Source organism: Aphis gossypii, chromosome X (genome assembly GCF_020184175.1).
Source record: "Aphis gossypii isolate Hap1 chromosome X, ASM2018417v2, whole genome shotgun sequence".
Classification (NCBI taxonomy): Eukaryota; Metazoa; Arthropoda; class Insecta; order Hemiptera; family Aphididae; genus Aphis; species Aphis gossypii.
In genome coordinates this window covers 56,604,261-56,743,648 of record NC_065533.1, presented here as the reverse complement: position 1 = coordinate 56,743,648, position 139,388 = coordinate 56,604,261, and the positions used below count along the sequence as shown (strand labels likewise).

At 27.0% G+C, this 139,388-nt stretch overlaps 4 protein-coding genes and 1 non-coding gene across 14 annotated transcripts; 3 read left to right on the top strand and 2 right to left on the bottom strand.

Moving 5' to 3' along the window:
• Positions 1–22,790: 22,790 nt before the first annotated feature.
• LOC114127024 (uncharacterized) lies at positions 22,791–29,557 on the bottom strand. 2 transcript variants are annotated; one of them, XR_007606082.1, is made up of 4 exons: positions 29,116–29,134; positions 28,881–29,054; positions 25,190–25,312; positions 22,791–23,175 (listed from the first exon to the last, which is right to left on the bottom strand). XR_007606082.1 is itself a non-coding variant. In XM_027991105.2 (4 exons), exons 1-4 carry the CDS (start codon positions 29,425–29,427, stop codon positions 22,918–22,920), a joined length of 558 nt encoding a protein of 185 aa, XP_027846906.1. In that variant the 5' UTR covers positions 29,428–29,557; the 3' UTR covers positions 22,791–22,917. The 2 variants fall into 2 exon arrangements, 1 of the variants encoding a protein (XP_027846906.1); XM_027991105.2 differs by lacking the exon at positions 29,116–29,134 and adding an exon at positions 29,425–29,557.
• A 5,188-nt stretch (positions 29,558–34,745) lies between these two features.
• Positions 34,746–36,311, top strand: LOC114127027 (chymotrypsin-1-like). Of its 2 annotated transcripts, none has more exons than XM_050205135.1 (4): positions 34,746–35,105; positions 35,203–35,313; positions 35,729–35,892; positions 35,995–36,311. In XM_050205135.1, the coding sequence occupies exons 1-4, from the start codon at positions 34,839–34,841 to the stop codon at positions 36,296–36,298; spliced, it is 846 nt and encodes a 281-aa protein (XP_050061092.1). In that variant the 5' UTR covers positions 34,746–34,838; the 3' UTR covers positions 36,299–36,311. The 2 variants fall into 2 exon arrangements, with proteins under 2 accessions (XP_050061092.1, XP_027846918.2); XM_027991117.2 differs by having other exon boundaries at positions 34,749–35,105; positions 35,729–35,934.
• Positions 36,312–38,265: 1,954 nt separating this feature from the next.
• On the bottom strand, positions 38,266–75,122 carry LOC114127025 (piezo-type mechanosensitive ion channel component-like). Of its 8 annotated transcripts, XM_050205134.1 has the most exons (48): positions 74,904–75,122; positions 74,740–74,846; positions 74,295–74,363; positions 66,892–66,987; positions 66,668–66,790; positions 66,324–66,572; positions 66,002–66,248; positions 65,285–65,444; positions 61,737–61,865; positions 61,121–61,177; positions 61,031–61,048; positions 58,383–58,506; positions 58,166–58,269; positions 57,832–58,098; positions 57,606–57,732; positions 57,315–57,511; positions 56,993–57,141; positions 56,783–56,926; positions 56,529–56,692; positions 56,324–56,466; positions 56,064–56,240; positions 55,891–55,999; positions 55,591–55,781; positions 55,239–55,440; positions 54,198–54,293; positions 53,891–54,056; positions 53,610–53,795; positions 53,361–53,536; positions 53,102–53,255; positions 52,711–52,874; positions 51,668–52,018; positions 45,097–45,233; positions 44,949–45,001; positions 44,513–44,538; positions 44,268–44,443; positions 44,109–44,197; positions 43,244–43,505; positions 43,014–43,180; positions 42,643–42,936; positions 42,433–42,580; positions 42,146–42,357; positions 41,930–42,088; positions 41,739–41,865; positions 41,439–41,683; positions 40,790–40,974; positions 40,455–40,697; positions 40,149–40,377; positions 38,266–39,215 (listed from the first exon to the last, which is right to left on the bottom strand). In XM_050205134.1, exons 3-48 carry the CDS (start codon positions 74,356–74,358, stop codon positions 38,918–38,920), a joined length of 7,584 nt encoding a protein of 2,527 aa, XP_050061091.1. In that variant the 5' UTR covers positions 74,359–74,363; positions 74,740–74,846; positions 74,904–75,122; the 3' UTR covers positions 38,266–38,917. The 8 variants fall into 8 exon arrangements, with proteins under 8 accessions (XP_050061091.1, XP_027846913.2, XP_027846909.2 ...); XM_027991112.2 differs by lacking the exon at positions 51,668–52,018 and having other exon boundaries at positions 74,740–75,122; XM_027991108.2 differs by lacking the exon at positions 61,031–61,048 and having other exon boundaries at positions 74,740–75,122.
• Positions 75,123–75,306: 184 nt separating this feature from the next.
• Positions 75,307–77,918, top strand: LOC114127026 (tRNA-uridine aminocarboxypropyltransferase 1). The gene is made up of 5 exons (XM_027991116.2): positions 75,307–75,656; positions 75,727–75,867; positions 76,377–76,441; positions 77,404–77,525; positions 77,592–77,918. Exons 1-5 carry the CDS (start codon positions 75,486–75,488, stop codon positions 77,846–77,848), a joined length of 756 nt encoding a protein of 251 aa, XP_027846917.1. The 5' UTR covers positions 75,307–75,485; the 3' UTR covers positions 77,849–77,918.
• Positions 77,919–86,876: 8,958 nt separating this feature from the next.
• On the top strand, positions 86,877–86,949 carry Trnar-ucu (transfer RNA arginine (anticodon UCU)). The gene has a single exon. It is a non-coding gene; the product is annotated as a tRNA-Arg (tRNA).
• The last annotated feature ends 52,439 nt before the right edge of the window (positions 86,950–139,388 follow it).

Here is a 139,388-nt window from a genome sequence, read left to right as displayed (position 1 = left end):
GTGTTTAATATCCATTATTTATATATCGTATAAATATATTATACTCTGCGAATATGCAATTATTCATTTTATTGTTTATCTAAATTATAAAGGGTACTGCATGTATGTATGTACAGCCATATGTCTATACCATTCATAGTTCTCAAATTTATTATATGATCTTATAACAGAGAATGTATATGTCCTTAGAAATGTTTTAAATTTATATTTTAATGAGCTCACACAAAAAATTACTAAAAAATAAAAAGGAATTTTTTTTTTTTATTATTATTATTATAATTAAATGCATTATCAAAATTAATGAATTGTACATACTAAAATAGTAATTAAATTTAACCATAATTTTATTTGATCAGATTATTCATAGTCTATTTATATAAGAAGTAAAACAACAACTAGTTTTTCTGCATTCATACTAATAAAATTATCAATAAAAAATCTGACCTGTCCTATGATTATTTACCCAACATTTTCAATACTTTAGTATCAACACGTAATATTCATACTAATTGTGCACATACAAATATATTTACAATATATTATACATACATATTATAAGTATTTTTTTTATTGTTATTAGAAAAATAATAATGTGTATATAAATGTGTATGAGGTACTGGAAAAATTAGTTATATTTTTCTCCTATAACTATTGTGTTTAATATCCATTATTTATATATCGTATAAATATATTATACTCTGCGAATATGCAATTATTCATTTTATTGTTTATCTAAATTATAAAGGGTACTGCATGTATGTATGTACAGCCATATGTCTATACCATTCATAGTTCTCAAATTTATTATATGATCTTATAACAGAGAATGTATATGTCCTTAGAAATGTTTTAAATTTATATTTTAATGAGCTCACACAAAAAATTACTAAAAAATAAAAAGGAATTTTTTTTTTTTTATAATTGGCTAACATTGGTTATAGAAAATTATATACCAAGTTATTATACTTGGGTATAATTTTAGGTGTGTATTTTATGTATTTTAGTCAAAATCACCCAAACGAATGTATTAAAAATTATTTATAGCTCACGTCTAACGATAATATTTAAGACAGTATAAATTCTCTGAAATTATTTAATTTATCAAGGGCAACGCCATATAAGATCAGCTAGTTTCTTAGGGGCTCATCAGAAGTCTTTAACGTTCATAAAAATAATCATATAATAATAAATAACAATACTAATTATTTTATTTCTACATTTTCGTAACTAAATATAAGTATTTTTATGATATGGAATTTAATTAATAAGAAAAATAAATGTATAATTAGAAAAAAAAGTTCAATGTAACGAATGATGTTATTTCTTCGATACTAAATTGAGATCAGGATGTAATATATTAAATTCATAAGTTTGATTCTACTTTTAATAACTTTCTATTTATATATTTAGTATAAACACAAGTTGAATATCATTTTTCACAGAAGTATGTTCTTGAAAAAAAAAAAAATGGTCTTATTGCTGCTTCTAATATTTCTGGATGATCTTGTCTTAAACTTATATATCTAACAATCTAACAGTATAGTTTCAGTAAAATATGAATGTTACATTGGTATTTTAATTTTTATATTTAATATCTTAGATTACGTCTGCGGACCCCCTCCCCCCAAAGTTTTGTAAACTTTGCTATACAATATACAAACTATACTTCATTTCACATATTTTCTATACATTTATATATTATTATTACCACTACCATAGAATCCAATAACAGTACGAAATACTTCGACTGTACAATTTATAGATGATGACTATTTAGAATTCATCTAACATTATAATTTAAAAATAATATTTCCGATTGTTAATTTTGACCTTCAAAAAAAGTTAATTCGCTATGTAAGTTGGTTTAAAGCAACTTCACTTTTCGTGGAATCGTTAATGTCCAGCATTGGCTTTGAATGTATTATGAAGTCATGATTATCGGCTGACGTACTATACAGTGTGTGTTAATATCGTATGCTTAACAATGACAAATGTTTTGCCTCCATTCGTCTCGATGTGTGTATAGGTCCCAAGGTGTTACCCAGAGGGCGTTTCATTACTACCACAAACATAAGTATATACATAATATACAATACATTTTACGACAAAGAAAAGATTTCAATTTTATTAAATAAATAAAATATTAAAACTATCAAAAAATAACATTTAATATTATATTAGAATATAAATTAATAATTGCGTGTAAGTAATTACTGTAATGAAACAATATCGATATACTTGGAAATGCTCACTAATGAAGTATTTCGTAACCTAGAGTGATGTGTGTTGCCGACATTCTATCGGGTTACGGGTACGTTTGTAACGTCGGGTAACTTTTGTAGTTCTATACTTAACACCCTGAGGGTATAGACTCTATATACTATATAGGTTGAGTGGTCCGAATAGCTGTTCTAATGTCATTTCTATATCGGTCTGTGGTTATACTTCTTTAATTCACGAATCCGATACCTTACTAAAACCGTAGTGTGTCCTCTCTCTCCGTCACCGACTTGGTCATCGTTTCATATGTACTCGTACTGCAGTCTTTGACCTGGTGACCAATATACATCAATTATTCTTCCGCAGCTCTTATAAATCCACCAGTTGGTCATTACGGGCAGTATAAAAACACTTCGTATATAAATTTAACTTAACAAAGCACAACGCATTAACTGTTTATTAATCATTCAATCCGTTGTTACATAAAATTGTTATAATTATACATTTTTTACGTATTTATTAAATGTTATTTTTTGCGTTCTTGTAAACATCGTTTAATTTTAAAAATAATTTATTGTATGCATCAATCTACATAATACAGTTCACTATGATTATTAATGAATATATTATTCTCTCTCGTTCTTCTACCCAGTATTCCATATCCCACTTTCATCACTGCTGATAACTTTCTTTTAACCATTAATTACAGATATTTCTCATAAAAAAAAAAAAAAAAAACGTTTACATCATCAAAATAATATTATATAGCTATAGTAAATAGGGTGATGTATACGTTATTATTTTGCATATAACCTAAATATATATTTACATAATAATCCTTAAATTATATATTCGCGTTTATTGAAATAAAATAGATATTGAGAATTATTTGTTCTAAAAATTTTAATAATTTATTATTAATCTATAAAATAAAAAATATTACACCTCAATATTTTTTCTACCAATATTTTATATCTACGCAGTTACGTACCACTTTTGCCTATACATAACGCCGTGTTAACCAAATATAAGAATTATGAAGACACAGTCTAATATTATACAGTACAGCAATAATAATTATAGATCGGATTATTTTATGAATGATTTACTAGAATATTTTCATCAAATTGTGACTTTTTAAAAATCGCTTAGTTAAAATTATATTATTTTTATTTATTTTTTGAGCCCAAATCAAGTATAAATTTGTTAATTGTTCACATAATTTTCCATGTTTAATACAAATAATTTATAATGTGTTATTGTATTTAATATTTTTTAACAGTTTTTAAAAATATATTTTAACGAAAATACACAGATGTATATCATTTTCTATTTTTTCTCTTTTACTTTCATTATAAGTAAACTTTATTATAAAATTAAAATATTCATGATTTTTTTTTTTTCACAAGTCTTGCACTTAAATTGCTGTATTTAGTGGAATATTTTTGAAAATATAACAGAAAGTAATTGAACGTGAAATGCAATACTATAGTATTACGGTGAATAAATGGGCGTAATTTACTCACAACAAGGTAACTGCCGGCGACGTGCTTTTCTAGAAAACACGAATATTTAGTTCATATTTTTCGCTTTATATTTTTAATATACCGCATGGACACCTTTTGCATATTTTGGTCGATGTTTTTAATGTCCATTCAAAGAGAAATATTTGCAATTTTTAAATTATTTTTCTAAACAAACATTTTAGGTCATAGTATTTTACATTTTTTATAACCAATATGTTTGTATTAGCTCACCTTATTTAATAATTTAATAAAATTGGATAAACTATTGATTTTTTTAAAAATAAAAAAACATTTATTTATTTCCTACTTATCTTTTAAACTTACAAATTACTAAAAATAAACAAATAATTGACGTGATAATTATTTTTCTAAAATATTTCGTTTTTCGTAGTAATATAATATTAATCAAAGAAATAAATATTTGCGCACATATAAATTTATTATTTAAAATGTATTTAAATTGTATATAATAATATTTGTAAACAATGTTTAGTAAAAAAAAAAAAAAAACAGCCGATTATATTGTTTTTAAATTATAAACACTTATTTTAATTAATCCAGTTTATCTAGGAAATCGTTGAACTGAAAACTATATTTTATTGACAAAAATATATGGTAATTTTTAATTTAAAACCGACATAATACAAAATCGCAAAATATATACAAATTTAATACGATGAATTTTGGACTAAATATTAATTTTATTTGATATATAACTCGAAATATGTTTATTATTAAGATAATTAGTAATTTGACAAATCTAAATTGATATTTTTATAATACATCACATTATTGATAAATTACAATGGTTTCCATAAATTTTAGAATAAAATCTATTTAAAATAGCAAGATTTACTGAAAAGATAATATAAATTAAAAATAAAAATTATACTTATTAATTAAAATGATTTTTAAAAATAAATCTATTAAATTACTAAAAAAAAAATTTAGATATAGAGTTTAAAAAAAATATATATTCATACTTATTAATCAAATAATAATATAAACATTTTTGATAAAACAACAAAATAGTATTTTCATAAATATTTAAAATAAAAAAATGACTTTTGCGTACTTTTCGAAGTGGTACGCGATGAAAAAACATAAAAATTACTCAGTTTTTCAGTAGGTATAATTACGAAGAAAACATAAACATTCCATTGCAATATAAAATTATATTTTCAAAGTTCATCAATATTGACGAACACGTTAAAGTACCTCAACAAATGATAATAATTTTATAATTGTTATAACAAAATACAATTAGTATAACCATTTTAATTAATTAAATACGATTATGAACAATGCAATTGACACTAAATGGAAATTAAAATAAAATTAAATAACAATTACCTCGAAAATTACTTTGAATTAATCGCATTCTTGTGTAGCTATTATCCGTCGCTCATCAATCGTTACGACATTAGAGTTTGGATAATACAATTAATCAGCTGCTATTATGTACATACATAATATTATTATAATATACTCATAACATGAGTAATATAAATTCTAACAATATTTATAGTTGATCATTATGTATGTTGTCTTGTTATTTAAGTACCTATTCAATGCGTTACGAAAGTTTTGTTCAATCTAAATCATGTACATTGTACAACAATATAATACACCTTAATTGATTTTTTTAAATAATTTAAGTCATGCCAAATGTCACCTATGTATTTTTTACTTTTGCGTAAGTATAATCGGGACCAGTCGTTTGATTTATGTAACTGACAGAGTATTCAATGAATTCGAGTAAATTCGATGAGCGTTTTTTAATTGTAATATTTCATATACCTAAGTAACTAATCATTAAAATGTCGTAAAAATTATGTACAAACGCAGTTAATATTCTAAACTTAAATCTTGTACGGGTAATATTAATATTAAATATAACAAAGAAAAATTAATTCCTTTGAACTAAAATATTTTTAGTTGTACGATCTGTAAAACAAAGACAACGCATGTTAATATGAGATCAACTTAATTATTGTAACTATTTATAGCATTTAATTGCATAATAAATACATGATACAATACAATTTTAAAGATTATTCCGTGGAAAAAATAATGTTGGTTATTTTGTAACAGATTATTTAATTCAGAAAATTTACAGTTGACGAATTTATAAATTTATTTAAAATGTATACATTTAATTCAGTATATTTTTATATAATTGTTTTATAAATTAGCAAATGCTAATATTTATTGATTACTAAAATTTTAAACGAGTGTTTTTATTTCCTTTTTTAATAAACGTCAGAAAATTTTTATCTCATAATTTTAAAATAAGTGATTCTTGTAGCATTTTTACCTATATTAATCGAATCATGAGCGACAGTTTATTATATTTTACGACTTTACGAGTCAACATGTATTTTAATAATTAATATTTACACAAGACTTGATGCTTTAAAGTAGTATAAAAGTATAAAATAATGTATGATAAATTATATCAAAATAAAATATGATGGTGATAGTACATTCAAATGAACTTTCAAAAGAATATTGTAATAAAAAATGAGTGTCATCATTCTTAATCTTCGCCAGACAATTAAATGTAATTGTATATAATACCTACCTATTATGTGTCGAAAAAAATCACGTGAACGTCAATAAATAACTATTATTTTGTTACTATTTTAAAGGATTGTCCAGGCAGACATAAGTATTTAGTTAAATCGTTAATAGTATGTACTGAATATAAAGATAATTAATAACTATTAATTATTATATTAACGTAAATAAATATAATTATAATAGGAATATAAACATTTAGGAAAACATTTAAGTTTTCATAATATAATAATATGTAAATCAATTTTATTTCATAGTAAGGTAAGTAAATAGGTATATAATTAAATGAATTAAAGTGCGTGAAGGAAATACGCGTGTAATAGGTAGGTAGGTACGGCGTAGGGAGAACGGAACTTATGAGTTATGACGTCAGCCGTTATTTTAAACGGAGCACTAAATAAAACGTAGAATATAGCAATGGATAATATTATTATTTAAAAAAATATATAATAATATATTCATTATTTTTTAGTCAATATTAGATTTTCTTAACCTGTGGTCCGCGGCAACCTAGAGGTCCTCGATGCGTGTTTCCTGACCCTATCACGATTCAGTGCAGTAGGAGGAGTTTGTACATCCGAAATTAATTTTACAAAACCTATGCGTACTCAGTACGTCGAATCGACATAGGGTTAGTAATGTGTTCATATTTTTAATACAATATTATTTGCCCCTTCAAATGGCCTACTTAAATAGAATTAAGTTTAAAAAAAAAATGTTATAATATAAACGTGTCCGTTGTGCGTATAGGTATTGTATTTTATAACGAATATTTATTCGTTGTTCGCGGAGGTTTTATAGAATTAATTTTGAACGTACAAACTTTGCTCACTGCACTGAACCGTAGGATTGGGAAATACGCGTCGTCGATACACATGTCAGGGGTGTGCAATGCTAATAATCTTCCTTGTTGTGCGTGAGAAACTGTGGTTAAAACTTAAAGCTATCCTATATTGAGAGTGAAATATCAAAACTTGTAGCAGAGATGCATCATATCCTTCGTTTTCATTTAATTTATAATGTATTGTTATAGAGACATATTATTAAATAGTTTTAAAGAAAAAATAAAACTTCCATCGACTGAAATGTGCAAATTTTATTAAAATATGTGAACAATTTAGTAATTAAAATTATTAACGAATTACTAAACTTTAGAGAGTCATAGCTTTAAAAGTGAACTCACTGATAATTTGATCGTCAAAGTATTTAAAAATTTAACGACTATCACTCATAAAAATCTATTAATAAAATAAAAATTATTATGATATAAACAGAATTCCACGAATTTGAACAATTTTTGGAAAAAAAATCTTTTATTTCTAAATTGTACAAAAACTAAATTGTTCAAAAGTTTTACTATAACATTTAAACATTTTATAACAATTAAAAATGTAGAAACTAGATGAATACAAAATTAAAAAAATGTATGGTATCTACTAACTTGATGGTTTAAAATAGTTTATATATTTAATCAATAAGCATAACTACTGGAAAACAGCGTAATAAAGAGTTCACAAAATGAGTTTAGCCCAAATAAATATATGTCATTCGAACATTCATTGTTTCACTAAAAGAGATGACGGAAGAGGAAAACTTTTTTATTTTAAATTTCATTAAAGATTACTACTTTATTGTTTAAAGTTTTTATTATTATTATTATTATTTTTTTTTTTTTTAAAGGACACTTACACATTTTTCAAACCTCTTACTAAATCCCCCGAAATTCTATAAAAGAATATTCTTGTTGGTACTTTTTAATAAAATTCTATATACATTTTTAATTATATAATTTAACATAATAATACGTATATTACACAACTCACTTTTGTTGTAATTATGTTATACAATCTAATAGAAAATAACATAATAATGCATTTGGTTTGTAAAATTACAAAGTGTTTTCCATGATTTAAAATTATAATAATTATGATGTATACCTTCATAGTATAATATGTTATTATATTATTATATATTAAAATATAAGTGTAATAAATATTATTCTCGTTTTACGTAAAATAAATAAAATTAAAAGTCGATAACTTATCGGTGCTAAAATATATGTTAGAAATATTACTACCTACCTACCAAATATAAATTTTACCTATATATATATAAAAAAAAAGAAAGTAGAATTGTTAAAACTACAATATTAGGAATTATAAAACACGTTCAAAATAAAAACTATACTAAAATATCGAATGAAGTCATAAATAATTTAAAAAAAAATAAAGTAAACACCGGAAATAGTAAGCAATACAACAATATAAGTTCATTAAATTGTATCAGAATTTAAATATATAATTTATCTATAGTAAAGTTGATTATTATTTATTATAATAATAACGTTCATGTTTAAACATAAAAAACACAAACAAAATATCGAAGTGCACATAGTGTCATATATACCCGGTTAGATCTAAAGTATACCCTTAACTTTGCTCAAAAATAATTGGTACTTTCGATTTTCCTTATACAAACATTCACCCATATCACTCAAATTTATAATGTTTACACACGCATACATTATAATATTATATAGTTTTATGTATACGTTTAAGCCTGTGATATATGTTGAATAAAACATGGTAATGCATGTAATGGTGGATGGTGTGGCATCTGTGATATCAATTATTATTTTTATTTTAAAAGATCAATACCTGAGTTAATTTAAAATATTATTAGATGTTCATATTATACTTCATTAAGTAAGACTTTATGTATTTGTAACGTTATTCCATTCCGTCCTAAATCGTAAAAATGGTTGTCATAGTTACCAGTATTGTTGTTGATTTATGCAAAAATAAATATTATTAGATGCATTTTTTGGCTTTTTTTTGTTAGTTGGTTACATATATGTATGTATATTATATTATATATAATGCGAAACCTATGAAATACATATCACGTGATGCTTAGTTATGTTTACTTTTGGAAATGGCTTAGCACCCTTTTATTTAATTTTTAACTTATATTTTACAATAATAGTAATATTATTATTTTACACTGTTCTAAATATATATATATATATGTGTATAGAATCAAGAATTTGGGTACTTACATGTTTATATATTATTTTTTCCTTAATTTTTATTTTTTATTATCTCAATAAAAATTATTAACAATTACTGTATCTGCTCAAAACCTAAAATGCTCGTATATCGTATGAGTGTTGGAGACGGCTATTTATTAAGGGTCAAAAACGTGGGCAAATTCTACTTTCGTTGTGCAGCAGCTATACAATAGACCATACGAAAAAAAATAGAATCAAACCATTTAAACAATCAAAAACGACTTTAAAGGAATAACGCTCTCGCCTCGTAGAATAATCGAATTTCGATGTTTTTTTTTTCATGTGTATGACAAAGGAACATCGCAAAAAGAATCCATTTCAAAATACTTTAAACTTTATGATTATTTGTGACATTTATTAAAACTTCAGAATATAGTGTTTTAAAAATCAGAGTCCAATATGTGACTTTATAAAGTGTTCATTGTTCGAATAAAAAAAAGTGATCAAAATCAGTCTATTTCACAAGTCCAATAAGTTTCTCCTGCAGGTCAAGTTTTTATAAAAAAAAACATCGGTTCTAATGGGTCCTTTATTCAAATATATAATAATTTATGAAAATATAATATTACAATGAGTGTCATTTTACAATCCTATAATAATAAGAGACATATTAGTATTAGTATAATATTATAGTTAAACTTCAAAAATCGACATCCTCGGGTATATACGATTAGTGATTACCTATGTACTAAATTTGAGAACTATAATTACAATAGACTTAGCTTTAAATAGTTTAAACTCATAGAGATGTTGCAATGTATTAATTTAATTTAAATAGTAGGGTAATAGTATTTTGTATAATTTAAATTTGAATCACATTGTTTCGTTGTACCTGCTTAATAATATCTAAGTATAATTAAGTTAAATTAATAGGTAGATATACTTTGAAACATATTTAACAATGACACATGGATACCTTATGAATAACCAAACACCAACGGAATGCACCTCAAGTGGAACAACCCTCACTATAAAACATTTGCTGACCGAGTGCAGATCCAACGAGGAAAAAAGAAAAAAACATAACATACCATCGAACCTGTACGAGATTAGCAGTCCTGACTGCCAACCAGAAAACATCATAACATTCCTCAAGGCATTAAAATTATAAAAAAACATATAAAAATGAAATAGAATTAAGCTAATATTATTGTAAAAAAAAAAAAGTGTATATGTAATAACTGTATAAATCTCAAAAGGTAATGGCCTATGTTGCCGAAGCTATAATGTTGAATAAAATAAAAAATAAAAAAATATTTAACAATGAAAATATATTTTATTTTGTTATTATATAATCCATGGAACTATGGAAGTACATTCATAAAGTTATATGAGTAATTTAAATTTAAATGAAAAGTACTATGGAAGTTATGAGTGTATACTTAAGTACCATTAAATTACTATAACAAATCAAAATTGGTACGGAACTCTTAATGAAGTAACATAATATACTTACCTTAGTTTTGAATTTGTATTTCATTTATGTAGTTTATTATATACAATGGTTGCGATTGCGATTGAATCAAACAAGCATACAGTCGATGGTTTACCAAAGTTAGAAGTAGTCCATTTTTCCATATAAATTGTATAGATATAATACAAAATAATAGATGCATGCAAATAGAATACTAAGCAACTTATACGCGTACCCGCACCAGCATCCGTATAGATGTCGCATACAATATTGACTATTTAAAATGTTCAGATTATGTCCGTAAACTATTTTATATTAGCAGATGATAATTATACAGGGTGATCCATTCAACATCAAATACATATTTCAAAATTGTTTAACATTTTATATTTTGAAATAATATAAAATTAATAAATATTAAATTTAATAAGATCTACAAATACTTAATATTCTTAAAATTGTTTTATAATATTTTTTTGAAAAATGATAAACGTATATCAAATTTGAGTATTCAAATAGTAACATTAATATTTAATACCATCAAATTATATGACTATTTTTAAGAACTATTGTGTTTACATTTTTGATTTCAATTCAATAGTTTTCGAGATGATTATATACCAAGTCAAGACACATTTATAGAAGAAGCTTCCGTGTGTGTTTAAATTCATCCTTATTAACACATAGTTAATCATTACAATTGTAGAATCAGAATAATCAGAGGCCCATAAACTTACTATTTTTCACAAAACAAATAACCTGGTTACGAATAGGCGTGGTCTCGTCACACTAAAACATTTTCTAAATAAATAAATAACATTATTTAGTACTTATTTTCTTATAGATTCACCTTACCTACGATATTTTATATTATATATTATAAACTGACTAAAATATAATATTATCTTAGTGATGATAAATTCTTAAGTAATTAAGAGATGACTCATCTCAGATGAATGATAATTTTTATATACATCTTTAAAATTGTTTCTTAACATATTTAAAAACGCATAACTCATAAGTCGTTTGAAAAATTAAAATATCGAAAAAAAGCCTATCTAGAGATCTAGATAATATTATCGATTTATAGACATATATACTTAACAGTTACTGCTAAGTAAGGTAATAGCCATTTTTTTAAAAATTCTAAATACTTCAATCCAAATTAGTTTCAAAAAATTAAGAGAAAATACACATTCAATAGAATAATATATTTTAGTTGTATGTGTAGAAATTAAGAAAAAAATTATTGTTATAGTTTGAATTTATTAAATAAACAATATATTTTTAAAATTAAATGAAATTTGTAAAATTTTAATTGCAAAATATTAGTAAAATAACATGAAAAATGTATAATTTTAAGTAGTACATCTTATATCAGAGGGCAATTTTTAAATACGGGTGCCACTTTAGTATTAATATAATAAATTATAGATGTGTGAATGGATTGTAAAAATCCTCAGTGTACAAATTTGTTATGATTTTTTGCAATTTTAAATTATTAAAATAAATATATCAGAACTAAACATTTATAATTTATTATTTGATATAAATAGTATATTGTACTTAATGTTATTGAACTCAAAATAACAAATTTAAAAATTATTTAAATACATTTTTTTTTTATGAATTATTTATATTTTAATATATTATTATGGAATCATTACAATATATCACAAAAAAATAATATGTTTATCTACATCGTGTACCAAATCAACTGGGTAGATCAAATCATTAAAAATACAAATTAATCATAGCGAAAGACAATGGTGAATCATTTAAAATAAGTTATTAATTATTACATATCAATATTACAAAATAGATATTAGAATAATGAAAAGTTTGAAGTTAATATGAAAGTTTTACCACAAAATAAATTTGATTTATCCTGTGGCAGTATATAAGACTATATCAAATGGCAATAATATTATTAGGTATAGTAATACGTCTTAGACCTTACTATAAGTATAGCGCAAAATAAGACATATTTTTGAACAAAATTCTTGATCATCGGACCAGTCACAATGAATTCAATTGATACTTTGAGAGAAAAAGTATGCAGTACATTTATTAATAATTGAAAAATATTTACCAAGAAATTAAGGATAAACGAGAGTTTTTACGCAAAAACAATAATCTAACAATATTACTTAAACACCATAAGTTAATATCCTAAATATTTTTATTTTTAAATTTCATACTTATAACTAATATATAAATATCATACAATTTAGTTCTAATAATCCAGTAGCTAGATATGAATTTAAATCAAATGGTAGAAAACAAAATTAATTTTCTAATAGTAATTTGTAGTTATTCAAAAATGAATAACCATCATAGATAATCAAATTTACACCAAGTATTTATTTTTTATACAATGAATGATTTTTAAAATATATTGAGCTAATTATACACAATATTTTTCATTAAATGCCAATAAAAAATGTATGTACCGTTAAAATTCTTGAAAAATAAATGCAAAGTTATTTGAATTAAAAGAAAAATGTTTTTTGTTTTCATTCAAAATGTATTTATCATAAAAAGCTACATTACATGTTAATTAAATTTTCATTTTCTATATTAAATTTTTAAGTTTTAGTATTTGTATATATATATAAATACATACTAAGTTTATAAGTAGCCAAATTACATGAAAATGTGTACAAGATTTCTCATAACTCATAAGTATTCTTGTACATATATTTACATATTAAGTTACATTGTAATATAAAAAATTGGAAATTTAAACAACAAATAACGATTTTAATTATTTTATTGTTATTTAAAAAATATTATTCATTGGGTAATTTGGTGAAACTTATCACCATAACGTTGAGTTTTTATTTAGTATGCAAAATGAATAAATTAATTATCAAAATTAATGAATTAATACATTTTAAGTTATTTATACGGAGAAATTATTCATTCGTTCTACGTTAAATCGATATTTAATCAAAAGTTAATAACAGTAATACGTACAATATTTCATAAAAAAAAATTTATTTATTCTACTATTTTACTAATTAATAATATAAATAAATAATACGATATTTTTGTAAAAACTAATTAAACGTACCTACTGTATGTATTATTACTAAATCGTAATGTAGGATGACACGCCGTTTCGGACAGAATATAATATAGTTATTCGTGTGCAATTATTTATCATAGAATTGAAATGAACAAAGGAAAGAGTAACAGTCAACAACTAATAGATATAAAATGAATCGATTTTCCTGGTTTTTTTTTTTTATTTAAGTAAAAGTGTAAAACTATGTCAAAGTACTTTAGATTCTAGTTGAGTATTTTTCTTGCACTCTATGTATATGATTTATGATTTACATATTAAACCAGTTTTTCAAAACAAAGTATTTTATTCATAATAATTAAACATTAACCATTATTAATTAGATTTTGAAAACATAAAATGTTCAAATAATATTTATAAATATATTGACTTTTTTAAAATATGATCTCTACTCGTATAAATTTTATAATATTCGTTAGTATATATATATATATATATTTATTTACCAGAAAATAATTGCAGTCTATTTTATTATTCGAAATCGATTATGTTTTTTAACATCGAAACATTCCAAAACTGTAAAATATAAAAAGCAATTTTATAATAAATACAATAAATATAATAATATATACCTTATATAAATGTATTTATGCAATTAATAGAACTAAAAAAAATGTATAAATTCGTAGGATACTTTAGAGTTTAGATATTACACTACCTTATTTTTGTCTTATACGCTATTTTTTACGCGGATTATTCAGTTATTATAAATTCACGTAGGTATGTATTTTAAAAACCAATATCTTTATTTAATCCATTTAAATATTAACATTACGAGTTTATAATATTTTCAAATTAAGTGTAATATGATATTATGAGAAAAGTTTTTTTGAAACATCACTTTTATAGCTTTACGTAACTTCAATGTTCATAATAATAATCAGTTACTAAATAATTACCTATACAATGTTATGTACATTGCCTTGTTTTATGAAAAAAAATTTTAACAGCAATAAATATATAATCAACTAGTATATGTTATATTTTTTATTATTTTATAAAAAACTGTTATTTTTGTTAAATTTAATATTTATGTTAAAAGTAAATGATAGTGCAAATTATTTTTATTCATAAATATCAAATGTAATGTTGTGTTTGAATTCCCAGTTCTATTAACAAAAATCATCTGAAATTGCATGCAATACAAAATATTATGCAATTTTGTTTGAGAACGTGACAATTGTTTTTGCAATTTTCAAAACCCCGTAATACAATGTACACACAATTTCCATTTTTTATTTTATTATATATTCGTAATATACTTAAAGGTCTAAAGGAATACAGAATTTAGAAAATGGAAATACTTGTTAATAGTGTTTACAGAAAAAAATATGTAAAACATGGTTTAGAATAACCAAATATTATTAGTTTATACGCGATTTTCAATGAAATAGCGCAAACACTTAGATTCATTCGAATTCATGTTTTTTGTGTAACTATATTATTGTAGTATATGTATACAGTATATATAGCCGGCAAATAAATTAAGATTAATGTTTATTTATGAACAAAAACTTTAAAAACTATATTATTTTATTTTTAAATACTCTCAGTTTTATTTACTAGGTACACAATTATTAATTGTCTATCGTATTGACTTAATAAGGAACGATAAAATGAGCAACAATTTCATGTTTTTGGTTAAAAATTATACCAATTTCATAACTTTTTCTTTGATTAAAAATATTTCTATTTTTACAACTGAAGAACTGAATGATTTTATCTAAAAAATACTTAGAAACTTAATCTAAATAAATAACTATACAATAAATTTACTGGTGTTTACTTTACTACATAAATATGTTACTTTCAGAATTAAAATACGAGTACACAAACACTTTAGTAAATTATTTTTAGGGCAAGGAAATAAAAATTCTATTCCAAGAAAAAATTAAATTTCTAGAAATATTGAAAAATATAGTATTCTTACTAACATTTGGTATAAAGGCATAACTATTATCTTGCTAAACTCCTATCTTTAATATTATAAAAAATATTAATATTATATTATGCTATTATAAAAAAAATAGGTAACAAATAAATATTTTTAAAACCCTAATATTTTAATAAAGAAAATTAATATATAATACTTATTTAAAAACTTAAATAATTGTGTAGCTCATGAACTATGTGAACTAATGAATAATTTATTGTGTCAATATAACTTTAAATAAGTCTTGGGGAAAATAGTCCAATCCAATAGTTGTTTAAAATTACCTATGACTTTTAGACAAATGTTTACCTAAATATACAAACCATTATGTAGGTATTTACCTTCAAAATACCTTTAGGGAGAAAATACAATTTTAATTTGAACTTTCATAATTTAGAAATTTCAATAGAATTTAACCTCTTTTATTATTTAAAGTTGGATATTTGGGTACCTACTTGAATGTCGTTAAAATACTGAAATTTATGAAAAATTAATAACTTTAAAGAGGGTAAATATTTTTACCATACAAATATTAGAGTTACTGTATGTTGAAAAATGTTAATTCTCTATTTAAAAAACATGTGAACTTTGGTGTTTTATAATAATAATAATAATGAACAGACATTCGAATAATATTTTTAACTAAAAAATACAAATACAAAAATTTATCCAAAAAAATGGACTCTTTACAAATAATTTTTGTATAATATAACATATAATATTATGTTAGTGATATTCGTTAACGAAAAGTTCATCATTTTTTCCTTGAAAACTGATAACTGGTTTGCGTACGACGAAAACCATGAAAACCTGCTAACACAAATTTTGACCTGAAAAGTGACGAGTAATTTGAGCACAACAACAAATCCCATTCCCAATTTAGACTAATATTATAACTTGAAGTACTTAATAATAATACTATTTTATCTTAAACATTTCGATGAGATAAACGTAAAAAATTTTTATTTTTATTAAATATGAATAACTGATGTGCAGTTCCAAAAGATAATGTGATTTTAGATAAATCTACGCGTTATTGACGACCGGCGGATAATTCGACTACGTTATGAGTTATGAATATATTACTAAATGCATATAGTTTAGTTGAACGAGTGATGTTAACGAGACACGAGTTGAAAATACTTAAGTTATTTTATTTCGAGTAGTATAATGGATATTCAAATTTAAAATTTAAAACTTTTAAAACGCACAGTGCAAAATTGCATTTTAATATTTAAAATTAAAAGTATAGCGAGTTTTGTTTTTTAAAATCAGGTGATCTATTGTTTAGATGTGTCAATGAAAATGTACATAAAGATTTACAGTGAATGTATCAACATTGCAAAGGTAATTAATACATCAAACACACTCAATTACGAAACCCATCCATCTAGAGAAATCATAAGGAGTTCCTTAAAACGTAAAACAAATCATGACTTACATAAACTTCCAAATAAATAATTTATATGTCATGATTTTTAAAATATGAAAGATATTTCGATAAATTTAAATCATACATATTATATTAAACTGTTTAAACATTCTATAAATACGATATGACATAAGAATAAAGCATTTTCGAATTTACCTACATCAATAGAATAGTTAAATTAAATGCAAAATAAAATTCAATACAAGGATAAACAATTTTGTTTTATAAGTAATATCAAAATTATATTTACTAGTAAAATCAATTTAGATGCAATTTAAAAACAAGAAACATGTTTTTGGAAATGGGACGTTTAATGCTCCATAATGTTTATTAAACTACATATATATTACATTTTTATAAAAATAACTATTATATTCCCCTTGTTATTGTTTTTTAAACAACAAGCAAACTTCAATTTTTTTGATGTTATGGGGTATGTTAGAAATATTATGTGTACAGCTGACTAATGACTAACAAACTTAAAATTAAATATTTTCCATGCTAATTTTAAAAAAGCCTCTCATAATGCTGTTTTAAAAAAGTTTCAAAATTGTGCATTAGTTGTTTTGTAATTTCTATCTTCAATGTATACGACAAAATAAACTAATTTTAAACGAATATTTAAACAAATTATCAGAAACTAATACATGGCTTAGGGCTCAAGTGCTTTTTTTTTTTTTGGTTTAAGTTATTGACCACCTGATGAAATCTCAGACGGCTTTACTGACTTGCTATCAAATACGCCTACACCTATGTTTACTGAATTCACAGATCATATTTTAGAAAATTATACTTTGCCCGGCTCTAATTTCTCTCGAGTTATTTGGGTAAATGAACCAAGTAGACGTAAAAATTTTTCATCATTATTACAATAATCAATTTTACTCTCAAAATAATTCAAACATGTACCTAATTATCGAAACAATGTTACTAATTCAATCAGAATCAAACATAAAATTAAACTCGATAAAAAAATATATTATTAATGTTATCGAAAAAACACCATACATAAATCAAATTTTGTACATACATATTTCAGACAATTATATAACAAATTCATGAATTGAATAAAATATTTAAAACAAATTGGCATAAAATATTATAACGATAAATTAATATAATTAATGACCAAAAAAATATTACATTAAAATTAATAAAATACAAAAATGCTTGAAAACAATCTTACTAAGCATTTAAACATTATTTTTATAAGTCTTTTTATGTTTCGTTAGACTTTTGATGTAGTTTATGTATGCAAACGAGCCTACGTCTGAGTCATTTATAGTAGGTATTAAAAATTAGATTGCGTAATTGAGTTGTGAATTTGTTCGCAAACGAGTTGCAAAAAAAAGGTAAATGTACGCAAACGGGTATCGCCCATAATACACATAAGTATATATTTATAAATAATTTACACAAAATAAACTACGGAATAGAAAGTAAAAATGTACATGACATCCCAAATATAAACTTATTTAAGTAACTTTTTATCTAGTATTTAAGGACGGGAGATGTGTTAATCGCAAAAAATTAACATAGAACTAATTTTGAATAAAATGTATTAAGAATACCGTATGCAATCTAATCCTCAAATACAAACAATTATAATTTAGAATTATTCTAAAAATTATCCTAAGTAAAATTAAAACTACATTGTTGATGGTGGACAGACCTTTTATGTTATATTTTACAACTTATATTAAAAAAAATATATCAACGATATTTTATCCATATTGGTAACACAGTGACCTTTTGGAGCATCGATGTTTCATAGTTGTGGAATAGAGTGATACAAGAACACTTTTAACAGTATTATTCAAAGAGAAGTTGAACTAGAAACAAAAATTCACAGTGACCAGTGGAGGACACTACTACATTAAATTTACTACATTAAATGAACACGACTTTACACATCAAACAGTGAATCATAGCCAATATTTCATTCGTTTAAGTAGGTACAAGATCATATATAATATGCTTAATCTATCGAAGTTCTTAGATGAGTTATGAAAATTGTTAACGATATAAAAGTAAATGGAGCATTGCTTTTTCTCAAAAAGCGGTTAAAAGAATGAATAGTTCATTTATCCAACAATATTATAGGTATTTAACGATTTCTGTTTAAACTTGAAACAAACATATTTCATCTAAGTAAAATTAATAATAATATGTGAAATCATAACTTACACTAATGAATAATGATTATAAAAATAAATGTATATATAATGATATAGTATACACAGTAATTTAATACTATTTTCGGATAAATCACAAACGACATCACAACCGAAAATCTGTCTTAAAGAGATTTACACAAATCGTTTTTTAAGAAGTTTAATGCAATGCTTTAAGATCGTCAGTGCATTTTAAGTGAATTAATTCATAACAATTATTATTGGTAATACATTTATACTTAATCATTAATATTTATGACTGTCGTGTAAAAAAATTTAGTTAAATGCCATCGACCGTACATGCAAATTTTACCAATTGACGAATATTAGTTTTCGCTTAACACTTAAAAGTATGTGCTTCTCTTTTATCCCATTAATACAACTATAGAAACGTTATAAGAAATCTAAAAACATATTCAACTTTTTATAAAGTTAATAACTTGAGATTGATTTTCCTAATATTTATGCCTGAAAACATTATTATAATAATAATCACTATGGAAACACTATTATTATTATTTTTTTTTTTACACGTACTGGAAAATATAATATTGATACAATAATAATAATGTATGCAGTTTTTTTATTTACATAGTATTATACTATGCTTAAACAAGGACGTAACAATTATCACACCTGCCTGTGTTGTTTCAGTCTAAAAAACGTTCAATACGTCAAATTTGAATTAAACACGAATCAATTTTGTATTATTGGATTTAACATTAGAACGAATATTGACCAATTATAAAACTATAAAACTAAAAAAGAAGAATAGAATCTGTGTTTGTATGTTTGTTAAGCAAATTAAGAGTACCTATATAAAGAGTTAACATTTAAAAATACTCATAATTCAATTGAAAAATAAAATATCATACAACAATAGCGTACAAACACAGACAAATTGATTTTTACCTTTAAGTTTAATACATTTAGTTAGTTATTTTTTTAAGTCAATACCTACACTCTAAAAAAATAACACACACAAAATTGTTTGATCCAGTTTTTATATGTTTCGCGATCGATAGCGAGAAAATAAATAATGCGTTGACGTACTCTTAAAATACACTTTAAATATGTTACAAAATCATAGTAATTTAATTTGAATTGTACTAATTTTAACATACAAAATAAATATAAATTATGGCTACGGTAACCACCTGTATAAGGTTTAATAGTAACAATGTACTGTCATTACAGCAATAGTTAATTGTTACAATAATTAATAATAAAATAGGTATAACAATAATATCCTTAGTAGGTACTTCCTCGATAAATAAATAAATGTTTTGATTTTGATGAACTTAATAATTTGCTCTCAACAATAATATTGTTCGTTCACTTTACTATAATAATGTATTCGACTATATCGAACGCGTATACCCCGAATATCTCAAATGTCAATATATATTTTTTTTTTTATTTTAATTAAGGTAACACGATAACTACCAGATCGATGCATTCACATTCTATGTATTTTCAGTACAAGTATCGTACTTAATAAGTGCCAACCACTTGCACCAGGACTGAAAAGACCATATTATGTTTTGTGCTTTACACGATATTTTCTTATCAGCTATTCAGTGTAATGAATACTTGAGTAACACTCGTCTCTCATAACGATCGTATCTTATACACTGCGTATTAAATTGAATGTCTAAAATTCAAACTCACAAGATGTTTTGGAATAAACAAAAACGACGGAAACTACTAAAAATGAAGACTTTTCAAAAAATACGCTCCTATTCCTTAAGTTAGGTAATTATCTCAAAAATCATAGTTCAACATAGAGATTTAAACTATTTAAATGCGAAGTAAAAAAATAAATAGTATAAATTACTACATTACGCTTATAAGTACCCAATTTAGTACTTAATACTTTCTGCAGTCTATTTAACAGCAGAATTTCAACTGTAGTATAAAATAAAAGCATGAACGCCGAATACGCAAAAATATTAATCGCGTCACATTATTATTACACACGGTAATATGTTCAAAATTTCAGTAATTATTATGGTCTGAACGTTTAAACCGTTTATAATATTGTGGTGAAGCAAATATCGCTCTCAATTTTCTATAATGCAATATGATCATTTATTCCGCTAAAGTGAAAATAGATATTTGATAATAATATGATGCAGCCATCATATTGCCCCGTGTCGGGGTGAACGAAACGAGACAAATATTACTCTTTACATGACGTCCGGTTTTTATTTTAAAATATTTTCAATTTGTAATATACTTCTATGAAAATTATATAATATCACAGCAGTGATACGTGCCTGACATATTATATACCCACGCGTCGTTATCTATTGAACGGTTCAAAACTATTGTAGCATGTGTAACATTTATTAAATAAAACACTTGGCTGTTATCTAATAATTTCAGTATTCGAAATCATTTCATTCATGATCCGCCATTAAAGCATCCGAAACAATAAGCCAACACTCGACACTGTATGGACGCGTATACGTTATGCACGCAATATTTATCGTGTAGGTACCCTAACACTCGAAGGATTTAATAAATAATCATTCAAACATGATGTTATAAGTTAGTGCGGCGTACATAAACAAAGCTACTGTATTTGTGTTGCACGAGTAGTGTTATACAGGCACATAATACAAATCAAATCACTGTGAAAATATAAATTCCTGTACGTCGAATATGAAAATGATTATTCGATTTCGAAATGAAAATAATATTCTGTCCAGCCGTGTAGAGTTGGTGCAAATGATTATAATAATTTATACACTGACAACTACTAACCCTCCGACACGTGTCTTGTAATTATTTTACGAATTAATTAGTATGTTATGTTGTTTTTAATTTTTTTTTTTTTTTTTATAATATTATCAACAGGTTCATTGGGAGATTTGGAGAAATGTTAAATGTATAAATACGTTTTTCGGTTGAAAAGAATTAAGCACGCAAATTTTGAGAGTGGTCGGAAAAGTTCATAAATATTAAGTGCTAAATACTTTTGAAAGAAAATGTGAAAACTTCCTTATAGGGAGGGTAGTAGCTGTAAAAATTTATATAAAGAAAAATGAATAATATCTAATTTATACAAGCTAAATATGACTTAAAATATAAAAAGAGGCCGAATAAATCCAATCAATTTTCAAAAACTTCAAAAAGTTATAAAATGTAATTTTTAAGATCCTTAATGTATAAATCAAATACTGTGGTCGAAAAGTAATATTTTAAAATATTCAGGAGAAACCCATCTTTATACTCACATCCTAGTTATTAGCATATTATAAAAAAAAATTATAGTTCACTCAATTTTTAATTATCATATATTAGGCATATATTATATGGAATTAAATTGTTAAAACAAACAAAAAAAATATTTTTAAAAAAAAAAAGCATTTAATTTATTTCAAGTATGAATTTGCTTAATAAACATATTATAATAATTGTATTCGTTTAAAGTGATACTAATAAATTATTAACACATTAAATCCCAATACTAATTTAATTAAGAATATTGGGAAGTAAGTTTGTTTTGAAACAAACAAATAATGCTGCCCATGCATCAAAAGCTAACACCAAACCCAATAAAATTATACTCTTATTTGAATCCCATCCGACAAATTGTACTTTCCGCTTCTTTTCTTTCGTTTCCAAATTAACGGCCACCACTCCATTATCGTCTTCATCCAACTTTGTAATTTGGTTCTCTATTGTAGAGGAAGTAATGGCAGTGACGTCATGTGCCCGTGGCACCGTCCCCTGTTTAGACAAATTAACACATATAAGATACGAAAAAAATATATGAAAATAGAGTTTTATTTGCCAGTTAAGTTTAATACCAGGATTTTATTTATTTATTTATTTAATACCATGTATTAAATAGATCATTAATTGATATTGTTATTTTTATCATCGTAAGATTAGTATATTTTAAGTGTTTATATATTTTTAAATATTTTGGGTACAGTAAGAACTATTGACGAAAAAATATTGTATTTAAGAGGATGCCAGCACACTGTTTGTTTTCTCTCTATGACCCATGTGCAACATAGATAAAACGCATTTACGCAGAATCATTTTTTTTTATGATTTTAAGTAATCTTGAGTAAAATCACTCATTACAAAAACGATAGACAATAATATTTTTGATGGTATGATATACCGATTTGTCTAAATATTGTCTCAAAACAATTTAAACATCATTTAAATTTACAACATTTTTTTATTTTATAATATAAGTCGAATGCAAAATCAAATAACAATAAAATATAAAAACTATAAATACTGTTTATCATACTCTCAAAAATATTATCCTATATAGTTTTTGTAATAGATGATTTTAATCTAAGATAACTCAAAAATCATAAAAAAAAACGATTTTAAGTAAGAGTTTTATATTATATATTATGCGTCGGGTGGGTCTGAGAAAGAAAATAAATAATGCGCTGACATCTTCTTAAACTATTTTCAATATTTATATTAAAAAATAGAATATTTCATAGATTTTAAACTACAAAATTATTTGAGAATTTTTGTAATATTTTTTTGTTGACAATATTGTTTATGAATTTTTATTATTGTAATTAAATATAAATAAAAATTATGACTATTCATCTTCAATATTTGAAAATATCTATAATAACAACTTATAATACCTATAATAACAACAAGCAAGTATTACATTTTAAATTTTAAATATAAATTTTAATAAATCTCAAACTAAAAAATATTTTACTGATTTCGTCAAAATTCTCAATTAAAATAGTAATAAAACAGAATTGTGACTTTTTATTCTTGATATATTTTAATTGAAAATTAACCAACTTATATGGAACTTTGTATTAATCAATTATTTATAATATCAATATTTACTAATTGTTTTTAATTCGTGTATAATCCGTAATGATGTTAAAATATAAATATTTTTTGTTGAAAAATTCTCAAGGTTTTATCATTAAAAATTAAATCTTAACATGGTTTTTAACTCAAAAACTCAAACTCATAAGAATTTTCCAAATTTCTGTTTTTAAAACTATATATTTTTATATGTATATATATATATATATTAAAACTATTGGGATAAAATCAAAAAAAAAAATCGTTAAGGGTAATTTCTTTCATTTTAAAATTCTATTGTTAGTTCGATTTGTTAGAATTCTTTGATTGATTTGATAAACACATACTATACTTGAATGTTTTAAGAAAATACATAATTTTTTTAACAGTCAAAAATATTCCACCTACATTTCATACTTTATAATCAATAGTTAGTACAAACTACTTATTTGTTATATCAAAATATTAATAATAGTTGACATTTATACTTTCCAAATTTGACCCAAAGAATAAAACAAAATTTTCTCAGAATATTAATACGTAAATAATAACTAACAAACTTTACAGTTTCGGTTTTATAGTGAATCAAAATATAAATTAATTTAAGTTAAATATTATATGATAAAATAACAACAAAAAAGATGCCATAATTAAAATAAAATACTAAGAAGCAAAATTAATTTGAAAATATCATGTATCAATAAAAAAAAAAACAAAAACAAAAATATTATAAAAAAAGATGCCTATCTATATTGGGTTATAGTATATAATGGCAAAACATTGCATTTTAGAATTGATTGAGAAAATTTAAGTGTTGAGATAAGTTTTTTCTCAAGAATTTAAAAAAACCTTTATGTTATTATGCAATCCTTAGAGGATGAATGAAAATTATTATCAATATTTATATGCTCATACGCATGTCATGTTTATCATTCACCTTCTCTGCTTTCTGAGGTCCGTCTTCAAATGCATTATTAATGTACCCATCTTGCGTTGTCAATAAAGGTCCATCAGAAATTAGAATCACATTCTTAGAAAGTTGATTTGAATCTTCCCAAATCTGAAATATTAATAAGATGGAATTTAACTTTGATTGATCACTGACCATAAGTGATCAAAAATATATAAAACTTTTATTTATATACTATTGATAAAATAATACTCTTATTTCTAAAATTTATATTTTATACATTATGATACGTGATTTTCAAGAAAAAGAACATAAAATTGTTAGACAGGTTTTATTATCAAACGTTAAATTAAACAGATTTGTATTATAATAGGAGTATATTCTATATTATAGAGACATTGAGACAAAGCGTACCATGTTAGGAAGTACGTAATGATTTCAATAATAGTTTTTGAAAAAATAATAGTTTTATAATGTAAAAGTTATGTATTAATATCTAATTGTTGAACTACGATGTTTGATGTCACCATTAATATTGTTTTTTACATGGACTCATTCTTGCAAAACGATTATAGCAATGTAGTATAGCAATTAAGTTTATTTTATCTATAGACAACTCACTATGCGCATTTAAATTATATTTATAACATTATTAATGTAGAATTCATTCTATAGGTTAAAATTATTTTAGGTACCTACCCTTGTATTTAAAACTATAATTTTAGAAATATTTTACAAAAAATATAGCGATGATAGGTACGTTACAATGACGACATTATTCAATAAATACCATTTCGTTTGATATACTATAGATAATGGCTCACCGGAATCTACTGTAATTTTTTTTTTAAATAAACTGAGATAAAAATATATTAATTTAAATCATCTTCCTAAAGAGATTTTTTCCGGATATTAACATGGTATTCGATTAATTGAAATTTCAAATCATAACATAGTCTATAAGATGATGACTTATATGTTAATGTCACTGACAAACATTCACGTAATTTTGAAAAACTGTGCATGAACGAGTAAAAAATGTATGGTTTAGTTTCTTTTAACTGAGTTGCATAAAAAGTATTTCTTTGATGAAGTAACTTCTAATTTAATGAGTTGAATTTATTTCCATGATACGCACTAAATTTTTTTCTGATTTTTTAGGAGCTCCACATACGTTAAAAAAATTATTTTTATTTCTAAATTTTAATATAGCAATAAAAATAACAGATTTATATAAGGACAAATATATTATACAAAATATATGCAATGAGTAAATAATGTTTATTAAGGCATCAATAATATACTTTATAGCAATAAATAAGTTACAGTTATAAATATACAAATAAGTAATTGCAAATTCGCAGAAGATATTACATCAAGTAGGTACATAGATATTAAACAGAAAATTTATATGGATAACTAGTTTAGATGAAAGAAAAACATAAATGATTTATCCAGTATCCCATACACGTTTTTAACGTATTATTAGGTAATAAAATAGTAAACAGTAAATATGTAGGTATTATATTTTTATAATAATAAAAAATTAATCCTTTTATGACGTGTAAACAATAAATATAAAAGGTACTATGTATTTAGTATTAACCGTTTAATACGTATTCTAAGAGTAATTAATATTTACTGTTACTATTATTTAGTTAGTAAATGATAAAAATATAATATAATGATAATCATATGATATTTAAACTTTAAATTTTTATTTTCAACCATAAAATATATGATTAATAATGGTGAATTTAAAATAATTTATTTACATCAACTATTAACGTATTATATTAGTTTTTAAAAAATTGTTTGCTAATTTTTCTAATGCTATAATAATAGGTATGAATTATTTATGATACATCATAGCCATAAATATTGTGAATCTTTTCAATTGATATAGCGAGTAATAGAGGTAGATAAAATATGTCCCAAATAAAATATGGTCTTACTATTCGGTTATAATACGAATAGATTCATATAACTACAGTAGATTGAGTAAAATGTATTCAATATATACAATACATTAAGTATAACATTTATTTTTTCTGACTTTGAAGTCAAATCACAAATGTATGTACCTAGAGCATTGATGTGTGAACATCGATCAATGTTTCGTATAACGTAACCGTTAAGGGTATTTGTTTTAATTTGATTTACTCTAGAGTCTGACAATTTTTTTATCTTTATAAAATGTAATATATTTAGCTATCTCTATTTAAAAATTACATAAATTTATTATACCAACACTATTAACATTAACAGAAAATATTATTAAACTACTGCACTATAAAATAATCCAATTAATATATTGAAATAAATATACTAAGTAATTCAAATTATATTGTATCTAAACAAAATCATTTTACCTATATTGATTTTATAGGTACAGTACTACGTTTAGAATTTTGAACCTTGACATTTCATAGCGATTAATAACACTAGGTTTCAAAAATAACTGTTTAATTGATTTAAACCATAAAAACACAATTCAAATATTAGACTATAATTTTGAACTGTGAGTATATAACAACGATAATATATTATAAAACAAATTGCATTTACATAATATTATGTAAATATATTTAAAGTTATGTTCTAAATTATTATAGATCGATTATTATAAGTCGGCTCTTAAATGTAATATATATGTTAAAATGTAGTATTACAATATTACAATTTTAATATTATGTACTGAATTAATTAAATGTATGTTTAACAGAAAAATCATGTATACAGTATTTATAGAACTAAAAATATATTCAACTCCGTACAAATTATAACATTTCAATATTTATACTGTCAGCTTTGTAATTATTTACTGAGCATGCTGTTATCAGTCTAAAGATAAAAAATAAATAAAATACTTAGAGAATTTATTATTGTGTCACATGCAATAATTATAGCGGTTGAAAACACTTTAAAAGCATTGTTAATCATAATTTAAAGCATATTACGTAACTCACCAATAGAAAAAAATATTACTCTAAATGTGAATATTTTTATTACATTTTACTGTTATTTTATTATTATTTTTACTATATTATAATAATGTCATCTATTTTCCATATTATTATTTCGTGAATAAATTATGATAGGGTGAATCCTAAGCATTAATTATTCATTAGATTATTATTGGAATTTTTAAGTATAGATGCTTAAAGAAGTAAGGGCCAATTGTATATTCTCAAATATTTAGTATTTGTGTGTATATAGTTTATAAAGTATCCTGTGGTGAAAATAAAACTTTTTTTTTCCAAACGATATTTGAAAATGCAATCCTTTAATTTATTTAATAATCTTAAAAACAAGCTAAATTTTAATAAATGCATTATTGGTGCTTAGGAAGAGATGCTGTTTGACGAATCACATTTTATAAACATAAAACATATAGACAACCAATTTGTATAATTATGTATATTATGTTAATTGATCAAATAATTATTATTTTTTTATAATACGAGTAAGTACAATATTAACAATATAAGTTATACGTTATGTTGTATTATTCTAATGCTAATAGCCAAATATTGTTGAAGTGCATATAAATAAAAACTTTGGTGAAATTTTTAAAGTAAGCATAACAAAAGATAAATATCGAATTGACCATTTAAGTTGTATGAAATATTAATAATTAGAATTCAATATAATTTAATAATTTATAATTTAAATAAGTAACATGTTATAAAGGTATAATTGTCTAATTTGAGCGTACCTTATTGGAAGATTCTTCTTTTAAACTGTTTGAATCAGTAAATCCTTTATTCACATAACACTCGTCGCTTATAGTGATTTTTTTAATAATAATATCAGCTGGTGCCTCGTCTTGATCCGATTGCCCATTTTCGTCAATTTGATGATCACCATTAAAACGGAGCTCTTTCACATCCTAAAAATTCAAATAACTATCCAATCACTTGTATAAAATATCATAAATGTATGATAATTACACGTTATCTATTTAGATGTTTTAAATCCAATAGTTTTGATTCAAAGTATAAAATATGTTTTAAGTATAAATTAATTTGTATAATATATTGTAACATTATTTAAATTGAAAAAAAAATATTGTTGATACTTTCGTAAGACCTACAAATAAAGTTATCAATATCAACTTAAGCTGTTAAGCTTTTAACTTAAAATACTATGTAATACTTTATGTTACATTAGACATATTATATTCTCCGATACGTAGGAATAATATATTAGGTACAATACGAGTATATAGTTCATTAATATATATTTATATATATATTTACCATTTTAATTTATTCCTTTAATATTTAAACTAAAACAAATTATTATTTAATAGTGAACTTTATGAACGATGATATGCCTGAAAACTGATCAAACTGTAACACATATGTTCATTGTCCTATATGCATTTCATTATTTTGTCTATCTAAATTTATAAGTGGTTGTTTTATCAGATTAAACCTATTAATTTAAGTGCTATACTGCTATAGTAAAACAAATATTTAAGTGTCTATTTTTTCATAATATATCATTACATATGTGAATATTTAATAATTTATTAATTAACCGATGCACTTACTTTTTAATATACGATAAAATATTGTGTTTACATTGTTGGCTTCATTTGGTTATCATTTAATTAATAATATATATATTAATACTATAGCCAAATATTCACAACTGTTATTTCATTTCAACTAGTTTAGATCTTAAAAATATAGATGTATAAAGATAATAAATTAGTAGGTAAAAATTTTACTTGAGTGTAGACAACCATGGTTGTGAAACATTAAAAACATTATGAACCCCAGATAATATAATTATGAAGGAATTAATTTAAAGTGTATAACAATTTATACACATAAAGATTTTATAATCTTAGAAAATAATCTAAATTTAACTTTAAGTAACTACAAACAGTACCTATCTTTGATTTGTATTCTAGCGTTTCTTATTATTATTTTTTTTTTTACACAAAATTTTACTAATCTAAAAATATTTATGTATTGTTAGAATAATTACTGTAACATACTTTATTAAACCTTCAAATAAATAAATAAAAATCATATAAAAATTTCTAAATATATTATAATATAGAAGATATAAATGAGTCTATTGTTGATTTCAAAAACTATTCATACATATTATAAAATATTTTTCAAACACGGCTGTATGCTGCGACTCAACTTACTATCACTTTCGCAAAAGAGCTAGTGAAATATGTATATCCGTGGTGCCATCTGTCTTGTTTTTACATCAATTTGACGTTTTTTTTTTATCCGCCCGTGACAATAAATAATTGTTCTTGAAACTACTGTACTTATTTTGATAAAAATTATAACAATAAATTCGCTAGGACTTAAAGAATTGGAAAACTGGTACGGTCCAAAATCCTACTTGATACTTCATAAAATAGGAATACAATAATTTATATACAATACGTATATTATTATCTATATTAAAAATTGGGAGAATAGATAATTACTCAACAACAGTACACTAGGATTCGAATGACCTATGTTATTGATGAGCAATAATAGTCAGTGTAGTGAGTGGATTAATTTTAATTTCAATGATAAACCATTGAATACGAAAAACGATTCAGAGCAATGCAGTCTATCAACCTATATTACTGAGTATAAAGAACTAAGTCTAATCACAAATTTTGAGGAATCTTATATTCAATTTTAATTTAGCTTTTAGCAACCGACAAAAAAATATTTATCAACATTTATAGAAAAAAAACCCATAAATAATTAGAACATTTCAAATGTCTAATAAAGTCTAAACAAATTGTTCAAAATGAGTAAAAATGTAGAAAATTAACCTATGTAGGAAATAATAATACTACAATTATGTAAAAAATACTAAGTACATACTAATAACTACTAGATATCTACCAAAAGGATAGATAATGGATTTCAAATAACGGTTTGAGAGAATTTATAATGAAAAGAAATGTTTACATTTATATTGACTTTGATAATACTATACTATTATTTATAGTTTTGTATGTTAAGTCAATATAAAAATACCTAAACACTTATTTTCATTGAAAATTCGTCCAGACTGTGTATTTGAAAGTACACAAATGTAGGTAGGTATATATTTTTATTTTTTTGCAGGGTTTTTACTAAAAATAGATTACCAGACACAGGCTATTTTTCAACGTACTCCTATGTTCAATATAAGTAGTTAGTAGCTATATTTATTTTTATATTGATTAACATTTTTAGTTAGTTAATTAACCAAAATCCGTTATTACATTATGGTCTAACATGTGTTGTTGTAATTAGTTACTTGTAGGTACTTGATCAATTTAAAAATTATTTATATGTAGCATTATTAATTATTATTAAATAAACAATATTTTTTTTTTATTATTTCTTCTGGCACATTTCATTGTACTATTTCATAACGTATTTATGATTGTAAAAGTAATCTACGGTTAATTAATTTTTATTGTTTACATATAAACAATATTTCAACTGTTTGATTTATTATTATTTTCAAGCTCAATCTGACTTACCTAAATTTTATTATTACCATTGCACTTATCAAAAGTATAATACTTACTTTACCAGTCTTATTTAATTATACTATTATTGAACTTAGCGGTTAACTCGAGTACACAATATAAAAAATTTATTCATTTGAAAATTCTATAATATCAAGTATCAACACAATTGTACTTTTGGGTGCTTAAGATATGAACACTGTACATAAACAGAACGTCATGTAAATTAATATATCTTTATATATTATTAAAATGTGAGGCGATTTCTTGTAACAGTTATATCTGAAGTTCTACTGGACCGATTGTCATGATTTCTTACTCAGTGTGAAGATGAGCCATCAAAAGAGAAAAGTCCAAAAAGTTAATTAATTAAATAGTTATAAGAGGTAAAAATAAGTTTAGAAATTAAAAAAATAAAAATAAAATAATAAGTCAGGTTGTTTTACCAACTATAAAAAACCACGAGAGAGCACATTATTGTATATTATCCACCACAGTAAAAAAAATTGACATAACTTTGAAACTTAAGGGTTAGAAATAATACCTGATAATATACTGCTTGCATAATCATAAGAGAGTCTCGCGGGAAACGCCAAGCTTAATAGCTAGGTATAATATAACCTGACTAACTCACTGACTGAAAACGTAGAGACTGAATCAAGGCTTGCAATTTACACAGTACATTTGTAGCAATAATAAAGAATTTTACAAAATTCGCATTTTAAAGTAGTACTTGTACAAAATTTTTGAGATTCAAAATGGTCAATAAAAATATCTAAGTTTTGAACACCGTTAAACTGAAAATCAAAAAAAAAAAAATTAAACAAACATTAAATCATATTAGAATTATAGAGATACGATTTTTAACGGGCAATGAAGTGCACATGGTCAGCTAATTTTATTTTATTTTCTGCTTATTTTTAAATGTACTTATTGTAACTCATAAGAATATTGTTAATCTTTTACCAATTGTGGTACAAATAAATTAATATATTACATTTGCTAACAACCAATGATGCTGCAAAACTATTTATATAGGCGGCATTACCGGTATTATACACTCTTTGTTCTTACTATCTGTATAATATACAATAATTAAAATATAAATATAAAAAAAATTTTTTCTAAACAATTTTTGCATAAAAAGTTTTTACATAATTGTCATAGTATGCAATTTAACAATAAAATTTAAATTTAATATTTATGAATAATTTGTTTTTGACGAAATATAAACTAAATTCAACTAATTTTTAGGTACTTGAAATCGAAATAAAAACTTCCATATTATTTAATACCTGTTTGCACACAGAGAGAATAATTAATAATAATAAGCATATTTAGTTTAAATTTCGTTAAGAATAAATTATTTATAAATATTAATTTTCATCGTTAAATTTCATATGCCAATTTTGTAATTATAAAAAAAACTACTAAGTAAATAAGGTGAAATATAAACTAAATTCAACTTATTGTTAGGTTCATGAAATCGAAATAATATATTTCCCATATTGTTAATAGGTAGGTACCTGTTTGGCGTTTGCAAACAGATAGCATAATAACTAATGATGTTTTAGTGATTTAGGATCAATTTCTGGTAAATAACCAGGATCTTTGTCACTGTCATCAAAATTTTCTTCAAAGTCAAAATCGTCATCAGTACTAATTTGTCTATACTCTATAAGAATAAAAACTATAAATAGATACTCCTTGTTCTTATAAAGACATTGCATCAATGTCACTATTTTATAAATGATTTTCTGGAATCTGATGGATTTAAATTATAATTATACAAACAAATATAAATTATAACACTATGCTTAAAGAATATAAATATGTAATTACAATACTTACGTCCATATTGTAATATTTATAATTAACTTGTTTCCCTCTGAACACTAAAATTACAAATAAAATATAAATCAAACAATTTCTTAAATGTACCTACATAATTTTATGATAATATATTATCATTGTTGCTATTAACAAAAGATGAAATTGGAAGTTAATTTCAGTTAACTTTGATTAACCTATTGATAAATAATAAAAAGTAGCTAGGGTACCGTTTCTAATATACTATTATTAATAGTTGTACTGTAGTGGCGTACCTACCAACCATTCAATAATATTATTAAATTGACAGTACCTATATTAATCATTATTGGATTTAAAAAGATAAACAGTGATAAAAATATTCAATTATTATAAATATAATTTATAATAATATTATATAATAATACTTACTTGATACTTCCTAGAAAGAAAAAAACATTTAGAAGAAAAAATACATAACTCAATTTACGTACATCTTCGATGGTAAAACATATTTTATGATGACGTATCTATAAGTATTTTACTATAGACAAAATATGACAATAATGAACTCAGTATACCAGAGATTATTATAGCTCAGTTGGGTACGCATATCAGCTACTATTAATGTGATTTATTGTAATTATGTAACTGTAATTAATTCGGCTGAAATAAAATAAATAAATACATTCGCCGGAAAAAAGAACGTCAAACTAATCGATAAGTCTGACAAGCCAAATAATAGTTCTGTTTTTAATATTATTTAATTCAGTAATAACTAATACGCTGTTTTTAAACTTAACCATACATGGTCAGGACAGAAAACATACTGTGGGAGAAGATAATAATGTAATTTTGGTTTTTGTAGATGTCTGATAACATTCTCCAGCAGTGTGAGGAAACAATCGTCCAGATTTTAACATAACTGTATAAGCTTTAATATTATGTTTTCTTTATGTCATTACATTGCTTTGGAATGACAAAAGTGTTCAAGTTTATGTCATTGAATTATACAGTAGAATCGTATACCTTTGTGATAACAATATTATAATCTAGAAATGGTGTAAAAATTAAAATAACGTTAATCGTGTAACATCCATGTTACCGACACGTCATGTCTGTTTTAATCATGAAAATAAATTAATATTATACGTACTAATGTTATGTAAAGAATATTGATATTTGTATTTCCATCAATCTATTATAGCCTTGTAAGATGCTTTAATTGTATATCTATTTACCTAGATGAATTCGTTGCTAAGGCGATTGTGTTCTGAAAATAGCTCGAAATCAATAGGCTGTAATTAGTTATAATTTTAATTTTAATTGAATACTATTGATGAACAAGATTATTTTATTATTTTAGACACCATGCAAAAAGCCTTTATTGTATTCCAGATAGTTAACTACATTGTGTCGACCACAGCAACAATAAAACCTAGTATATCGAATCATGACATTGATGGTCTAATATCTCATGGAAAATTGTTTGATATCCAGGATTATCCATTTTTAGTGTTCATACTACTTACACGTTCCAATGATCAAACGTCTAAGTGCACAGGCTCATTGATTTCACCACTATTCGTGTTGACTGCTGCACATTGCACAGACGAAGTCGATGCAAATAATATAATAGTAAAGAATACTTAAATTATGGTACAATATTTAGGTACATATTTTTTTTTTGTATCATGACTATTATAGATCTTCTTTTCTGTTATGATTGTTATAGGTGTATCACTATACTAATTCAATTTTTAAAACCAGACGATTCGTTGAACACCTATATCAACACGAAACATACGATAAAATCGCATTTACTGATGATATTAGTATATTAAAGGTAAGCAATACACTTAAAATCAGAAATACTGTAAAGTCCCATTTATATATTTATTAAAAAAAAAGAACGTCAAATTAATCGATATTTCTCACAAGCCAAATAATAATTCTGTTTTTAATATTATTTTATTCAGTTATAAGCTGTTTTTATAATATTCTGCTCGAGTCTAGACAGCCTAGTGACTCTCCCAATCGTTCTAACTGTACAAGAAAGTAGAAATACATTAATATTAGTTTGTGTAATAGGTATAAGCTATAAGAAGTCAATATAATAATAAAACTTTAAATATATACTGTCAAAAGTAATAAACTTCATTTTACTGAAATGAAATACCTATAATATGAAGTGAAAAGAGAGATGCATTTTAAAACTATAACTTATATGACTTATCATTAATATTATTTTTGAAATTTAGTTAGAAAATCCATTCAAGTATATCAGCCGTTACATAGATTTAGCTGGTCATCCTGATGAATTTAGTAACGCAACGAGCTTGAATTGTACAGCGATTGGGTACGGTGATACTGATAGTTCTAGAAATGATGAAGCGTTGGGGTATATGACAAGTTTAACTATAATGTACGGTTCCGAAGTGTGTTCAGATAACATTCAAAATACTGAGTACTTTATACAGGTCAACTATTTATGATAAAAATGTATACAATTTTTATTTAAAAATAGACCCTGGAGAAAATTGATTTGTTCAAAACCAAGTAATCATAGTGTTTGTCCTGGCGACAGCGGAGGTCCATTAATTTGTAACGGAAAACAGTATGGAGTAGCAGGCTTCATATACAATATAGATGACATGGATACAACATGTGGGAATCCTCACATTCGATGTGGATATTTATTTGTTCACTTTTACAGTGATTGGATATCCAATGTTCTTATAAATACTGGGAACCTAATAAAACTACATAATAAGTTGTTCAATATTTCAGTACTATTGATAGTATACAGTTTAATAAAGAATATTTTTTAGCACAGATTAATAATTGATGTTATGTTTTATCTTTAATAATAATTAATAATATATTAATATGTAATGATAATTGATAGTGCGTTTTAAAAGTGACACATTGTAATAATATTCTTACGTATTGGAGAATAGAATATGTATAATATTATAACATAAAGTATTACATAGTAGTTTTTTTATAATTACAAAGTTGGCATATGAAATTTAATATTTATAAATAATTTATTGTTAACGAAATTTAAAATGAATATTCTTATTGCAAACAGGTATTTAACAATATGGAAGTTATCATTTCAATATCAAATACCTAACAATAAGTTGAATTTAGTTTATGTTTCGTCAAAAACAAATTATTCATATAAATATTAAATTTAAATTTCATCGTTAAATTGCATATGCCAATTTCATAAATAGAATAAAACTTCTTATGCAAAAATTATTTACAAAAAAATATTCTATCCGAATCTTTAAAAAATTGGTATTACCATTTAAAAAAAAAAGTAAATTGTATTGTGCATGCGCGTATCGAATGAGTTAAAATTTGAAATTTATCGTTACCTATATCGATTTAAATTTCATATTTTATTTGTAGGTATGTTCAACGTTGATAAAATTAATTTAATTGTACAATTTTCTTCAAACTTAAAAAAAAGATTTATTCAAATTATAAAAGTGTTGTGTGAGTTTATGTAAAATATAAAACAAATTATATCATTCTGCATCAAAGTGTCTGTACGAAGATTTGCCATCGGACGATCAAAGTTGGACGACAGTGGATGATACAGATGATGACTAGGATTACTTACCTCTACAAAAAGCTATAATGGTAGTAGAAGAAGATAATAAAGCTAGTGATGATATAGGTAATGCAGATAAAGATTTAGTAGATATACTAAATTCGAATGACAATGAAATTGAAAAATTACCTAGTCCATATTATTAAGTTAGTAAAGATTTAAGGAGTTTTAATAAAAATGTGTCTCATTCAATATTTTCTTCTAACCCCACGTCCAGTTCAACCATTGTTATGAGTATACCAAAGGTAAATTTACCGAGTTTTTCAAGTGGTATTATAAATAATGATAATGATTCACAAATTCAAGTGTCCAATCATACCTAAAATACACCTACTAACAAATTCCATTTCATACCAGTATACCATCAACATGGTCAAAAAATGAAAAGAAAAGCTATACTATGGTTAACATATATTTTTTTAAGTAATCAAGAGATAGATGACTGAAAAAATTGATTTCGAGATGTTGCACTTTAACATTTAAGCATTTTATATTGTCAAAGTACAATTATAAAACTTCAAAATAAGGCTTCATTTTTATGGGACAATTCATGAAGATTCAATTTAAGAACTCAAAAAAATATTTTACAGGGCTCGATATTTTAAGGTAAAAATCTTTAAATTTATAAAATGGTTGGGTTTTGAACAAACATTTTAATTATTGTTAAATTTGATAAGAAACTTAGTTATACATAATACAATATGAATACCATTATCTGTTGCAATTATGGATAATACTGTTACCATAACACTTATGTACTTGGTAGTTTTTTATTATTAAATACAATGCATAACATTTTTATTCCAAAATGTGACAAAGGTAAATTGGATACTTGAAATTTAATAGAAATGTTATTATGTATAGTTTTAAGTAAAACAATATCATTGTGGTTTTAAATACTATCAACTGCTTACTTGGTTATTCAAACAAAAAAGAATGATTAATGATTATTAAAACATATTTAATGAAAATATTTTAACGCCTTACATTGGCTATCTATTGAATATACCTACTACCTAATATTCAGTTACTTATAGTTTATTTAATTTTTAATGTAAAGTTATTTTAATCTTTAATGTCACACCATTTATAGGAACAAATTATCAATCTTAATATGGTTTTTATTTACTGTAGGTTAGATTCCTATTCATTAATTGAAATAAAACAAATTGATAAACATAAAATGATGATATAATTGCAACAATTGTGTAGGCGAATAAAAATAATTCACAATATCTAAACTGTGTTACAATAAATATATGATTGTAAGTTTTGTAAGTGAAAAATATAAAATTATGCTAATCAACTTATGGAAACAATATATTAATATACTAATATTAATTTGCAATATTTAATTAAGTTACTTATTGCTTTCTTAAAATGCACAAAGGTTGTTATTGATCAAAAAATCTTAATAGTGTATATAAAAAATAACAAATTACAAAAACAAAAAAAAAATAATAATAGACATAATTATGTGAAGGAAATAAAAACCTTAAAATAGTTAAGCACAGATAAAGAAGTGCGAAAAAAAAATATTCACATTACATAGATATCATGTAAAAATGATACTTAGCGTGTAGATATTAATTATAATATGCCAATTGATATAATAGAGTAATAACAGTGATGTGTGAGAGCTTTGAGATATAAAAATATTATATTATATAATATTTAGTATTACATTAAATGAGATTAAGTGAGAGTTCTTGGAGAGCGCCGTCGTGACCTTAGTTTTATACTGTATAAGGTTTATCAAGTCATGTTACAGGCAACCAATACAAGGTCACTAGCTTTGATTTTAACATTACATTATATTATGAGATTATGCAGAGAGTTCAGGGAGAGCATCATCAGGATCTTCATTTGATGTTGTGTCAGGAGGTCGAGTCCACTTAATTAATGTTTCAGGTGACCGATACAAGAATACTAGTTTAGCGAATAGGTCTTCTTCCAAATCTAATTCACCACTTTCTCTAACCAGATAAATATCTAAGCACAGTTGTAAGATTCTATCCACATATGGCATGTCATCAAACATGATTTTGGTTGATATACCAGTGAAAAATCCTCGAACAAATGTATGAACAACAATAACAAATGTTGTATACAGTCCAATAATCCTATAACAAAGTTATATAAATGTATTAATGTTTAATTTAATTAAATTTTTTTTTTTAATAAGTTAATTCATTCATTTATTTATTTAATATAAAAATTAAAATGGCATGAGTTTAGGGAGTTTAAAAATCCTATACTCAAAAACCTATAGGTACATTAGAACAGTAGTTCTAAAAATGTGTGCTATAATATATTGTATAAAGGCGCTACAACATACAACAAGTTTTTTATTGAAAATAAATTTGAAATCTCAAATTATAGTGGCAGCAGTAATACAGCGGTGTAAACCAGTGTTTCTCAGCCTGGGAGTTGCAGCCTTCTGAGGGGCCGTGGCTAAATAACTAGGGGGTCTTGAAATATTATATTATATTAAGTTATTTTCTTTACATTTTAATAATTTATTTGTGTGAAACAGTGAATGTAAATTTAGTATATCATTAAGAAAAATAATTAATGGTTTTGATTGAGGCCTTGACAGTTTCACATTAAATTTAGGGGGCTCTATAATAAAAAAGGTTGAGAAGCACTGTAAACATCAAAAATTAAGTTTTATCAAGAAAACTTAATGTGATTATAAAAATCTGCATTACAATGTCTATTATTAATAAATTAATAAATTAAAATATTTAGTACAAATTTATAAAATATACATGTATATTGTATAATTATAATATTAATATTTATATGATTATCTCTAATATTTTTTTCTAGGTTTTATTAATTTAAATTTATTTCTCATGATTATTGGGACAAACGGACTGAGAAAAATGTTTATAAAAGGTGCTGTGAGTTGATTAAGTTGGTAACAGTTACACTAGAATGGTATTTTATAATTATTTTTAATTTGTGGTTTTCTCTAAGTGGTTTTCAATTAATAAAAAAAAGAAATACAAACACAATTATGAGTTATGTACATAAATACAATATTTGTTTACCCTTTTCCACTAATGATGTTCAATGTTTCAGGAAATGCTTTGTCGTTAAATGTATATATTGTAAAGTTACGTTTGTTACCACCAGGAATACATGAGCTTTTTGGCAAATCGTATAAATATCGAGCCGAGCTTTCATTAGGACATTCTTCATACAAGTCCCACCATTTTTCACTATCATTGTTATTATTGTTACTATTTAAAAACACACTAGCATTCATATATGGCTCAGCTGAAATTGAAAACAAAATAAATTAATAAAAACATCTACCAATCTGATTGATAATTATAAAATTAAATATTACATACTTTCATTACTGATCATGAGTTGTGACACAGCTTTTGCCCCTCCAAATCCAGTGACCTTAATAAACTTGGGTATTAAACCATATAACATAACACTGTGGTTTTTATTAGTAATGAGATTAGCCAGTTCTGCACAAGTAGTTTGATTAATAGTAATTTCGTGACTATCTTTAACATCTTTTGGTTGTTCCCCATAAGCATTCTTACGATTAATAACCCAATCAGTTTTAACTGTATAAGAGGCATCTATAAAATCATTAATCAATGATATAAATTAAAAGTGTACAAATTGTTTAAAGATAAATTTAATTAATAAAATAAAATAATTTAAAACATACTAGGTTCACTCAATTGTTGTATCATGCTTTCCAATTCAGGTGGACTAATTGACCATGTATTTGCTGAATGCGTTGTTATGTAAAATACACCAACATCTTCATAGTCATAGTTTGATAAGAATGTTTGTGCTGATCTAGACTTTTTATAAACATTTATCATTGAGTACCAGTCGGATTCATCAAACCTAAAAAATATATAACATTATTAAGGATCATAAGTTTATGTATTTAATTTCACAGAAGTCAACAAAAAATCTTTAATAATGCAGTATAAATTCTTTAACATGAAAAAAATATATGAATTATTTTTTTTTAATTTTTAAACACACATTTTATTTTAATAAACATAATTTGGTACTCATATTTACATAAAAAAAAAACAGTATGTTAATAATACTTTAAAAAGAATTTAAAGCTTTTTAAATTTAAAATAAGTGTACACTGTACATCATGCCAAAATATGCTAAATATGCTTATAACTTTAAACTAGACAATTATAAACAAAATATAATTGTATACATTGAAATTAAAATGCATACATTTATATAAATTATGTTTATTAAATACTTTTATGTTATGTACATTAATATTTATAATAATATACTAATATACAAGATATTCATTTTTAAATGATAAAAACAACACTTACTTCTGAATTGTTCCTTCAATAGTCATGGTATATATTGGTTGGTTTGATCCAAGTTTAACATTTAGATTGATACCTTCAGGTAAATTAGGTTCTCCTACTGTATTCCCAAGAGCAAATAACACTAGCGGAAACGAAATAGCAGTCACTAAACAGATCAAGGTTCCACCTCCAATCAAATATTTTTTAGCTGGTTTAACTTTAATTCCCCTAGGATTTGGGTATTCATTTTCCACACGCCTTGAACACTATAAAAAATAAAAGTTAATAGATTGTTTATAATTATAATTCATATAATAATACTTTTAGTTGGAAAATATGTGCAAAAATGTCCTCCATTTTAAGCCAATCTGGTAATGTCATTGATGTTTCAGTCCATACCCAGTCCATTATTGTTCTCAGTTCAAATACAAATGGGCATAACATAAAACTTTAAACAATCAAAATAATAAATATCAAGGAAACTGTAATATTTAATTATATTATGAACTTACAGTTTGAATAAAATCATGTTAATATAATTGTAATTTTTACATAGAACGTTCCCTAGAATTCTTGTTGGATATCCACTTCTAATTTGATATGCAGACAGTAACAAGTAAAAACATTTTACCATATACCAAAGTTGAGGTGGAAGTACAGCATTAAATTGTCTGGATAACAAAATTAAAATGTGAAAATGTTGATAAACATTGTCATATTAGTTTTACCTTTCCGTAACTCCGGGTAATATGAAAAACATCCATATATGAGAACCAATTATTAATACAAACTGGAATAGTATCTTTCCCAAGATATACTTTCTTAAATAAAGCAACCGATCAACAGTAATTAACGCAAATTGAAGAGTTAACATAATTAGAAATGGAACAGGTACTTTATTTTCTTCAAAATATTGAGACACACCACCATCACTTTGAGACTGTTAATATAAACACAACTAAATTAGTATATAATTAAAATAAATTTGATTTAATTTTAAATGAAAATTATGTACCCCAAAAGCTGAGAATCCAAAAACAACAACAAATATATTGAAAAAATCACACAAAAACATATAAGTATAAACATCAGCGTTGACTCTTGAACTTGAGTCTATTAATTGTTCGAAGAAAGACACTAAAGGACTACAATGTTTTTTGAGACTAAAAATAAAATAAACATTATAATAAATAATTTTAAATATATATATAATGTTTATACTTACGACAATGGCATTATTTCTAAGAGATTGTCAGTCTCTACTGAGTTTGATTTATCAAATGATTGTTCATATGATTTTTGTATTAATTGTACATCCTTGTTACTAGATTGCAAGAATTCTGGAGCCAACACAACAGTTGTTTGTTCAGTACTTGGATCGTTGTCTACAGATCCTTGATAACCCTCAGAGCCCATTGAACATCGAGTGTCGATTGTGTCAAACAAAGATATTTGGTTAATAGGTGTTCCTTTAAATGACAGTGAACTTTTCCAAAGTCCCAACGATTTTAACATAGTTCTAAAATAATAATTTACATTTATTGTGCATAATTTTTGAGGATTATTTTGTTAGATATGTAATTATAATATTATTACCGGTGGAAGAACAAAACAAGTAGTAAGAATAAATCATATGTGGCATAATTTGGTTTCTTCTCAATACCAATAATTCTTGGTAGGAAGAATGGCATGTTGTCAGTAACAACTTGTTGATTCCACGGGATCATATCAAATTGGAACATGCATTTAATGACAACAATTACCTAATTAAAATATAAAATTATGTTACAATATGAAAACATTTTAATTTTTGTATTTAAAATTACTTCAGTGTATGCGATAAGAGTGACCCAAAAATTCTTTGTTGGCCTAGGAACAGTGAGTGTACCCCAAAGAAAAACCATCAATGGCAGTGGCAAACTTAAAATGGTAGCAGATTTAATCTGATGTAAGAAAATCATAAAATAACACACCAAATCAGAGTGGGATATGATTGCAAACCAAAGAGCCAGGATAAGACGCATAAGCTGAGGCTGATTGGAAGCATTTAATTCTTGTTGTTCTTCTAGTTCTTCTAACTTTTCAGCACTAAAAATAGTAAATATAAACCAAACATTAATACTTATGGTTTGAATTTTTAAGTCTTAGTATTGGTGGAAAACGTTATAAAGTCAATTTTTAGTTGTAATATAGAGATGTGTTATAATTTATAATAATTGTGTATTAATATAAAAATGATAATTTTATAAATAGTATACAACTAAATACTATGATAAGTCTTATTTAAGTTTTGCTATCAACTATTGTAACTTGATTTCAGAATAATATATTTTTTATCCATTATAATATTTATAGGAAATAAAACATATTTGTTTCTAAACAAAATGAAGACATGTTATTGTCACAAATCAACTAAATTAAGTTAAAATATACTTTTTTTTTAACCTAATAAAAATCAATAAATTTTATTAGGCTACATTAATGTTTGATATCTATAACATTATATTATAAATATATTTTTATTTATGTTGTCAGTAATAAAAAAATGTATAGGTCCTAAAATATTAAATAACATTTTTCTAATAAATGATTTTTTTTTTTTTTAAATAGAGTATTATTTTGAACAATTGAGAATGTTATTCTAAAACTTAGGTAATTATATGAGACCTACTACAGAGTTGCATTAGTTACCTTAATGTTACACTTTTACCAACAAATGGCATAGGCTGCCAAATCATTGATGAACCTGTTCTTAGACCAATTCCAAATCCACGATTTTGCTGAAATATATTATGTTATGTTAAAGAATCAATGGTATAATTATTAATGTAAATTTTAATGATTTAGTACTTTTAATGTTTTCTTTTCAACTGCTAGTGTCCTGATAACATATCTATAATCTCGAGAAATTTTATTTAATTTCCTTGTCAATGTTTTTGTTGAACTATTGACAAAAGTCATGAACAGATTAATATTCTCTCTAATTTTCTTACTGAATGATTTCAACTTATCTCCATCTTGAGTGTCTAAAATTGTTTAACATACATTATGTATACTTCTACTATTACATTTATTTAATTAATAAAATAACATACCTTCTCTTAAATCCTCACCATCACCCCTAAAACAAAAACCAAAATAATATTAAATCGCCATTTTAAAAATGAAATTATTTACTTATAAGTTATGGAAAAGGTGTATCAGTTTTTGATTTAAGTAAAATTTTACTTAAAAATGTAATTGGTTGTTACACCATTATAGTCATTAAAATAATCAAAATCAATATATGTAGAAACATAATGAATATTTTGAAGGTAAGCAATTATTACAATTTAACAATTTACATTGAGAAAAGTTGCTTTAATAATATTGAGTTTAGATTAAATAAAAGTAAATAGATATTAAATTGTTCTATAAACTCAAAAAATAAAATTAAAATAAAACAGATCATTGTTCTACCAAGCTTGAAAATATTTTCATTATGCTATTTAGCTACATATAAATAATAAAATATCAGTAATTGGTAATTACATGGCTAGTTTACTTGTTTCACCAACAATTGACTTATCCATTTCTTTCTTTTTCTAAAAATAATAAAATAAAATAAAATATTAAAGACTGAAAATTTAAAAGTATTTTAATTCAATTAATTAATGTTATTAATAATATGATACATTACCTTAAACACAAATTGGTCTGTATCAGTTTTGTCTGAATCTTCCAGTGAATCATCACTTAATTCATTATCTTTTTCTACAATTGAATCTAATTCATCATCAAATTCATCAAACATGTAATAATCACCTGAACGAATAGCTGTAAATAATCAAAAAACCTTTTAGTAAAAGCATTAAATAATATAATAAATAACATACAGTAGAACTATAAGATCAACTTTGAATAATGAGTATTTATACAACTTGTAATATATATAAGTTGTAAATGCAGTATCGTGAGATTTTAATTTGTTTTTAATTGTTTCATTTTATAGTTATCAAAGTTCTACTGTAAGATTAATGGATATGTACAAAAATAATAAAATTATGATTAAAAATAAATGTAAATATTGTGCATAAAAATAATAATATTTTTTTCCAAAAACAAACACTCCATGCTTAATTGTTGTTGATTTATTAATTTATAAAATACAAAAATATAAAAATATCTTACTATATTTATTATAGAAGTTATAAGAACACAACTAAGCCATATTTATTTAATAGTGAGTTTTATATAGATTTAAGTGATTTAAGTTTGTTTTGTTTCTACCAATAAATAAATTCAAATTTATTATTAATTGCATTTGATTAAAAATTGGTAAATTAATTTCTTTAATATTATTAAAAACTCACTTAAATCTAATTTGAAATATTACTACTAAATTAGTAAAATGGTGTGCTGTGTTAAAAATATTCTAAAATCCATGTGCACAAATTGTTTTTGAAAATTGAATAAATTTAATTAAATTCAATCACATAAGTAATTGGTAAATAATTAATACATAAAAATAATAGAATGTACATAGGAACCTCAAACAATAAATTTAAAGAATTAGAAAAAAATGTACGATTATGAAAGTATTTTTTTTGATAATAGAAACATTAACATAAAGTCAATACTAATAATACCCAAGTCTAAAATAAAATGGATAGGGTAAATATTTGTAGCAAATATAGTTGCTACACAAAAATTTTAGATTTGTGAATAATAAATACTTAAGTGTATTAATATTTAGGTAATACCTAGTATATATGATAAAATGTAAAACAAAGTTTCTGATCATCATAATTTAAACCCAAAGTCAAAAATTAAAATATAACATAATAACAAATAAAAATTATTTAAAATTAAGAGGATAAATAATTACTGAATTAAATTTCTTAGGATAATTATAATACAAATAATAAAAAAAAAATAATAATTATGTTATAATACATTTTTTTTACAAAAATAAATAATCAATACAACTTATACACAAATAATGTATACAAATACCTGTATAGAATGAATAATATTGAAAACTAACATACTAAGTCATTAGTAAGAAAAATCATAGTTTATTGTTAAAGAGACATTGATTTATTGACTGGATTAAATCACAGATGACCAATTTATTTCAAAAAAATACCATTTGGCTAGGTCTAAGCACAATGTGTAACAACCTAATGATAATATTGAGAACTACAAATAAAAATATCTGGTTAGGTCTAATAATTTAGAACTTATATGAGACCCGGGACTTGACTTTACTAGAACTAAATTAATAATTTTGAAAATTCAAACAATTTTTAAAGCTACTATAATACAAATTTAAAAAGGTAGGTTAGAATATGTAATATTGTACTGATATACTATAATATGCCTACTTATACATTAAATATCAAGTAGGACATTATTATGGATGTGTTAAATTTGAAAACATTGATATATCATTGTATATGAGAAACGATTATGAGCGCAGACTTTTTCAGTGTCAGACTATACTAAGTATACTTCATATATTTTTTGATTTATCTATAAGTCATTTAGTTTACTTTCAAAATTGTAGTAGATTGGTATAATTTTGACTGAAAGTATTACATTTATTATATTATTAGTATTTAGTTATTCTTAGGGAACATATTTTATAGTAAATACATATTTTTATTGGATTGAGATATTTTTAATTATATAAAAAATGTAAGTATAATTTAGATCATAATTAAAATAAGTCTAATTTTTTTTTACATAATTGGTATATAAGTACAATAAGTACATATTTTTTAAATATTAAATTAATTTTTTGTTTTTTTCTGATTTTTACACCAATTTTTGATACAACAAACATTATAATATGCTCTATCAAAATGCCAACTAAATTCCATATTATATTAATATCAATATGCCGCTATTAAATATGCTGTCGTTAAATCATTTTTTTTTTTTTGTACAATAAAACAACTAAAAATGCAAAATATGTCCTATAAGTTTGAAAGCTTATGCATTGTTGAAAAAGTACAAAATAAATTGGAAAAAGTACAAGGAATCATAGAAAATGTAGTTGGAGAAAATTTGAATATGTGTTTGGAAAAAATCATGGACTTAAAAATATGAAAATAATTAGAATCATAGGAATAAATTTAACAGAATTGCTAGACATTAAACTCACATAGTTAATAACTATAAAACTCATACAGTTAATAGTATGAAGTATGTTTCTATTATCCCTATTATATCAGTAAATGTGGAACATTAGTTCAGAAAGTACAAAAAGATTTTGCGACCAAATTGTCACCACTTTACACTTAAAAATCTAAAAGCATAATATGTAATTTCACATTTTTTCTAGAATTAATAAAATACATACTTATTACTTAATTATAAGAAATATATAAAAATAAGCTTTTATTCATAAACAGGGCCAGTTCTAGATACGATGAATGGTACAAGGCACCAAAATCATATGACATATGAGAGATATCATTGTGTCAACATTAGAATATAATCAGAGGGACTGGTCCAAAATAAAATTCTAATGAATTCTTACGTTTTTTTTTTTTGTGTATTTCATACATACAAATTAATACCTAATACTAAGATTTTAGATAAACTTAATTGTTTGGTTATAAATATAATAACATTATACATGCTGTTTATCCAATTTTATGATTTATAAGCTCCATTTCTATAGCAAGAGTATTATAATTTTATTTATTCTTTAAGAAGGTAAAGAAATAGATTATTTTATGTAGTATTTTAATACATATAAATCCATATTTGGAGTAGTAGTTTTTGAGTTATAAGTATTTAAAGTTTTGGTGAGTGGAATGGAATGGAAATACCTCGCAAAATGTTGGTCTACTATTCTGCTCATAAAAACTTTAAATACTTTTAAGTCATAATTCATACAAAATACTTATGTAATAAAATAATTTGACAACAATTTGTTTCAGAATATGAAATACAAATGTAAGTTATGATTTAAAAAAGTTAAAAAGTTAAAAACATATATAATAGTAAATAATATATTATTTATTTTGACTGGAAATTATATAAAATAAATATTTTCAAAAACGTTAAAAGATTTGTAAACAATGTATGTTCATTAAAAGAACCACCCAGTAAAGTCGTTAACTCACAAGTTTAGAAATCAAAATTAAATTATAAAAATACCTAAAGATGTTACAAATAAAATAAGATGGTTAGATCATGTAAATTACTAAGTAATTATAGTTTTATATAAAATAATTAATATACTTGGAAGAATATTTTCTTTTCATAAATTATTAGTGCAATAAATAGTGTGTAATGAATGTATTTATCAAAAACTACATGAAATAAAAATGATTTTTTATAAATTTATTAAGATTGATATACTTGATGCTGTTAAAAAGTTAGATGAAAAATTATGAATTGATATTAAAAATCAAAATGGTAGAGATACAGATATCTAATTAAGTCACATTTGTAGTTACTAGTGGTTTAGTGAACACAATAAGAGAGCTAACTCATGTTAGTGCTAGTTTATGACTTATTAGTGTTAAAGCACATCACATATTCTATCTGTCTGTGAAAGTACATAATAATTACGAACCATAGACTTCAAATATCAGCTAACAGCGCATCTATATTTCATCTGAAGTTGATTTGGTTTATTTTTATTATTATCTCCAGTTGTATACAATACAATAAGCTGAAATTTGATTCAAAACGAAAATCATCAATAAAAAAGCACGAAAAAAATATTTTTTAAAAATACCATAATTTTTGTGAGCGACGAGCATACTACTAAAAACTGAGCTGTTTAATGAATGAAACAGTTTTTTTTTAAATTTAATTTAATTATAATTACTAATTAGTAATACATAAATGGTGTTAATGTATAATGATGTAAATAATATGTGTATATTACCGTCAATGAACAGAATTAATAAGCATTACACAGACAGAAATAAATTCATGTAAACAAATGTTTTTGCGGTCTTAAAATAATTATCACGCTTGAAGGTGGTAAAAAAATTAATTTAGGTAGTGTGCAGAGTACAATAGGTAGCACATAAAGGTTCAAAAGAGGTCAACGCAATATTAATTTATTTTATACTTATTATAATTTATTTATAATTATTATGTATAATTAATGAAAATAAATGAAATCAATCAGAATTTTTAATTACCTATAAATGGCAAGAATGCCTTATCAAACTTCAAATAAAATACATAAAATAATAAAAGTTATATTATTTATTTAATATGGATTAATTTACCATGATTAGCGAACTATACGAATGCGATAGTCTAAATAAATTTGGCATTGCAATTTTATTGCCTAGGAATTGAAGAATAAAAATTGAGATTTATCATTGACGATAAAATAATAAATATTCTAACACATATGATATCGCTGTAGCTGGTAGATTCATAGTAAATTTTTTAACTACAGGCAACAGGCGTAATGCGTAAACATAATTATTTAAAAAAACATAGATTCCTGTGATAATACTCGTAAATAATATTATAAGTTATAGCACTGCAGCTAAAATAGATAATCATATTATATAACTATCTAACACATGAAAATAGTGGAATCAAATCAAAACAGACGACAGTACCGTATTACCGTATTAAAGTAATATTATTATATGAATAAGTATTATAATATGAACACAATCGTCACAATCACACCAGTCGTATAATACTGAGACGAAACGAACAATACCAACATTTTTTAATGCTAGTCATACCTAACATAATAACAAAATATAATATTAAGACATTTCAAGCCGAAAAAAATATATACAGCTCTATATACAACGATATGCGGTCTCGAGAAAAGAGCTCGCATACCGACTTTATATATTTATAGAAATATATTGTGTACCTATAAATTATATACATAATATTATATATAATATATCAAGGCCGTATCCAGAATTTTTCTGGGAAGGGGATCTAAAACCTGCTTAATGTATATTGAATATTTACTAAACTAAGGTTTTTAAATTTAGTTTAAAAAAGGTTAGGTTAGGTTAGGTTATAGGTAATAAAGATGTATTAAATTTGAATCCAATGATATGTATCATTGTATACAAAAAAGGATTCTGAACGAAGATGATTTGTCGGCCTAGGATATATTTTCCATTGAGTGGGTGAAAAGGGTGGTTTATGTTTTAATGACCTGAATACCCCAAAATTTAAGTTATTTTATAATTATTGTAAGCCAAATTTATAGAAAATTTCGTATTAAATTTTCAACTCTTAGCTACTCACATAAATTTTTTTATAAATTTTAACTATATAAAGTAGTTAGAAAATATTCATGATTTTGAGGACTTTTTTGTCAATATTTTAACTTTAATCGCTTAAATCGAAAATTTCAGTTATCTACAAATAACACAAAAAAAGCCAAAATATTTTGAAAATTTAACTGTATATACCTAGACAACACTAATATATAAACATTTGGTGAAAATTTGAAGTATTTACAGTGATTCGTTATTGAGATCTAACCATACAAAAAAATCGACTTTATCAAAAACTCTTTTTGCGTACAAATTCTCGTTTATCCTTCTCTCTTTTTTGTTTTCTCCAATGTTTTTGAAAACCATTGGAAAATTTTTACTTTTAACCTTTATAATGCACCGAAGATATTCACTTCCCCCCAAGTTTGAAATTGAAGCATTATTTTTACAAGTTATGCTGTAGGTATACAGACACACAAATAAAAAAAAAACATTATTGTAAAATCAATACATTCATCACATCGTTCAGAATAAGATTCAATAATAATTAACGTATTCATCGCAGTCTGGCGGACGATGGTTGATATATTGTTATACCTAATAATATTTTTAATTTACAAAAATTTTATAATATTGTTGTCGACGACCGGCATCAATAGCGGTCGTCATCAATCCATAACAATCTATTATCGGACGCTATAATAATATTTTCAAATGATATGAACGATCATTGGTAAATTTAGTACATTGAAGTTTTAGCCAATTTTGACTAAAAATATTTATGTATATATTAAATATCACTAAATAAACAATTATTTTAAACATTTGTTAAGCTATTTAAAAAATGTCAAAAGGGGTTCAGACTCCTTGGACACCCCTCCCACACATACGGCTTTGATACATATTACACATGTATATTTTATTTCATATTTTTATATATATATAATATATACATTACATAAGTAGTATGTATATAATATAACGTTTGTGGTATGTGCAAGCAACACGCATTAGCAGAAAACGGGTACAAACAAGTATGATGAGACGTCGCCGAAGCCGACCGCTTGCGCGGGTACCAGGTGGACGGTACGCCCAACGAGGACTGCCGTCGGTGTTGCGCGATCGTCGGAGGTGGCGAGAACACGCCACTATAAATGGCGCTCTCGTCGAACGACAGCGGTCGCCGGTGCGCAGTGCTGCTGAACGACATTCGCTGCGGGTCCAGGTAACCGTCCAGCGACACGGTCAGAACGGTGGACGTGGGCGTCGGCGGTTGCAAGTACGACAACGTGGGCGGTTCGTCTTCGAGCGGCGTGTGAAAACTTTGAACGATCGAACTCCCAGACAGATCGCGGGCCAGCGGGGCGAACGCGGTTTCCTCGGCTGTTCGAGGCATCGTGAAGTGCGTTGTATTTTTTTTTTTTTGTTAGTTTTGTTAGATTTCCCGCGGGTAGATAAGCAGCGAAAAAATACACACAACGATTTTACATTATAATATAGTATAAGATTACAGATTCGTGTAAATTACGTGTGTATTAAAAATCAAACCAATATCAGATATGAGTGAACCAAGAAAAGATGTCAAATTTATCGTTTTCATAATTATTATAAAAATTAAGTTCATATTTTAATCCTAGCTATGTATTATGATATTATACTAGACAATTTTTTTTTATTAAAACAAATTATGTAAAATATAACCTGTCAAATATCCATTACATCTGTTCATATACCTTTTTTTTTTTTTTGCTTTTTCCAATTTAATTGATACACTAACACAATATATATGGTATTTTTAATAAAAATATCAATACTTCAATGGATATAGTTCAGTTCACTTTTAAAAAATCATTCCATGTATACATTAAACATAATAATATCATGCTTTTAATATAAAGGATTAATAATTGTCCTGTAGCGCTATTATAATATTTTCATAAAATTATATTCACGCTTACAATTTGATACATACACAACATTCAATTTATCAGAGTAATATATATTAATATCTATTTAGATAGATAAGTTCAAATCTAAATTAAGTTAATTTGATTTTAGTAAATGCATCAATATACCTTTTTCGTGAGATTCTGGTTCCTTGATTCCAAAACCTTGAATTTTCTTTTGAGTAGCTTTGATTCGATCCATTTTTGATTTGATTTTTTCTAAGACCTTTCGTTCTGATTCGTGCTGTTCTTGGATTCGTTTTTGTGAAAGCTCTTGAATTAATTCAGCACCTCTAATAATTTTAAAGTTTTGTTTTTAAAAAAAAAAAATGAAATTTTATAATATTTCATATAATTAATATTATTTTTAAACCTCGTTGAAATGTTTTTAAAATTAATCAAGTTTTTAATTTTTTAATAAAAATTGAAATTTATAATTTATTTGATAAATAATATTATATAATAATTTATGGATATTTATATTTTGTAATAATAACAAACAATACTAAATAGTCATTACCTGGAGGCTAATATAGCCATTGCTTTTGTTTCATCCACGATTCTAAAGAAATAATGACTATTGAAAAGACGTCTTTGAAAGATTAAAAATCCAAAACATAAAATATCCCATGCTAAACCAACATGTTCAATAGGTATCTCACAATCATCGTTGTCTGGAAAAATATTTTTGAATTAATTTTCTATTTAAATTTAATTTATATATCAAAATTTCAAAAGAAACTAATACATGTTTAATGAAATAAAAAAACTTTAAATACCTGATGATGTTATAGCTGGATGGTTAGTAGAAAACTTTTGTATACAAGAAATACCAAATAGTTGTATCATCCAACAAGCTTTCATTTTCATGTAATCCATAAAAATACAACCAGGTATTTGGAGTATAGCTTTCAAAGTAATAACAGTTATATTGTACAGTATTAACTTATTCCACCTGTTTGAAAATTGTTGTTTAGTTAAAATAAAAATTATAAAATTATAGTTTTAAAACATTATATATACAGTACCATTTTAGAATAACATTTACTGGTCGAAGATAATAATCATTGCCTTGCCATAAAAATATAAATGAACCTATTAAATATCCAAGAGAAAATAGATTAACTCTATTGGTACCAGCCAAAAATACAATGGCTAATGTGAACCAAATAAATCCAATGAGAACAATGCGTTTTAATATATCAAGCCATGATCTAACAAAAACATTTATAAACTTATTAGAATTATCCATAGGTAAAATGACATAAAATATTGAAAATTTTTTAATGTTTTATTATGTTAAAATTACCTTATATGAGATACAAAGTCAGGCACTGGATTTATAAAACTGGGTTTTTCAGCTTCTTCAATAATTGAACGATTTGTTCCTCCTGGATATTCCACATCTATATGTCTTCTTTCTATTTTGAAGACAATAGATTGACGAGACACAAACAATAATACAATAAAATCACCTTCAAAATACATAACATTTTTTTATTAAAATGATATATATTATATTATAAATATTACAATCTATAAGATTCAATATGCATACAACATTAAACTATGTATTAATTATTTAAAAAATATATTATGGTATTAACTGATCTTACATAGTAATTTGTATGCATCTGGAGGCGAATCGGGGTCTGGTAAGAACATCCAGTCACGGAAATTCTTCATTATTTCATTTTCATCCCATGGCCACTCTATAATAGGTAAAATAAAAATTATAATGTTCAAATAAAAAATTTTAATACTGACAGTAGACTCTTTTGTAAGATGTATAGATATATTCATAAGACTATGGACCAGGTTTGTTGTTATAATCTATTTATTTTTATATAATATTTAATGATAGAAAAGTAAACAAACATTTATCAGATTTGGGTATGAAAACCATAAATTATCATTGAATTCATACAAAATTCAAATTGAATCCAAGAAATCCAAAAATCACTAGTCACTATAAACATTTGAAATTTTTAAATTGCTTTTGATGTTAGGTGATAAATTAAATGGAGAATGTTCACTTTATTTTCCGTAATCATATTTACTATTATTAAATATATTTGTGTTGTTAACATTGCTGCTATGATTAACAAAAAAATTATTAGTATTTTTATAATATAATAATAAAACATAATTATAAATTATGTTTTATGATATATATATATTTTAAATTTATTTATAGTGAAAAAAGTTAAAAATTATTTATATTAAAATTGTGAAATTGGAGAAGATAAAAATATAAAATACATTAATTAAACCAATTTTTTTTTAAGTAAAAATAATTATTTTCAGTTATAATTTATAAAAATATATTATATATTTTATAAATGTTATTTGATAAAGAAATTGGTCTCAATTATCTCATCAACATATGATAAAATATGTAACCAGCCCAACTTAACAGAAAATTAACTTTTAGTTTTTAAATTAGAATATAGTTGTGTCAAATATCTGATTTATATAACAATATTTCAAAATTGTTTGTATAGTACCACTCACTTATCAGTGTTGTTTATTTTTAATAGGCAAATTTTGATAATAAAAGGATAAATCCTTTTCAGATTAACATTGAAGGCATTAATATACATACATCAAATTTTAAAATTATCATAATGAATTATTTTAATTATTTCTCTTCTCACCTAAACAAAGATCTGGAGGTAGTCCAATGACAATAGCATATTGCAATGGTATGGTAATAACAACAAAAAACATAAAAATTATCCATACTTTTGCTAAAGTTGCCCTCGATAACATTACAAAAGTCATTAACCATAATGCATAAAGTACAGCATAAAAATCCATTCTTGTTCCAACTAGTACTGCTACAGCAATAAGAGTTATCTAGAAATAAAATAATATGAAAATATAAAAATAAGTAATAAAATTAAAAAAAAAACACAGTAACAACAATAAAACCTACATAAATAACAACTGTTATAAATATTGAAATAAATAAAATTACAAAATATCAAGTTAAATATGAAATAATACCTCTACACCAAATCGATAAAATCCAAAATTCAATAAATACTTCAAACAATGAGGTATGTCATGATCAACATCTTTAAAAGTAATACCGGGAAACATTCTTAAAGGCTTTGATAGTGGTCTACCTTTTAAATGTCTCTTGTATTTTTGCCGAGTTATAACAACTCTATGCAATGTTATGACAAAAACTATAGCTGTAAACAGAAGTACAACATTTTTTATGAGCATCAATATCTGTGATTTCACAATTTTAGTAAGTATGCTTAATACAAATAACAAATATTTAAAATACTTAATACTTACAAATATATCCTTTAAGTAAATTGAGTAAAGAAATATTAGCTGTAGACTTTGTAAATCCAACCCAATTGGCAGTATTATAATCTTTAGTTTTACCTATATCTTGAGGGTCCTTTAAAATAATTTTAACAGTATAAAATTATGAAATTATATTTAATTGTATGATAAATACGTACTGGACATGTGACATTCCATGTACCTTCTCGTATATATTCAATTTGGTAAATCATCTTGGTAAGTAATAATATAGATACATAAACAGATATGATATACACAATAATTGACTGTATACGACTATTAAATACTAATGAAATAGTCACTAATACAACCAATACAAAATGTAGCAAACACACCTAATAACAATTAATAAAGTAACATAATATATAATTTTAATTGCAGATTATTTTAAAATAATACCATTATTGTACTGGCTTACCTCATATACAGCCAAAAACATGACACACAATAATATGATTTTTATCATGTGTAATTCAGCATATAGCCATGCTAGCTCAATTATATATGACAAAATTGATTTAAGCATCTTAAAAAATGAGCGTAATTTGACCTTTGGTAAATCTGAAAACAATAAAATAAAATTATAAAATTAAAGTTTTAAAACAAATAATAATAATAATTACTTTTGAAGACTTTAAAAGATTTTCTCTCAGATATAAAACTTGGACGTGGAGGATGTTTTTGGTATTTATTATCTGTAAGTGAAATGCTGGAATTTGATGAATCTTTATCACTATTTGAAGCTGAAGAATCGTCTGGGTTTGATGGCTTAACAATACTAGTACCTCTTTAATGTGTTAATAATATATATATAAAAACATAAATAAACAAAATTATAATTCTGATAATACATTTTAAAAGTTTAAATTAAACATACCGGCTCTTAATATCAGATATAGCCAAAAAATCTTTATGAAAATAGTAAAGTTGAACAACAGTTATGATAACAAAAAATGTTGGTGTCAAAAGTCGTACAAACAGCTCACCAGTTTCAAACTTTTCCAAACCTATATCTAATTGTCTAAAAATAAAGAAAAAATATTAATGTTCCGTCGACTTATTTTTGGTATTCAATTTATTGACTTACAATGTGGGTGGAATTTTTAGATACTTTTCCCAATAATATGGAAAATTATCAAATTGATATGTGTATGTCATAACTAATATCAGCATTGAATAAATTATGACTGTAAGCCAAAATCCATACATAATTTTCCTCCATAAAACCCAAGACAACTAGTATAAAACAAATTTAATTAGTTTTAATGATTTTAAAAATAAGAAAGTTTTATAATATACAGATGCATTCAAAGAGATTTTTTTAATTTTATAATAGTGTTTTAATGTAATTCAATATTTAATTAAAAAATCTTTGTGAAATACTGTAAAAAGACAGGTAAAACTTTTACTTGGAATGTTAATAAAAATATTAATGCCAGTGCCATATAAATTATTCGGAATATTGTCATCCGTTCGCCAGTTATGCCAATTCCAAATAACACAAATGCCACAACCCATATCCAAAATTTGGTTAGGATTATCTTAGCTTCTTCGCCAAGTCTCTGCATTAATTGACTACCTTTTGTACCTGAATCACCTCCCATAGCTAAAACGTAAATATATACATATATATATATATATTTATACATAATTAAAACAGCAATTGATGTAACTTATTGATTATATAAGAATAGTTTTACCTGTTGCTGTTCCCACTGTAACTTGAAGGGGAGCAATCATATTAGCTACAGCAGAATGGCTTCTAGCTTCCCTCCTTTCTTGCATATATTGTCTCATTGTTATCCAGAACATCGTTGTAAATAGTGTCTATGATTAACAAAAACCATTGAATTAGTTAAAATGTAAATTAAGATTTGTTATCTACCAGGAGTTATTAATTGTAAAAAAAATTAAAAAACATATTACCTTTATGATTAAAGGTTTGCAAGGGAAATGACGAACTTTGGTAAAGCCAATTTGTTCTAAATTCCAATCTTGAATGGTTTGAGGTAATTCAGAGTCATTTAAATTCATTCCATACAAAAATTGTGATAGCAGTAAAAACTCTGCATAGAACACTAAAAATGGCGATGATCTTAACATTGTTTTTCTTTGTTGAGGAACCATCCAAGAAACACTAGCCCATAAGAGCAGAACAAATGTTAACCAACTGTGATATGTAATACTCCAAGCCTGTTAAATATATACATAAATATAAAAATTAACACACAAAATAATTGATAAATATAAATGACCTTACCATCATTACTATATTAGTGCCAATATATGATGTGCGGGTGATAAATTGTGACACAGTACTTAGGACATCCATCAAATAATAGAATATATTTGATTTATATTCTCCTTAAAAAAAATATATATATATATATATGAATATAAATATAAATAAATAATTAAATTTTTTATTAAAAAAAAAAAAAATTGCAAAATCATAATAAATTTGAAAATATATTTACTATCATCATGATATCCTTCTTGTTGAGTATTAGGTTTTTGGACTTCACTTTCTACCATACTACAAGATGGACTGTCAGTTGTCGTTGGACTAGTAGTATACATAGGTTTTTGGCCACGAATTAACTATTTTAAACACAGTTTTATATTATAATATTTGCTTACATATTTTTAAGACATTCAGTGACAATCACAATATATTATTTATAATATATATAAATAAAAAAAAAAATATGAATTGTCAGTGTTAATGTGATATTATGATGTACAGCTTTAAAATGTTAATGCATAAAAATAAATATCCTGAATACTCTCGACTGTTGAGTTTTGATTCATTAACAATAAGTAAGAATTAATTTGAAAACAAAATTATAGACAATATTATGTACAAAAATGCAATTTTAAAGTTAAAAAAATTTGGTATGATTGTACTTATTTTATAATTTTGTTTTTTTTTCACATGTCCCATTTATAATTAATATTGCAAAAAACACTTTTTTTTTTAAAATAAGACTTGAAAAATAATTTTCAGTGGAACTTAGTTAAAAAATTGATTTCAAGAGTTAACTAATATTTTCTACACTTATCTATAGTTTTTAATTACAATTAAAAATAAAATTTACTATAAATAGTATACATACAGGTATTTTAATTTTATTTTGAAAACTACTTAATAAAAAATTTGAAAAACCTTCCATCAAAAATACCAATTACAAATATTACCAACTTTTCAAAGTAACAATGAATAATGTAATTTTTAAAAATCATTGATTTCTAAAGTTTAGATCATAATTTATTCAACCTGTTGTATACCTATTTATGTTACATAATAATTATTTATTTATTTATAAAAAGGAAAATTTACAATAAATAATAATAACACTCTTTAGGGAAAAGAGTACAGAATATAGAATAAATACAGATAATATAAGTAATAAATGTAAATAATAATCCCAATTAAGTACCTAAATAATAATATTTATGTATTTGAGAAATAACAAAAATATACCAATACAATTGTTCATTGTACTTTTAAAATAAACTATTTTATAAACTCATTTTTATTTGAGTCAAATTAAAAACTTAAATACACATACATTTTGTTAAAATATTTTACAGAATTTAAAAAACTATAAAATATATAATTTAAAAGTAAATATGATAGTTCAAACTTCAAGCTGTTTTAGCTGTTAATTGATAATTAGCTGAACATGTTAAATTTAAATATTAAGTGTATTGTTTAATACTCTAAAAATTTTGAAACATGAAAATTATAATTTAGTTAACTAAGGTCCACTCAGAAGCTTTAACAAATTATTGCAGTAAATATAAAATTATATTATTATTAATAATAATAATAATTCCATAGTTGGTAATTTAAAATAATAGTGTTTTAAAGTTTGCATATCCATCAGTTTTTATAACATAATTGAATATTAATATCATTTTTGAGATTGAGAAAAACATAAAAAAAAAATCAAAATAGTAAATATTATTATCTAATAGAAACATATTATACTGAGTCATTGTTTAGAATTACATCCTCATCACTAACCAACTTAATTGCAGTAACAATTGTTTCCTTTAATATACCATTTTGGGATACACAGCATCATTTAATGTGTTGGACTGTGGGTCTGTTTGTTTTAAAAATGTATCTGATCATTTAAAATTTATTTGACATAATTATATTTAAAAGTGTCATAAATTGTACCCAAAAATATAAACAAAAACTAAAGAAGCAAGAAGATATATCTATTTACTATAATGATAAGCTTTAGTCATTATTTTGATTCAATTTTCAGTAGCCAATAGACATAATATAACAATATTAGAATTGGTATGTTTATGACTTATACATATTTTTTCTTATATTCCAAAGCAAATAATATAAATGTAAGGTATAACATAAAAACAGTTTTATTAAATTTTAATTTGCATATTTTTGTATCTTTATTTTTTATATTACCTATAGGTCTCTTTTTTAATTTAAAATAGTCTTGTGATTGGCAGACACGTGTAACATCGCTCTCACGAGTCCTCCTTTTTTGTTTTTTCCCAACACCCATGATTGTCAATCATTTAAACTAAAAACCACAACCCTGTCAACACCAACCATTTGTTCTTATTTTATTTTCTTGCCTGTGTTTTGGAACATCAATACCAGCTCATCACCAACGCGGCACCTACCAGGTGCGCGTCAAGCCACAATTCACATAAACGTGCAATTATAAAAAATTTAGTTTTTATAAAAAAATATTGAGCAATTTTGAAGGAATAATACATTTTTTTTTTTAATGCATTTTAACATATTGGATTCTTTAAAAGATATTTTTTGATATTTTTTGGATACATTTGCATGCAATATTGTTTTTAGAGTTTTTATGAAGTTGTAAACATCCTAACCTTAATAAAAATTATATTATTTTTTTTAATTAAACTTTAAAACATTATAAGTGCGTTATTGATGATTGATATACAAACCATTACACAAAATATATGCTAAATGTGAATGTGAATTTTATAAAGCAAAAACATATGGTTTATACATTTTTTTTTAATCAATGTAAATTATCCCCAGGTTAGTTAACTCTTACTTGAATGATAAGGTACCGAATGCTTTCTCATAATTTATAACATGTTCTTTTACCTCTTTTAGCTGTACATCCTGTTAATTTGATTCAGGTTATAATAATAATATAGTAATATATGATTAAATAACATAATGCTATGTACATACAGGCGTATTTTCTGTTGGATGAGTATGATCCGCAGAATGTTCTGTAGAAGCGTGCATCTATAATATAAATTAATCAGTGCAATATAAATAATATGAAAGTATAATTTTAACAGATGCATAAAAAATAAAATGTTTAATTTTATGGAGCTCTAAAGAATTGAAAACAGTCATAAAGCAAAAAACACGACAAAAGCTTTTAACAAACCATTAAGAAAAATTGTTGAACATAAATTGATATTTTATGTATTATAGGTGCCTAATAGGTCAAGTAGGTCTATATATAACTTTTTTATACCGTGTTGTTTTTAAACGTTTCTTTTATAATACAGCTGCTATTCTATTTTATCTTAACTGTGTAAAAAAAAATGTATATATAATGTATGTACAATGCAAACAATTGTAACATTTTATTTTAAAATAGAGAACTGATTCAAATAGTGTATTTAATCAGTTATCATAAAATCAATAATTACATATAATAAAATATTGCTTGAAAACACAAAATATTATACAGTTGGCATATAAAATGTTATTAACATTAAAATTTGTGAATAAATCAGCAGTGCACTTTTTACACAAAACACATTCGAAATGTGGATAAATAACATTAACATACGCAAACTTTGCGAGTGGCAGCACGCCACCGATTTGTTTTATTTCGAAAGAAATAGCTATTGGGACCTTTTTGAGATAAACGAACTGTTACTTGCCGAGTCATTCCTAATGGTTCCTTTGTTTCTAAATCCTGTAATTTTTAATAATTTATACAACATTTTTCCAAGATTACGTAATTGTACTTTTATTAATTGCATTAAAAACATTACAATACATATTTTTTTCAATAGATTAAAAGTTATAACCAATTATCATGTAAATATTGTAGATATTCATCACCATGTGAAATTACCTATTTTCAGGTGCAATACAACAAATTGAGTAAGAACAAAATAATCTCAATATATTTATTTAAAAATGGTTACCTATGGATTTAAGAAATTTGAATTTTAGCTTAATATAGTTTCTAAGCAATTTAATTTTTATAAATTAGCTCCCATATGTTGTATAGGTATTGTAAAAACATTCAAACATCAACACTACCACGCGCTGATTTCCATTACATGCATGGAATGTTTAAACAACTTGTTCACAAAAATTTGCTAACAATTTGATACCTACATAAATAATTATTTATAAAATGTTATACAAAATACTGCATAATTTATAGTAAGGGGAAAACATTGCCAAAGTATTTTATATTTAGATCCATAATTTAATTTTTTGTAATATTCAACTACCAAAAATTAAAGGATTATCTACACATTCAACTAAATTATAGTATATAAAGACATGTTTACTATTTTAATAATAAAACACTATAGCCAAACATAAAATAAATATAAAAATAATTGCAAAACCGAAATAGGCAAATAAAAAAAGTAAGGGAAAATGAATATCATTCGAGACATAGGAAATTACATATTATAATATCATACCTTTTAAACATTTTCCTTTGTGAACGCAATTGTTCACGTCAAAATGCATTAAAGATGTTAGATCATGAACTGTAAACTAATTTATAAGAGCAATTTTTAAAGTATTTATAAAATAAATTAATGTGTTTGTATGCTCTAGCAAAATAAGAATACAATTATTATTAATTTAATTTTCAAATTCCATTTTATACATTTATAGTAGGTATATTATTTATTTATTTATTTATTAAATTAGTTATAAAAAAATAGGTATGTTTTTAATATATAGTTTAAGACAGCAGATACAAGAAACATAATTAATAGTACACTATGTTAAAGATTTTTTTATTAAATATTGATAGTTTTAACTTAATATAAATATAACTACAATTTGCAGATTCACTGATTCTATTAAACATTCAAAATAATCTCAAATTGTTCAATAAATATGTTTAATAAACAAAGGATATTTCTCTATATTTCTTATTGAGAATGAAAGCATGAAACATAAGAAAGTTCCTGCCTATCTAGACTTTTTCTAACAAATTCACAATATTGTGAGATAATTAATTATGATTGTTATTTAAATTGATCAATAATGAATATATTAATTAATTTAGGTACCAGAGTAAATTATTTCATTGTTACCAATTTACCATACGTTTATCATATACTTTCAGATTATTTTTTATGTCACATTCAATATGATAAAATTATAGTTGTTTTATAGCAAATTAAGCTTAGAAATATAATACAAACCCTAATAAATAAATATTAATTACAGTTTAAACAAATACTGTACAGTAAATTTAAAATATGATTTAGGAAAAAACCATTCCATTTAACTTCATATGATATTTATTGAGTATATTATAATAAAATAGTATATTTAATATGCTAACTTATTTCGTTTAGTTTTAGTACATAATCACTTTGGTTGAGAGAATTACAAATACTTATTATTTACTCAACCTTAAAACTAAGTGATATATTCCAAATTATAGGAAAATGAAACAAAATTAATTCAAAATAGATGATTCTAGAATTAATTAAAACAATCAAAATATAACATACAAAGAATTAAAGAAGTATAATAATTTAAAAAAATTATGCTTTTTTGAGTCAAAGTCAAAAGTTAACCCAATAACATTTTAATTATTTCTTTGTTTGATAATTTTTAGAAGTACCTAGATAAAAATAAAATGCATTTTATTATGTACTAAAATATTTATCATTGATTCGAATCAATATCTGATGCCCTCAATTATTTAAATTGTATGAAACAAAATAATTAGGGTAAATTCTATCAGTCTACATTTAAAAATGTATTGTTGTAAATATTTCAATAAATTTCTCATTTGTTTTTAATATCAGTTGATTGAATTGTTTTCAATTGTCTATACAATGTTTATTCTCTATCACTAAAAAAATTAGTATTTAATTTTGAGAACACAGTATTTATTTAAATAATGTAAAAATTCTAGTAATATTGATGTGAATGTGTACAACTCATGGTATAGACCTGGGGTGGCCAACTTTTATGGACTTTTTATCAACCTCTAAGTTTTTCTTTTACTTAGAATAACATAAGAGAGTTTCGATTGACTTGTTGGCCATCCCTGGTGTAAACAATACAATGCATACAAAAAGTTATACAAATTCCCAAACATAATTTTTCAATATAAGAACAATTCAAATAATCATTATAATTTTAATAAGAAATGGTTTGGTTAATAAATAAACTCTTTGTTATGTTATGTAGGTAGTAATAAATTTTTTTGTTTTGAATAAACACAACTAAATTATATTGTGTAGTTCTATATTATGCAATGGTTATAAGAACATCATAAAATCAAGTTAATAAGATACATGGTTTAAAATAAACGTCTATAAATTTAATATAATATTATCAGCTGTTTGAAAATGAATTACTTTTTAATATGTTATTATAAACTAAGTATATTTTCATTTTTCTTTTTTTTTTATGATTCATTTAAATTTTAAATAATATAATATTAGTATCTATTATTTTATTGGGCAATAAAGATTTATAATTAATAGAAAAACAATTTAAAATAAAATATGCACAACAAAATATACTATTGTAATTTTCATAAACCCTATATCAGAGGTGGCAAACCTGTGGCACACGTACAAAGATTGCACAAAATTGTTAAGCAAATTTTAACAACACATAAAAATATTTTTATTTCATAGTTGCATAAACAAATTTTATTTATACAATCAATATTTGCATCAACATAAAAGTTTATTTATTTAAGTCAATGAATTCTATGATATCAGAATAAATAATACATTGATGGACAAAGCTAATGATGCTTATGTTTCAAACTAACAAAATACACACCTAATATTAAAAAAAATGTTTCTAGGATTATAAAATCTTTTGAAAGGTAATAGAAAAATGTTGTCACATGACCAGAAACGGTTTACCACCTTTGGTATACATAATACCATAATATTATATAATATTTTTTTCCTACAAATAAGCATTGAAATAAATATTAGAAATTTATTTGTTTGTAATATGTATTTGGAATGTAAAATATAATATATTTCAAATTAAAAATATATATATCTAAATAAATTCAATTATGAATAACTTAAATAAATGAGATCTAATTAATGAGATCACATTAAAGCATTGTGATGAATAAAAATGTTTACTTACCGGGTTGTTTAGTATAAGAAGTGATTCAAACCATAAGAGATAATGTGTAACAACCAAGATTAAAGGAAATGCATACATAGGCCATTCACAGTCCATAAATTTGACTATAACAGTATTATTCTTACAGAATGTTTTTCTGATAGCAATGAGACCATAATATCTAGACAAATGTATAATTGAATAATAAATTAAATTACTGTTATTAATAAGTATAAATTAAACATTTTTTTCAAGAAAACTTCTGAATTCTGTATACCAACCTATTATTTAGCAATGTATTTAAATTATTATAAAAATAATTTTGTTTCATAATATTTTAAAAAACTTTATAGAAATTATATAATTTTACCATTCATTGTACCTAACATTTAAACTCAGATATAATTTATCTTAAATATATAGGTAAAAAAAAAAAGGTTCTGAACTAGCTCTGAGAAAAATATAAAAAATATGCTATGTGCATTAGTAATTTTTACAAGTGTAAATTTTAGTAATATTTAAAAAAAATAGTGACTTCTAATACAGTGGTAATTTTTATGGTATGTTTGATGAAAATTATTATTTAGAAGTTCCACTGTACTAATAAATTCTAGTTTTAGTTATTTATTCAGAACTAGTTGTTATAAATAAAATTAACCTATATATTTTACTGAGTAAGATAATAGTAATTTCATTTTTACAAATATAAGTGAAAAATATTGTAGTAAAAAAAATTACCTTGCAAATGGCGATTCTGGAGGTAAAAGAATTTGAGCCCACTCCATTTGATATACAAAAAGAATAGATACATGTATACAAGCGACCAAACAAACAAAACGAAATAAATAAGCAAATCCACGACTTATAGGATGGTAACAAGACCACCAAGTCATTATTCCCAAAAATGTTATATAGTAAAATGCACTAATAATTGATGGCACAGCAACTCCGGCAAGACAAATAATCACCAAACAAAGATATTTTCCTGTAATTAAATATTAGTTAGCCATAGATATATAAAAAAAAAATAATAGACTAAAAGCTGTTCAAATAATTGTACCAATAGAAATAGCAATAGAGATAGAACTTGTCTGTTGCCATGTAGTTGCTCTTGATTCAGGATCTGTGATTTCCGTAAAAGTATTTGATGCATCTTCTTCAACATTAATCTTAATTAACATGCGTTGTATAATAGTAGATGCACAAACCATTATCAATTCTGGCAAGTAGAAATATAATATGTCTATCAATTGTAGTTTAGATAACTCGATTAAACCAATATAACGAAACATTCGTTCTACTCCGCCGCCTTAAATCATAATTAATTAATTAATTTATATACAAATATTATAAATTAATAATCTAAACATATTATCATTAGTGAATAATAATTAATATACTCACATGTTGGTTCTAGAATTTTTCCGTATGGATGCATCACAAGCAGAATAATTTGGAATAAAACCTGAATTAATATCATGAGCCAACTTATCAAAGTTACAGTTTTCAAAAACATTCCAGAACTTCCTAATTAACAACATAAAATACAATTTTAAATATAAACTTTTATAATATATACATTTTTATAATATATTTTATAACTAAATTAGTTTTGATTAATAACCTACCATTTATATTTTTTGGAGTAGGCGTTTTAACTAGAGGAAGGTAGAGTAGTAAAAATAGATAAACTCCAGTTAATGCAGTCTGTTTTAAACAGATACCTAGAAAATAAAATAAGTTTATTTAAAACATAAATAAAAGCAAATTTTTCAAATTCATATCAACAAGTATATATGTAATAATTAACTGACATATCTTAATATTATACAATATACATAGTAAAAATTTACTTATTTATTTTTGTTATTGGAACTATACTGAAAATAGGTATAAATTATAACAATAATAAAATATAAACTAATATTGAATAAGTAATAGTAATATTCAATATTTTAAAAAACAACATTCAATCTTATCACTGTATCAATTCTTCATTAACATAAAAAAAATACATTGAATGCATGGTTATAATTTTTATAATTAATATCAAGAATAAAAAATTAATATTTTTATAATATATATTAATTTTGAAAAAAATTATTTGGTTGAATTGTATGTAGGTACTAATTTAATTTAGAGGAGCAGTCAGTAAATAGGTACTTCTCTGATAATCAGAATTATTTATTTTTTGAAATACTCAACCTCAATTAATATTAGCTTAATTACCCTCTATCTACTATGATAATTTATATTGTAATATACAGTTTAGTTACCAAGTTGAAGTAATTTAACATAATATTTTGAAAGAGCTTTTGATAAAATAAATCGCTTTTTAAGATCACAAAGACTATACTGTATTGGTATACATAAATTTTTGCTATCTTAGTTTACATATTTTCTAACAAATAGAACCTAAGTACCTATTAAAATACAAACAATATTTATCACATGTTATTTATGTATTTTCTGGAATACTACATGGATCCCATCTCTCACTATACCTTTGTAATGTTTTTATTAATGATATTAATTTTGTTATAAATTACGCTAGAATAATCTCTTTTGCAGATAAAAACTGATGCTTTAAAAATTAAATTGTCTTTAATATTTCAAAATGTAAATTTATAACTTTTAAAAGTATTAAGAACATCGTAATTTTTCTATATTCTACTTCCAACTTAAAACCATCTACCGTTTTCAAAAATTGAAGATTTGGTTATTATATTTGACTTAAAATTAACCTTTAACATGCATATTTAAAATATAGTTAATACATTTTCAAGGCAATTAAGCTTTATAAAAATGGTTATAAAAGTTTTCTAACCCTACTACATTCAATTTTAGATTCTGAACGGAGTGATGAATGTATTGATCCTACAATAATATTGTGTTTTATTTATTTATTTATTTTTTTGATTGTTTTTTTTTTTTTTTTTGTCTGCGTACAACATAACCAGTCGGAAATAATGCTTTAATTTTAAACTTCTGGAGTGGTTTCCGATGGAAAAGTGATTATCCTTGGTGCATTATAGAGATAAAAAGTAAACATTTTACAACAGTTTTCAAAAAAATCGAGAAAAACAAAAAAAAAATGACGGAAAAACGGGAATTTTTACGCAAAACCAGTTTTCGACCGAATCGATTTTTTTATATGGTTGTAATACAAAAACTAATCGCTGTAAATACTTGAAATTTTCACCAAATGTTTATGTTAGTGTTATCTATATACAGTTAAATTTTCAAAAAAATTTCACTTTTTTTGAGTTATTTATAGACCACTGAAATTTTTGATTTTTATGCGAATTTTTTTTTTTTGAAATGTCGGTAAAAAAATTTTGGATGTCCAAAAAAACTTGAAAATTTAATACAAGGTTCCTTATGAGTTGTTCTTATTGTAGCTAAAAAAAATTAAAAATCGTTAGTCACAATTTTTTTTTATAAGCGTTTATAGTTCAAATTTTTACGAAATCTGTCGAAAACGCGAAAATTTGCAAGTAATTTTGAAGTTGAAAAATCATAAAATTTTTTGTGTTAATAACTAAGAATTGAAAATACAGCACTAAGTTTTCCATAAGTTTTCCTTTAAGTATCTATAGAGAAAACTTGAAGCATCATTATAAGAAAAATTTTAAGTGCGTTTGAATTTTAAATTTTTACAAAATCGCGTAACGATAACGATTTATCCTCAAATGGTTTTAAATATTTGTTATCATTCAAAAAGTATAAGTCGTAGATACTTGAAAATTTTACCAGTTATTTAGATTGGCATTTTCCTTACATGATTTAATTTTCAAAATATTTTGAGTTTTTTTGAGCTATTTATAGACAACTGAAATTTTCAATTTTTCTGAAAATTTTTTTTTGAAGTGTCGATAAAAATTTTTTGGCCCAATCAAAATACTTGAAAATTTTATACAAAGTTCCTCATATGTTATTCTTATAGTGATTAAAAAATTATAAGAATACATAGGCACAATTTTTTTTTATTAGCATTTGAATTTCAAATTTTGACAAAAATTCGTCAAAATTATGAATATTTGCAAATTATTTTGTAGGTATAATTCATAAAAATGTTTGTATAGGTAGCTAAGAGTTGAAAATTTAATACAAGATTTTTCATGAGTTTAGCTTACAATAATTATAAAAGAACTTAAATTTTGGTGTATTCAGGTCATTAAAACATAAACCACCTTTTTCACTAACCACTGGAAATTATATTCTATAAACATCTTCAAATCATCTTCATTCAGAATCGTTTTTCATATACAATGATATACCTATCATTGCTTTAAATTCAAAAACTAATCATTGTAAATATTTGAAATTTACATCAAATGTTTAAATTAGTGTTATCTATATACAGTTAAATTTTCGAAAAATTTTGACTTTATTGAGTTATTTATAGACCACTGAAATTGTCAGAGAATTTTTTTTGAACTGCCTATAAAAAATTTTTGGGATGACCAAAAAAACTTGAAAATTTAAAACAAGGTTCCTTATGAGTTGTTCTTATTATAGTTAAAAAAAAAATCAAAATTGTAGGCACAAATTTTTTTATAAGCGTTTATAGTTTAAATACTGACAAAAATTCGTCAAAATCATAAATATTTACAAATTATTTTGTAGATTTAATTAATAAAATATTTTTTGTAAGTACCTAGTTAGCTAAGAGTTTAAAAATTAAAACAAAATTTTCTATAGTTAAGCTTACAAAAAAAACTTATAAAAGAACTTAAGTTTTGGTGTATTCAGGCCATTAAAATATTTACCACCTTTTTCACAAACCACTGGAAATTATATCCTAAACTGACAAATCATCTTCGTTTAGAATAGTTTTTCGTATACAATGATACCTATCATTTAATTCAAATTTAACACTTCTATAATATATAATAGTGATCCATACGGCATCTAATGTACAACAGATCGGTACACACCACTTACCCGCTTTTTTATATTGCTCCCTAGATATTTTTTTGACCCATTGATCTCTGTACTAAATAGGTCAATAGTTAATAGGCCATAGAAGTAATTTAATATAGATTCTTATAATTTTAATATTTTTAGAGAACTATATTCATCATATATATTAATTGTAAACCATTTAAATTTAGACCATTTTAAAATGCGTAAGAAAAAACTTGATCATATTATTTTATGTAAGTAACTAACTAAATAATTTTATTCATAGTCAGGGTTATCTTTGACTATGAAGGGGCCCTTTTAAAATAAAAAAGAAAATGTAAATGTCAAATACATCAATGACGATTATGCAAGTAGATAATATTATTATTATGATTGAAATAAAATAGGCAAACGGGGATCGATAGCTATACAATTTATTATTATTTCATATTAAATAATAATTACCAAATTATATTAAATATTAGGGTATATAATATAATAACAAATAACTTTGAAGTTGCCTGTCACTGTATGTCGATAACTTTTTGTCAATCAAATTTATCGCTAAAGAAGTAATTATGGTATTTATAGTATTTAAATTTTGAGTTAAATATTATTCAACATTATTTTTAAATTATAACTTATTATTTAAGGCTAATAGTAAAATAATAAGTTGAGATAGGTTGCAGTAATAGGTATACTTAAACATGATGATATAAATTATATTTTTTGGAGTCTCCATCGGTCGGGGGTCCTGGGCTTGTGCCCCAAATACCCTTAGGGTAAAAACAATATTGTTTATAGCCCTAAAGCTTAAGTTATTAGCAATAATAATTTATTTTACGTATAATTATGTAATGTTTCATTTATGTTAAGATTCAACTAATTTTTTGTCTAACTCACCAATTAATAGAATAATCAAAATATGTAATTTATTTTATACAAAATAACTAGATCTATTCATTTAAAACATATGTTTATATGTATTTATAAAAACAAAGTAAATTTAGTAGTTAATACTTAATAATTAATTTCCGACCTAAACAAAAAAAATTTTACAAAACTGTAACAAATATTAGTTATTATTTTTAAAGTAAATTATCTTCTATAACAAATGTATAGCGCTAAGTTATGAAAGTGTTATAAAAATTAAATTATTAATTTCAATCAGGTACATAGTTTATATAGTTATTGATATCATAAAGTTTAGGCCGAAAATCTGGTATGTACATAGTTAAATAATGCGATATTCCAAGAAGTAACTAAGAACACATTTAATTGGAGATTTTAATTTATAAGTTATAACTTTAAAGACTTAACATTATACTTTCAAGATTTGAAAACAACTTTATTTATGATTTTAAATAATTTAGGTATTCATAAGTTTTTATGAAATACTTAAACCATTGTATGTTTTATACGTACAATATAATATAATGACATAATCATCTTAAATATAATTTAAATATTTTGAAAATTTCATTGTGTACAAAGAATAATAATAAGCTTGACTGAAAAAAATTTTAAGACTTTATGACAAATATATTTTTATAAACATATTACATTTTGATTATATTCATATACATATTAAGAGTATAATATTGAATTACAAAAGTAGTTTACCAGGAAAGACAATCTAACACTGTCAATATTATAACAAAAACCATGATTAGAGAAAAAAGACGATCATAAAAAAATGTAAATACCTACATAATGTTTAATATTTTATATCATATAAAAACACTTGGGTTAATTATATGTTATTAATTTCAAGTGTAGTATAGTTAGTATAATAATAAAATATGTATTACATATTTAAATGTAGACTTCAAATATGTATAGCCAAATCTAAGATAGTCAGAATTTTTTTATAGCAAACAAAACATGGTACCTATTTATCATTATTCATTATTAATGTTTTATTTTTATACTTTTATTAGGCGCAATTAAATATTTTTTTGTGCTCTAAATTACCATCAATGATATGATTGATATGAGTCATGTTATTTAATAGTACAATACAATTAATATATAATAATTATCCAAGTATGGTTATTGGTAGTAAGTACTAACCACAGAGTGGTTGGTTTATAACTAGAAATATAAAATAGCTTCTAATAAAATATTACTTGTAAAATATGTTTATAAAATATAATAAAAATATGTATTTAATATTATACATAACAATTCTAAAATACTGAATACTTATAAAATAAATAATAATTATATATTTATCTTCTATTGAATATAATGAATGGTGTATTAAAATGTAGTAATTGTTATTTATTTTAAACATTTAGATTCTTATTAATATTTTGGTGTTTAAATTAAATACATTAATTAAAATTATTGATTAGGTATGTTATTTTATTGTTACATAAAAATAAATACTAATAACAGTAATATCTAATAGGCAATAGTTATTCAACTAAGTACCTATTTTAGTATAATCATAGTTCATATAATAGTAGAATGCACAAAAGTATAATTACTAAATGTATACTAAATTGTCTAAATTATACATTTAGTTGTTAATATTTGTAACAGTAAGAAAGTAAAATAAAAAGCTGATGACTAGAAGTGGAATTTTTATGAATTAACATAATATTTTTTTCTAGTGTATGCAGTTAAATGGGAATAAGATATATTTATAATTTATGAAACACGGAATTCATAAAAACAATTTTATTTTGCATAAAAAACAATATTTTAATAAATATAAATATTTTTCCAAAGAAAATAATTCATAATAATATTATATATTATTGTTATGTACCATTTATGCATCAATTGTTATTGTACACAAAACAAACTAAAATAAATTTAAACTGAATAATTTTATTTTCTTACTGAATATTAAAAGAATATTAAGAGAATATAAATCCAATTTATAGTAATGATGATTAAGAATATTATTCATTAATTATTAATATAAAACAGGTTATAACAAAATATAATTTGTAAATAATATGGAGTGTATCTGATATGGATAATCAAAAAAAATAAAAAATAAATATATATATATATATATATATAGTTCCTATAAAATAAATAGGTACTATAGAATTATAAGTTAGAATGCATTGAATTTATACAGTAATTCATTATAGTGTATCATGTCAATTAAAGAACACTAAAAGGACTCCAATAGTGTTGGTAGTAAACAATTTTAATTGTAAAATTTATGTGCATATATGTAATGAAAAAATAGAATTTAAATTTATAAAAATTATATATAATATATACACAATGTATATGTATGAGATTAAAAAAGAAAATTGTAAATTATTTTTTTTAAAGTCTTATAAACCTAATTATAAGGTAATAGTAGTGATATTTATTTATGGTTTAAATAAGATAGATTTAACATAATATGTAATCTATATATAAAGACTATATATGTATAAACTATTTAAATATTTAATAGACTTAGCTGCTTATTTTTGGGTTTGAACTGATATTGTTTGCTAACATGTTACTGGGTAAAAATATTACTGTTCAGGTTTTTAAAACAGAAAGTTTATAAACAAATTAAAATATATTTTATATATATTTGCAAGAACCTTATAATTTTGTCCATTATAAACAGATGTACAATAAGCCAGGTTTCATTGTATTATAAAATTATTTTGAATTTTATACTAAGTGAAAGGTTTATGAGACCAAAATTCTAAATTAAATAATATAAATCTAATTTCTAGAAGAAATTATTGGTTCCTCTTAACTCAAAAATAAGTAGTTTCTAAAATAAAATAATTAATCTTGATTCTTTAACCATTGTTAAGTACAAATATCAATGATATATGCATACTTATATGATTAATACTATCTACTAATACTATACATACATATTATAATACAGTGTTATGCGCATTATACTAAAATTTGTTTGTTTCTTTACAAAGTTTATGTCATACCTAATTATATCAAATATATTTATCATTTGAGTATTTTTAGTAAAAAGTAATTAAAAAAACCTACTTCAAAAACCAATCAACATAAATTAAATTTTTAATAAATGCCATTTAAATTTTAAAACATCTAATAAAAGTCTAAGACAAAAATAACTTGAAACAATAAATAATGCATAAGTATAATTTTAATTGAATATTAAATTACTCACATGTTAATAAACTCAATGGCAGTATTATATGGAAGAGCAGTAAAGATATAATGAATTTCTTCATCGTTCCTGTAAAATCATAAATTTCAAAGATATATAAAGACAGCTGAACACTAAGAAGACAAAAAACAAACTAAAAATATATTTAAATATTAAAGTTATGCTGAACAATCATCTTTTTGGAATCCAGCCAAATGCTATAAATTAATGATGAAAGAAATGCAATCCTCGAAATAATTCACACAAAAAAAAGTTATTTAATGGCTATGTAAAATGTAAAAAATACATATACAACAGAAGTAGGTATGAGTACATTTTTCTTCGACTTTTACCAATTTGTTTGGTGTTTATGATATAACATTACTATTACTAAACTACCTACTTATTTATCGAAAATGAATAAAAACACGACATTTCACTAGTTATATAATTTAAATTTACATACCTGCTGATGTTAAAACAATTTTTAGTCAATTAAACGCGATTAATTCAAATAATATATCAAGCCCAAACGTCCATCATCGTCCATTGTCAGTTTAATTACCATAAAAGCTAACGGAGCAAAATATTATACTAAGGTATGGATTTTTAATTATATAAAGTTCAAACCGCAGTCGGGGAACTCGTTTGTTATCAACGTTGTTATTGACGTTTTGGACAGACGTGCCCAAAGTGGTGTTTGCCCGGCTGCTAAAAACGTGCAACGCCCGTGATTAATGTTTCGTAGTTAAAAAAAAATTATAATGTAAATATCATAATTTTAATGCACTCATTCTGTAATACATAAGGAAAGAAAATGGTTTGCAAAATCAATAAATGCATATAATTCGTGAACAAATTCGATTTTAAAATTAGTTAAAATTCCCATTTGGAATTTTGTAACATCATAATATTGATGATTTGTTATCATGACTATTATGCAATTGATAAGGTCGGTCACGTAATAATAATAATATTATTTACTATGTAACATGATAAATTAATTTAATGTAATATAATATTTTCTTTTCGCTCTAACACTATACGTATACCGTGGAGTAGTACTCCATGCTGTATAGTGTATAGTGTATACCTTATAATCGTGATAACAAGTAAAATGTATATGAATATGTGATACGCGATTAAAATGTGCATATCGATACTTACCTAACTGCTCACATGTAAATCACTATAGATATTTAATATTATAATATGGCTAAGATGAACCCGTTCGAAGGTCTGGAGATCTCCAACGACTGGCAAGCATTATTCAACATAAACGAACGGCAACCGTGCCGCAAATGCTCGAAGTCTAGGAAATATTTTTGCTACACATGTTACACTTTAAATGATGATGTAGAAAATAAGATACCGATGCTTGAGGTAGCTCTAGTACGGCTATTTGCCGTAATGTGCAAACTATAATGTTTATTACCTATTTTCTTTTTTATAGTTGCCGTTTAAAATCGACATCATAAAGCACAGTCGAGAGATAGCGGGCAAAAGCACTGCGATACATGCTGCTCTTTTAGCACCGAATGATGTCACTATTTATATTTATCCTGACATGCCCAGGTACACTGAAGATGACAAGGTAATTTCCATCGACTTTTAATCACTCATTGTATAGCATAATATATATGCGATGTTTTATAATCTGGTATATGTATAATAAAATGGAAACTTTAAATTTAATTTTCTCGTTACAACATCAAATTACAATTTTTAATGCATTTAGTGACATATTTGTTCGCTGTTTTCGAACCTATTCGATAAGTAAAAATAAATTTGGTATATAAATTATATTCAAACATCTCAGCGGTACAGAGTTTTCCATTTAATATGATAAAACTATAGTAATGTGTAAAATGCAGATTGTAATAAAACATAGTTGGATTATAATAACTGTAAAAATCTAAGTTAAAATGTTTTAGTATTTGTTTTTAGAGTACTTAGACATTTTTCTATAGATAAATAATAAAAAAGTTTCTATTCCCAAAAAAAGTGTCTTTTAAAGTAAATTTCACTGTACTCGCGTAAACATATGCATAAAATATCTTAATAATCCTGCAATGTTATATATTTTTCTTATTATTATTTCAGGTAATTCTTGTTTATCCAGGAAAATCTGCTGTCACTTTACAAGACTTCTTTTCTTCTTCAAAAAAGTATTTATATTGTACATTTTGATATTGTCATATAATATTTTATTTTATGTTTACCATATAATATAGAAACATAAATTATTCAATTATTATTAAAACTTATAATTATATACATTTTACTACAAATCTACAAATTTATGATCAGCTTAGTTTGGTGGTATTATTGTAAAACATTGAATTAATTCCATCACAGATGTGCTAGAAATTATTGAAAAAATATATTTTAATCATGTAAAGTAAAATATCAATTAAAAACTAAAATTAAGTAAAAATATACAATTTGCCCTTTAAAATCTTAAAATAAGCTCTATAATATATCCTAAAAACACAATAAATAGCAAAAATTTTAATTAATTTTATTCACAAATTAAAAAAACTTTTATATTTATAAATTAATACATTAATTTTTTTTTTTAATTGATTATTTACAAAAAATAAATGATAAAAAATGTATAGGTATTACAAACTTTTTTTTAAATATTAGGTAATATTACTTAAATTTATTGATTCATTAAACTATAAAATATAAACGCTTTTTGAGTATGGCAACTATTCAAAATTGTCATATTGTCATGATTCATAGTTTCATACCATATAATATAATAAGTTTTATAATACGACATAAAAGTTGTATTAATATAGCAAATTAGCCGAAAATGATACCAAAACTTAAAAAATAGCACTAAGAGCTAAAAATCTTTTAAAAATACAAAAAAATAGCAAAAGTAAAATTTCATATTTGGAGTCTAGTGCACAAAACAAATGTATAGCTTACTCTGCTATTTTTATCTGTATTCAATAAAAATTAGCAAATGCTATAAAATTCAAGCCCTGCTGATAGCATTTAAATTGCATAATATAATATATTACTAGTAGCATTGTATAACATTAAAAATAATATTGATAATATTTTTTGAATTAAATTAATATTTGATTGTTCATACTTTTATTATATATTTGTACAGACAAGAAGATAGCAAAGAATATAACAAACAAAAGACTTCTAGCAAATTCATTACACATGCATTGTTTATCGATAGTACCTGGAATCAAAGTAATGGAATTCTGAAGGATCCAATAATAAGAGGTTTGAACTTTTATTTAAAATGTATAATATTATACTTATTTATTACGTTTTTTTTTTTTTTTTTAGGACTTCCATGTATAAAACTTCAAATAAGATTATCTCAATTTTGGAGACATCAAAAAGGCAGCCCCAGATGGTTTTTAGCTACTATTGAAGCTATCCATCAACTACTTGTTGAATTCACAGAAACAGATGTTGAAACAAACGGGCCACCCAAAAATTATGATAATATGTTATTTTTCTTTAGATTTATGTATGAAAAAATTCACCAACTATATGAACATGATCAGCTTAAATCATACAGAAGACCAATGAATGTGTGAAATTGTTATTATAAGATAAAATTTATTTATTTATCTGTAAAATACATTTTTTTACCTATTTTAATAAGAAGTGTTATTATAATTACTATTTTAAAACTAAATACCCATGTCACTTAAAATTTAATTCCTTTATTAAAATTTCTAAATTATAAAAAAGCTGATATAAATATGTTAAGTATGACCACTCAGTATTATTAGCCCTTGAAGTATGAATATCAGTCTTCACTGTCTTCAGCTACACGACTTAGTCATAGCCCATAACCGAAACTTAGATTTACAGTTGTTTTATGGAATGCAATAGAAAGAACAAGCCGTTAGTGTTTACCATATGAAACGTGCTTGAGCATCTCTAGGAAATTAAATAATTTCAAACGAGACCATTAAGTTAAAAATTTAAGAAAATCTATTATCTTATAAACACATAGTTAATAATCTAATCATCAATGGCATATATTGCTTGGCAGAATCTAATGTGCGGCAACATAGAACAATAAATTACTTACAGCTTTCCATGGTTCTGGTTGTTATTTTGTTATTAAATTTATATTTATTAAACTAACAGATCAAAAAAATAACACATCTTGTATTGTAATTAAAAAATTAATACTACTAGATAATTTAAATGTTAATCAATTATTTTTTTACATAATTATTTTCCAGAGTTTAAAAATAAAACATTTTTATGCAAAATTTGGTATTAAAAAACTTATTATGTTATTGTTATAAAACTTTTTTAGTTTTAATATTATAAAATTTTTAAGTGTTATTTATGATCTGTTAAAAATATAATATATAATAAATAACAAGTTACAACTGAAAATCTTCAAAATTGTATTAATATTTTATTTTATTTTATTATTTTTTTTTAAGATGGGGAGGATATGTACATTAGATTTTTTATTTATATACTAGTTGTTTTTTTTTATATTTCTTTTAAAATAATTCCTACTTTTGTATTTTATACTAAATGAATAATATCTAAGAATTTAAGATTTTGATATGTAATACCTATTCTATAACTCATAGGCATAGCTCATTGGTATTATAGACAACATAGGTTAAAATGAAAAAAAAATCTAACATATTGGATGTTTCATTTTACATGTAGTATATACCTTTACTTTTCTTGGCTTGCAATGATTATCTACATAATTTTTTATAATTATACCACTTAATATAAACTTATATTATAGGTCTATTTCTATTATTGATATAACATTTTGAATTATGTAATATATTAATAAATGATTTAATCCTGTATGATCTATGCCTTACAATAACAAGGGAACAATTTAAATTGATGTAACAACCTATGCATTTCATGTGAATTTGTTTAATAATCAATCATTATTCATTACCCAAATTAATACATATTACATGTATTATTATACTTGTAGAAATAATTATAATTTTATTATTAATTCAATCATGTTTTTATTTTTTAACAATTGTCACATGTTATATTTTTTTACTGTATATACTTGAGTATTTTGAAGAATGCTGATTAATTAACAAACTAACAGCTAATTGAAATTGACAATAAATTTTTTTAACTGTTTAAGGTAAGTAAGTATGAACTTAATATTTTATTTTGTTATATAGACAACTATTTGCCAAATTGGTTTTCAAGCAGTTCAGTGTAGATTTCTTTAAAAAAAAAATGTGAAAAAATACGTTTTCAAAAGGCAGTTTAACTTTAAGTTAAACATAATAAAACTGAATATTTAAAGGACAAGCATCTAATGTCAATAAATCATGCAGAATACGTACAATAAATATTATAATCAATATTAATTTTGCCATCATGACGCCGAATTCGGTCGGTCAGAGTGATGTTGTTACATGTTAAGCATAGGCAATATTTTAATATTTTATTATCATGATCTAAATGTTAAAACTTACGAATAATGGTAAACGAAAAACGGTTCTTTTAAATCTAATCCTCGATCGAATTGATGTATTTTCAACTTTTCAAGAATACCTATATATATAAACGACTTTTATACCAAGTAATAAGAGATACAATTGTTTTTAAACGTTTTACATTTTATAATTTTTTTAGTATTATATACCTACCTAGGTATGTATGCCTATCTACTCGTATTTATAAATATTAATACGTATACCGTACAAGTTGTATATACCTACATAATATGATTATTATAGGTCGTGATAACACCTATGCATTGACGAACATTAATATTATGTATGTAGTATATTATCCATAGTAGTCTATACCTTTGTATAGCCATATGTAGGGGTACCTATAATAAAAGTTGAAAGTATTTTTTAAAAACAACTATATTAATTGGTACCTACCTATCTCTATATCTAGAATTTATAATATATTTTTGGAAATAAATAAATTCGATCGAGAACAAATGTTGAAATAAATTGTAAAACCACAAAGTTTCAATAATAAAAAAAAACCAATAAAATTCCTATGCTTTATGTGTAACAAAGAAATCACTTTGGCCGACCGAGTTCGGCGTCATTTTTCTAGTGTTCATGGTGGCAAATTAATATTGACTATTATTATTATTGGTTATTATTATTATAATATTTATTGTTTGTATTGTACATGATTGATTGACATTGGACGCTTGTCCTTTAAAGACTCAGTTTTATTACATTTAACAGCCTTTTAAAAACGTATTTTTTAATATTTTATTTTTTTGGTAGGTACCTACCTATTCGTGATTATTACTATGCCTACATTATGACTTATACCTATTACTAGTGCTTCCCAAACTTTTTATTTTAATATTCTCATTGCTGCACATTTTAATTCATTGTTATCTATTAAAATACCTTGTAAATATTTATATTTATTTCTCAATAGATAGTTATACGTACCTATAGGTAGGTAGGTACCTACATAAAGTGCGAGAAATACAAGCGCAGCACAACAAACGAATAGGTATTAATGCGCTTTCAGAACCGAATTTATTAAAAATTGACATTTAAAATATTCAAACGAATAATCAATATTATACTTGAAAACATGAGGGTATAGATTATTTAACTTGTTCAATGTCCATAATGACTTAATGGAAAAAGGTGAAAACTAGGTATAACCACGGTTATATAAAGAACGCTCTGTTATACCTATAACCAGTAGCAGTGATATTGAGTGTATATTCTATCACGTTGTCCTGTGTATTAGTGTATCATGATGTAAGTATTAAATATGAATTTAATAGTAAATCATTGTATAATTATAATAAACCTATTATTATAATTGTGCTACTATAATAATTATCCAAGTAGGTATTTTAAGTTTTATTTTTATTTTTATTATTAAAAAATAACATTATTCAATATTATTATGAGATTTATCCACAGAATATTGTCCTGATTCTGAAACGTTAAAATACGAAAAACTTTTTTCGTGATTTGATACATCATACATGGTAGTTAAATTTATATTATTAAAAATATTGATTTGTTAAACTTTACCTATTCCATATTTGTATTTTGTACTATGAAATGAGAATATTTTGTATTACCTATTCTTTTATCAGTTTCATTAGGTAATACCTTCCGGTATATATACTTATAAGTATAGTTATGGAGAGGCCATGCTCAATAAAGATAATAAAATGAGTTGTATTAGTTCATATATATTATATGTACACAGTCACATAGATAGTAATACTAGTACTTAGAGAGCCTAGATAGTATTATTATCTAGGCTCTCTACTAGTACTTACCTAATTACTAGAATTATCTTTAAATTTATCTATCTAGATGTGCCAACTGGTTATTAAATTTTTTTATTATTTGTTATTGTTTTTATTTTACTTCTAATTACTTGTGATTGTACTATACTATAGGTACATGTAAATTAAATAAAGTAATAACAATGAATGACAATATCTGTTTAAATTATTGTATAGTCTATAGGCGAGTAGCCGGGAGTTGGGTGTTTTGAATGTTATAACGCTACCCCTTGGTGATATAAATATATAATCTAAAATATATTATAATACGTTGTCTAAGAGTGATTCAGCCGATTCAGGGTTTAACAAAATATGTAATAAACAAATGCTATTATAGAAATGCTATTGGTAAATTATGTCGCATGTGATGGACCCTATTATCTAAAGATTTGACAAGATAGACTAGACAGTTATTATAATAAATTATTATTATAATTTTTTATATTTATTGATATTTTATATTATTCAGGCATACATACAGTAATATACTGTATTAAAAACAGTATTTTAAATTACAACATATTTTGTAATACCTGTTTATTAATGTGACCATGTAACTTCATGATTGATGATTGTACAGCTTCCTCTTCTAAGTTGTATTTAAATATTAAATTTAAGCGCTCTTCCCCCTCTTAAAAATTATGGTTACGCGCCTGGTACCTAGTCTACATTATAATATTCTTTATCATAGGAATCACTAAATTTATCAGTAATAATTCAAGTTACCAAACTCAAACTTACTTCATAATTTAAAAAATAAGTAATATTAGTTATTTTTAATTTGGTATTTATTTATAATTACACAAATTGTATTGATTAATTGAAATTTAAAAATTAAATACCATTAATTCAAAATATAAGTAAATATCAATTAGGTACAGTAATTATTGAATTGTTTTAATTTAAAATTTCCAGATTGTATATTACACAGTAAATAAATAATATTATTACATAATTATCATCTAACAGCTGCGTGGTATCGTGTAAACAAAATTATAATTCAATAAAACAATATTTGAACATTTGAACATTGCGTAAGTACAAGTATTCATGTTTCATAATTATAATATTGCATAAGTATGAAACTTTAATATTTATTTAATGTTCCTCGGTGATAAGTGAATTAGATATTATGTATTGGACAGTATTTATTACAGTATCTATTTATTTATGTGATGTTGACATATCGTAGGTGTAATTAATGTACCTACTTCGTAATTTTTTTTTTATGATGTAATTTAAAATTTATATTTAGGTAATTACTTTTATTGTTAAAACAATTGAAAGTTCATTAATTAAGTTAAGGTTAAATTAAATGCAATTAAAAACATAATTTTAATAATTTGTTATGGAACATAATATTATTAGTATTACAGTATTATTTGTAATGAGTAATGAGTAATGACTAATATGATGTAACTTATGTACTTAACAATCTAGGTTGAGATATGTTATTAGTAAATATTTGAAGTGACTGCATATTGGTTCATTGCGCACATATATTTTACATATTATTATAATATTATATTTTTAATTATACAATATTTCCTTTTTCATGTCTTTATTTTTGGTTGAACTGCAGTGTCCAATAATTGCTTCTGAAATTTTGTTTTATTTTCTACAACTTTTAATGTCTTTTTACGAGGTTTTAAAATAGAAAGGTGCTTATCGCTTGTCATTTTTGAAAATGTCTTACTGAGTTTTTCTGTTTTATTATTTGTATATTATTCTATATCTAGTAGAATAGTTTCTTGGAAATTCCAAGCTTTAATTCATTTTATGATTTAATAACAAAAAATATAGACATAGTTTATTTTTCATAAGTACTTATGCATATTTTTCTTATAAATTATACCTATATTATTTTTTTAATCGCCCATGAGTAGAGAATATTTATCTATTTTTAATTAATTCTAATTCAAAGATATGGGAAATGAAGAAGAATAAATTTAACATGATTAAAAAACTGTGAATATTAACAAATTTGTTAATTTTTATCTATTTAAAATGATTAAATGTAAAAAAAAATAATAATTAGATTGCTCCAATATCAAAAATTAACCAAATACGTACTTTTGCCTCAAGTTACTATGCCTATAATCTATTTGGTTATTTACATTGTATATCATATATGCGTTACGCATCATGTGTGTTGACTTTGGCTACGTATAATACAACTTTGTGAAGAATTGTGGAACAAAAAAATATGAAAAAGAAGGAAAAAACCTAATAAAATTCGGAATCCATTAAAATAAAAAAAATATTTTTGGTGTTTATCGCGCAGGAATAACCGGTGAGACCAAACAACCGGAAACGGGGGTGAAGTGAAAAAGAAACAAATCCGAAGCATGATCGTGCACACCCGACACTCACCAAAAGCGTTTCCTATATTGTTATATTATAGAGCATTGCATTATCGTTACATTTACTGCGATTTGGTAGATTTAATATGAATTGTTATACTTACACGATTGTTTTTTGGTTGTTATTCTTTACACTATTTATGAGTTATCATTTCAATTTTAAAACGGTGCCAATGGAAATGTTTTATAATATCTATTATAAACAGTGTCAAGACTTATCTATAGATAAATATCTAAACGCAAAGTTCTATCAATCACAGATAAAAACTTCAGCCATCTATTGCAATTTATTTAGATATCATTTTATGAATATTTAATTAATAAGTACATAATATTATACATTGTTATTTATTAAAAATAATTTTGAAAAAAATTCAAGAATAGGTAATTCTTATAGTTGTAGGTCTTTTTAAAATAAGAACACAATATTCAAAAAAAAAAAAAAAAATTATCGAAATAAGAAAATGATACTTTTATGAAAAACTAAATAAATACATGCTATAATAAGGATAAAAATATATTAATAATAATATAATAATGCTATTATTTAAAAAACAAAAAAGATAAATTACATTTTTTGCTTATTAATAATCATTTATTACTATACTACTTCTTAATAAGTATTATAATATTCATGTACCTAATATTAATTATAGTAGTATGCGATTACATAACTTAATAAGAATCTATGTCTATGTCACAAATAATAATTTAATATTAGGTATAAGAAAAAATAGATCATTTTATCATTTTATCATATTGCGATTGTACATAATATTTTACTTAATGACAAATACATAACCGTAAATTTAATTCACTACATTTTCTGGCGTGTTATTCAAATATATATTATATGTATGAAAAAAAACTGTAATAAACTATCAAAAATCATCTCGGAGACGCTAAAAAAATGCAGAATATTTTATGTTATGGTCACATCGGTCCAGCTATACTGTTTAATCGACTGTATAAGGTGGCGATGACGACATTGATCTTTCTCCTATCTTTTTTTCCCCTTTCCGCCCAGTATAACGATGCAAAATATACCCAGTGTGTAATAATGTGCACTCTCAATGTATAAATCATCGTTAGTACGGTTTATTGTCCGACGTGTGAAATGATGTATAGTTTGCCAGGGTGAGGGAGACTCAAGAAGTCCGTTATTTGAATGAATCATAGATTGACACATACATATTTCACAGAACAAAAAAATACTTACGATTTAGTGTTTTACACTAATGTGAATAACGCTACTATATTTTTCGATTGTGTGGAAATTTTTTTTTAATACGATATTCAATGTCACTAATCACTATAGTGTGACACTGTGGTTGATGAATCATTTTAAGTAAGTTTTTGATTAAATCTTATTTTGTTTTTCTAGTTTAAGTTTAAGGTGAATAATATAAATCTTACTCTTAAATTAAATATAAGCCATACTGTCATGTGCTACACCAATACAATTTTATTTTTATGCTGCAATTACCCAGGACCTAGATGGTAAGAAATGTTTTTTGTTATAGACCGAATTTCTATATACCTCTATATTATAACAGGCAACAGTGTAATATAAATTGTCATTACGAACTAATACTCTCTACAGCGGGTCAACTGTGCGGGCTAAGCTAACCATGTTTATCGTCCCAAAAATAATATTAATATAAAACATATTTTACCATCCTACGGTCTAGTGCCACAAGGCGATGACGACCGTAAAAGTTATTAATATTTACTATTTTGGTTGTCACGCAATGCTCGACGAATATCCATTAAAAATAAATATAAAGAACGTATTTATAAACCTGAGTTTTTAATTTTATTATAATAATAAATAATAGTACATAAATTATATGGGTACAATGTGCTTACACGTAATATTTATCATGTCGTTGACAAAACACGCACAGTAGTATTCCAAAGGTAAACATTTAGTTTATTAACTAATTGTTAAAAAAAGTCGTATTTTTAATTACAAGCAGCATTAAATTATATAAATTTTATTATTTAGTTAACTACAGGTTCATTCTTAAAAGCGATGAACGATTTGCTACAGACCTTATAATAGGACAATTTATTATTAAGTCCTCAAAAATAAATTCCATATAGATTTATAGTTAATAAAAACCTATTTAAAAATACACATGGTTTAGATTATTTAGTGTACCTACTTATTAGTATACAATTTCGTTTTGTCTCTGAAGTTTGTAATGATAGTATAATATAAGCAGGCTAGGTACGTTTTTAGTTATCTTAAATTATAATAATCAATTGTTATATTTTATTATTGTTGCGGTCAGATGGTAAGAATAATGATAAAAATATTCAAATTTCTTCGTATAAATTCGTTATTGATGATATGGATTACAAAGTCGGGTGGTAGTGATATATTGGCTCAAATAGCTATAAAACAGTACGTTCTTAGTTCTTACAATATTAGGTAATTATTCATTATTTAATGTTTCGTATTTACTGATTATAATTTCGTATATAATTGCTATAGTGTGTTATTAATTTAATACAGAAGACTATCAGTTAAACTAACAGCGATATGACAAATTTTATGAAAGACCTTATTAGTCGTTACCTATATTTTTCAATATTTCGAAAAATAATCTAAGCAACTATCTCTTTATATCGTATCGTGTTATGACGGTTGAATAGCCTTTGCATTGATTTGTCATTGACCTCTAAAAACTTTGAATGGCGACTTAATCGTACCTATACGTATTGATTATTTCGGTAGTCGGTTCCGATCTTATCTAATCTTTCATATTATAATATTTATCTTTCCTACCTCCATTTCTCTTCTACTTTGTATATTTTCCTAATTTAAATTTTATTCAATAGAGTTCTTAAAATGCCATGAACAAATAACTGTGTACTACATTCCGTTATTATTATCTTGTATTATAATTATAAGATGTTAACGATGAGATCTCTACAGTCCCTGTAGCGCAGCGGATAGCGCGTTGGACTTCTAATCCAAAGGTCGTGGGTTCGATCCCCACCAGGGATGCATTGGCAAAATAAATTTTTTGAGGATTCTGTTGTTACTGGACAGCCTCCTTTCTCATACTATTTCACATTATATAAATATTTTTTCTGTAATTATCAAATTTGCTTATTGTACATGTATTATAGATTGTTAATATTTATATTTTAAAATAAAATAATAATATGTATGTTGGTATTTTAATAAAAACAAATTTATAAGTGCATATTTTTTGTCTAGCCTTCAATTCCATTCATGATTTGATCTCACAAGTTAGTTCCCACACACACACACACACAAACACAAATATAGTGAATATTTTATTTATATATTATGTACATTGTATATACTACGAACCATACGCGTAGAGGGGCGTGTTGCGAAAGGCGTCGGCCCGAAATAAACGCAATAATAATAATATATACATTATGCGAACCGCGTCGTCGTCAACGTTATTATTGGATTTCGGACGAGGACTCTATATAATATAGCAGCCGACTCTGTTTTGACACGTATTATTGTATATTATTATACGGAGGAGGTCATCGACGGGGCGAAAAAAAAAGTGTATGTGTATATAAATAAAATATACGATTTCTCCCTTTTTACTCTTTATATATTACTCGCCCGTAGCATATTTTTATTATTACTATTCAATAACGGACGGTTTTTTTTTTTTTTTTTTTACTTTTTTAATATGCGGTTTTTTCGGCCAGTCGTCGTCGAGTGGCTCGGAGGGGCACGGGCGCGTGTACGATGCGTGCTCGGGACGACGGGCGCGTGTTGTGCCGACGCCGCAGTCGCCGGGGCGTGATTTTCGCGGTAGCCGGAGCAGTCCACCCTCGACCCGGACCGGCCGCGCGGGTGTCCCGACGTCATGACGTGACCGCGCGCGACGTGTGGGAGTGGTAAACGTTTAATGAAATTGTCGGGGGTCCGACGACGACGACGACGACTACGTCAAATTGCCCCACGGCAGCCTCAGCAGCCGCCACCGTCGGTACACGTGTACCGGCCGTACCGTCACCCTTTACCACCGCCGTTATACTCTTCTACGGCGTTGGGGCCTAATCCCTCTCAAGCCCCTGATCGCGCTCACGCCTCTTCGTTATACAACCCCCCCCCCCCGGACTTGCGAGACTAATGACGACTAGACGACGTTGTGCTTTATATACGCACGCCCGTGATAGACGCGAGAGTTAGATCGCTGGAGTGGATGATGTATGATATACGCGCGGGATCGATTACGAAAGAATATTATATTTTGAAAATTTACGATAAATTTTTTCCCCGACTACGCGTCGAGCACGACAAGTGGCATTACCGCAAGCGTACGCGGCTTCGAGTGATATTTATATTTAACTCGTCGTTACTGTAATTGTTGTAGTTGAATTGCGTGATGAGTCAATATAAAATATTATAATATTGTATAGGTACCCACAACTATTGTTAAATATGATATTCCGAATAGTGGGATTTATGCGATGAATATTTGTTATTACATTTAAACGGGGCCCTTGAAAAGTAGGTTTACAATACTCGTCGATATTTTCATTTCGACGTGTTATATTATTATTAAGCCAAAAAAATGCGATGCGCGCCATTACGCGGATTTGGATTTGACGTAGCGGTGATATAACAGCGATCTGAAATTGCTACCAGTTTATATTAATGAAATACCTGATTTTATGGCGTGTTCTAAATTCTACAGAAACAGGCTAAAAATCCAAATCGAAGTATGTTGATTAATATTTAAAGACCGTTTTATTTTGCACAAAATAGCACGTTTTCATTTTTTTTTTTATATATAAATATACTAATTAGTAAACTTGAAAATGTACATAACAATACATTTTAATCAAATATTGTAAATCAGATTATTATTATTTTATTTAAATTAAATTGATTTTAGATTCTGAACGAAGTGATGAATGTATTGATTTTACAATGATGTAGGTTTTTTTATCTTTTTTTTTTTTGTGTCTGTGTACAGCATAACTAGTCGAAATAATGCTTCAATTTCAAACTTCGGGGGTGGTTTCCGATGGAAAAGTGAATATCCTTGGTGAATTATAGGGTAAAAAGTAAACATTTTCCAACAGTTTTCAAAATAATCGTTTTTTTTTATATATGGCTGTAATTCAAAAACTAATCACTGTAAATACTTGAAATTTTCACCAAATGTTTATGTTAGTGTTATTTATATTATACAGTTACATTTTCAAAAAATTTTCACTTTTTTTGAGTTATTTATAGACCACTAAATTTTTCGATTTTTATGCGAATTTTTTTTTGAAGTGTCGGTAAAAAAATGTTGGATGACCAAAAAAACTTGAAAATTTAATACAAGGTTCCTTATGAGTTGTTCTTATTGTAGCTAAAAAAAATTAAAAATCGTTAGTCACAATTTTTTTTTATAAGCGTTTATAGTTCAAATTGTTACGAAATCTGTCGAAAACGCGAAAATTTGCAAGTAATTTTGAAGTTGAAAAATTATAAAATTGTTTGTGTTAATAACTAAGAATTGAAAATACAATACTAAGTGTTCCATAAGTTCTCCTTCAAGTATCTATAGAGAAAACTCGAAGCATCATTATAAGAAAAATTTTAAGTGCGTTTGAATTTTAAATTTTTACGAAATCGCGTAACGATAACGATTTATCCTCAAACAATTTTAAATATTTGTTATTATTTAAAAAGTATAAGTCATAGATACTTGAAAATTTTTCCAGTTATTTAGATTGGCATTTTCCTTACATGATTTTCAAAATATTTTGAGTTTTTTTGAGCTATTTATAAACAACTGGAATTTTCAATTTTTCTGAAAATTTTTTTTTGAAGTGTCGATAAAAATTTTTTGGCCCAATCAAAATACTTGAAAATTTTATACAAAGTTCCTCATATGTTATTCTTATAGTGATTAAAAAATTATAAGAATATATAGGCACATTTTTTTTTTATTAGCATTTGAAGTTCAAATTTTGACGAAAATTCGTCAAAATTATGAATATTTGCAAATTATTTTGTAGGTATAATTCATAAAAATGTTTGTATAGGTACCTAGCTAAGAGTTGAAAATTTAATACAAGATTTTTCATAAGTTTAGCTTACAATAATTATAAAAGAACTTAAATTTTGGTGTATTCAGGTCATTAAAACATAAACCACCTTTTTCACCAACCACTGGAAATTATATCCTAGGCTGACAAATCATCTTCGTTCAGAATCGTTTTTCGTATACAATGATACCTATCATTGCATTCAAATTTAACCTACCCTAGTCCGAGGTCAACCCCACCCCCTAATGTACAGCAGAACGGTACCCACTTGCCCACTTTTTTTTATTTTTAATTTTTGTATTTTCATATAATATTTATTAGTTAATTCCAACTCATAAATAATAATATTATACAAAATAATTAGTATTAAAAATATAATTTGAAGTATCTATAATGAAAATTTTATTTTTGCACGATTTTGGAAATTTTAATATTTTAATTGCTCGTTTTTTAGTTGTTAGCTGCACAAAAATCCAATAATTAAATTCATAATAAATTCTTAAGACGTATTCTATGATATTGTAATATTTCACCTAATACACTTTACTTTGATATATTTTGGAAATTTGCTGTACGCCTGTACTTGATGAGATTATAGGTACTGGAAAACGGAGACACAAAAGTGATGTGAAATTGCATATCCATAACGCCGTGACACAATAATTTATTTATTTATTTTATAACAACTGTGTTAAAAAGGATACGACTGTTACGAGTCATGTTATTTGATCGTAATTCAATGACAAACCAATTCTTTGATTTTAATTTTATATTTGAGTATATACTTATCAACTTTTACTCAAAGTTCTGTGGATAAAATAACACGATTACACGATTTAAACACCTTGTTGAAAATAAATTGTGTAAATTCCCGGTTTAATGTTACGAGTATAGTGCACATGTCGACCGAATAATACATCATGGACTTATAATTTGAAACCGCTGGGATTAAATTATATCATACTATTTTATTTCAATATTTATACGAGACAAGACTTACTTTACACATTTTAAATGTGAATCAGTTAAGCAAGTATGAACAACTTATTACAATTATAAATTATATAATGTAGACAATAATATAATACTAAAATTTTATTCGTATAAAAATGTTTAAAAAAATTATGGGAACAATATCAAAATAAATTAGTATAGGTTCTTACAGGATTAATATTCAAAACCATAGACTTTAATAATTGTGCCAGCAGTTTGAGAGTCAACGAGTGATTATGATGGTTATAAATAATATTACTGTTTCACAAAATTTGAAGCGAATTTACTGCAAATAATTACTGGCCTGTTAATTTTTATTGAATAAAATATTATTGGTGAATAGGTATTAAAATTAAAATAAAACAATCCGATTAAAATACTACAGAGCTATAGTAAGTTTATTGATGATACATTAAATCTAACCACACGATATTACTGTTTACGTGAAGCTAAATAGTAGGTTTTCAAGTGATTAAGTATTTTATAAAAATAACGAGACTTCAGACAAATATGTAAAATAATGCAAGTATATAATATAGATTTTAATTATACTAAAAATTGGACATAAACAACAAATATAATGATTGAGAAATAAAATAAGATAAGACATCAATATAATGCGACTAATGCGAGTGTACGATTTGTGTTGTTATTATTATCATAAATCTCTGCTGCAGATTTGGAGTGCCCGGACCGTTATAATAGTACTGCAGTATAGTGTAGTACTACGCCGTTAACTACTCGCGATATAATATGGTTTATCGGTAATGGGACTTAAGATAATCTGTGATGTAGGGTCGTCAGGAAGGCTTATATGTCTGTGCTGCGTGCGTGCACGTGGGGGCGTACGCGAGTCGGGAGTTAAAAATAACGACCGCTGAGAGGACAAGACTAGGAAAATAGCTGAGGGGGAGAGAAGTCGGTCGAAAACTTAGCGGAAACCATTATTATAACACACCTAATACCGCGGTTATACGAGTACATAATATATATGTATTATATACGTGTATGCTAATGCGATGGCTAGTTAAACAGCTTTGCGTAGGGAGCTCGTAATTCTGTAATCATCATTATTACCGAGTTTAACTGCACACGGTGGTAGAAAGCACGACAGATCAGCCGACATACTCAACGCTCGTTGCAGTTGCAGCTGAACAACCATCACGTGCGAAGAGAAAAATAATTATCTTTTATTATATATTTATACGATAATAAATTGTATTGTTCGGTCGCATATTGAAGTTAGAAAGTCATCGTCGTATACGATTTACAGCCTAGCGCGGCGGTCTAGCGATGGCGAGAAAGCTCGTAGTAAGTACAAAATTTCGGAAAAAGTTTCCTGAACCTCAGCGTCGTCGTACAATTATTTTTGCGGCGTTTTATTATATAATACCGTCACAGTGTTATATATATATATATATTATTATTATACGTACTTCGTACGCGATCGTTCGAAAACTGCGGCTCATGTCAAAATCCTATGCTCGCATAGTGCAAATAATATTATAATATACGCGAACGTATATACATAAATTATACATGCCGCCCAGCACGGTCCACGAACTTCGCCGGCGAAATGATATTACGTTATACACGCAGCGTATAATATTATATATTATACATGTGCATTTATGTGTTAGGGGTCGTGCGATTCCCATGGTCGTCGTTTTATCGAACACTTCACACTTCATTAGACGCACGCACTGACGTCCGCGCGAGCCCCGTCCCGTCACGTACGTATAATTACGCGCGAGCGAGCACACAATAACCGCGTAATTAATAGGAATATTTTCTGTCCATTTGGTTCGCGCCCGCGTGACGTGTACGTTGTCGTCGTCGTCGTCGTCGTCGTCGTCGTCGTCGTCACCGCAGCAATCACAGAGTCCCGCGGGAAATTTATGTTCATTTCTATTATATTATTATGATTATTTGTCGTCTGCACAGTCGAAACGTAGGTATAGTAAGCATATAATATAAATTATACTATCGCGAAGTTTTAAAAACAATAATTAAAGTCCCGAGACGTGAGAAAAAAAAGTGTCGACAGGTACGGGTAAAATTATATCTTGTACTTTTGTAGGTGTTGCGAAAATGCGTTACTACCGATAATAATATAATTGACGAAAAAATAAACGGTATAAATGCAGTTTAGTGTCTCCGGGCCAATTTTATTTTTATTTTAAACTTGATATAACTCGACGAGTTAAAGACGATATCAGAATTTGCCTCTAGATTTACTTTTGAATTTACAGCTTTCCAAAGTTTACGATTTTACGGTTATACAAATGCGCGGAACATAATGCACGCTAAAGACCTCGAGTAACCTATTGGTACTATTATAATATTATGTTACTTTAACATACTGCTGTACATTGAGCATAATTTCATCTCGAAGTGGTGTTTGGTACAATGATTTCGCAGCTTAATTTTTTTAAACTTGTCTTACAAATAAAAAATAAAAAACGAAATATTATTACAGTATATATTTTCTACTTTACTGGGCACCCTAAATTTATAAGTATTAGATTTTGGTCGTTTTTTGTAATTTTTGAAATTTTTTTTTAACTCCGATATCTACCTAGATGGTTTTACTCAACAAGTAGTTACTCTCGTTGTCTTACACAAAGTGGTCAGGACCTTCTGAATGGCAAACAAAATAAGTTGAGAATCCTACAGCAATGTAGCTGAAGTCATGATAATAGAAACCAAATTCTCTTATTTCTTTTTCTAAGTCTCATCCCGTGAGTCCAGTTCTGATTTTTGTTTTATTGAGTATATTATATAATAATTATGTTTATTATCTTGGGTATAGTCGTATAGAAATAGGTACCGCATTTATTATAACCCACGGAGTACTCTGTATGAGGAACCTATTCTATTGACCTTGATGAAGTCTTCTGCTCGTGGCGTCTCTGTATGAAAATATGATTTCTATTACAAATAAAATAATTTTTAATATTTCATAATAATTGATTATTATTTAAAATATAATGTATGACATTTTTAAAATACATAAAATTTTTTTTCAACTTATCACTAAAACCTAAACCTACTATAGCTTGCAACAGGAAGTGTTTCTGTGAGCTAAATATTATCATACTGTGGTCATCAAATTTTCAAAATTGAATTCATTGATACGTATCTAATTTAAATTTTATGTTATGAGAGCGATGTTTCACAATAAGTTAGAAGTAATGCATTTTCCTATAACCTTGATAAATACTTTCGACCAGCAACGTCCAAAGTAAATAAGTATTATTATTATTATTATCTTGGGTGATTTATGAGTTAAGTTAACGTATCACATTGTCTCGTGAAATTTAAGACGCCACCGTCGCCGTTATGGCCGAGAAAGCTCAATGCCGAGACAAGACGTAAACCACTGGACGCCATGTAAAATTTTCAACACTGTCTGCACCTTATACAACTGAAACATAAAGAAACCAAAAAAATACTTACCACAATTATTCATTTTCACTGCATTTTTATTTAACCTGAATATATATTATTAATTTGAATTTTCTGATGAAAACGGCCAGTCTATAATAAACCGTTACTTACTTTTCTTTAAATGTAATTGAAGGGTAGACATTTAAATGCCTTCGATGGAAAACGATGAAGAAAATGCATCGATCTTAAAAAAATAAAAAATATATCACTATTAATAACAATTATTAAAACTTAAGCCATTTAGAACATATTGTAATTAGGTAGGTATATATATTTTATATACGTCATACAAATAATCGTATAAATAAAAATATAATAACATAGCTGTGAACGTAATTTATTAGAAATTATTATTAATAATATACATAATATCGATTAATAAATTATATCATGATGACATGTATATTATATATATTTCGTAATATTACTCGACAGTAGTTTATATGATAATTAATGTATAAAATTGTTATTATATATTTTATACTTTCAGTAATTTACATTAAGAGTTTTAAATAGTACTTATGCAACAGTTTAAGGTTTTATTGTAAGTTTAATACGGTTATTACTATATTATATAATAAACAGCATATAGTCGCAATTTCTTATTACTGATTTATAAAATGACATAAATTATAAATAAGGCAGTCTGTTTTAGAATATACTGACATTTTTAAACGTAAGATAGCGCCGACGAACAATAGTTTGTTATTTTATTTATGTTATTATTCGATTACGTGTAAGCAAATTGAAGGTCAATTTGACTAATATTCAATATGTTATTGGATTTATTCGGCATTTCAATTCTTACTATTGATATGTAAATAAGCATAAATAACGGACTTACTGGACGGTAAAAAATTTGACTTCCCGTTTGAAAACAAAAAATAAAGCGTAGAATCCCTTGCCAATTGTGTATAGGGCGACATAATGTCCCCTCGGTTCTTATTTCCACATATCCCCATTTTTATTCTGGTTTTTCTTTTCGAAGAGTTTTGACATTTCGTTACACAATATATTATCGATAAACACATAAATATAAAGGATACGCACCTTTATTTATATTGTATAATATATATACATATTTTATTATTTATTTTATAATTCAATTATAACTACAAAGATGTACGTTTTATAAGTAGGTACTGAGAGTGATTTTATATTAGTAAATGCTAACTTAATCGTATTTTATAATAGTTACATATAAGGACAAATAGTATTTTGATTGACGGTAATATTAGCCTTAATCGTATGGGTTATTTCTTATCTTGGTAAAATTTGAAGTAAATTAATAATAAAAGATAATATAAAATAAAATAATATGGTATTGGTGCAATAATAATTTGTAGTATGTTTATTTACTAAAATTTATAAATTTAAATCCTCATTATCTTAGTATAGTGTAATATACCTACTAATATTCATAAATAATATTAATAAATAAAAATATGAATTTTACATCTCGGTAGAATGCATTTAACAATTTAACATAAATTAAAATTATACTATAACAATATTCTGTTTTTGTTTAGTTTACTGTCGTAAAACCATTAGGTAAAAACTCCTTAGTAAAATATTATGTTAATATTTTTATACGTTAATTAGCAATATTGTTGTAACACACGTTTTATCTTGATATTTGGGCGAATCAAACATATAACATGTTATTGTAATTTGATAAATTTTCTCATTATATAGTATAATTACTGTAACTATTTTTTCAAGTGTTTTTAAAAGTTAAGAATTAACGATATATTTTATTTAGAGTATTTTAATAGCAGTTTAGTAATATATAATTGCTTATTATAAATATATTATTAATATATAATATTCTTTAACGTTGATACATCGATATTAAATTAATAAAATGGTACGTTTTGTAAGAAAAAAAAATTAACTGTTTTAAATTGTTTTGACTTTTTTTTTTTTTAATAGAATAGTAGGGATTTTCAGAAATTCGAACCGACGACGATGGCAGAAGTTTTTGCAGTATGATAAATTGTATACGGAAGTATTGTTTGGTGAATTCACGTTGTTTTTTAGTGCCAAAGGGTGGAAGTGTACAAGCATCACTTGGACCGGAAAAGAGGGTACATAGAGTAGTGTAGTTATGACTTAGTTTTAGTATTGCATTCCACTGTACAGAGGGGAATTTTATTGACCGTGCAAACGAAAAGCTCGTATTTTCAGAGTGGCTTGTAAATTGATATTCCATTTCAGCTCAAGTTTACTCAGTGTACACCACTTAAATACAGTATTATATTGTATATATTTAACATGTTGCGTGTACACATATTATATACGACGTTTTTAAAATTGTTGTCTTGATTTGTTTTAGAAAAAAAACTTAATGATAAATTATCGAAGATCAGTTGTATTGATATTGGCAACAAGTCAACGATTTATTTATAGAGCTTAAAAATGTATTTTAATATTTAATTATATTTAATGGTGTGCAATGTGTGCCAAGATTTGGAAAAATTATCAGTTTAAAACTGTATACAATTTAAACAAATTATACGCTTCATAGTTATATTTAGTTTAAGTTCAATATATTTTACTTTTATAATCATCAAATGGTGAATGGTTAATAATTGCCGACGAGTTCTGGCGTACACAGAATTCGTTTATGGGGGAGGGGGATTACCATTTATGTACATGTATAAAATGTTATTAATGCAATATTCAATAAAAGAATTATACTACATGTTTCACTTCTGGGAGGGGGGGTAAACCCCTATAGAATAAAAAATAAAGTTTACACAAAACACAATTATATAATATAATATAATATAAATATAATATATTACTATAGTATAAATAGTAATAAGTATAGGAAATAATCAGTAATCAATGATTAAATGCAGCAGTTAAATGTTAAAACAAACTGGCTTATATTACCTATACAAAATTTTGATCTTAACAGTTAAAAGCCACATCCATTATTATTAGGTGCTTAAAACGAATTATATTACAATTGGTTAAATTTGAATTGGTATAATAAAATAAATACAAGCGTACAGTCCGTAACTAATATTATAGGTAGGCATATTCGTGTGTATTGTGTGCTTTTGTAAAAAAATTTCTATTGGTGCAGTTTCCGAATGACGTGTTTCATACATAATATAACTACTCATGTTTATTATTCAACGACGTGTGAAATTAGTGTTTAACAATAGTTATAAATTAACAGCTATTACCACTATTTATCACCTCCATTCACAATACATATATAATCGTATAATAATATTTTTTTTTATATATAATATGATACACTTAAGGGACACATTTTAACTTTCAATTTTTTCAGAAGACGAAGACTTACTAGTATAGTATGTAAAGTACTAAATATATTTTACTAATAGATATAATATCTTATTGCATGTCCATCTTATAAGATGAGCTAAAATCGTTAATTGTATATCATTTAAAATAAACAAGCGTTGTCGAGTATTTTGGAAATAGAAATAAACACATTTTTCAAACAGTAGAATTGAACTCTCTCATTGTTTTCATAAGTGTTTCGTTCATAATACACATATAATATGTATACAACTCGATAGTGAACGTCGCGTACAATTATTATTGCCATCAAACAATCATATTATATATATATATAGCGGCGAGTATAGCGTGTGCACACATAATAACATAATATTATATAGGTCTTTGCGGTAAAACGGGGTGCCGGATTAAATACTCCTGACGGCTGGAAAATTAAATATTTGGATTCGACAGACACTTGAGTACCACCGAACAGTCATCTGTAGACAAACGCGTGGCTTGTGTGCGCCAGACAAATAGGGGTCACAAATTGCGGTAAACAATTCAAAACGGTATATCGAAGGGCTTCCGTCCGCCGTCCCACACACAGCACATATTATGTGTACATATTATTTGGAACCTGATGCTTTAAACGCCACGCAGGCTCGCAGGACGTATTAATATTATAGCGTATCTACGGCGACGAGAAACGTACGCGGCTATATAGGGTTGTGTAGTAGTTCGATTTATAAATCAGAAAAATGAGACACGCTGTTATATATTCTATATAATATTCGATCAAAAACATTAACGGGACATTATTATAAGAATATAAAATTACAACGTTTCCCCATATTTGCGCGCTCGATATTGTGTTACCGTGGCGCACGTTTACGTGTATTTATATAATATATATATATATACCCATCATAACTTATATTTGTAATATACGATAGCGTCGGACTTTGGTCAAAGTGTAATAGTAAGTATAGATTTGATTTTACGTTGCTCGTTTATATAGTAAATATAGCAGTTAATACAATGTCGGGCACGTTATGTTTCACTCTCTGAAATCGCGACAGCCGACAGTCAACCCTCTACAATAAGTCACAAGTGTCTAAAAGTCATGTTTTCCGAATTTAAACGAATTTCAAAAAAGTCTCTTCACTTTTATAAATGTCGCAAGAACAGGTTTGATATCATTTCAAACTCAATTAAATCAACAACTTATATATTATATCTTCTCTCGAGGTAAGCCACTGTGACGAGCGAAATTCATGAAGTTTTCCGTATAAATATTTATTATTTATATTATTAGTTTACCATGCAACTTCACGCGCTCTATAGAGTGGATGGGGAGTAATAACTCATCATGTTACACGATAGCTAATATCTTGTTGTATAGCAATAAAACAGTGATAATTTTCGTGGACTAACTAATCGAGAGTCACGAGAACATTTTTTTACATACCTATTTGCCTATTGCAGCGTTTCCTGCTTGTTGGTGTACTTAAAATAGTTTCCTTTCGAAAAAAAACAAACGTTTTCGTGTACGATTCACTCGAGTTTATAGGTATTTGAACGACAAATTTACCAGATTCCCGATTGGTATACAGGCGCCTTCGTAAAAATAAAAGCACTCGGGTCTCGACCTTAGGAAGCGATAAATGAAACGATACGCAGGTATATACAAATATCGTATCCGCGTTATTCGTGTGTATAAATACCACGGGTGTAATATATATACATAATGATGTTTACGATGACGACGTAATAATAATGTGACAGGGCGGGTGAAAAATAAAAATAAAACGGTTTCGGGGCAATCGAAACAAAAAGCGCCGAGTGTTTGTACGTTGATAGCGAAAACGTCGTCGCAATTTTTTTTTTTTTTTAAACCGTGTTATCTACTCGAAGTTTCTTTGACGTTTTTAATCGGATTAAAAAAAAATATATGTATAATAAAAATAATACTAAAAAATAACGTCACCTCTCCCTACTTTCGTCACCGTCCTTGGCACCACCGGCAACAGCAATATTATCAGTTAATAGTATGCAAAACATTCGCACCGAAATCGGTCCCCCGTGACGTGTATACGTTTATATATATATTATACACACACACACATTGCATCAGTAGGGTGGTGGCTTCTGAACCGTCCGGCGGCGTTAACGGTTATTAAATTCGAAACCAAATACGCGGCGGAGGAGACGTAATAATAATAATATACGTATACATATATTTGATATACGCGAGTACAACACGCACGCACACGCAAGCGGGGCGATTCGCGTACGCCGAGGGTGTAGAGAGGAGACGTCGCCACCACCGCCGTCGTTGTCGTCGAGGGGATTATAATATATTATTATCATTATTATTATTATTATAATATAATCGTAATGAAATCACGAGACGCGCGGTGGCAATATGGTTTCTGGAATTGATGGACTCTGCGCGATACACGGGTATTAAAAAAAAAAAAATAAAAAATCCCCGAGAGAGAAGGGTGTGCTTGCGCGAGTGAGAGTCTCCGAGGCTCTCTCTCTCTCTCCTGCTTCTGTACATGGTGCGACGTATATATGTAGATTCGGCGATCGAGGGTAGTTGCTGTTGTATACGCGTGCATAGACCACGTCGTCGCCGCCGTCGTTCGGGCGGTGTTATGCCAACATGATATTTCCCTCGACGACCCAATGTATATAATATATATATATGTATATGTCGCGACTTACACGCGTACTTTTATATTCAAACGCTAGGGGTGTGGTCGGGTGGGGAGGTGTGTGGGTACTTTAAAAAAAAAATAAAAAAAATATTTAAAACGTTCCCCTGGGCTGGCTGTGCTGCTCGGCGACGACTACCCCACTGCAGCGTGCGCTTTTCAAACACCACACCGTTTTCGAACCCTTCGCAGAATTTCGGGCGAGGGGAGGAGTAGGGGAGTGCACGTGGCTTTTACTTCGCGTCGCTTTTTACCCCGCGACCGCGGCGGGTGACACGTACCACGGGCGACATTAATCTTGTACAAGAGTGTTGTAGTCATCGACGTCCCGACGGTGGCGGCGACTATGTCATCGTCGTCGTTGTCGTCCGCCGCCGCTTTCGCTGCAGCTAAACCGCCGCCGCACCCCCTTCAATTATCAGACCACCGCCGTCATGCACAATCTGAAAGTCCCTCTGTTGACTCGTCGTGGCAAACCGTTCTCGTACGTCGTCCAACTAAACGTGTATATTTCGTTTCGTTTTTTTGCCATTTCAAAACTTCTTGATTAATTTTACAAACGCGTATGTATACTCGTGCTATTTTATTATAATATGGCTTTATATCAATCAAATTATCGATGCAATTATGATATTTGCTAACCAATGGTAGGGAGAACTTTTGTGTCTCTAAATTTTAGAACCTAAATTAGGTACAGTAGAAGCCGCTTATTATGTTACCCAAAGCTTTTTTCACGTATACATTTTTTTCTTTTCCAACTACCTATTTCAATTACCTATGTGCGTTCAATCATCGAGCATTCGTTCAAAATCCTATGTCATTTATTCGAGATGCTGTATAACGCGTTACACAATTTTTGGAATCACATCGTATGACTTTAACAAGCCGTATTTCTGTCCTGAACTTAAATCTCGGTGTTTGACATTTTCAGATTTTTAGAAAAACAAAATCACCTTCACGTATTCACACCAAAGCTAAACTAAAACGATTACAGTAAAGAGAGTAGTAGATACTGTATTTATACAATAAAGTACAGTAAACACAAACGAAATTAATTGGACAAGTGAAATTTAGTATCGATATGTAATAACAGTAATAAAGATACAATAATATATAGTACTTTAGTAGTCTTGGCCCTAATTGTTTTAATGTGTTATTTTAATAATCTGATTGATTTTCAATGTTTTAATAAACAAACAGACAACAGTCCATCCATAGGGTCTAAATATATAGTTTTAATAACGTGACTGTATCAATTTTCTGTGTTAGCAATCAATTTTTTAATAGTCTTTATTGTGTAATTTGTGTGTGTATGTGTGTGTGTAGTGATATTTTTAAATTTTTACGAGGTTTGAATTCCGCATAACGAAAATACAGTTTAAAGTCATAAATATATGCGTACAACCGACAAACATATGAATACGATAATATTTAAACTAAAAGTAAAATACTAAAGTCAAATTTCTACAGTAGTAATAACTAAACCCATAAATGCGGACAAATGCATACCTACCTACACGATATAATGTAACTTATGTAACTTAATTGTTTATTTTAAAAGTTACCTAAATTATTATCTCGACGAATGATAATAAAAATTTAAATATGATTACAAAATTAATTTTTATAATGTATGTATAAATGTTATCGATCTTTACATAATGATAAATAGTAAAAAAGTAGTACTTATAATAAGTATTTAAGTACAAAGTACCTAATCACAGCTATAAGATAAGTATTTATACCTAGGGTATCTAAGTATTTTAATATGTTATAAACATCCAATAAAGGTCCAATACGAAGCTTAAACAAAATATATGTTGTGTAAACATAAAATGTATTATAATTTATGTTGTCACTTTTATCTGTAGGACTACTCCTATTATGCTGAATATAAGAATCACTCCTATCATCATACTAATGTTTACGACAATTGAGTAAATATTAATAGATACTTGACATTGACAAAATAATAATATAATATTTGTTTTATGTACACTTAGGTAGCTTAATATTCTCACTACTACATTTGGTATCTACAAATATAATATTTTTTGACAACAATAATGTATAAGAGTAATAATTCCTAATGACATTGATTCCTATTGTACACTCGTAAGAGATAAAAAAAAAAAAAAAAATAATTACGTCTCAATATTAAAAGGATTGCCAGTGCATATTTTTTTCTCTTTTTCTTAAACGTCGTCGCAAATAATTATTCAAAAGTACAATCTTTTTGTTGGGATTTCACTATTAGGTGAATCAAACTTAAAATCAAGACAATAAACTGTGCTAATACGTTATCCTGTTTTAAGATGTTTCGATTTTTTCGTGATATTTTAGCATTATTTATTAAACTGAAATATAAACTTACAACCTCCATCATAAAATATGAAATATCGTAAATATTATAATATAATATAGTTACAGATTATTTTTCTAAATTTTAATTTGTTAGAAGATAAATTCACTCTAAGCTAAAAACTCAAGGTTAGTTCTGTTGATCGTAAATTTGCTAAGTTGAGCGTGGGTCATAGAAAGAAAACAAACATAGCGCACTGACATTTTCTAGATAATTACACCTACTTATGTTATTTAATTTAAATTAAATATGAGGTGCCTAAAGTAGGCGGCGATATTATTTTGCAGAACTTTAACTATCAACTCATAAAATCCTTAACTGATATTTATATAATAATATTATGTCAATTTTGGTCACTGGCGTAGGTAGATGGTATCCATTGTATTATTATCACGTGTTAGTCAAAACCGTTGACACAACTCTCTACTTATTATATATACGATGTACATATAATATTGTTTATTGATGTTAATTAGTTTGTATTAATAGAGAAAATCTAATAAATATCAATAATCGAATTTATTCTTAATAATTAAATCAAAAATTTCGTTTTATAATCAATTAAAAATATATTTCAAAACACTCACAAATTTAGACGTTTATCATGATTTCTGAAAATAGTGTTTTTTAAATCGGACTTGTATAAAATCTCCATTTTTCAAATAAAAAAACAAATATCGACATTTGACTACCTACCTATTTTACGAGGCGTTCAACATTTTTTTGTAGCGACCCAGATCCGATATCTTCAGTGCTATAACTCTGATAGTAAGTATATAATGGTTCAACTAGCAAATAACAGATGGCGCCATTCTGTTCGAAATAATTATTATTCAATGGATCGCTGCAGCTGCAGCTTTGCGAGTTTTGACCGTAGACCGGTAATATTATACTGTAATGCGTAGTATTCATCAACAATAATGCAATAATGTTCATTGAAGTTAACAGTTTTTTATGAACAGGTAGGTTTGATTATTTGTGTGGTTAAACAAAATTGTTAAAATTCTATAAGATTAAATATACCCATATAGTATACGGCAGTCGGCAAGTGATACTTTTTTCTATTAACAGATTGTTCAATTTTTGTAGATTTATGCGAATACTCGTAGATTCCGTTTTTACTTTTATGCTAGCTAAGAAAAATAAGTTTAGAAAAATATCAAATAGTATACGATATATTATCTCCTATAGTCCTATTAAATATAATTTTACTGGTATCCTACTTTAGGCTGCAGTAAGTAGAAAAAATATTTACGTATGTTCTCAAATAATTTAATACAATATACTAATAGTAAAATTTATATAAAAAAAATATTGATCACTTTGGTGCACTAAGCTATTCACCTATTGTTTGTCAATATAATATAACGTCATTTATAGTATTTATATATTAGTATATTAAACAATCATAAATATATTATACAACACATTTATTAATTATAGTTTATAATTTCTTATGAAATAATTATAAAAACACAAATAATTTTATGCCATAAACACCTATATAATTGTCGTATTGAAAATTATTTTTTTATTTTTTGCAACATCACTGCCGTTTTCATATTTTGTTAAGAGTTGTCGTACTTAGTTACTTCGTTTGAATACAAATGGTATTTATTGAGTTAATTTTTTCATAGATCTATAGAACAATTGTTTCTGTAAAAGAAACTAGAACGGTTTTGCTGTGAACCATAAAAACTATTAAGATTCGCCAAGGTTGTGGATTTAAATTAAAATTCCATTTTTTCCTCCAAATAATTAAGTACAAAAATTGTTTCATACATTAATAAAATTTAAAATGATATTTTTTATTAGATTTTTTTGTATCTTGAAAACAATTTTTCGTATATTTTATAAGAATGGAAAATTGTAAAAAAAATTTCCGTAAATTATCTCATTAAAAAGAAAAATATTAAATTTGTATCCATTGTTTTATTTTGCTTTGTCACATTATTTTTATATTTTTATTCGTTGTATGTTTTAATATGTAGAATGTACAGACAAAAGCGGCAATGGCTGATGAAATTGTCCTCAATAGTATTGTACAGACGTACAGTATAAATGTATCTTTTTATTTACGACTTACATCAATATTGCCGACAACGCTAAATTACACAAATTTAAATAATATTTAGAGTTTTGTTTTTATCACGATTTGTGTTTTAATATTATTATTGCATTAAATATAATATTTTTTAAGATTTTTTTTGTAAAAGTGTTCTATCACTGGATAGCTTCTATTCTTTTAATTTTCAAAGGCCTTTATTTTTATGTTATTTTTCTTCGTGGACCTTTTTGTTAATTTTGTGTATATTATGTATTATTATTTTTTTGATTTTTTTTTTTTAGTATAGATTGTAAATTTAATGATATCTTATTATACTTAAAAAAAAAACCATTTTTTAAGTAGGTGAATAGATTAATATACGTTTTGTATTCTGTTTTTTGAAAATTTAAATTTGTGCACTAATTATAAATAGTACCTAACTTACGATGACAACTAGTATTGTATAATACACATTATCAGTTGTATTGTTGTACAACATTTCGTAGTGGCCGAAAGAAGTTTTGACCGTTTGATCGCCGCCGGTTGTCTGCCAAGTTTTTTTTACACTGCAGATATTGCGTACATATTACATATCATGTACTTACTATACATAGATAGTTGTATATACGTGTATAGAATATGTTTTATTTTTGTATACGGAATCTTTTTTTGGGGTAATCGAACGGGAAAAAATGTGTTTTCGAAGAAAAAAAAATATGCAACGGGGCTTTAAAATATATACGTATATATAAATATTATATATATATAGATATATAATATCATATCGCGGGCGCATTAGACAATGAAGAAACACCCCCGGTCGCGGCGCGAGGAGTCGTTGGAGGGACGTGTGGCTGTACAGGGGGAGGGGTCTGTTGCAATGGCCGGAAATTCAAGTTCCGCGAACGGCTGCGGCAGTGGCGGTGGCGAGGGGGTTCGGCTCCGGTGCTGCCAAGGGCTACATCCGCTTCCGGCTCACCCGCATTCGGGACGGACTTGAACGGACGCGCGATGGAAACGGACTGTGAAGGGTCGAGGGGGGGGGGGAGTGTACGCGCACGGAGGCGGTGGTGAGGTCGTATTCGCGGCGAGGTTGAAGCGGGCGTGCTGACGGTAGGGGAGGGTGGAGACCGTCATTAGACCGAGAGAACTGAGTAAAAGAGAAAGCAGCAAAAAAATAAAATAAAATAAAAAGAGTGAAGAGAAGAGAATTTTGCAGCAGAGCTCAACAGGGTGGTATTGACGTTTCTTATAATATATTTTCATTTTGGTCTGCACACGCTGATTTTAAATATATATATATTATAAGCTTGCTCGTATGCGCGTGCGCGTGTGTTAGTAATAATAATAATAATACATAATAATACGCCTAAGTAACTAACCTGCGGATAAGAACCCTTAAAGTATGTAGTCACTGGAAATCTCTAACCTATGGAATTTAATGTATTTATATAATATGTATACAAATTATCGAATTACTTTTATGTAAGAAATAATAAAATTTTAGTAAAATGAATACCTATTTATTTTAAGTTATCTATATATACATAACCTAAATTTATACCTAAATGAAGATATATTATGTGTATACATACAATTTCATGTACAGCGTTTTAACATATGTGTTCGTATTATATTCTTATACAATAAATTTTACGGAAATCATAAATTATTAAATACTGTATAACTAACTACGGACTGATGGACTTGTGCGATATTCGTTGTCGAAATGTATTAATAGTTAAATATTAGTATCTATAGTTACACTCTGTTATAAGTACTTTTCATAGACCTTATTTAACCTACGCTGCAATATCGTTGAAGACGTGTGCTGAACGAAATACTGATAAACTAGGTATATAAAACGAAAATATGTTGCAACACAATACACACCTACGTATTGAACTGTAATGATAATTAATAATGTTTAAAGAAAGAAAATATTTACTTATATTAATTTATAATAACATCCATTATAGTGTTTCTCCTTGCGGGATATTAAATGAGTAAATAAAATAAATACCAAAACTAATTGGTATAATAATATGGTATTACACATTTGTACGTATGGTGTTATAGGTATCAGTTCTTTCGCACGCATATCGTCTTAATCAAAACCATTGCTGTATACACAAAAATGTATAATCTGCATTTATATAATATAGCAGTGGTGCTTTTTTTTCTTCTAAAATGAAATCAGCTCGATGAGAAATACGACCGCGGCGGTCTTGTATTGTTCCGGCACCGCCGTCGTTTCAAATTTACTTGCTCCAAATCTTCTGAAAGCTAAAAAAAAAGTAATAATAATAATAATAATAAAGTAAAAAAAGAAAAAAAACACCACATGATCCCTCTTCCTCTTGTACGCACACAACTATAATATATATATATATATAATAAATAGGGTAACCCTCATAAAAGTCCCAACCTTCAATCTGTTGGGATCTCTCTCATATATAAAGGGCTTGTGAACTAATATGACGGAGGGAACTGCGGCATGGGGTATTATATATATTATATATTATACGTGTATATACTATATATAATATATATATATAGTATGTGTGCGACATGTATAATATTATATATATATATATATAGGTACGTGTCTGCGAGAGGGTAGACCGATATATGGTTTTGAACGTTTCGCTATTCGGAACATGAACTGTGTTAAGAAAACATAATATATAATATAATATAATATAAAGGTACAGAGAAAATAGTCGCGTATAATGAGTAATTGATTTTGTCCATCGCTCCATATATGCGCGTTCTACTCGATGTCACACATGACGTAGGTACTCACTACTCATTCTGTTGTGACGGTGCTTTCTATATATAAATATAATGTTTGTGTTTTTATTTTTGCACGTACCGTTTTTGACCAAAATGTGATTTACTTTGTACCCTATATGTATACATCATAATATTATACGTATAGCGATGGGCGTTTGTCTCTTCGTTGAATGAGCCGTGATACGAATTTTGCACAAAGGACCGCGCACTGCTGTAGAATGACCGTGATGTCATCTCATGTTTTCGAAACAATAAAAATATGATGTGCATTATTATTGTGTGTATAACACATTTTTTTATTTTCGATATCGGCGAAAAACTAATCCCGTAGTCAGGTGATTATAATACCCGGCATGTTACCTAAAATATTTACCTACTAATATATACACATACTTTAAAATTTAAAACAATTTAACTATAACAATAATCACTATTTTTTACTATAGAAAAATAGTTATTAACCTATTTCCATAAATATTATAGCATGATATCACAGTATATATGTATTATTTTTTATGATACGAAAATATTATAATGTATTGCCGATTGATACACAATAACTCTGAAAGTTCACTGTAAAAAAAATAAATATTTTTATTCTACCGTTAATATAAATATTATAAGATCAGAAAAACGAAAAATATTTAGAAAAGTTACCGGAAGCAAAAACAGGATTATTCACAAATTACACACACACTCCTAAATATAATATATATTATACGCTTTATGGTCTAGTATAATATGCATATTGCATAGTACATATATATGACGTTTTTGGAAAATTTTAATTTTGAATAAAATAGTAGCGAAGTAGCAATATTAGGAAAAATGTACATTTTATTGCTACAATTGTAATTTTATATTCCGAAACACAATAAGTGTTTACCTTTGTAAAGAATCGTCCTGTTTATTCATAATGATTTACACAGGGTGGCCTGTACATAATATAACATATAATACGCCGTATATTATATTATGTGCCTACTTAGTATATTTATTCACCGCTGATGTCAAAGATCGACGATTTCTTATAATAGAAAAGAGTTACAATATGATTATTGTATTTTAATGTACACACGTGTATTATACTTTTATATGGTATAGGTACAATACGTCATATTATATTATTATTATGTTAGTGTGTCTACTACCGTACGAAATTGGTCTACTTTGGGGGAAAACATCTCTATTCAATGAATGCATTTATGTATAGGCACTATCAATGGACATGAAAAACATACGTTTCGTACGCATAACATACAGCATTTATGTTATATGAATAAGTAAGGGACCTTTTGTATAAATACGCTTAATCTTTTGTCTGTAGATTCACTTGTTTTTTTATTATTATTGTTGTTGTTGTTGTTGATACGTGTTATGATATTGTATAAATTGTATAATAGCACCTAACCATAAATTATGTATATAATATTTTATTGTTAAAAACTACTTAATATATTTGATGTGTGTAAATATTATAATAAAGTGTTTTTCGAGTTCTAATAATTAATATTTACTAACGTATAAAACAAATGAAGCTTAAAGGCACTTACAAAATATTTAAAAAGTTCATTTAAATATCATATTATATGACAATATAACATAATCTATATTATATGCGTACAGTGTCTATATATATAATATAACATACCTATAAGGTGCCTATAATATGTTGTATCATACTTATATATTTCATAAAGTCGTATAAGTATCTATTTAAAAAATTACCTAAAAATAAACTTTTTTTTTGTTTGATAAAATCAATATAGTATATACATACATTTTGGGCATAATTAAACAAACAATAAATTTAGCATAGTGTAAAGGATAACCACTAAAAAAAAATTTCTTACGTGTTATGCAATAAATGTATAACTTCTATGTATATAATATACGATCTATTATATATATAGGTACCTATATGCATCGTCAGTATCGAACTTCGGAACATATAATGTAATATAATATAATATGTATACATTTTGAAAATTAACATGATATATTGTTTATTATCGGTTTGTAAACATCAATAAACTGTGTACCTATGCATGTTGTCCACAATACATATATATATTCATTCTGCTGCAGTAGATTAGTCGTTAATTATTAGCATTACTATTATTATGGTTATTTGTCACAGAACAATATATAGAAATATTATATATTACACGCGTGCATTATTTTGATCTTCCTCGAAAGTTAATAAATTTAGCAAATTGTCATTTATACACTAGTGCATAAAATGGAAATGTTTAAAATATTGACTATACATAATAAATAATATATACAGTAAAATCGACTGTATGCATCTCATTAGTGATAATATAATTGATTAGGTACCTATATATTATGTCTACGATATTTACGGAAACTAGTATTATATTACATTTTAATATATCTATTTAAATTTATCGCATGCCAGTAAATGTCAATATTACGTATAATAATGTATGCTTTAATGCTTATTGCTATACATATTGATATCTGCAGTGCATAACTATATTTTCATACAATAGTAAATGTATATTGATTATAATGCGTATTGCATTTACTTAATATTTTAAAATATTGCAGATTTAACTGCAGGTAGGTCGATATAAGAGTTATATACGGTATACCGCCAGGATAATTATTGGTATTCATATGCACTAATAGTGTTAATATATATTGTGTAGATATATAGTTATAAGTATACCTACAATATAGAAGAAGAAAACCGATCGAACATTTTCCGAGCACGTTGTATAGGTACATAATACATTAAGATTATAATAATATGATATTATTATTTAGGTATATACTGCACAGTTACAATATAGGTATGGTGGCTTCTAACTCTTATAACAATATATTATATAGTCTGTATTGTACACATATAATATACGTATAGAACGCGGGTCAAATCGATGCACTCGCTGATATATTGGGCGAATATATAATATTATGATATAGAGGTAACCGGCGATCGAATTATCGCATTTATTAAAAAAAAAAAAAAAATAAGGTTTTGGAATAATATTATTAAAAACGAATACGGTGGTGGCGCCCACTGCGCCACTGTATTATCTGATTATACGCGAGTAAAAGGGTTAAAAAAACATCATCGAATAATCAATTAAATCAGGTATCTGCTATGTAACGATATAGACGAAGCTCTATAATAATAATATTACCTACAGGTAGGTGCGTATCGTACACGACCGTGATTGAGACGTGAACGAACGAGTCACGAGCACTCTCGCGTTCGTATATTTAATGTGCGTACAAAATCATAACATTTACAATGGCAACGACATCGTCATCGTCATCATCGTCGTTATTATTACTACTACGCTCGTAGTATTGTTTTACGATGGCCGCCGCCGCGCACACGAAACCGTCCTGGTATAGGACGGCCGCCATTGACTATATTATTACATTCCCCACCCCGCGAGGTTTTACAGTCTCCGACGACCCGTTTCCCGCCCGCGCTATTAACGCACAATATAATAACAATATACCACGGATATCTGTGTAATAATTATTTTAATGCGTTACAATATTATTATACTCTAATCATAATAATAATATATCGGTCGTGTGTACTGCACGTATTATGTAAATGTAATGTCCGCATCATGTTGCCCGAGACGATTCTGCGACAACGTTATTACGCATACGTACCGTGTAGTTGTCAGCATAATAATTATTATTGTAATAATAATGCGGGAGAATAATGACGACGACGGTGACGTTTACACGAGAACGGAAATTTTTTCGACTTTTATCTCGGTTCTTGATCCTGTTCGAAAAACGGTTTCCCCGGTGATAGTAACACCTCCCCGCTACGAAGTCTATACCGCCGCCTGCCTGTTCGTATCCTAAACCTAAATCACACGAATATATTATTGAACCATGGGGTGCATCGGGTTACACGGCGTGTGTTTTCTAGCTGCAAATCGTACACACCGCAGCTGCAGAAAAACTGGAAAACGCCGATGCCTAAATATTGTTAATTTTACAAGACCCAGTCATTCATTTTTTGATCGCTAGACCGCCTGTCGGTTAGATGACATTTAAATCATATCCTTGCATATGCGCTTTTCTGTATATTACCTGTATATTATTACTGACAACTGACAAGTGACTACACGCGTATTAAAAAAGTTTATAATCGACCAGCATTAAAATGTGTTACAGTAAATACCTGTAAGATACGATAGTACTATTCGCAAAAAACCTCTAATGAATATTATTTAAAATTTAAATTAAAAATATGGATACAACGTAACATATAAAGTTGAGTTTACTTAATGCAATGATTTTCGCTGTGGGTATGACGAAATGAAGTATTATATTTGAACAGGTTTGAAGTATAATAAAATAAAAAAACCATTTTATTCCAAGACATAGCGAAATAAAATTGTAAGTATATAATAATCCGCTAAACGCGTTTATTTTATATGTATACGCATCGCAAAAACGCATAGGTTTATATAGTTTACATAAATTATAATAACACATAGGTAGAAATAATGGTTTTATGTTTAATGAATGAATATGAATGGGTTTTGAATTAGTATTCTTTTGTGAGCCGCATAACGTTTTTACTTATATTTATACGAATATTCGTGCGAACATTTTAAATGTGCCCGTCTGTAATAATAACGTCGTCGAAACGCACCGTATGCTGGCTGTACATGATATTTTTTTTTTTATTATTATTATTTCGTGCGGCTAGACGCTGAAAAAATTGTATACCTATAATATTATTTATTTTTACGCGTATTAGTACAGTGTAATTATTATACAATATAAATTTGTGAATTCGATAATAATACATATGCAGTCGATTAAACATAACAATGGAACTTTTGTTGTTTGTCCAGTGCTCGCGGAAAAAAAATAGTTCAACCAGTCGTAGAAAACCTGTTTTTTATCGACAGAAGCACGCGTACCTTACATAAAATCGAATTGATCAATGAACATATTTTTTCTCTTGTAAAACGTATTATTATTAAGTAGGTAAGCACAATAATATAATATAATAGGTACGTATACGGTTTTTAATAATTACAATCATTATCGTTTTTTTTTTTTTTACACTGTAAACGAGTACGGATTACACTTTATTGTGCAACTATCTGATGCAGCCAATACACAATCGTATTGACGGTTAATACAATATATAATATACACACGAACACAATAAATAATTAGAATAATAGTACACGCTGATGCTGCACGTCAGATAAATATATTGTTCGAGGCGTAAGTATTCATTTCAATATATATATACCTAGTGGCTAGAGCTGTAGACGACTATATTATATGAATGAGTATAGACTTTTCGGTGTCCGGCAACGTCTCGCATAAAGCAGCAATAATAATATTTAATATCCCTATATGGCCGGACGAAACGAAACATTAAAAATTTCAATATTCCTTCGGTATAATATTATGTATGAGCATATGTATGTTATATATATTATTAAACAACCGAGGAGAGATGTCGTCGACGACGTTCATTGTTCGTGTGTTTCCGCTGCACCGTATAATAATAAAAGTGCGGGCGGTTCACATTATTTTTTTCGAGTTACGTTTTTTCTCCGTCCATCATATCGATCAAGGTGGAGCGACTCAGATGGGTAGTACACACATAATAATATTATAATTGCTAGGTATTATTAGTATGACCTATATTATGTATATAATATGTATAAATTATAATAATGAATTTTTTTTTTTTGATCGTCAACCGGTGGACACAACCCTCTGTCGTCCATTCCGGCGGGCGGCTCGCAGCGGCGATGAAGCAACGTCCAAAATTATTATAAACGTTTACTCATATAATATTTACATATATATGTGTGTGTGTACATTTTTAATATATTAATATTATGTCCTCGCGCCGCGTATAACACAATGCACTGCGATATTAAAATACAATAGAGGAGCGTTATATTTTAATAATAATAATAATAATACGATATTTTGGTCGGCGGGTACCGAGAAATTCGATCCGACGTCGTTGTATATTATAATATTATAGTATTATATATGTTATCGCGCCAGCTGAGTAAGGGGGGGGGGAGAGATTGGCAGCCGCAACGCCGCGAGACTTGCGGGAGCTCCCGGATCAGCAGGAGCCGACGACGGTTGGTTGACAACAAAAAAAAAAAAAAAAAATAATAATATATAATCACACGATATATATATATATATATTATACTGTACGATAATAATAGTAATGCGCGCGAGGCCAAGACGGTATTGTGAGTTCCGGCTGCCGCCCCCTCTATGTAACGCTCGCGAGTAAAAAAATCGTATACCTTTATAGCTATATAGACGAGTGTAATAAATTCTATATCACATATATATATACCTATATTAAAGACATGGACGCATACGGATCGCGAACAGCTGGTCTCTCTTCGAACGCATATAATATATGCGAGCACGTATGCCGCCGCCGCCGCCGTCTTGGGGGGGTTGTTCAGACACGCGGACGCTTCTGGTCACCGCTGCGGCGGCGTATATAGGTATCGTTCGTTCTGTGCAGTACTCATAGGTACCTATACATACATAAATCGTATGTGTATAGGAAGGTACGCTGCAGCAGCGGTACGTCACGAAAAGTAAAAATACACGTCCTCCCCCTCCCGACGCCCTCGATCGCTATAAATATTATATTATATGGCCGACATATCTGCCACCACCCCAACCCCGACCGCGACCCCTGCGCGTATAACCACCGGCGCTGTTAAATACGAACTCCGTGCGACTGCAAAACACGCCGCTGCGCGACCGCTGCACATGGGGTGCTCGCGAGTTTCACAGGTGTGTGTCGAAATCTCTGCCCCGTCGTCGACGCGTTTCCCTCGCGTCCGCATACACATAATGTGTGTGATATACATAATATGCGATAGTGTGCGTGTGTGTGTGTGCGTTTGATATAAAGTATTATATTATTTTCACCTTGCCCCCGTCGTCCGACGTACAGCCGTCGAGAACGCGTTACGCAGTACAGTAGGTACACAAGTCGATGCTTGTGTGTGTGTGTGTGTGGGGCAGCTGCAAAACTGGCATATTACACATGGGTATACCCCGTCGTAGGGTGGGTGGTGGGGTAAGCGTATAAAAGTGCCCGGGGAACTCCGCCTCTGTGCGGCGTGTATAAACGTGTATAGGTGTGCGTAGATCCTTGATCCGTGGGGGGGCCCGCGCCGCCGCGGTTCGTTACGCGCACATCGTGTAGAGGTACCTTTATAATGTGCGTAGGTACGTATATGTATAATATTTTATTATATTTACGCGTTATATATGTATATAACATTAAACGGGGTTAAAACAAGGTGTGCCGCCGCCGCGGACGCAGACTCGACGTCGGCTGCGGCGTTCGCATATATTATATATATATTATGATATAGATTATAATAATATAATACACATGTATGTGATGGTACATATCAGCTCTTACGGCGATCGTTCTATAATATAAAAATATATTAAACGCGAGCGGGTCTGACAGCACATCATTATATATAAAAATATATAAGGGGTATTCCAGGCGATCCCTCGACGTTTTAAACTCGTACGCGGGATGCACACGTTGTTATATTTTATTTTTTCAACTTTTACCGTACGAATAACCCGTGCAGTACATCGCAATGCGTGTAATACGTACACGCGTTTAAAGGTTTTTTCAGAGTTCATCGTTATTATTAAAAGTTAGTGCCGGTTCTGACAATGTATGATATACGCAAATACTGCAGCTAATCGTTATGTCATATAATACGTATCGTACGTTTACACAAAGTTCTTAATTTCTTATTTAAGTATATTATATGTACAATATTAAATTACGAGTTTGGTGTATACAAGACGTGTTTGGTGTACGTATAAAATTTCACTATAGTTGTCAGTAGACACCGTAACTAGTAACTACGCCGGGACTTTGGGAAAACCTTATTATACGATTTACGATCCAAGTTATGCGGGCAAGGATTTATTTTCCTCGTGTATGGATAAGTTTTCCGTAGCTATTTGTGGATAATATTTTTATCGATAACAGCTCTAGAACAATCATTAACATATTTTAAAATATACAAGAAATTTATACGAGCTATAATATTAATGTGTTAGGTACACTTTTTTTATTTTCATATTTTTTGGTCCTCTGTTGCAAAGATTTGATAATTTACACTACAAGGACAAAATATTATTCCATATATAATATGTAATATAGAAACTAGAAAGTCGTAAAGCGAAACTCGAAAACATAATATATACTTATACAGTTATACCCATTATTATAATATTATGATATAAGTACATAAATACAAAATACATATAACAAAGTCTTCATAGATGTAATCGGCTAGATGACTTTAATAGTGTACGTCATATATAAATTATTTATTATATGAGTTACGAACTATCTTTACAATAATATGCACTATTGCAGCCACTTCATTGATTGGTCTGATTTATGCAATTTGAGGCAAAAATTAAATATTTTAATACTTTCGAGCTTATAAAAGACAATTGTAAAATGATTATGGCTTTAGTTAACAAGGGATATAACGATATTGTAAATATTGTTGAATAATTTAATATTATTGTTTCAACTTGTAATAGTTATGCAGTGTTATGTTATTATAATATTTTGACAATTGTGTTTTGTCTGCAGTAATTGACGAACGCGCGCCCGCCCGTTAAATACCGAACAAAAGTATTTTAATCGCGTTGAATTGTAAGACTTGATCGGGCCGACAAAAATGCTCCTTTTGCAGTCGGGGGAATATTCGTACAATGAGCGATACTTATATATATATAACAACAAACAGTCAATATTATAATAGTGTATACACCGCACTGTATAATATTATGTATATTATATCTGTGACAAAGGAAACGTTGTTCAATTGAAAAAAATTTTATCACTTAACCACTGAGTGTATAATACTATAATATAATATTATTGATATTTATATATAATAAAAATACATATCTTTTCAGTGTTGTAAAGTTTATTGAAATTATGTGAATTAAAACGATTTTCGTGGAAATTCATTCGACTGTTATCTTGAAAAGTTTCTCGATTTCCAATTGAAATAATAGACTTTCCCCAAACAATATAAGTACCTACATTGAATAAGCTGAAAACAAAGGTAGAATATTATGTAATTATGTTATTGCTGTTATTTTAATTCAGTAATTAAGTACAATTGTTATCAATTTAAGTGTACAAAACTGTTAATTTGTCAAAATATAATAAATACAAAATCTTTAGATTCAGATAAATGATAACGATTATTGTTTGGTTAGAAATATTAAACTCGTCTTTAATTAATATATTTTATTGTTTGATTATTGTAATAATATTGATTTTTTATGATAAGTACACTAATTTTATGAAACCCCAGTCCATAGACAATAAAATCTATTCACTTAAGTCCTAAAAAAAATAAAAATAATTGTACGCATTTATATATTTCCAGAAATAACGGATACAAATATAAAGTAACTATACATAAAAAAAGTGCTTAAAATTAATCAAACAAAAGATTCCATAACCCTTTGTAAAATATGATGCTTATACACTATACAGGTAAAATAACTTGAATTTCATTTGATATACCTAACATTATTTAACTTTATAAATTATAATATTTTATGGTTGTATTGTTCATTAATTACAATCACTATTTTTAATTGTTTTGATTCCACAGAAATTACTCATATGGCTAAATTATAATATTATGTTTAAACTTTAAATCATCTACGAATAGTTATGAGAACATTATTTTTAAGTTTTCAATTGTTATTTTTTCTACGTCTAGTCCTCTACTAAATAACATAATATTCATACATACTTTGAATTATATTAAAATATGTAAAAACTGCACATGTTCTCCACAACAATATAATATTATTAAAAACATATATGTTTAATATTGTTTTTAAAAGTAAAAAAAAATTAAATTTAAATCTTCTAACTGTAGAAATAGATAATTCTTGTTTAATATCTATAGTGCGATTAAAGTTCTATCTAGAAACTCATAGACTTATGATTTTATAAACGCCAAATACTTTTATAGTTTTATTATTTCACAGAGAGTATGGTAAATATTGCAAGTGCAATATTTTAAAACATTGAATAAATCATTCAGTCAATGCATACGTCGGGGATATTAATTTCGAAAATGCAAGTAGTCCCAATGTCTCATCGTACATCACACCATTACAATTATTAATATTTAATAATGCATCAAGGTGTAAAAGTTAATGTTTGTGGGTTGTAAGGCAATGTATTATAATCAACAGTCAACACATATCATATTTTCGTCATTAGTGCTGTCGTGTTGAAATGGTTAAACTTAAAAACTTACTTGTGTTTACATGTTTTTTTATACGTAGGTATACATTTTTATTTTAAAAATTTTAATTAATTTAAAAATTCTTCAATGGGACGTTTTTTAATTGTCAAATCTGATCCATATTATACTGCAGTGTACGCGCAGGTACCCACCCATAAACTGTAGGCCATAATCATAATATTTTACACTTTGTGTCTATTATTATATACAGTGTGTTGCTATAGATACGCACCAATGCGACAATTCCCCTCTTAGTGTGCTTTATTTTTCCGTCTCATAAAAAAAGCCGCAAGCATAACATTATATTTCGAGCGAAATAATAACAAAAACAAATAACTACACTGCTGCGTAATAATGCCACTGCTGTACGGCGGCCATACATAAAACTATATATACTGAAGCCGCCGCCGCACATCGTCACTATATATACTTCGACTATAACAATATTATATATATATATATATATATTTTATAATATACGATAACGACGACATTGGAGAGGATGCACACATTGTCGTTGCGAGCAAAGTTTAAATTTGTTTTGGACGAGGAATTTCGATTCGTATACCCTCTCGCCGCCACTGCACTACCGTCGGACGGTCACCATTTCGTTCGGCGACCGCGACGAAAATTCCTGCCCACCGCCGGACCTCCAGGAGCGTGTGTGTGTGTGTGTGTGTTTGTGGCGGCCGCAAGTGCGCGCGCCCTATCCTGCAGGACGACTATATACACAGTTACATAATATTATTATACACACACACTCTCACCACAGAGTCGCAACGCGCGCGCACCCGCTTGTGTGTGTGTGTACTCGGACTTGAATCAATAAAATGTAGTATATATGTATGGGACATTTTCACGAATTTCTTTGCACGTTTGTGTTATGTATACAATATGCTTGAAATATATTATTATAGAGCGTACAAAAATCGAGCTAAAAGCAAATAATAACAATACCATGATATTATTATAATGTGTATACGTATACATTATACGCATACAAGAACGCCACATTATGGAATGCATACGTGTCCCTCTCGCAACTTCCTCCTCGCCCGCTAAAGAAATTTTTGAACTTTTTTATTCAAATATTTTCTATGTAATTTTCTAGGAATTTGTTTAAAATTAATACTTGAATACAATAACAAACTATGTTTCCACATATTACAGGAAAAAGGTGTCATCATACAAATGACGTACAAAAAACTATTCAAATAAAAATGCTGAAAAATTTCTCTGAGGGGCGGGGGAATGTCGTGTAATGTGGCCCAAACCATCATATTATAACCTAATTTATGAACGCGACCTTTGTCGTTTGTCTTTTTAGTCGTATGGTACATGAGTACAGTTAGTATGTAGAATGTAGATCCATGTACCAATGTATATGTATTACACTATAACATAGTTAATTTATGTATTGAGTAAATAAAATACTATTTATTAATGTCGTTTTACAAGCGTGTAAATTATTGCACCTTAATGATCAGTAATTTACATTAAATTGGTGTACCTACAAATAATAATAGATTTATTAATAGAGTGAATTGACTCTTCATAAAACTTAAAAAATAAGAAAATTACACGTGTTTTCTCAATGGATTTCTTTTACGAAATTTTAATTTTTGAGTTAATTTATTAGATAATTCTAATATTTTACTTATGAAAGTATCAATTGATAATAAAATAAAATAACATCAAACACTTTCGAAAAAATATAGATAATGTTCTTACTTAAGAGTTTAATTATAGGTCAATTCACTTTATTGTTAAAAGTTACTTTATACAAAATTGGAGCTGATAATAAGTATTGGTTTTGTTAGATATTCATTTTTTTTCAGTAGAAATTTTAGGGTTTTAATAGAAATACTCATACATATTTAATGATATGTTTTATTGTATATTGTGTGGATTAATTTGATTAATCAAAAAGTTATATTTTTGGAAATTTATTCATTTAATTAAAATTATACATTATTTCGGTGATAATTGAACAGAGCGTTGGAATAATAGTTTTATAATTAATGAAAGTAACAAATATTCCGTCATTTTGTCGTAATTCTCAAAAATAACATATTAATCTTTGTCAAGCCGACAAGATCTTTGTCGGCTCTATTATGCAGGATTTTTGTTGAGTCAACCCCTATAATTATTACATTTACAGTGAACCTCCACGTTGCAACGGCGCGTATAATATGAAAATATCATTATTGATCCTTAAATAGTCTTAAAAATGTAATTAGTTTAAAAAAAAGTGCGTGTACATGTACAACGTTACAACTTACAAGTCATTACTTTGGATCAACAATAAATTATGAAATATCATTCTATCGCTATAATAACATGCTTATTATATTTATGTTTATTATTTAGGATAATAGATTTTCTGTTTTGGTCGTCGATCTTTAGTGACAGTGCGGAAAATATTCACATCGATATTTAAATCTGCAACAAACAATTATTATAATATACTCGCGCACATATTATATCTTGATGTTTAAACAATTTTACCATGAATTATGCAATTTAAACAATAATTACACATAATATAAATGAAAAATATTTATCTATAAAATTAAGTAGTTGAAGTACAAATATTATATGATTGAATGCGGATAAGCGGATGTTATAATATTATTATAATATTCAATGCACTTATACGTACACAATACTGTTCATAATAAACATTCTCTGCAATGACATGTTATTTATACTCACCTATACAATAAGTCAATATACACACAAAAAATAATGTCAGCATAATATTATGATTTACAAAATGCCATTAAGTACCTATAAATTAAATTTATTTATATTCATTTTATATACACGAGTACTTATATAAATTATTACGAATCAAATACAAGTAATTCGTAATCGCACATCGCGATCACATTCAATAAAATAAATATCTAGGGGGATTATCAGTTATTACAACTAGTGTTTGCAAACGTTCGTAATATTATATTAAACTATCCCGCAACGAGTTATAAAGGATATAAATATATTATATACATAGCACACACACACACACACACACACACACGCATATCCTTTATATGCTCGTGTGTGTATTATAAATATTATAATGTTTGTGTATTGCTGTTTGATTATATTGTAATAAAATGCTTCCTCAAATTCATGATGCATTTCTGATGCATCGTATTAAACTATATTATACTTTTATGCATAAATTGTCAATATCAATCAGCAGATACTCGGAAGAATATTATAAAATGAATACAATAATAATAATATTCGATGGGAATCAATTATTCGTTTAGTATATAATACATGCGAAAAGGAATAATTTATATGCATTCAAATAATAATTGAATATATAAATATTGTATATTATTTGTATTATTATACAAACAGACATTTTTGAAGGTATAAATAAATAATGGTCTAATCTTTAATGACACGAATTAAGAATTCATTAAAAATGCATAATATTGTATACTACAATAATACTATAATAACCTTGTGCACTGTAAATTTAGTTGATTATTGTTGATAAAATTAAAAATTATATTTTTAAAAAATGGGTATAACGTGATTAAAATTGTTTGTGTTCTAAAACTTGTTTACTAAAATAAAAACCTTAAACCTTTAAATAAATTTAAAATATGTTTGTTGAAAATACAATCTAATCGATAATTTATTGAATTTTGATTATTTTAGAATTTAGAAAGTCAATATTTTTATTTTCCATTTTCGTCATTCGTTAATCCGTCATACTGGTAATATTACGACAATAATACTCGAAAAGCTTCGGCATTTGACCGAATTGTTTTGCCGTTGTTCACGTAGGGGAACGATGCGTATACGGTATCGGTTTTGCGCATATCAAGAGCAGTGAGCACCCTTCGAAGTACAAAAAATGGCGGATTTTTCACGGTAAACCTATTCGACCAAAAACCAGAGTTGAAGGTGTCTGGAGGGGGAGGGGTGAATTCCGGTACGTCAGATTAACAATCGTATGTATACGACGTATACTATACGTACAGTTCTGCGCGTCATATATTTAATGAAATATTATAAACTATATAATAAATAATATTTGCACAAGGATTTATGTTATATAATATTACAATACATGCTCGACGGACGAAAACATACGTATATTTGTGTGTATTTATTATGCGTTTTATTGTAGTTTGTACAATAACCACTGTAAATGATAATATATTATATTCGGGAGTTAAAGGTGTTCCGATGGTCGAGTCAAAATGTATTTTCAAACTTATGTTTATTTTGTGTGCACTATTTTATGGATATTAGGTACTATCGCTGTACAGTAAACACAAAAACCATGCAGTAAATTATCCAATATTATACGGAAATAAAATCTAAAAATCATTATACGTCCTATCCGGTTGTATATAGTGCGTATTTTACGCGTGTTGTATGGTCAGAGACGTGATTGTGCCAAAGGATGCCTCGTAGGCCAGGAAACGTCTGCGACGTCTTGAAACCTAAAATTTTCAACTCGCGGCTACTGCCTGCACATATCTAAACTCAAATAATATTATATTACACGCGTGCAAGCGATATGACGTTTAATCAGTCACCTTAATTTAATAATGATAATATGGACCATTATCGTCATCTATTCACAGTCATGAGCGGAAATCAACTATACTCGCGTATTGTAACACGCGCGCGTGCCAGTAACCCAATGCCGTACTACAATAATAGCGACGATACTGTATATAATATTATTATTTATGAGCACCTATAATAACCGTCATATTACGTATTATATTATACCGTTCGGACGCGATTATAAATACAATAATATAATTATTGTAGTCATCCACCCACTAAATATTATATGTACCTACAACATAATGGTAGGTACCTACTTATACACCGCAACTCACCCTTCTTCTTTGTATTATTATTATTATGATTATATTATATTATTATAACCTATAACGAAATAGTCCGCGATATAATAACAATATAAAAATCATATAAATTCTATAGAGACGCGCAACTGGTGACCGAGGAGCTCGCGACCTATAACACTATAATACGAGTATACATTATTATATATGTATTATGCGGTACTCGATATGAATGAGACGATATTCGGGACGCGATTTGTTTACGGCCTTTCGGGTGCGGATTACATTATGAATCCTAATCGTTTGAGTGCATTGACAATACAATTGCGTAAGTATATTGTAGTGGAACTGTGCGACACTACGCGTGTGTGCATCGTCTCCGACGAGTCCCGGACGAGAGCGCAAAGGCCGACCGGCACGATTGCGCTGCACCTCAATGCGATATTATTATTATATTGTTGTGATGCATCGCCTCTATATTATTATACGTCAAACTGCTGCTGCTGCAGGTATGACTACGGGTAAAATTTAACAATACGGTAAAAAATATAATAATAATATACAGGTATATAGGCGTATTATAATAGTATACATAGGTATATATAATAACCAAAAGGCACGCCGTACCCGATATTATTATAATATTATTATTATTATTGTTATTATTATTATCATCGTCGTCATGATTATGCGTGTAACGCGCGCGTTATATATTATTATTGTATATTATATACAAGACCGTCACGCAGTAGGACGTAACATTTTATTATTATACTGCAGTGCGCGTTATAAAGAAGAAGCGTGACGGACGGAAAAGAAATGTTAATTTTCCATTAATCACACGATCGAGGTTAGGCGATGTGCAATTACTCCGCGGGCGCGGCGGACCGTTAATATTCATCCCCGTGGAAAAGAAAAATTATAAAAAAAAACTCCAGAGCTACGATAGCGCGTCGTCGGCGGCGGTGGTACTGCAGCAGGTCTTCGCGCGGGACCAGAAATAATGAGAGCGAGTTAGGATTTCACGACGTACAAAAAGAAAAGAATATTTCATATAAATATATATATATATATATGTATAATATATACGTGTGGCGGGAAAAGCGAAGACTGTAGCTCCAGCAGCACCAGCATCCGCGACGGCGACTGTGTAAGGGGTGGTGGGCGGACAACGGATGAAAGTAATGGGTGAAGTTTTGTTAATTACTCTTCCGTTCTCGTTGATGAAATAAAAGCTAGGGACACCAGCGCCACTCTTCGTCCACCTCGCTCCCCTGTGCCCACCCCGTCCGCTTGTATCCTCTCGCAGTCGCCAGGACCGCGCTAAGAAATTATAAGTTAGCTGCATCCGGCCGGCCGGCCTCGATGTTCACACCCTCCATACTTAATTACTCGGAATAATTTGTCTCTGCCGCTGCCTTTGCCCCGAAATCATAAATTTTTACACCCCATTCTCCGCCGCGGCCGAAGCCACCGCGATAACTCTCGTCCCGCCCATCGCGCCTCTGCAACCGTGCTAGATACACAGAAACCGTCACGGAAAAAGAACGCAACGCCGTCGGATACAACTTTGCAGTTCGGATGCCGCAACCTCGACGTATGCGACAAAAGCCACCGCACACGGTGAAAATCGAAAACAAAACGGGTGTCTGCCGACTTAGAGGTGCATATCGGTGAATACATTTTTACAGCATTCTCAGATCGTTTTGTTAATTTTTACTACGATACATTGTACAAGCTTTTGGTGTAACTATTAAAAATACTACGTGTTACTAAATATACTGTATTCGTAATAGGTATAATACCCTTAATAGTTTTTAGGTGTTTTTCATCCGTACCAAATGCCTATCATTCTATACGTAGATATCTCTTCACGTTGTCATAATAACGTATTTATAATTATCTTCATTGAATATCAATCAAATAACAAAAATTACATATATGATATATCAATTGTTTTTTAGATATAAATAGCAATCTTATAATTTATTTCCAATATATTATTTATTTGATGTAAGTGCCTAATTTTGGATTTTATTTTTATATTATTGTTAAGTTATATAAGTTGAAGTGTTAAAAATGCTGCAATAGTTAACCATCTTTTTCCAATCACTTGGGTAGTTGGGTACTCATGAAAAAATCAATCATTTTTTAAAGTCATTATTGCGTTAAAAAGGGATTGTTGGTTATTTTTTTTTTTTTTTTTTTAAATCAGGCTCTATAGTAATAATTACATTAACACTTTTAAGTATAAAAGTACTTATATTATAATTCTATAAACTCTTAAATAATTTACGTGGTCATGGCTGAAATTAGTAATAATTCACAATTTTCTAACAATTTTTTTAGTATAATACTGTATTAATAAAGATGAAGCAAAGTAATATTGATATAGGTAACTAAAATAAATATTTTATACTTGCTAACTATATAAATAGTTTATACCTAGTTGTTATGACCAGCCATGTGTGGTATAGTATCTTTGGCGTCGATCTAAATAGATATGTGATATTGAATTTGGACTCACTCTAGAGTAAAAATAAATGTGCAAATATGTGTTAAAAAAAAAATCCTCGATTGTTATCTATTAGGTATGTTCTTATAATATCATTTACTCAAAATATTCAATAGATTACACTAATTTATTGCTTTTAGGTATTGTGTTATATTAATGAGTGGGGCATATTATTGAAATAATCAATTGTCAATGGTTGTAACACAATCGTCAATCGATGGAATGGAATTTAGATAATACTACAATAATATTTGAAAAATAATTTAATCTTACATTCAAATGTCACTTTAGGGTGAACCATAACAAAAAACCATTTATTTTAATACGATTAAAACATAATGGGAGTTCAGAGGTTCAGACACTGTTTACGTCTTCCTAAAAATACACCATTCCACGAAGTATCATTTTTTAAAACCGTTTACCGTCAACGGTAATAGGTACTATTTATACTATTCTCCACAACTTTATAATGTAAAAAAATCTCAGTCTGTCTTATAAATTATACCGAGACGTGTATTTTAGTGTATACGCGTCTTATGCGGATGATATGGTAGTAATACCCTCAAAGTGTTTTTGTGATAATAATACGATCACAATGGGATGTTCGAGTGTCGACACATTAATACACATAAATAAATAATAATCATTTGAATTCGTAAATACGTAAGCACGTATATAAACAGGTAGGTACCTATACTTCTGGTTGTTTCCGCGATGTAACAATAACGCTGAAACGCAATTGATTCGAGACACGCTCGTGTCCTTTTTAAAAAAATCAAAATAGACGTTCAAAGTGCGCAATACCGTGATTGATGGAATTTTGCGCATTAAGAACGGTTGATATGCAATTCGAAATATTGCTTCCATGATTTTATAGTCTATTTGACGGTTACGAAATCATACATGAACGCGTCTTATACAAATAATAGCATAATATTAAATTATAATATTTATATGCGAGCACTGTACGAGTATATCGATAAATACCTACATAATATACCTATTTTACAAATTCCCGCACTCTGTGGTTGTATGATATACCTACAGTACATTGCACTTCGACACTGATTTCCCGACAAGTAGTAATAATATAATATTTTAGAATATCATCACAATATTTTACTGTAACACGTTATTCGCATTAGGGAGGCGCGGATGGCGCGTGAAACCAGCAAAAACAACTTGCGACGGAATAAATTTTCGACTGCTTGTCGACAGGCTACACGTATAATATAATCACGTGTAATTATTATTATACGCGCGGAAGTTATACTTTACAGCTGATACGGTTTAAAATAAATAAAGTGTGGATGTATAATTTATTATTTCCAGGATCTCCGATGCAGGAAATGTGCCGACTACCGTCACGAGATCACGTTTAGCGCGCATCATCTCAGTAAGGTAAAAGTTCTTTTTTTCTCGTCCGGGGGAAGCAAACGGTTTTCAATGGGACCACGACGTTTTTTTTTCGGTATTCGATCTAACGTATAGATAATAATTGAAATTGTCAAAAACAGCAATATAACGCATTCGAGATTCGCAACCCTTCAGAATGGGACACCCGCACACACGTACAAAAACGAACTGTCAAAAACATCAACTGCCTATGGTCGCGGTCGATGGTGTACGTATATATATTCTATTCCATTGCCGAATACAATAATAATAATAATATCGTCGCACCTCATATTTCGTAAGCGCGCGGAAAACGCGTACTTATGGTGTACGGTCGTACAGTGTTTCAAATTCTACGAATTTCGTATTAGAGCCATCGGTCAAAAATGTTATCATGAGGACGCAAAGTAATACCAACAGTATATATATCTGATGAACATGAACGGTTATTATATACACATCGCCTGTAGTAAATATGCGCTTATTTTAGCATTTTTTCAATACGGAACGCCACACAATAATGGAATTACACGTGCGTACTGCATATTATAATACTGACCGGAGGCCAACGAGTTTTCGAAAACACAAACACATATTATTATTATTATTATATTATATTATTTATGTATAAATATATATATATATATTTATAAAGGTACATCTATCGAGGAGGGTTCGGTTTGCAAACCGGTTTCATGGGATTTTGCAACGAGTATGATTTCCCCTGTGACCAATGGCAAAATTCTATAATATGTAATCGATTCGACCACCCTAGATGGATATCACAAAAAAAAAAAAACTTTTACCACCCCATTTGAATAATATTCAGCTATAAACGTATACATAACATAATACGTTATGTCGAAATGAAATTTAAAAAAAAAAATGCGTACGAAATTAATATTATAAATATATAACGTATGCGTATGCCGTGCATATAGGTACTTGTACAAATATTATTATTATTAATTTAACTTAATATGCACATACCTATAGACCACCTACTAATTAATTAGTAATATGATATTATACTCTTTAAAATTTTGCATTCAAGCCCCTTATTAATAATTTTAAAAAAGTAAATAATCATAGTTATTATAAACTGTCATGGTTTTGATATTACATATAAGATACAACCGCGGTCATTTATGATAATTAATAATTTATTCTGCAACACACCTGAACACTTCCCTCGTCTTTTCGACCCAATAGTGGCAAGAGAGTCGAATTTATTATTAATTCTTTCTAGTTTGATAAATTATTACTCTCACTATACGAGTTGGACTTGAAAACCTGCAGGTTGTTTGACAAAAGTACCTAAGTTTTCCTATTTTCCTAAGTTGTATTTTACCGTACCTAGAAACTTTTGACTTGCATTCAAACTATCAAAAACTAATATAACAACGTATAAACATTGATTTTTCTCTAATGTCTGAAACGGTAATAAAATAATACAGTATACAATACGGGATTAGTTGAACAATAATTCAATATAATATTCAATTATCACGGAGACGTTTATTATATGATCAAAAATTATAGGTTATTCCCTTTATTGTAAACCGATTAAAAATTGTATTTTAAAGATGTAGATAGTTGACTGCTTTTGACTTGTCTTTATTTCATCGTCCAGATACAACTGCTTTTGCATGTTATGCATAATACGCTCGTATTCAACGTTTTCGTATTCTAAACAACACTGAGTGATCAGTCGGTAAACAATAAACCATTACAATTTTTATGCGAAAATAAATTAAATTTATACATGGCTTCTATAGATTCAACTTCCTCGGTTTACCATCGGTAAATTGTATGAAACATTAAAAGTTTAACACAGTTAAAATCGTGTATGCTGATAAATAATTGATAAATCGATAAGTTTTTTTTATCCAAACAAAAATCACAGAAAACTTTAGAGGTACATCTTACATATAATATATAATATTGTATATATATATATTATATATATTAGTTATAGTTAATTCCATACCATAATATATACGCCATTATGAACAATTTTCCATTTTCCTAAAGGCTTTTAATAACCCTTCTACAATATAATAACCTCTGTGCGGTGGCGTATTTTCGTTTTAACGTAGAATGTACATTACTATCATTACAAAAAGTTGTTTTTAATACAGTTAAGTACTCCTATTTTCATTTACCATTCTCGGCTTTTATATAAAATATAGACTTATGTTTACATTTATACTTTACATTATATTTTTTCATGCCTGCTGCAGTATCTATAGCTAGTGAAGCAATGTTTTGTAAGTACGTACATGTTATATTTACGTTTATATACCTATTAGAAATTATTACTTTAATGCGCGAGTTCATTGCTCACCGTGTAATGGCTGAAAAAGATCATTCGTTTTAAAATTTTACCACTGATTACATTTTAAAATTATTATTACTTCTGAAAAACCGTTGATAAATATCATTATTTAAGTATATTAAAATTTAAAATAACAGTAAATTTTAAAAACGAAAATAGAATCAATTGTGTATAAAACGTCTTTTTATGGCTTTTGTTGGGAATAGTCGTGGTTTTATTATGAAATATCCCTATGTATATCAAAGTCGTAAGTTGTTATACATTATTATTTAAAAGCTTGCAAAGCTATGAATTAATGCGATAAGTACCTAAATACTATAATATAAACAATGTGTACAATTATTGCAACTTAACCATAAAAATTATATAAATATTAGAATCAATAACACGACTATTTAAGATTATTAAATATTCAGCTTTACTTATATTATACGAGCGAAACAAAGATTTCCAAAAATGTCGTTTTTATTCTATTATTTTGTATTATATTTTAATTCTATTGTTTTACAAAACAACAATTACTTTCTTAGATAAAAAACCCATTCTCATAATTTTTGTACCAGATGCAAATTGATAAAATATTAATACACTTAAAGTACAAAAATCCAACAGTTAATCTTTTTTTCTATGTCTTGATCTAAGTGTATATAATAACCTACCTTATAAGTTGAATTGGCTACAGAAAGCTTATGATTATTCATCTTTATTATTATTTCATAATCTAATTGTTTATTAACAATAGATATAATCTTTTTGTGTTATAAAATGTCAAATATCTTTGAATTATATTAATGAATTCATAAATAAAACCTGTAATTACTATAATAGTTAAGGACGTTAAGGTATATGGTCCCCCGCACGAGCTTGTTCAGTGGGACCCATTATACAATGTATATTATTATATCATTATGTCATATTTTTTAAATGAATAATAATAATATCAGTTATTATATAACTGTCATCTGAAAATAATTTTGAAACGTTTAAAATGTTTTCGTAAAAAAAAATTTGATACTTTTTTAATATAAAATATTATCCTTAATAATATAATATAGTAAAAGCTAATTTAATTGTTACAAATAGCAGGGAATAATGCGGGCAAGACGCCACAATGCGGTAATAAAAATATAAATTGGACCGTACGTACTACATAAAGGGAGTTCGACACAGACCCTTCAGAAAACCCCAAGTTTTGTAAAAAAAATCATTTTTTTATTAACTTATATACAATTCAAACTCGACATGAAACTCAACAATTATTATACATTAACCAATGAACGGAAACGATTGATCTAGATAATTCATCGAGTAAAACATTTGACCACACTAAACCAAGTCGACTACATAATATAGGTCGCTATTATGTTATATATTTATGTATAGTGCTAGTGCTGTTAACAAGTTGACCATCGACTTGGCTTGTTGTCGAACTTTTAAAGTACGACGACATTACGACACGTTTTCGTGGTTAGCAGCCTTGTTTTCGCACAAAGTGTACACTCTCACAATACACACAGTATTAGCGTGGGAGAATGAGTGCGAATTTGTCAGTTATATGGTGTGTGTGAGAGACAGAGACGAGAGGCTGCTGTGGGCTGCTTTCGGCCGTCGTGTGTGTAAAAGCTTATCACATTCATTGGTGGAAATTCACTAGGAGGAGCCTACTGGTAAACGAGTAAATCTGTCGACAGTATATCTGTAGTTTTTCGAAATCTCGCACCCACAACGGTTTCGGGGTTGTGCGACGCGAGGGGATGCGATAAAAATTTCAAAATAAAGACCTCGCGGACGTTCAGCTGTTTTGGGACGATTGCACACGCACACACACATTACATAGGTATTATTATATGCGCTATATATGCGTATACGGTTACAAATTTAAGCACGTACACACACACACACACGCTCGCGCGCGCTTATACGGATCGTCGCCGTGTCGACCTGTGACGGCTGCAGATGCGGAACGTTGTGCCAGCGGCGGTGGTGTTGTTGCGGAGGTGAGGGAGGGGCGGTTAAGTATACGGTCGGGGGTGGTAGGGGATTAAGTATACCGACAATTGTCGTGGTGTATATATATATATATATATATATATTTATACACGTAAACTAGCAGGAATCGGTGGTGGTGGCGGTGCGTAGTGTGCACGTCGGTGGTGGTGGTGGTGGTGGTGTGCGCAAGCGAACCCTTCATAATAAATCAGGGCCAGGTGTGTTGGGTTTTTGTGTGTCAACGCCGGCGGGGGGTTTACCTACCACGGCCACGGCCGCCGCCACCGATGACATTACACAACGGGCTCCCGGGTTTTACTTTTTTTCTCTCGTTTCGTTCTCCTCTCTCACTCCCCCTCTGCCGTGGGGTGGTTTTAAACCCCTCTGCCCCCATAGCTTACACGCACACACGCGTGAAAAACATACACATACACATACATATATCCTTCACACGAACTCCCTTAACCCCCCATATCCTCTCCCCCCGGAGATGCTTCGCTACTGATGTCGAGCCGCGGCGTGTACACGCGGATTATAAATCCGTGCATCCTGTGCAGCAGCCCGCAGGACTCTGATCCTCACCGACGCGCCTCATTTATACAGCTAACCACGCATCCCTGAAGTGTATATATATATATATAAATATATTACGACGATATAAACAAGCAGCGCATACCGAATACCGATTGCCAGCAAATCCTCGACAAATATATGAGTATTATCGTTATACACGAGATACGGCGGGGGAGTAGATAGACGTACATAATATAGGTATTATGTAGTTATACTTATATACACACACGCAGACATAAATATATATATTTATACAGTATAACAATATACGACCGTATTAAATATATTAGATATAGTATACACGAGACGAGTTTATAGGACGCGTGTAAGAGCGTAAACGGTTCAAGTATTATTGCTAGTCTCGGAGTATTTATAGTTAATACACAATTTTATAGTCACGACGCGTCGTTCGTGTCTTCGATCGTGTATATCTATAATACATATTTAATATAAAATATACGCCCAGATGTGAATAGTCGAGTGATGCGATCTTCCTCGTTTATATCGAATTGATTTAATTTCAATCGGAATAGAAAACATTTTGTGTTTGAATTTGGAATAATTATTTCACTATAGGTTTTGAATTTCAAACACTAAATAGTACCTAAAGAATATAGTATACGTTATCAGTTAGCAGTTTATTGAATAATAAATATTGATATACGATATTGCACCTAGCATAGGTATTTGTTGCAAAATGTTTAGCTGTCTAGAAAATGTTGATATATATTTGGTCTGTAGTGTAATAGATTGTATATAGATTATAGATTCCATTTTATGTGGTATATGGACTATGTTAGTAACGTATGATACAAGCTTGCAAATATTAAAATAGATTAATTCTTATTTCTGAGACAAAATGTAACACGCATTAAACACAAATGTTCACACAATAATTGTTATTAATTTTTACTTTAGTAATACGATAGAAAAAAAGGTAAAACAAATTAAGACAACCCCCCCCCCCCCCCCCCCCAAAAAAAATAAAAAATAAAAAAAATATTGATCACCACACTAAAATACAAATTCTTCTTTCAAATTTCGACTAATATTCGTTGATATATATATATATATAGATAATGGATATATTACGATCTGTAGATTTGGGATGGGAACCGAACGAGTGCAATAATTTTAAAATTATTATACTTAAACTTGGTTGCATCTCCGCTAAACGAATAGGTAATAAAATCAGTATTATTATTAGTATAATGTTACGTATATTATGTTATATTTGTGATAGCTAACTTTAAGTGCAATTCGTCGTTACCCACGCTCTATGTCTGAAAACCGTCCGTCGAGGTTGTTAATTATTCCGTATATACACGTGGATGTATATCGGCGTGTCAAATCTGCTGTCGTCGAACGGACGGAGAAAAAATGAACAAAACTGAATATTATATTAATATATTATTGTCGTCAACGTTTTATTTTTCTTTATTTTATGAATGGGACAAAAGACGAGCTCTAAATGTTTCCGGTGAACGATACACGCACGCACTCGCACTTGCTCGTTAGTTAAAGCATATATATATAAAACAAAAAAAATACTAATACAATGTAGTACCAAGTATATACATATATATATATACGTATATATGTATATATATATACATTATATACACGTAGGTATTAGGTAGGTAACACAAAACGAATAACATGTCCTTATTATATATATATTAGAATATAAAATACCTGAGCGTGGGTGCAAGATGCAGTGGTCCACAAAGCCGGTGAGATGATATCGATGGATAAAATATACAGGAATATCGCACAGTAATAGATTGCAATTTATATGATTTTTTAACAATTTTGTGCCACTTAATGTTATTAATTATAAACGTCTATTATATGATTATGATATTATAATTGTTCTAGTTTGACATTGAAAGGAAAATGTAACTCGAAATGAGTCCAAAATTCACTATAAGAATATGGCGTTATCGTAATAGCAGTTATAATAATACAACAAAACGGATTTGAGACGCTAATTAAATAATTATAAGTACAATCGCATGAAACATTAATTGATCACCGTCGCGTGTCGTTAGTTTCGAAACGGACAGTTATTATGATAATTTTTAATGAATGATAATTAATAACAATAATTCATCGGTATATAATAAATTATAGTCGCAGGGTTTTCAGTATTGAGTTCGCTTGAAACGTGTTCACGGTCAAGATTAATTTTACGCCGAATTCTGTTTTCGACACGCTACGTGTGTGTTTTCTCAACGAACAACCCGGTGAAGAAGCGATTCGCATCCCGCAGGGTTGGATTGAATATGATGCGGTAACTGCGTAAAACTAACAACGTATTGTTTTTTTTTAAATCGAAATTTGTACGTTTCTTTTGGAACATTTCATGACGAATATTTTATGTCGAATTGTCAAGTCTCTGCTATTGTAGTTGAAAATTTAATACGTCAATCTAATATAATAAACGATCCGTATATTTTTGTAAATTTATTGAGGTTTGGAAAAATTTAAATTTTAAACGGCTATGAAAATAATATTAAATAATAGTATTTTCGATACTTTTTAATAATTGTGATAAGTTAATGATAGTTGAAACCATTAACGTTTTTCAATTTTCTAAAAACCGATTAAACGAGTTTACAGCATATTGATAATTTGAAGAGGAGGTGTTTGTGATACCACACACCCTCTCCTATACGGAGCCCCACAGTGGATTTTAAATTCGCCGGACCCTCGAGACCTAAACGCAACCACCTCTTCTGGTGACGTCCTGACAGGCCCAACCCGACACGTATTATTTACTATTATAATATTGTATGTACGTCGATTTCGGCGACACGTGCAGTACAGATCATTGTTCTGTTATTATTTTCCACGGACGGATCCTCCCGCGCGCGAACGTTTCAATTGTCGCAACGCTGCAGCTCGCGTTGGTGGGAAACAACGACTACGACTGTGCGTGCGTATTTCCGCGGTGATTGCGGATCACGGAGGACGATGTTATCGAAGTCACGTGGGAAACCCATTTACGGTCGCGTCACATGTAATAATATGCTTACGATACGAATTTCCCATTTCAAAATAACATATATAATTGTGACGGATCCAGACGATTCGACACGTCGCGTTTGGCGCCGGTGTGATGTATATACAATACTATCTGCGAGTACCTGCTACATTATGTGTGTGTATTACACGTATCACAAATTGTAATGACCATAATAATACAATAAAAGTACCTATATTATTTCGACAATAATACGCCGTAATTTAACCTGCCAGAGTAGACAGATATATCGTTCTAGTAAAAGTGTTGGTCGAAGACATATTTATAGTTATTTTGAATTCGGCCCAATACGGCGTAAGACGTATCATTTATTTTATGACTCCATAGTAATAAATTATATATTATATATTATTCTAAATTCTACAATGAGAATATCGATAGAATACAATATTGTTTCAATAATTATTATTAGTAAATATAAATAATTAATATTTGTTACATCTTAATTAAATGATACCATAATTGTTTTTATTTATTAATTTTTTTTCTATATCTAAATAAGCAAACGGATTAGCTGACTTTTACACATTTAAAATTTAAATAAATACTCATACGATCTATCAGCTATAGCTATTCTTCTAAAATAAGTATTTAATTTCGTAAAAATCAACGATTCTTATGAGTTATAACTCTATGCACTATGATAATGTAGGTGATAACTGATAAGCTTTCTGTCGAAGTACTGTGTATTTGAACAAAAACAAAATTTTAAATACTTTCGATGAATTTAATCATTATATTTACTATTATTAAGTATTTACTTGACGAGAACTCGGTTTAGCGAACTCGCAAAGTTTTACAATGTTTATTTAAGGCAGTACTCCTCCCGGCTGTTTGTAAAAATGCATACGACCAAATTTCGAGATACGCTCGAATCGAACAAAAAAAAAAAAAAAAATAATTCAAACGAACAAATAAAATGATACCATTTTCGGCTCATCGCCAGGAATACGTATGCCGTACTGAAATATTATAATGTATATATTTTATTCGCCAGTCATGCTGCACCAATATAATGTACCAATGTATCATAATATGTATTTGCATCGACGGGGGCTTCCGTCCCGAGAGACCGGGGTCCTGCAAAACTCCAAACGGAATCTCTCATTGTGAACGTGTCCAAAATTTCGGCGCGAGAGGCACACCCGATATCCATCACGTTTGACACTTCGCGACATAATCTCGATCTCCGATGTATTGTTACTGTGTATATATAGGTACCTTTTTTTTTCCTCCCCGGAACGGGTCGGATGTTTTCTGCACCGAGAAATTCAATATTATAATTTGATTACACGGAATCGAGGATTTCTTCGGCATTCTACAGCACCACTCACACATACACAAGAGTATTATATACATTATATATATATATGTGTGTGTGTGTGTGTGTGTGTACTATATAAGTATGCGAATATGAGTTTGTATATGTTGCTGCGGTGGTTTATCAAACCCGACGATCGATCGATCGACTGATCAATTCACATTTTGCTACACTCATATTTCGGCCCGTCCGGATGAATGCAGTCGGTAAAGAACGACGTGCGTAAATATATCATATATAATATCATATCTCATGTACGAATCGTATTGATCGGTATAAATTCCTATATTTCGTTTAGAATTTATCGAATGTTATTAGTTTATCCCTGGTGCATCGTATAACATTCTATATGTGTTATACTGTTATGACACAATGGTTTTCATATTCAAAACGTACAACATAAACTATCACCGGATATCATAATATGCGAGTTGCATTATATAATATTATAATCGTTGTTTAAAAAATAAAACGTTTTTTATTTACACCAGACAAATCGATTAAAAAAATAATAAGAACGCACTGGGAGTGAAGTGCCTTTAAACTGCAGCACATATTATGTACAACGCATTAATGTGTATGCGTTTCGTCGTAACTATAATTAGTTTAATAGCCGATGACTAATTGTCCGTTTGTTAAAAACAACGAAAAAATAATAGACCGACAACACAGGACAGGAGTACCTGCCTTCTATACTACAGCGCGATTGTTTAGACGACGGTGGCGCAGCAATTTTACATTTACGGTAAGTACACATGGGCAAGTATCGAACATACTTGATACCGACAATGATGACGATGACGACGTCGTATACGGTCGGACTCAAGTCGTTCTGCAGTCGTCCACTCATCCCTTTCACTGTAAAAATATGTAACAGCGAACGCACGGAAGTATAGAATGAAAAAAAAAACGTATAATACCAACGAGCACAATACCTATATATATATATAACCTAGGTCAACGTTGGTTGAACTCACGTGCCTATAGACGGCCCCTTATGTTTTTTTTATACGTTATTATGTTCTTATGTGCATTACGATTTACAACTACGATGGTAATGTATAATTTATTATTATTGTAACTACTTATTGTACACATACGTACACAATATATGCGTATTTCGAGTGTAGAGTATATACTACTCGGTCTGCAATATAACACTTAAGTATATTATATTTTATAAAAAATGTATATCACATTTAACATAATATTATAATATTTTCGTTGTTACTGTTATTACTTTGTATATTATGATATTGTGTCCACAAATAATATTATGCAGTTTAAGTACTTTTTCGTATATATATTAAATATATATTACATATGTGTATTTTACGATATTATTAAAATATTTTGTGATATACGTGTTAGTGCTATAAGTATAAGATTGAGCTGAATTCTTAGCTTTTTTTTTTTTTGGAGCGACAGGACTACATCGTTTACCCAAATAGCGCACCCTTAGCTCCTCAAAAACGAGTGATATTTTTGTTAGGTAAATATTATTTGAAATTATGCTAATTTAATAGACCAATTTATTTATACGCAAAAAATATACTTCTAGACGTCAACTCATAAAAACATATAATCTTAGGTAACAGAGTTTATATGATTATTTAACGACAAATAAATATTATTACGATAAATGTATATTTCATCGTATTATTACCATACATTTTCGAAATGTATAAAATGTAAAGACCTGCGTGTAGTTCAAAAGTTTTGGGAAACGGGAATACTATTTCGTCTAATTTGTCGGAAAACAAAAAGGTTAGGTCTTGATTGAAACCTCGTTGACCATACCCGTTCGTCAATGCACAGGATTTGGCGGGAAACCTCGGTGACTTCTATAAGTGACTATTCACTGGGACTCTGTCCCCGCGCGCACTATTCGCTTAAGTCGGGTGGTGATGAAATTAATAAAAAACCAAACTTACCATCAATATTATACTATATGTCGTACAAAACGACGTGTCGGCGTGTCGTACGTGCGTCTGTATCGTTAGCTTGCGAGTGTATAGTCGTGATCGTAATAATATTGATAGAGAATCGCTTATATAATATAATTCAGATTCGCTCTAAACAGCGCGATGTCACGAAGCGACGATTATTGTTCGGCGCCGGAGAATAAATATTAATACATAATAACAAAAAAACAAAAACAATTTACCGATGACCCGCGTTTGGCCGTACAAACACTCGTCTTCTTACTGCATTGTCCGGGTTTTCGGATTGACGGCGAATAACAATATTATTATTATTATTATTGAACAGGTATTTACTATAGCCCACGATAGGTGTACTATATAACAGTATGCACCTCTATTCGTTTGTCAACACCGACGACGACAATCATAATAATAATTATTGTTATGCACACGCGCGCACCGCAACAACGCCATAATACCTACCATACAGAGCTAAGTACAGGTTGTATTATTACCGTCCATTATTATATTACATTACAGTATAACACCGATATGCAGTGGTGCATTGTAATAGTATGCACATTGTATATATTTTATTATAATATAGTTCAGTAGTCTCGGTGTGTAGATGTGTGTAAATATAATATACAGAATACGTTTAACACGTAAGGTGGTAAAAGTGGCGCGCGCGCGATACGACGATAATATAATATAATAATAACGAATACGACGACAACAACAATAATAATATACGTGTAAATACTATGATAATAATAATATAATGATGATAATAATATGGGCGCTCACACAAACGCGTATTTATTAAAATGTTTGAATGAAAATCCACGGCGGTGGCGGCGGCGCCGCCGTTCGTTTTGTAGTGCGTTTAATAACAACAATTGAAGCCATTGAACCGTTCTTCCTATTCTAATTTTGACAATGACGACGTGGTTTCGGAGTACAACGAAATGTTGCACTTGGCTTTGCCGCCGGAGAATATAACAGTTACGACGCGACTGTACGCGATAATCTGTCGTTCGTGTCTTATGTGTCTTGTATTATAGTTGTATACTTGTATAGGTACCCCGTGATAATATAAATCTACTAAAAAAAAATCCCCCAAAAAGTTACTATATAGTGAAGGAAAAACGCCCCTTAGTAAATGACTATTAACTATATGAAGTAAACTAATCAAATGCTAAACAAAGCATTAAAAATTACAAATAATGTTTTATCTACCTCAGTGAGGTATCCAAATTTTTTTTTAGATAGGGGCACAGCACACACTGTCTAAAATTTTACCAAATACACTATCAAAAGAAAAAAATACAAGTAACTTTTTAGTGTTTTTAACGCAAATAATTTATTTTTAATATGTTTTAGTTAGTTGTTATAAGTTAGTACTTCTATATACATAATAATATATTGTAAAAAAAAATATATATGCATTCATTTACAT

Coding starts and splice junctions, on each gene's coding strand:
- LOC114127026 (XM_027991116.2), top strand. CDS start 75,486: ATGGCTAAGATGAACCCGTTCGAAGGTCTGGAGATCTCCAACGACTGG. Junction 75,657..75,726: donor ATAAGATACCGATGCTTGAG/GTAGCTCTAGTA, acceptor TCTTTTTTATAG/TTGCCGTTTAAAATCGACAT. Junction 76,442..77,403: donor TTCTTTTCTTCTTCAAAAAA/GTATTTATATTG, acceptor ATATTTGTACAG/ACAAGAAGATAGCAAAGAAT.
- LOC114127024 (XM_027991105.2), bottom strand. Junction 25,313..28,880: donor AAGAAGAATCTTCCAATAAG/GTACGCTCAAAT, acceptor TTAATATTTCAG/ATTTGGGAAGATTCAAATCA. Junction 23,176..25,189: donor GACCTCAGAAAGCAGAGAAG/GTGAATGATAAA, acceptor TTGTCTAAACAG/GGGACGGTGCCACGGGCACA.
- LOC114127027 (XM_027991117.2), top strand. CDS start 34,839: ATGCAAAAAGCCTTTATTGTATTCCAGATAGTTAACTACATTGTGTCG. Junction 35,106..35,202: donor TCGATGCAAATAATATAATA/GTAAAGAATACT, acceptor TGATTGTTATAG/GTGTATCACTATACTAATTC. Junction 35,935..35,994: donor GATAACATTCAAAATACTGA/GTACTTTATACA, acceptor ATTTAAAAATAG/ACCCTGGAGAAAATTGATTT.
- LOC114127025 (XM_050205134.1), bottom strand. CDS start 74,358: ATGAAGAAATTCATTATATCTTTACTGCTCTTCCATATAATACTGCCA. Junction 57,512..57,605: donor TACAGTGGGAACAGCAACAG/GTAAAACTATTC, acceptor TTTACGTTTTAG/CTATGGGAGGTGATTCAGGT. Junction 54,057..54,197: donor AGATGCATACAAATTACTAT/GTAAGATCAGTT, acceptor TGTATTTTGAAG/GTGATTTTATTGTATTATTG.